The 111,495-nt window shown below is 31.4% G+C and overlaps 3 protein-coding genes across 9 annotated transcripts; 1 reads left to right on the top strand and 2 right to left on the bottom strand.

Moving 5' to 3' along the window:
- Positions 1–2,135: 2,135 nt before the first annotated feature.
- On the bottom strand, positions 2,136–9,001 carry LOC134704954 (uncharacterized). Its single transcript, XM_063563737.1, has 5 exons — positions 8,884–9,001; positions 5,794–6,085; positions 4,769–4,882; positions 3,966–4,079; positions 2,136–3,375 (listed from the first exon to the last, which is right to left on the bottom strand). Exons 2-5 carry the CDS (start codon positions 6,056–6,058, stop codon positions 2,153–2,155), a joined length of 1,716 nt encoding a protein of 571 aa, XP_063419807.1. The 5' UTR covers positions 6,059–6,085; positions 8,884–9,001; the 3' UTR covers positions 2,136–2,152.
- A 15,339-nt stretch (positions 9,002–24,340) lies between these two features.
- LOC134706673 (parathyroid hormone/parathyroid hormone-related peptide receptor-like) lies at positions 24,341–61,114 on the top strand. Of its 2 annotated transcripts, none has more exons than XM_063565816.1 (14): positions 24,341–24,858; positions 36,362–36,568; positions 42,919–43,012; positions 43,210–43,320; positions 47,826–47,959; positions 49,609–49,703; positions 51,367–51,514; positions 53,026–53,185; positions 54,102–54,162; positions 55,103–55,169; positions 56,234–56,319; positions 57,008–57,146; positions 58,610–58,651; positions 60,142–60,377. In XM_063565816.1, the coding sequence occupies exons 2-14, from the start codon at positions 36,488–36,490 to the stop codon at positions 60,247–60,249; spliced, it is 1,326 nt and encodes a 441-aa protein (XP_063421886.1). In that variant the 5' UTR covers positions 24,341–24,858; positions 36,362–36,487; the 3' UTR covers positions 60,250–60,377. The 2 variants fall into 2 exon arrangements, with proteins under 2 accessions (XP_063421886.1, XP_063421885.1); XM_063565815.1 differs by lacking the exon at positions 60,142–60,377 and adding an exon at positions 60,397–61,114 and having other exon boundaries at positions 24,351–24,858.
- Positions 61,115–66,961: 5,847 nt separating this feature from the next.
- On the bottom strand, positions 66,962–105,674 carry LOC134706671 (dipeptidase 1-like). 6 transcript variants are annotated; one of them, XR_010105645.1, is made up of 12 exons: positions 102,405–102,700; positions 101,505–101,743; positions 99,358–99,538; positions 95,961–96,093; positions 95,494–95,647; positions 94,853–94,919; positions 94,174–94,350; positions 92,971–93,073; positions 89,085–89,160; positions 88,626–88,761; positions 87,819–87,985; positions 66,962–66,993 (listed from the first exon to the last, which is right to left on the bottom strand). XR_010105645.1 is itself a non-coding variant. In XM_063565811.1 (11 exons), the coding sequence occupies exons 2-11, from the start codon at positions 101,729–101,731 to the stop codon at positions 67,080–67,082; spliced, it is 1,347 nt and encodes a 448-aa protein (XP_063421881.1). In that variant the 5' UTR covers positions 101,732–101,743; positions 102,405–102,705; the 3' UTR covers positions 67,065–67,079. The 6 variants fall into 6 exon arrangements, 5 of the variants coding, with proteins under 5 accessions (XP_063421881.1, XP_063421883.1, XP_063421879.1 ...); XM_063565811.1 differs by lacking the exons at positions 66,962–66,993; positions 87,819–87,985; positions 88,626–88,761; positions 89,085–89,160 and adding exons at positions 67,065–67,172; positions 68,127–68,262; positions 69,025–69,100 and having other exon boundaries at positions 102,405–102,705; XM_063565813.1 differs by lacking the exons at positions 66,962–66,993; positions 102,405–102,700 and adding an exon at positions 105,577–105,674 and having other exon boundaries at positions 87,367–87,985.
- Between the last annotated feature and the right edge of the window lie 5,821 nt (positions 105,675–111,495).

The following is a 111,495-nucleotide window of genomic DNA, read 5'->3' as shown; positions in this document are numbered from 1 at the left end:
TGACTATATGCGGTATGGGCTTGGCTCATTGTTGTAGGCCGTACGTACCTATAATTGTTAATGTTTGTGTCATTTTGGTCTTTTGTGGATAGTTGTCTCATTGGTAATCATACCACATCTTCTTTCTTTATATCATATGGATAATCTCTGTTGCCAAACATACCTAAATATTGTCAGTGAAAAAATCTTCATATTTAACATTCTCATAGAAGTCCAAGTTGGTATGTCTAAAATCTAGAATCTGCAATGAGGTGGTGACATTATTGTTACCTATTTGACTCTGTAAGTGCAAACCCTTAAGTGTGAAAGAATTTTATATATTTTTTTTAGAACGTTCGTCTTGTATTTGCATCAAATATTGCATCAACACTTGCTACTCTGTTGGTTAATGTAAATGATTTTCCTAACATATTTTACTGCACTTGCTTTTTATGTGATTCCAGTTTTCAGTAAGTTCAAGTCGGGTTAATCGTCAGTTACTTTTATAGGTTTTTAATTCTTGTGTTTTGTTTTTGTATCTTGTAAATGGAGGTTTTGAATTGCTACAAAATTTATGAAAACCTGAACTAAATAGTATATTCATAGTATAGCCATTGAATATTTAAGATGACCTTTAAACCGGCAAATTTACACCTAGAAAATGACAATGAGGGTTGGTTGAAATCAAAATTTTACGACAAAAGAGATGATTTCAGCTTTCCAATTGTGAATTTTCCATTTCTAAGTAGCAACATTCCAGCAGCACATGCATACGGAGTATTTATCCCCCAACTGATACGATATTCCAGTGCTTGCATTTCCTATTAAGATTTTCGTGATAGAGTGTTGCTGCTCACAAGGCAGCTATTAAACCAAGAGTTCCAAATGGTGAAGTTGAAATCATCCATTCGTAAATTTTACGGACTCCATCACGAGTTGGTTGACAGTAATGGAACAACCGTTTCACAAATGATATAGGATATGTTCCTTCAATCCCTACCCTTTCATGAATGTGACCTACCGAATTAGACTATTCACTGGATTTGTTATAACATGAGCAACACGACGGATACCCCATGTGGAGCAGGATCTGCTTACCCTTCCGGAGCACCTGAGGTCACCTCTAGGTTTTGGTGCGGTTCGTGTTGCTTATTCTTTAGTTTTTATGTTGTGTCATGGGAACTATTGTTTGTCTGTTTGTCTTTTTCATTTTTAACCATGGCGTTGTCAGTTTATTTTCGATTTATGAGTTTGACTGTCGCCCTGGTATCTTTCGTCCCTCTCTTAGGTCAGTTTAGTTTGATAGCAATTAAAATATTTTCTTCAGTTTTATAGAGGACAATGAACATTGCAAATGTACAAAATGTATTGCCTACATAACAAAAAAATGTTGGAGAATATTCATTGTTATCCTGAAATAATTGAAGTAAATTACGGGTTATTACCACAATCGAAAGCGTGACACATGACACGTTTTTGTAATGTTATTATGTTAACTTCGTGGTAGTAATTACAGCATGACTATCAATATAGGACATTATCTGTACTTATTTCTGAGCTTTTTTTGTATACCACAGATAATAATAAAATTGAGAACGGAAATGGGGAATGTGTCAAAGAGACTACAACCCGACCATATTAAAACAACAGCAGAAGGTCACCAACAGGTCTTCAATGTAGCGAGATATTCCCTCAGTCCTTCAGCTGGCCCCTAAATAAATATTTACTAGTTCAGTGATAATGAACGTCATACTAATTTCCAAATTGTACACAAGAAACTGAAATTAAAATAAACATTTCTAGTATTACATTAATTCAAACAAACGTATGAGCATCCCCAGAAAAAAATTGTTTATTCCACACGTTTCAGATTTATACGTTCAAAACCTATCTCGGAATTGGCTTTATTTCCTTTTTGAATAGCAATACACCCCTGTTTCGACAATACTAGTGACAAACATAATAAAAACGATATGTGTAATGAGTACACAACGAAAAACTAATATTCCATTTAAAAAAATGTAAACAAATAGTTATCTGAAATAATCCCAGAACAACAAAAGAAGAAGAAACAACATTGGCGTGAGGTTTATAGATTTTAATTATTTGAAAGAAAAAAGAACAAAACTATGAAAGTTTTTTTGTATATACAACGGAACATTTCTTCGGTATCTCAATTATTTCTATTAGTGGCAACTGTTAAATTTCTTCCAGCAAAATACAGATAAGGACTAGAAATTCTTTTATCCTGATAATTCGAAATCCCTTGGATCAAAAGTCCAAACTTCACATAGTTTTCATGTTTAGCAATATGCCATCCTTCTTTGATCGATATTAAGAAAATAGAGTATACTGTATCAAATACGCGAACATTTATTATACTAGTTTGTGAAAGTTCGAACTGACGGTTGTTTAAACGAATACCAGGTACCTCTTCTGACGGAAGTATGAAAGTGGCAAAATTTTCACCAGTATTTCCAGGAACAACAAACTCATAGTATGGTAGATACTGATTTACACCAGGTACAACATTATCAATTGTTCCTGTGTGGGGACTATACGCCTTCATAAACAGAATAATCTCTTCTTTCGACGATACAACCGTTGTATGTTTGTGATTAGTTGTCAGGTAGTTGTTCACATCTAATATTGAAGTGGATATTGTATCATTAGTGTCTTTAAACTCTACCTTTGTCTTGTACTTAGAGAATATTCTGAGTCCTTGGTTTTTAATTAGGCTTGACAACTGCGGCACAATAAACACTTTACTGAAATCGTCTAAAGGTAGCACAGGAATGACCTCTGGAATGTACGTTTTGAAAAACAATGCAAATGGTCTAGTGCCGTTCACAAATGTTCCTGTGAGATGACATTGTTCACAGCTTATATAACTGTATTCATATTGAGCTGCATTAAATGTCAATTTATTGTCGTCAAAAATACTTTCATTGAATGTTATATTACTCAACACCCATCTCGCCGTCTTAAAATTAACAGTCACTGTCGTATTTTCTTCAAAGGCAACGACGCTAAGTGCGTCAAACTTTTGATGAGGTTTAAACTGTGGAATCACATATTCATTTGACAATCCTTTAGATGGAATACCATGGAATGACTTCCAGATTGCACCATATTCATCTGTTAGAAAATAGAATAGGTAAATAAATACTTCACACACAACTCGTATATGTGCATCACCGTTTATTTTCCCAATGCCAAGATTGTCATACTTTGATAAATCAAAGGATGTATAATTTCCTCTTAATGTTATAGTTTTATATCGTTTTACAGACGGTAAGATAAGGTCACAACGTCCACTTTTCTGAGACGACATATGAAGAGTAATATTTCTGTACTTTGGATTGAAAGCGACGAAAAACTGGTAACCCTGTAAACCTGCAAAAATAGATTATATCGTTAAATTCCCATTAGTATAAGACTATACATAGCATTATGATGTACAGCAACAAGTATGCACATGCCATATTTATTTTTTGTTATTTTTTTTTCTTTATTCATAAGACAATAATTTGCGCTTTGGCATTTTAGAATAGCAATTTGTGCGTCCCTCTATTTAGAAAATAAAAACCATTGCCTTATGCCGAGAGAGTGTATATCAGTCACACCTTTGTAAAATACACCTGCTACTGTTAGCACAATCACAATAATATGATATATAATTAAATTTGCTTGATTAGCTATTTACTTATTTGAAGTACAGCTTTTAACGTTATAGTGTGATGACATGCATGGGTTTTTAAAGTATGTTCCAGTTCTGTAAGCTGTAAAACTAGTATGCTTTGGTAGTAACTCTTGTTATCTTTTATGACCTTGTCTTGTTGGCATATTGCTTTTTTTGTCTTATCTAATATAAAATCGTCAGAGATACTTGGATTACAATTTTATATTTGCGTCAGACGCCAGACGTACGTTTCGTCTACAAGAATATTTTAACACTTTACTATTCCCAATACTACCTAACATACCTCTATATTTACAATTCTTTCCAAGAAATCCCTCAGCACATATACAGTAAGATGAGTGTCTTGTAGTTATACACGTACCCTCATTATGACAATTACCAGATATTATACATAGGTCTACAATGATAGAAGAATATATCTTATAAATGATTAAGAATGTAAAATGTAAATATCACATAATAACATTCATTTGCTTTTAAAACAAATCAAGTAATCGTATCCTTTTTAGCCAGAAAATTTGGATCTTGTACAGAACATAAATTCATTAGACATAACAAACTTGACTATTGCCATGACATTAACACTATACATAGATCGACTTTAATAAGACAACGACGAATTTCAAAACAAAAATTGAAATTGGAACGACTTAGTTTCGCCAATTCTCTTAATTATACAAACATGGACACAGTCAAATATTTGATGTGCAAATTATATAAAAATTATAATCATATTTGTGTTTAAAGGAGGAAGGATTTTTAAAAAGTTTTCAAAAATTGAAATCAATCCATTACAGTTGAAGAGCAAATATGACTTAACAGAACATTAAAAAGCAAAAATATCTCTAGTGACAACTTTGAGAGAGGGAGTTAAAACCTTAGTTTTTTTAATAATTTCATATAAATATCTCCGTTTATTTTTTACATATCACTTTCAATGTCCCTTTTGTATTCTTCGCCTCCCTATCTTGTAACATGTACTGCGATTTTCGGTTTGCTTTCTAATTTAAAAAATACGCAAAGATGCATTTGCATGTTTTTGCATATTAATATGATACTTGTTGTCTATCGTTAAAATTAAGTTACCTTTAATTTCACATTGATTTCCAATATATCCTGCTGGACAAATACACAATACGGTGTTGTTGTACGTCACACAATGTCCGTTGTTGATGCAGGGTGTTTCTGTTGTACATTTATCTGTAAAAGGAAAAGTTATTTAAAGGTACAAACATATATTATGATTACGTTTTTTTTTTATAATTTTCAATGTGTATGTTTCGTGTTTGACTCGTGTTTGATATAGTCTTTTACGCAGTGTATGCACATATATATTCATATATAGCGATATAACAAATCCTAACAATTATAGATGAATCACAGTGACTAGTGTCATTGGAAATGTATTAAATAGTATACTAAGTAGTAGGTTTGATGATTATTTTTTTTTATTTAAACACATTTTAATCATGAATGCCAATTAGGTTTTACAAAAAAAAAGCTAGAACTTCAGATCACATGTTTATTATTAAATCTATTTTTAATAAATATTATAATTCAAAGGATGGAAAGGTTTATGCCTGCTTTTTGGATATTCAGAAAGCTTTCGACACAGTCATTCATACTGGTATTTAGTTGAAATTACTATCTGCCGGCGTGGGTACTTTATTTTATAATGTTATTAAACACATGTATGAATCAAGTAAATCTTGTGTTAAGATTCAATCCACAGTAACAGATTTTTTCCAGATAAAACTTGTAGTAAGACAAGGGGACAAGTTTAGTTCCAATCTTTTCAAGTTATTTATAAATGACTTGCCAGAGTATTTACAAGAAAGTGAAACCCTCTTATACTTAATGAAAGAACAGTTTATTGCTTAGTATATGCATATGATTTGGTCCTTTTATCAACATCTGCTAAAGGATTGCAAACAAGACTAAACATACTGGTAAAATCTTATAAAGATTGCTGTTTAAGTGTAAATCCCACCAAAACAAAGGTTCTGATATTCAACAAAGCAGGCAGACACATTTGTGAAAAAAATATCCATGAAAATATGTTGATTGGTAGTGTTGATAATTATGAATATAAGAAATTAACATTTGTGTACCATTTTCCTTTTCAGTTAATGTTGTAGACTGTCGAAATACTATTATAAGAGGGACTACTAGTATTGCCGAGGTAACACAACCAAGCATAAAACAGAGGAACAGTTTCTTTGATTTATTCTTCTTTTCAGGAGAAGTCGAAGTGCCATACATCCTCGTTGATATTTGAGGGGTACGTGCATTTCTGTTACCCCACTCAACAATCTCTAAATACTCGTGCAAATCATTGTGAGTTGGAGACGGTTCCTCGTAATCGTGTGACGCCATTGTATAAGAAAGGCATGGGAACGAATTCTGAAATATAAAAAAAAGTATTTATGGTCGGGTTGTTGTCCCCTTGACACATCTCCTATTTCCATTCTTAATTGTATTGTAAATATACTTTTTGTGATTACAAAACAAAATAGAACACATTTATGTTAGCAGTTTTCTTTTAGAATCTTGAGCAAGTGTGTATTTAAATCCAATGTTTGACTTGATATGCTCATATAAACATACTTATTGATGCTGAAGGTGTATCGATATTTAATCATATAAAACATTAGGCGTGTTTAATCGTGCCATTTAAAATGCGAATATTGTGTTGCTGGTGTATTGTTCATATTAACGAGTACTTTTTTTATAAGTTTCTTTCAATACTGCTTAAACTAGAGACCATTAACAATATACCGATCCAATATTATTAGTAACCATGGATTCATAGAGTAAACCTGTAAACCAAAAGCAGCTTCACATCGTGTAGGGCGGCGGATATTTTTACAATATATATACGAAAAAAACCCGATTATCTGTTTATCGTTCAATTACTCGCGTTTCCCACTCTCTACGACAGTTTAACGCTTCTCGGAAGAAAGCTTGATAATGTCTTCTAGCACATTGTGACGTCGCTTTGTTTAGTTGTTAACTATGTCTGCTGATTTTTTATGCCATTTATGGACATTATGTTTTCTTGTCTGTGCGCCCGTCTGTTCATTCGTTCAGGTTAAAGTTTTTGGTCGAGGTTATTTTTGATGAAGTTGAAGTTCAATCGACTTGAAACGTAGTACACATGTTCACTATGACATGATCTTTCTAATGTTAATGCCAAATTTTAGGGTCAACTAAACATAGAAAATGATATTGCGGATGAGGAATCCGTGTACTAGGGACACATTCTTGTTCAGTTTAATAAAACAAAACCAAATAACTGAAAGAATATGAAAGTAATCAAAGATTTTTTTTTATGATAAGTTGTTTTTATTTGCATAGAGGAATTATATAGTATTTTCGCAATATATTATATGACAATTCTAGTTTCACTTAATTATACACACAATCAAATGTGGAAATTTACTGACCAATCACTGAAATGAATTGCAACTCTTGTAAATTATATCTATCCTTTTTTTTCTTTTCTTTTTTTTCAAAACTATTGGCACTTAAGAATATATAGTTTTATTTGCAGGTAGATCAAATTTGCATCATTCACCATAACAGATTTTGTATCCGTAAAATAAGAATATTTTGTTATAGTAAATGGAACACTTATAAAACTAGACAAAAACCAAGAATATTATTTTTTCAATTCCAAAATAAATGTTCAGTTGTTTGTGCTTATTATTGGCAATAAATTGTACAAAGAAAATTACTATTTTGTCTTCGACAACAATCTGCAGTGCCGACTTACGTTCTAGTTGAACAAATATTAATAATTTTGTTTGAATTTTATGTATACTCGTTATTCGATTACCAATAATGTGTGTGTTTTTTTTTTACAGTTTCAAACGGGAAAATCAACGGTCTAATCTATAAAAACAAAACGAGAAACGAGAAACACGTATATATTACATAAACAAACGACAACTACTGTACATTAGATTCCTGACTTAGGACAGTTGCAAACATTTGCAGCGGGATTAAACGTTTTAATGGATCCAAAGCTTCTCTCTTTTTCTGAAACAGTACAGTTTGATTCCACACCGTTGTCATTTCTCAGACGTTCCCTTTTGTTAGTTTATTGTTAGACGTGGCGATCTTTCTGCAAAAACTTGTTTTAAACCTTTTGATGTCACATTATAACTTTCACGGTGATGTTGTTTATAGAATCCGTACGTTCGTATCCGACCAATATTAACGTACTGATTCTTTGAAAAGACCTATTCGTATAATTAATCACAAAGATGAAATAAAATATTTGAATAGTGTTTTATCGGTACTAATATTGATATGGAAATAATGAATTAAAACACAGCTAAAAATGTTATACACTTAACAACACTAACGATTCTTAATCATGTCGATGTTTATATTGTGGCATTGCATAAGGTGAAAGTTCTTCTATTGTTTATGACGTCTTTACATTAAATCTATTGGTTGTAAACTGACTGATATTTTAATAAGAAAACATCATTAATTAATAAGTTTTAATTGACTTTGAACTAGCTTTAAGTAGCTACTCGTAATCTTAATTCGGTACTTTGCGTTTTTGTTAGTTGTTACAATCTGATTAAATAGTCCTGTTTTGACATATATATAATTATTTCCCCGAGGGTATCACAATCCCAGTAGTCAGCACTTTTTGTGCTGACATGAATTATCATTGATATGGTTATCAAATGTTTACAAATTTTGATTTTTTTTAAATACTTAGGCTTTTCGACCTCAGGCATAGATTACCTTAGCTGTATTTAGCTAAACTTTAAGGAATTTTGGTCCTTAATGCTCTTTAACTTCGTACGTTATTTAGCCTTTTTAACTATTTGGAATCGAACGTCACTGATGAATCTTTTGTAGACGAAACGCGCGTCTTGTGTATATACATAATTTAGTCCTGGCATCTATGATGAGTATTTTTACAACTGTTTTTATTCGCAACCTTCAATGATTGGAGATGCGGTAAAGAACCCACAAAAAATATCTAATGACATTATCAATTTTTTAATTTATGCATTTAGAACATATTCCGAGCGATACTCGATTATTACAGTATTAAGTACATCCCTTAAAAATAACACAATAAATGAAGTGAGATATAAACCCACAAAAACTAAATAGATTTACAGAGCATACATTTACCAACAAATTTTATATTGTAAATTTTACGTAGTACTTACATTACTTGATTATATCCATAGACAATACCTTACAAACAGCTGTCTATTCATCATGAATACATAAGCAAACGTTAACTGTCAGTTCACCACTGTTTATCAAGCAATTATTTCATTTCATTATAAAACTCTTTATGAAAATTCTAATATTGATTTTAGCTGACATTTACGACATTTACAAAAAACAATGTTCGTGAATTTTAATAGGTACAATACTCTGAAGAGCATATGTTTTCTTCATGGCTAAGACACAAGTGTTAAAGAAAAGAATGGCTTTCCTTTACAACTTCATGTTCCTGACTTTGTACAGGCATTTTCTCATAAAACCCTTTATGTATTTTATGTCCTTAATGCTCTTCAATATCGAAATATTTTGGCCTTTTTAACTTTTTAACGAGCGTCACTTATGAGTCTTTGGTAGACGAAATGTGCGTATGGCGCAAATACAAAATTTCAATCCTGGTATCTATGATGAGTTAAATTAAACCTACCTAAAACAGTCGTATTAAATTCCATTATATTGACAAAGATATGTGAATAAAACAAACAGGCATAATATGTAAACATGTCAAAAATAGGAGAAAAGCAGGCAACATTATGTTTTTATTGATCACTTTAAAAACAAACATATATGTTAACAAACATTTTACCATGGCATAAGAGGCAAACGATATTCAAACTCACAAATCGAAAATAAACTAACGATGCAATGACGAAAAAAAAGGAAAGACTAAAAAAGAAACAACAGTTGACATCGCTCTGTTCAAAAACATCCCGTATTTGTGTTATTGTTCTTTGATAATATTTGTATTCTTGTCTGTCAATTTTGCTGATATGTTTCGTCTAAATGCCTTTTTGTGTTTCTTGTTACATATAGCATGGCTCTGTATTTGTTGGCAAAGTGTTGTGCCACGGTAAATGTTTCGGTACACATTTATTTGTTTTTATAATGTCTAAGATAAAAAAAAAAAAAAAACGTTCACTGCATGTTGTGCCCCTTCTTTTGACATTTTTGCCTGTTATGTGAGTGTTGTTCACACCTCGTTGTTAATGTGGTGGAATTTTATGCGAGTTTCATACAAGCAAGAGGTTTAGCTAGCTATAAAACATGGTATATCAATCACAATTTTCTATCTAAGAAAATGTCTGTTCCAAGCCAGGAATATAATCTGTTGTTGTCGATCCGTGTGACGTGTTTAAGCTTTTGAATTTCCCTTTTGATTAGGGAATTTGCGTTTTGGATTTTCTCAGAGTTCAGTTTATGTTATTTGACTTTTTACAAAACACAACAAATAAAACTAAAGACTGAGCAAAACAAAACCCACATAAAAAACACAGTGTGATTGCAGGTACTCCGAAGGCGAAGCAGATCCTGCTACATAAAGGGCACCCGTGTAATTGCTCATGTAAATAGAAACCATTCTTTGAATGTATGTGGCGAATATAATATTTTAAATGTTTTCATTTGTTTTTTACAATAAAGCATTTTAACAGAAATATTTTATAAACTGTTTATAATATAATTTAATGACATCAAGGAGGAATATTTTATTCTTGATTCTAATTGGTTTTCAGATCAATCTTCCCAAAATTTGAAATGTTAATTTATGCGTCACTGTATCAATTTTCCTCCAATTTTACAATGACTGTTGCTGTGCTAATTTTCAGTAAAAATAGCTGTTGTTTATAAGTAAACTATCGTTGTCTGGTTTCGTGATGATATCAAATTATATCATTACCCTAAATTTTGACTATTTATCCTGTCAGGTTTCGGCTCCACCTCCCGAATAATTTACTTATTTACAATGAATAAATTTTATTGCTCTATGTTACGGTTATTGATGTCCCGAAGTGAATAGGGTAAACTTACAGAAAGACAAGGGTAAACTTAAATTTACCATTCGTTTACCGACTGGGATATGGTTGCCTATAAAAACTCATAAAAATTACCTGGCTCATAATTTGTACGACGGACGTCGACATGAGACTCATCAAAGATCACGGAATTAAAACAGTTGAAATGGGACAATCATATACGTATACGAAGTTGAAGACAATACTAATCGAACATTTCTAAATCTATGTCAAATAAATTGCCAATGAATCTTTACCTGATGGTAGAGACATCCTGGTTTTTTTTTAAATGTTCAAATATTAAATGAACGGTGAATTCACATATACTTTATATTCTCACTTTCACAAATGTGCTGACTTTTGAGGAAGTTATATCCTCGGGAATAACACGTCCAGGAGCAATGGTATAGAGGTAGTGGTCGATAAAATCATTGAAGGAAACTGAATTATAATTTGGTGCGACAGAGACGCGTTTCTTTTTCATGAGACTAATAAGTGACTATCAAATCAGCCGAAAGGCCAACCAAATAAGAAATGAAGTACATTAAATAAAAGTGATTCCAAAGGCTATTCCAAATGAAGATTTCGCAATTTAGAACTCGGTGTAGAAATAAATTTAGTGATTTTTGTTAATAAGAAAATAATCCTCTAGACCAAATGATGCAGATGTAAGCAAGTAACAGTTATTGTTAGAATAAGGAGATGTGAAATGATTGGCAATGGGACACCTATCCACTAGAATTCACAAGAAGTGGAAATTATCAAATTATAACATAGCATTTTTCAATTCGCATGTATTATCAGCCCTAGGTTCAATATCAGTCCAATAGCCGCATGGCTCGAGGGCTGATATTGACCGAGGGCTGATAATACATGTGATATGAAAAATTACATGTTCTGATCTTTTTATTCTGATTACCAGGATTATTATTTAATACGTCAGACGCGCGTTTCGTCTACTAAAGTATATAAAAAAAGATGTGGTATGATTGCCAATAAGACAACTGTCCACAAGAGACTAAAATGACACAGACATTAACAATTAAAGGTCACCGTACGGCCTTCAACAATAAGCAAAGCTCATACTGCATTGTCAGCTATAAAAGGTTCTGATAAGGCAATGTAAAACAATTCAAACGAGAAAACTAACGGCCTTATTTATATAAAAAAGTGAACAAAAAACAAATATGTAACACATTAACAAACGACAACCACTGAATTACAGGCTCCTGACCTGGGACAGACACAAACATAAATAATGTGGCATGGTTACATGTTAGCGGGACCCCAACTCATCAGTGACGCTAGAATAAAAAAAAAGTACGAAGTTGAAGAACTTTGAGCCTTGAGGACCAAACATTCCTCAAAATGAAAGGTGTTGCCAAATACAGCTAAGGTAATCTATTCCTGAGGAAGAAAAGCCTTACCATTTCAAAATGTCAAAGTTAATTTGCCTAATTGTTTACAAATGTAAGAGATTTAAGTGAGAATACGAAAGTACAGTTGAATTTTTATGATATAAATATGTTTGTTAATATAATATAGTTTCACTATATAATCTTGATATGTAACAACATAATAGTGTAAAAAAAGATATGACTTTGACATCTTTCAGGAAAGAGACTAATACACTCATTTTTGTGTCTTACGTTGTGTGTTTTGTTGATGTCAGGTTTTTTTGTTATCCCGACATGTCTCTTTCATTTATCACATACGTAGGTGTTCAGTAATAATGTTGTGCAATTTTCTCAATCCCATTACATGCATTAACAGCAAGTATCTTTGATTTATTGTTTTGTAATCATCAAGGGAAATCACGTGACGTTTTGTACACAACTTTAATGTAATGAGAATATACATAAAGGATAAGAAAATAATTGAATTTCTTTCATCTTCGTACAACATACAGTTAAAAAGAAAGGAAGAAATTGACGCTGATAAAGCCATTAAATTTAACATATTTTCAAGACTATATCAATAAAATGTCATCTTCACAGTAAAAAAATTGATATGCCACCCTTTATGACACCAAATTTTTAAAGCATTAATGAGAACGATTTTTTTTATCTTAATCTTGTGTCATGTTAACTATAGATATTGTATGACTATTTCGATGGCAATCTTACTTTATTTGATATGTTTTGGTGACCCAACAGTTAACATATAATAGAACTTTATAATAGGTTTCATGGCAGCAGTAGATAACAGCACTTACTAAATAAAATGCACATAAACTCATACGAAGTGTCTTCAAATGAGAAAACTTTTCACACTTCTAATGACACTGATTTAAGCACATCTTCCATTAAACGAAAACATAAATACAGTAACTGTTCATGAATCAACATGGACCAGCACGACTCTTACTTAATACATAAATATTTTTTTAAGTCTTTTTTAACTTGTTCTAGTGAAATCACAGATTTTTTTTTTAATTACCCCCATATCAAGTGGCAAAATAGTTAGTGCATGACAAACCGTTCGTCACACAATGCGTTGTGTTTTGAAAATAATAAGCTGTAGTAGAGCATCGAAATTTATAAATTATAAAAGGAAAAGGTAAAAGTGAAATTCTTTTAAAAGAGGGATTAAAGATACCAAAAGGGACAGTCAAACTCAAAAATCGAAAATAAACTGACAACGCTATGGCTAAAAATGAAAAAAAAACCAGACTAACAATAGTACACATGACACAACATAGAAAACTAAAGAATAAACACAAACCCCACCAAAAACTAGGGGTGATATCTTGTGCTCCGTAAGGGTAAGCAGATCCTGCTCCACATGTGGCACTCGTCATAAAATTCATTATGCATGTTGAAGATGTGCGTTATAAGAACATATTTGTGGAAAAGTACGTAAACAAAATTGAAACAACACCAGTTTTTCTTTTAGTGTATATCACAAAGGACGGCACTTATTTTATTAAGGGCATACGATACAGTTTTTATTCCATAATGACATTTTGATAAAAATGTGTATAGAGGATATGTTTGACCGTAATCAATCAAATATGTAATATAAAATATACTTTCACGTACTACTTTTTAAGTAAATTGATGTCGAAATTTTATATATTTGCTCAAAAGTTTGTGGACAATTTTTTTCTTTCGACAGAAATACATAACTTTTACTTAAAGAATTTCTGCACTTCATTTTAACAAATTACTCATATTTATCACATGTTCATGAATGTAAAAAAAATCTTTGCTGTATATTTATCAAATTAAAAAAAAATGCATTATTGACTTTTTTATGAAAATTGATACATATTTTCTTCATACGTTATCATACGTTATCAAACCAAATGTCATTTTAAAAAAAGAGGGGGCCAAGAATTCGTTTTCAAGATAAATCAGTTTAAATGATAACAACTGTCGAAAAATGCATTAGTCCTTGTAAGTCACAGTTTGACGTCCCGAAAATAACAATACACGTTAGAAACGTCATTACCTCCCCTGTATCTGTATCGTATGCCCTCAATATGAATGACACTAAAAGATTTGTAATTCAATTTTCTAATTATTAAGATGCTAATGTTTTTGTTGCTTTGAAGGAGTTGTGATCGTTTCTATGTTATTTGGAAGCGCATTTCTATCTTTTGTTTCATTAATGGAAACAAAAGTGTAAATTCCACTCTTTTATTTTTAGAACAACACAATTAATTTGTTTGAAGTTATATCCAAGGTTTTTCAATATTATATAATTGTCTTGTGATGAGCGAGATTTTGTTACTTGTGCGCATTTTTGTGTTCTTTTTCATATTGTCAAACCACAATTACTAAATATATATTGCTTTATTTGCAATGTTAAAAATGACAACACTTAAAAGGTATGGCTAACAGACACTAGATACTAGTTGTTTTTATTTTATAAATTATACAATTTTGTCAATCTCACGTTGATTTGTGATTAGCATGTCATACTTCGGCATACCACGAGGAACAGAATAATTTGAAAAATTGGTATTAGATAAGAGTCGATGCAAGAGTTTATCGATTACAGTTGATTTTCAATTAGTTGACAAAGATCAGTATCTACAGTTTATAGTTTTCGTCTTTATGTCCTATCTAGAGAGGCATTATGTTTTCTGGTCTGTGCGTCCGTGTGTTCGTTCGGTCGTTCGTTTGTTCGTCTGTCCTTCCGTCTGTCCCGCTTCAGGTTTAAGTTTTTGGTCGAGGTAGTTTTTGATGAAGCTGAAGTCAAATCAACTTGAAACTTGAAACTTATTGCTAAAAGAGGGACAATAATACGATCTTTCTAGTTTTAAAGCAAAACTAGACTTTTGACTCCAATTTCACACTCCACTGAACATAGAAAATGAAAGTGCGAGTTTTAGGTTAAAGTTTTTGGTCAAGGTAGAAGTTTTTGATGAAGTTGAAATACAATCAACTTGAAATTTAGTACAGATGTTCCCTATGGTATGATCTTTCTAATTATTAAGCCAAATTATATTTTTTACCCAATTTCAGGGTCCATTGATCATGGAAAATGGTAGTGCAAGTGTGACATCCGTGTACCTATATTGAGTTTATTTACACATATTATATTGTTATAAAACTATACATGTACGTTCAAGCCCAATTTGAAAGCAAAACACGAAACAAATATTGATAAATATTTCTGTAAAAATAGTTGTAATGAATATATCCCCCCTTCATATGGCATATTATACATCTACTATCTTGATGTGAATTATATCAATCTTTTTTTAAAAGATGATAAGGAATGAGTTTTTCTAGTAATGCATATAAAACTTGCTATACACATATATGTCTTGTCTGCTATATATTTCTAGGAATTGGATTGATTAAAATCAACATCGTGGAGACCGTGCATATTTCATATGAGGTTCTTACTAGCCGTAATAGCAATCAATTTGTTCTTGTTGTTCTTGTAACATCAACAAAAAGAACTCAATTTCCCGGAAGAATAATGTCTTTACTGTGTTTAAAGATGGGATGATTCGATTCATTCATTATTGAATCAATATGCGATGTTACATTTCTTAACCTGATGTTCTCCTAGCGAAATGGATTATGTTTAATTAGTATTTAATCAGTTTTTGTCATCTGAACCAACATACAAATGTATATTCTTCTTGATTTGAGATGTATTTTTTCGTTTTAGTCTTATTACGTAAAACATAAAAGGCTATATTCGATACATAATTATTCATTTAAGCCCACTAGTTGATAAGATCGATCTTTTACCACGCGTTTTGAAATTTTATTTTTTAAAGTTCCACAACTTCGTTATTGATAAGACCTTTCAATCATTTCATTTGAAGCATGACACTGAAGTAATATATGTAGACAACATTAGCAATTTGTGCCCTTCATTGAAAATTGCAATGAAAGACTCGTATCGTTGATGAGATTTTTCGTATATACATGGACACAAGTAAATAGTTCCGCGAATAAACAATCATGTTTCATTTTGTCAGTAATCATTAACTTTAATCAAAACTACGTTCCACAACACTGGAGAAACTAAATTGCTATGAAAACTAAAAAAAACTAAAATACAAAATAGGCAATAACCACATCAATGTGATAAAGATGGACTGACAACAACGTGGCCAAAAGAAGTGTTATAATTCTATCGAATGTCATCAAACCGGGATTTCCCATATTATAGTCTGTTAGATTTGAGAATGTTTGTACTTTATCTTTAGAACTTAATTGTAGTATTTACGTCATTCATAGACAATATTATCTACTTATCTTAACTTGTATAAACAAACAACACACTTCGAATGTATTTAATTTGATTCTATGTCTTGATATCGAGAATTTCATAACGATGTAAAGCCTGTAAAAAGTTTTTTTTTACAACTTAATTCAGCACTGCTTTTACGTAATTGTAGGCAATACAAACCATTGATTTTGTCCTACCCTGCACTGAAATCAAATCGGTATAATATTATTATTTTAATTGCGGTGGTATGTGTCTGTTTGGCTGTCAGTCTCAATGTGGTTCATTCATAAAGCTATTGATTCGGTACGGGTAATAATATACTTTTTTTTTTATAATTTAATCATGTACACTTACAAAAATAAAGGTTAAAACATCCTAAGAAATTTCTTACATATTTAACTTATATATTTAGACCTTTTTCGTTTTTATTTTCAAAACTCTATGTACTAGAATTTCATATTGCATGATTCTCAATAATCTAACTGTTTTAGCAATAACCAATTCAGCGATTTGTACATTTTACTCAGGACATTCATCTCTTTTCAAAGACTCACATGAAAAACCCAATACTTAATAGGATCAGTCTTTCTTAAAAGCACTCAAAAATGTAAATAATATATCAGCAAATAATCTCAAACCTTTTTGAACCATTTATACAACTTTCTTCTTTTTAAGTAATTTCATGCAGAACTGGGCAATGGAAACAATTGGATAAGATTATACGGAACAAAAAAATAGCCAGTGCTGTTTTAAATTTTTTGACATTTAGCCACTTGAAAGGTCATTTGGAGGTCGGAAACAACTGAAATAAAAGTCATTGTTTTTTTTAACTTTAAGATAGGTATATTTATTGTTTTTGCATATGTTAGAGTCGAGCGCATTGACGACACATTGGTATCCTATCTAATATACTACACCAGCACGAAATGAACGATATTTATTTCCTTTAGTTCAATCTTGGCGTTAGAATTCTTGGCAGTTTTAATCGAGTTGATATAAGCATGTAAGAATGTTGTAAGTATATGAGCCTTGCTAGCATACATCTTTTAGCCTTTAGTAGTTATCAAAGATACCAGGATTATAATTTAGTACGCCAGACGCGCGTTTCGTCTACATAAGACTCATCAGTAGCGCTCAAATGAAAGTATTTATGAAACCAAACAAGTACAAAATTGAAGAGCACTGAGGATCCAAAATTCAAAAAAGTTCTGCCAAATACGGCTAAGGTAATCTATGCCTGGGATAAGAAAATCCTTAATTTTTCGAAAAATTCTAAGTTTTGTAAACAGGAAATTTATAAAAATTACCACATTATTGATATTCATGTGATAACTGAAGTGTTGACTACTGGGCTGGTGATACCCTCGGTGACGAATCGTCCACCAGCAGTGGCATCGACCAAGTGGTGTTAATAGTTATCAAAGGTACCAGGATTATAATTTAGTACGCCAGACGCGCGTTTCGTCTAAATAAGACTCATCAGTGACGCTCAAATGAAAATATTTATAAAACCAAACAAGTACAAAGTTTAAGACACTGTAAAAAAAATCAACTGATTAACAATCCTAAAAGCAGCTAAAAAATGTTTGAATTTCAAATAAGTGACAGGTCTTGGTCAAAATAAGAGCAGTTAAAAATTATTATAGTAGCACACCAGGTGTTACAAAAGACAATTTAGCATTTCTCGTTGGTTGTAAGCATTTTATAAAAGACAAAAAATGCGTCAAAATAGACATCGCAATGATATCTTACTATAGCATTACTACAGTGGCTGTAATAGCAATCTCGAAATAACAAGAAGAATCTTTAAAGTGTTTACACTTACGATCAAGTATACATTAAGATGCACCCGAACCATCCGCAAATGTCGACTATTAACACGTTGCACGAATTGCAGCGTTGAACCATTTTCATGCATGCTATTTTCACCTTCATGCACATTCAAATAGTGGGGTATTTTGTAGGTTCTATTTTGTACCATGTAATTAGAAGATTGCGATATCAATACTCGACTATTCTATATGTTTGAGTAATGACTTACGTTATAATACAGTTAAAACATCGTAAATATATTAAAACATAGCAATCTGAATAATGAGTACACCACATCAAAGTGTAAAGAACTCTGAACAAGGTTTAGGAAACATTTTGCAATTACTTATAGTCTAAACCTATATTTGTAGTTAATGAACAAGTTTGAAGGTCTGAATAATATTTCCCATCAGTACCATTCAAAACATATTTTATTATATGCTTTTTCTCTGTTAAGTGTTATCAACAAGGTCACTTTATTTGCTAATGATGTAAAATATTATTGTCAGAACATGTGGATATAGATATTAATTTGTTCTTGTTATCGGATTCAATGGGGAGATATGAAATTGCATGAAAACTTCAAGAAATATCAAATGCAGTGATAATTGATTGATTTTTCACTTGTCTTTATAAGTGTAGAGCATTGACGTAATAATTATTATCATCGACTTGAAATCAAATATCTTTCCTTAAGGTAGCACAATACAAAGATTTTATAACTCCAATTAACAAATTTTGGAATGCTGTAACTTTCTTAATAATGCTTGAAAATTTATAAAAGTGGTAGTTTTGGATAGCTAACAGATTACTCTTTCAAATTAATGCAATATTAGTATTATGCAACAATTATGTAACCAATTATAATGTTAACTGTGTCTAAAATATTTTCCACCAAATTTCAACTTTCAAATGAAATTAGCTTCTGCATAGGTATCCCCAGAGGGTTGATTTTATTATATGTTGTTCCTATAGCCATTATCTACAAAAGGGTGTCTCAGATTTCAGATAAAATGTATAGAACAAATTTTACACCTACTTAAACATTATCTTCTTTTATGTGGTTAGGATGTTTACGCTAATTAGAGATTTATGAGAGAATGGAACACCATAGAGACAATCTGAGATACCCTTTTGAAGCCAATGATGTGTTGATTAAGATTTTGTTAAAAATTTCGGTATAGTTAAAGAGATGATAGAGCTAAATTCATTCGAGTGAACTTACCCAGATTTTACCGCTAATTACAAAATAATTGATTACATAATGATTGCATAATAAAAATATTGCATTCATTTAAAAGATTAATCTTTTATCTATCTATATATACCTCTTTTATTATTTTCTATGCATTCATAAGAAAGTTACAGCATTTCAAAAGTTGGTGATTGGAAGTAAAAAAATCTTTGTATTGTGCTACCTTAAGGGCAAACAATACAGTTTTGATCCCGTATTTACAGTTTAATGAAAATTTCCATATAGTTTTTTTTTGCCTGATTAAATCAAATATGGAATAGAAAATATACCTTCATGTGCTACAATTTGAGTAAAATGAGGTCGACATTTTGTATGTTTGCTCAAAATTAGGATTTGTGCCCATATTTTTCTTTCAAAAGAAAGCCATAACTTGTTTTCATACAGCCTATTTAACCGACATCTAATTTTTCTAATAGCTCATTAATCTAGCAACCCGTTACTTTGACTTGGATAATTAAGGTAAAACACCACAACCATCGAGTCATTTTTAACTTTTTCTGCCCAATAAACCACACGATTTTCTAATACAAAGTAATCCGATTGTAAGATGAACCATCTTGCGTGGATTAAACGTAGTAAGTTGTATATGTACTTTGCGTTGTGTTTACTTTGTGTGTTATATCTAAAATGGCAAGGCCTATAGAAGGTGAAAGTTACGTTATAAACATGTGAACGTACATTATGGAAACGTAACGTTATTACTTCGTACTTTCTCAACACTGGAAGCACTTTGACGATCGTGGATAAATGTCTCATTGCAAACATACTGTATGTACCTTTTTTGATTTTTATTTGTTTTTATATCATTTTTGGAGTATATGCACACCTGTCGGCTGATGTCAGCAGAATTAAAGATACACACTTTCTTAAGTTTCAACTTATTGTTGTTTTTTTTTGTCATACAAGAGTTTTATTTGTTCATCCATACATGTATATACTATAATGTAAATGGTTATAAATTAGATATCAGATATAAAGTTTAAAATAGAATGTGAAATATGAGAGAATTACAAAAGATTGATTTTTGAAAATATACATATCTTGTAATAAAAATAGATTTGGTACAGACAAAAAATTGAAGGAGATACATAATTAAATGGTGACCTATAGTACTTAACAATATGAAGTTCACTGAATGGATGATTCATTTCATATATTTCTATTAGATGAACAAGTGACAAAATATGCATATTATAGCTGAAGGTTTATATTTGTCTAGTTACTGTATACCTAAATATTAAACTTCTTAATATAGTTTTACCAACAAAAAATCGGTTGAGAGACTAAAATCTGTGTTTACTTCCTGTGTATATGCTGCTTTAAAGGTTACATCGACTGTGAGAATAATTTGCTCAAAGTCAGCTGTGAGCACCTTCCAAACTATATTATATTTAATCTCATTACCGTTCGAAGTTGACTTATGGATTCCCGTTACATGAATGCCCTAAACATTTTTTTTACTTTTCATATATATGTTTACAAAGACAAATAAAAGAACACTATAACACGTAATCAATATGCTAAATAACGTCAGGACCTAGAATACATGTTTATAACCATTAATGTATCATTTATGTTGAATAGTGTATTGAATATTTAAGAACAAAATATTGGTATCTTCAGATAAATAACGGCAACAGAAGTATACCACACGCTGTTCAAATGGAACTTGTAAAGAAAACTGACGAGACGTTCTTTAACAAAACCTTAGTTCATCAACGTTCTGCTTAGACACTAGTAACATTTATAAAATTCTTGAACAACGAATGAGATGGGAAATTCTGATGAAACTTCTGAAGACGGTTCGTCCAGCGCAAATACAAGCCTGGTATCTATGATGAGTTTAATTACATATACTTGGGAGAAATTGATAATTTGAAAATTTAAATAGTCTCGTTTGTCTTAGATGATGATACTGAGATGACCGCTTATGTATAATTCGTGGTATACGTCTAACAGCATTGTAAGTTTGTTTCTTAAACTTTAAGTTCTGTAGGATATACAACAATAGGGAAGCTTACTTTTTTTTATGTTTTTGTGCTTTAGTATTCTTTATTTGAGAGTAAAGCGTTGTTTTGTTCGATTTTGTTTACGTTCTTTTAGAAAACATAAGTTAATTCTCTGATCGGGCTTTGATGTTTCAGAGAGAGTGACATTGAACGTTTGATATTTATATTTTTTCAAATAACTGATATACATTGATTAAAAGAATTTCAGTCAGGTCAATAAAATCCTTCAACCCTATAGAAACTGTCATAGGGAATAAACATACATCAAACTACTTTTATAAAACATGTGTTGTATGACCAATAAAAGTTTAACAAGTATTCTGTATGACCATTTTATTATTCTGTTAAACTTTAAGTACATCAATTGTTTTCCTTTTTAAATTCATACTGTTAATTCAAAGATAAATAGCGAAACCTGCAATCACTAATTCAATTTCTATACACATTGTTTTATGGTAATTTTGAATTGTGCAATTCATGTATGATTTAAAAAGGGAATATTGTTCAATTTGTAATGACATTCATTTGAACGATTAACTACGTAGTGAAAAATATATTCAAATCGATGATCAGATACAAAGCAGGTATGATACTGATATAGCCGCTTATGTACAAATAAAGGTATGCGTCTAACAACCTGGTAAGTTTTTTTTCTTAAACTTCAAATTCTGTAGGATATACAACAATAAGGAAGCTTACATTTTTGTTAAATTTAATGGTATAAATGAAAAACAACTATATTAAATTAATTGAACGGCTAAACATTTTCATACTTGAAGGTTTTTGTTGTGTTAAAGAAGAGGTAAACATTACCCTAGCTTGTTTTTCCGGTTGTATTATCTATGCGCAAAATTATAAGGACTATTAACATTGCGTTCAATCCTCTTATAACTCTATCACGAAAGACAGCTCTGCGCATAGAAAATTGCGAGTGTTATACGTCAACCGATTTAAACTGGCTGTCCGTAGATAACCTTTGTTGATATTCCCTCTGGAAACAGTTGTACCAATACAATGTGTTTTCTGAAATCAAATGTAGTATATGCCATTTGAACATTGACGCAAGAAGCAGTAAAATGAATGAAGCAATAAAATAAGTACAATTGTAGATCAAATTGATTCAATCAACATTATAACCAATTTTAAATCTCGTCGTTATTATCCCAATAGTGAAGAAAAACTCTCGTCTGACAATTTGTTCAAATAATTAGCCACATTTCAAACAAAAGTAAATAGACTATCACACAGTTATGCGCAAATTAAAATGTTGCGTTGAGTAATTAATATGTTTAATCTGTAATTGAAGGTCATGTTAATAAATATTTACACAGCGAAATAGAACAAATATAATAACCAGAAAAAAATACTTTTAATGTTTACAATAAAACTTGTTACAGTAATATAGATCATCATTAGTCCTTATATATCTTTATAAATTACACAAAGATTTTATTACCGTATTTCTGTATGCTTAACTGCAAACATAAGCTCACAGGAACCGAAACTCAACGATAATAGAATAAACCGCCATTATCTGCAGGAAAACACGTTGTCTGCTTCAACTAGAGCTATGACATCTTTTAGGTAATTGATTCGTTTGCTCCATATATTCTATATAGTTGTAGGATTTCAATGATCAAGAATTAAAATAAAATTAAAGTAAATGATTTTTCGTTCATTTCTTGATCCTACCAAACACTGGGTTGGCATCCGAAAAACTACAAAAAGAGAAATCTCTTCATTTATGCCATCAGAATCAAGCGGGTCTGCTCTACCAATGATATTGAGAAAAGAAATTACCACTGCCACTATTTGTTCTATGGGTTTGTTATTTATTTTTTATATGTTTATAGATAGATTTTTTTTAAATTGAAAAGATCAATACCCTAAGTGCGTAATTTTCCTATCCGTATAATATTAAACTAAATGCAGGATTTCGTTTAAGGGTAATTAAATGGTACCAACTAGTGGTCTTTCTTTTGGAATTGTTTTTTTTGTGTCCATAACTTACTTGTCCTTACAACACATAACATATGTTTGGATTAAACCAATCAAATATTCAGTTTTCAGAATCAATTTTTACTTTTTAATATTATAAAGCTATACAATAAAATGGTTATTGCATGAATATTGGGGAATACTCGAAAGCTCGTGCAATATAAAATTCTACTCGGGACAATATTCCCCAATATTCAAGCAATAACCCTATAATATATTAATATAGTATACGCTAATACAATACCCCTTTAATCCACTCTGTTACCAACGTCGAATACAATCAGGTAACTTGCAAACTTGAACAACTAAACATTTATTTCGAAAATGATGAGATATATGTTTTTTTTCTTAAAGTTCAATTATAAGATATGTTTTTATTTAACTTTTTAATATTTTACACATTTTAACAAAAGACTTTTGATGAATGTGTTAATAAATAACCTCTTATGCTCCGTGTTGTTGATTTTCAATCAGAATATTTCTAAAGCGAGGTTTCAGGTGACAAGGGAAATCAAAGAATGGTGTTAATCTACCAAAAGGTGTAATTGATAGATGAAGGTCTAATGAACGAGAACCTAAATATTTGATTATCCTTTATGGTAGGTTAAACGGAAGGCTAAGCAAATAGAAGTAGTGACAAGACAATATTTTTGTCCTTTTGAAATATTTTATTATAAATTAAATCAACATTTCAAAATCCCGTCCAATACAAAAGTGCAAATTTTATTATCCACAAATTCTATTCGTTTAACTCGTTGATTTATTCTATTAAGGAATTTTGCTTTGTTTGACATCGAATGCATTGCATATTACGAGAACGTACTTTTCGGCATTATTTTTCAACAATATGAAGATGTCTTGGAATATGATATTGAGTCTGCAATAAAACTTTAACATACATTTTATATAACCAAGTGCATGATTAGGACAGTTGTAATGTACAAAGCCATGTAATACGACTTATGTAATGTCATCAATTACTCTTAGACTGGTAACTACTACTTGTACTAACTGTCGTTGAATAAACACAAAATCTCAGATGATGATGTACTATAGATAAAGGAATCGTTAAAAAATACGTCCCTATATAATTTCGACTGAGATTCAACTTCATTGTTTGAATCCAGATGTTTGAATCGGATGTGTTTTTACCCCACGCATGACCGATCCATATTAATGTACTGTAACTAATATCAAACAACAATTATTATGATCAAGTGCAAAACTTTGTTATTTCTTTGGTTATAAGGGAAGTGAAAATACATATCTGAAACACGGATGTTTAATAGATGACAGATTTTTATGTATGACAAGGAAAAAATAAACAACAATACCCCATCAACAGTAAAGGTGAGTACTTTATCTTTAAACTAACATTTTTAACTTAATATTAACTATCTAGGTCAGTAATATATTATGTATGGTATACATGATAAAAGATATATTATGTATGGTATACATGATAAAAGATATATTTTGATTCCCTGACTATTTCATATTAAAGATTTATATACGGCCACTTGTTTCCTCAATGAATGTCATTATAAAATATTATATTATCCTACGCACATCCGATTGCAATTAATGCAGTGTTGCTATAAATGATGTGTAAGCTGAATAGAATATTCATGATTTTAAGCGATCTTACTAATATTAAGGTATCCTCAGTTGTAAATCTTACACGTGGAAACAGTGGCACATCTTTAAGATGTAAGACTTAGTCTTAGATCTATTAACATTTCCCTGCTTAAAATAGATTTTAGAAAAAAAAACGCAGAACGTGTCAACAAGAAACAAAGCTAACACATCAATATGTTTTTAACATGGCTCACCCGGATTCTGGCTCAGGTAGCCCCTTAACAATAATGTAAACTGATTCAGCAAAATTGACATATCACTAAACACACAGCAATACGCAGAGTAAAACTTGGTTTAAAAGAAGTCTGGATCTGATTTTCGAAAAGGTTACAGAAAAAACTAAGCAAAATGACAAAGATTAACATGGTTTAATAATGAACAACTAGCATTTAATGACATGCCAGCAATAGACCACAATTAAAGTGATCTAAAATGTATGTCTTCCTCATATAAAAAAAATCAAGCACAAGTCCTCCTGTTAGGTGTTTAGTTTCATATCATCATAAATTAAACAAACAGAATACAACCTGTTTAATGCCAACAGCTGGTTATAGAATAACTGTGTTTATTTCTGAGTGAATCAATATTAAAATTGGTTTACAGGTTTAGTTAGCTTTTGAGGTGATTGGCGACAAGTTTTATGCTTTGAACAGAATGCTACCGCAAATTTGTGGGATTGATATACAGATTTTTCTTAAGGAATATGTCTAGTTTATAACCGACAGAAATGCTTATAATCAAAACTTTTTTTTAAAGAACTTTGTTTCAACGGATTTGACCTTACACTATTGACTTTAAGACATTTTCATGAATCTTGTATTCGTCACGACGTTGTTTAATTATCTCTATAATGAATACTTTAAATATAATAATGCATTTCACAATTTAGTACGAATCAGGAACACTTCGTTTCTTCTCGATACACTTACTGATTTATTTCAAATTATGAAAAATACACAAAAATGCGGATCACCAGCCCAGTAGTCAGAAAATCTGTGTTGACTTGAGTTATCATTGATATGTTCATAATCACAAATTAAGTGTTAACAAAACTTTGAATTTTTTACAAACTAAGGCTTTTCTACCTCAGGAATAGATTACCTTAGCTGTATTTGGCTAAACTTTGTAAGAACTTTTGGTCCTCAATGCTCTTTAACCTCGTACTTTGTTTTTGCCTTTCAATCACTTTTTGATTCGAGCGTCACTGATGAGTCTTTTGTAGACGAAACGCGCGTCTGGCGTTTATATAAAATTTTAATCCTGGTATCTATGATGAGTTTATATGCACTGAAAGACAAACGTCTTTTTAATTTTGGTTTTTGATATGCACTTGAACAAATAAAGATTTCTGCATGCGAATTTGATTTTCCATTCGAAAATAAAAGTTAACTTAGTATGGATATTTAATTAAAAATAAGAAACAACTTCTTCATCCATACAAAAAAACAATTAGTCTTTTCTCTCCTTTGTTTTTATATGAAAATTTGAGAAGCAATTTTTCACATTTCATACTTAATTTGAAAAGCGAAATAAATGCTGATTTTGAGCCATTTTAAATCAAAACGCATATTGACTCACGCTTTTTTCATTTGTTATTTCTAGGAAGAAAAACAATCCATGTTTTTTTTCTTCAAATTATTAACTTAATAATACAAAAATATGTTGAATCCTTTTTGTCCTTGCTGGATAAAAAAGAATGCATATGCATTTATTGATACGGAAATATTATAAACAAAAAAAATTTAAACAGAGACTTTTCTGTGTAATGTTAATGATTTTATGGTATATAATATGTTATTATATACAGTCACTACAATCAGAGTGTCGAACTACTTGATTTCAACAGGTGTAATAAAACTAGCTTGCTATTATTATTACTATTTGATAACCATTGCATTTTTAGTATTTATGTTTTTGTTCCTTAGTATTTGGTAATTTAGCATAACGCTAGTTTGTTTACGTTCATTTATAAAACTTTGATAAACACATGTATTAACATGCATCAAACACCTTTTTTAAAACATGTATTTCCAATAAAAGTTTAATAAGTATTCTGTATTATCATTTAATTATTCTGTTATACATCGATTTCTTTCCTTTTTTCAATTCATATAGTTAATTCAAAGATAAATAGCAAAATCTGTAATCACTAACTCCATTTCTAGACACATTGTTTTATTGTAATTTTGAATAGTGCAATTCATGTATGATTAAAAAAGGGAATAGTGTTCAATTGGAAATGACATTCATTTGAACGATTAACTACGTAGTGATAACTATATAAAAATCGATGGTCAGGTACAAAGCAATTACTTTGCATTTGATCTTTTATCTGGGACGGAAAATGTATCCCTTAAATATTTTGCATTATTTTCGAAATTTCTAATTTTATGACTGTAGATTTGGATGAGTTTTCCATTAAGATGATAATAATCGTTTGGTCTCTTTGGAGATATCCATGCAAGCTTAAATATTCAACCACTTTGAAATGCTGACAAGCAAAACATTCTATTGTTATAAAAAAAACAGATTAGGCATATTAGGTATTATACAATAACATTCTCTCAGAATTACGACTGCTCTTGATATCTGACAAATTGTTTAGACATACTTTCTGCTTGGAATCGTTCAATGACAGTATTCTGAATTTTTATTCTCCCCTCATAACTGTATGACACTCGGCTTAAAATTTGAGTATCTTATATACTATTTTAACGATTAACAAGAGAACCTTGTACTTGCACATGCATATGTTTCATGTTCGATGAGGTGAATTATGAAAGTTCAAACAGAATTATTACATAATCTTATCAATTGCACACACACATAAACAAATGTAACGCATTATATTTTTTTTCATAGATAGCAGGATTTTATGATTATATGTTACAGTATATGTTCATATACCTTTTAGGTAGGTTTCAGCATAATTTGAAGGTTGTTATAACTAATATAAATACAACGGTTTTTTTTTATCTCAGATTCAGTTTTTTTTTTATTTTAGTATATGACAAAAAGTGCATACAACATATAATCAAACGAGTTGTGGCTATTGTTTAAAAGATACTACGAATTGTAGTGATTTCTTGATTTGTTGAAACAAATTTTGTAGAAACTTGGTTCTTGCAAGAGTATTTATTCACCTCTTCTGATTTTAATTTGAAAACTGATTGTATGAACTTCCTAAACCGTCGGACTATACATAATTCATCATAAATTAAAATCATAAAATGCTTACCTCCGAGGAAAATTTAAAACGGAAAATCTCTTATCAAATGGCCAATTTAAAAGCTAAAGCATATCAAACAAATGGATGCCAACCGTCATATTCCAGTCTTAGTTCAGGCATCTTCTAATATAAAAAAAACGGTGGATTGAACCTGGTTTAATAGCTAGCAAAACCTCTCAGTTGTATGGCATTCGAAAAGTTCCTTTATATTGACAACGAACAAACCAACAGACATACTAGTAATAGGAAAAAATGTCAAACCCTTAATCCATAGCAAACGTATGAGTATAGCATTTTTAATTCATTGTGTAATACCTGTAACAAATGGACCGCAAATAAGCGTAAAATAATTTAAATAATTGAGAAATCGTACATAGAAGTCCTAATTTGAGCGTCTGAGGCTCAGAAGAATTTGCAGTCATATTTGGACCAAATTTGTATTTAAAATATACATATACATCAGAGACCTTCTGATTTTCGTAAAAGATGTATCAGTTCGTCTTTAGATATCTTAAGTTTATAATTTTTTACAGGATTTTTGCTCTTTTATGTTAAAATAAAATTAGACTGATTTTACTCTATAGTTAAGATAGTGATTTCCTTGAAAAAAAATTTATACACTAGCTTATGTTCCTTATCTAAAGCGACTTTTTAGTATGCATATACTTATCTCTACTTAGTCAACTATTTTACAGAAAACAAACAAATGCATTATCCCATTTCCTATTAGTGGTAAAACATTCGGCATTCTTTTCCTGTCGAAATGCACTTGATCGAGTTTTAGCCATACATGTGTGTACCGCCTTTATTATGTATTCATTATGTTGGAATTGTATTTTTTCCTTAGTTTCCGTGTGATGTTTATTTGCATTCTAATCTACGAAAGTCCGTATTATGATTTTTTTTTAAATATTATCGGAAATAAAATACAATCTTAAAATAGGATTGATTCACTGACATTTCAAAAGGCTCATCCCATGTCAACTGGTCTTTATATTGATATGAATTTATATGTAAATATTTATTAACATTGAATTCAGGGGATATGTAAATAAAACACTCAAATTATATGTCAGATAGTAAATTTTTCAATAACAATACAGATAGAAACATTCATTATTATACATTGAGATAAAATACTGTAACAAAAAGGAGGTTAATAACGGAAATTTAATTTTGCAAAAGTCATTTTCATGTTGAGGAATGTCAACACTTTGTTAATTGTAAAATGAGAACACAATTTTACTTTTGTTCAATCTTGAATGCGTATTTTTTCATTAAAATAACTGTTTCCATTCAAAGGGAAAGAAACCTATATACGATTTAATAGTAAGAACAACATTCACGAAATACTCATTCAATTGAGACACACTAGTTGTAGTGTAAAAGTTCTTCAAACCAAATAGTCAAGAACATGACACAGCATTAGTCGTAGTGTAAAAATTTCTCCAACAAAAAATCAGAACAAATAGCAAAAATAGCTTCTTATGAGATACAATATAAACTCATTTAACGTCCGGTCTTGAAGTATTACCAGTAACGCATGCAGAATATTTATATTTTGAACACACCCAAGGCTACCTTACCTTTTTTTGCGGTGAATAGTATTGTCTTAGGATTACTGGTCAGCTTAACTATACATGAGTTTTACGAATGCCATTACCAGTTGGTTGACCGGCATTGAATATACGCTTCACAGATGAGAACGGATATGTTCCTAATTTTGTAACTAAAATCCCGTCCTCTTTTCCCTAATGCGACCTACAGAATTAAATTCATAACCGGGTTTGAACTCAAATACGCAACACGACTGATGCCATATTTGGAACAGAATGTGTGTACTCTTTCAGAGCACCGGAGACAAGCCCGGGTTTTCGATGCGGTTCGTGTTGCTCAGAATTAAGTTTTCTATATTATGTTTTTGTGTATTATTTTTTATTTATTTGTTGGTCTTTTTCTTCTTAAGCCATTGTGTTGTCGGTTTGTTTCCGATTTGTGGGTTATGATGTCCCTCTGGTATCTTTCGCCTCTCATTTAAAATGATGGTAATGTAATTTTTATGAAGAAATCTTTAACATATAACAAAGGATGCACGTATATCTTGAAATGTATATGCCGAGTATACTAATATATACAAATCAAAACAGTTTTTTCTTTTTTGAAACATTTCAGAAAATATGATGAATGAAAATTATTTTTAGTACCCATACAAGATTTGTAAGACAATGTAAGTGAAACGTATATATAATGTAGTAAATATATGATAAACTTCAACAGTTCACGTGAAGTAGTTCCTGGTTGTTCTTCCTTTTTAATTGAAGTTGCTTTAAATATCAATACCAGATATGCATGTAGTGTGGATAGACCTTCTTCAAGGATATATATTGTCAGTCATTTAAGTTCAATTCTGCGTTCAAGATTTTTAATCTGATTTTATCATGATTATAAAACAAAATGCACTGAGAAGGGAAAATGAACACAACATAAAAGATCTAATATTCTGCTTGATGCTCTTTAATTCTGATAATGATATTTCGGCAAATAAACAAATTTCCCTTTTGTTTTTTTTTCTCTGTAATTTTTCTGATCAAAACAAAAGAAGGTAGGAAGACGAGATGAAACATTTTTTTTAGGAAACTATTTGGACCCTGTACATTCTCAATTGTTATTCATGAACCAGAAACATCGCCAGTAGTTATGTCATATTTTAATGATTATATGGAATGGTACAAACTATTTAGACTTGATACATCATGTAGACATTAACATATTTTTAAGAGATTATGTTTCCATATAGATGGTTTTTTTTTCTTCATTTGCTTGCTGTTTTATTAACGTTAACACCATCTCCTTTTATATTGCCAGGTCTTTTAAAGTTTAATAAACTCACAGAATAATTTGTGCTTAGGATATATTACACTATTAAAGTTTATGTACATTGTTCATATATCACCTCCCTAATGTGAAATGAAATATCTTGTTTGCATTGGGCATGTAAAATGAAACGGATGTGTCGGAATTTCATAAGTATTTTTTCGTATATTCTATATTCATAAAAAGTTAATTAACACAATAAAAATACCTGCAACAGCTAAACCGTTAATATTTGAATTATGAAATTTCAAAATACATAACTAATTTTAAGGTTACAGAAAACAAACATATATATTGAACAGATATATCATGCGATATAAGGCGATGGAAATTCATTTTCAAGACTGGTTTTTTTTTGCAAATACTCCTCAATAACATGCTATATCTATTTAATTGCAATACTCATATATGAAGACCCTATTTCAATACTGAACGAATAACAATGAGATGAAAAACAACGATCCAGAGTTGTTGACGTATTTTCTAAACATATTAAAACTTAATCAAGAGTTGTCTCCCTTTTTCTGTTGTGAATTATAATTCACAAATACCAAATACTAACTAAAGACTTTCTGTATATTATACTCATTTGTGTAGAGGTTCCATCCTCTGTAATTCATATACAACTTATACAAAAACAATCCTTTGAATTAAACATACATTTTATTACACCAACTTGTATTTACATTTTCATGACTAGAATATACATTTTTTACTTTTTGGCAATACTTTGGCTACAGAGTATTCTATGATATTTTGTTGAGGCGCCAGGGTGACTACTGATTACCTACACACAATGGCTATCAGCTGACCTATGTTGACATAGTGTCATAAAACCCCTGGTAGTTAAACACGGTTACACCACCACCTACCATGGGGAGTGACCGGGGAAAACACTCGTATTACCAATGCTCCAGTTAGCGCCCCACCTGTTGGCAGGTGTAGGCCTCCCCTCTATGAGATGAGGTGGAGGAGGTCCCAGAGTCACCCATCTGTAGACCACACCGTTACCACTAACCACATTTTCCAAACCTGCAAATTTTATAACTTGTCAGGCCCAGAGCAAGGGCCGAGTGAAATAATCCCCCAATCACTACCAGTCTCCCTGGACCTCCCCCCATTCAAAATTGACTCTGCGCCTTAGGATAAAAGAAGATAATTGATTTTTTTAAAATGTCATGTTTTTGTTCCAATTAATATAATTGTTAATTAATAAAAACTAAAATTAATGCTGGATGCTCAAATCACAATAGTCCATAATATGTTAATAAAGTGCTTAATAACGGAAATGTCCAATTCATAGAAACGCAAGTTTATTCGAAATTATCCTGTATTGGTCCAATACTATGAAGGTTCTGCTTGGATACTGGTAACCATAATATGCCAATCAAATACAGCAAACAGATGCCTGAAAATATAAAACAAAAACAGCAGCAACTATTCTCATAGGGAGGGCGGGCGGGTTTTAAAAGTTTAACTAATTTGTGTAACACCTGCTTTCTAGTCGACAGCAAATTAACAAGTGCCCGATTCGGGAATTCCAAAATTCTAATTCAAGCTGATACGGGAATTCCAAAATTCTGATTCAAGCTGCGAGCGCCCTCTATGGCCATGCCGAATATGGCAATAAGCTACAGGCTGCAACACCCACACACCCACACAAATATTTGATTGAATTAAACCAGATTATTGAAAATATGAAATTTTTATAATCTCTATTAATTGCAATACTCATATATGAAGACCCTATTTCAATACTGAACGAATAACAATGAGATGAAAAACAACGATCCAGAGTTGTTGACGTATTTTCTAAACATATTAAAACTTAATCAAGAGTTGTCTCCCTTTTTCTGTTGTGAATTATAATTCACAAATACCAAATACTAACTAAAGACTTTCTGTATATTATACTCATTTGTGTAGAGGTTTCATCCTCTGTAATTCATATACAATTTTATTGAACAGATATATCATGCGATATAAGGCGATGGAAATTCATTTTCAAGACTGGTTTTTTTTTGCAAATACTCCTCAATAACATGCTATATCTATTTAATTAAACCGAATGTTAACGTTAAAAAAAGCAGTGATGATCGTGACGTTACAAGCGTCCAGTCGAATATGGTAGTTTTTGACGAATACCATGGCAGAGAGGGTAAAAAATGCATATCATTTTTGCACATACCCCAGCAGCGTTAAAACATGAACGATATTTTTTTGGTAACAGTGAATTGGTGAAAAATACACTGGCTACCAACCAATGAAAACCTCGGATTCCTACATAAGGTGTAATTAAATGTAATATAATTTGCCAATTATGTCAAGACGTTCAATCGAATTGAAATGTTTGCAAACTTGTTCAGTATGAACGACACATAGATACTAGTATTCGAATGATATAAGATCATTTGAGTCCTTGATAAAACAAGGTAAGTTTTGAGTACTTGTAATTACTTCAAAGAAACAATAAGAGACAGTTAATAGTTATACTTTCAAAAGATAAGCATTACTCTTGTTTTCTCTTTTTCAACATTTCTATCTGTACAATTTTGAAAAATAAAAACGTTTATACCACGACTTTCAAATCACATAACTCCACAATTTGTTGTAACAGATTGGCTGGATAATGTTATTATGTGCGCAGTTCGTCCTAAGAATATGTCATTATTTTAAAGAATGACATAAACTATTTAATTATAAATAGAAACATAAACGTTTGTAGTCTTACAATTTAATTTTATATCAATGCTAATTTTTAGAAATTTTAGAAGATTACAAATCATCGTGAATTTGCTATTGGTGTGGTATTTATCATGTGACTTGGGTAAACGCATTAAAAACTTCTCCTCGAGCGAAGCTAGCTATATTCACTAACGTGAATTACGATTGTTCTTATCTGTTAATCGACGCATGCGTCTCGGACATCATTCTAATATTGCTGCTTTAATATAGCCGAACATACGAAACTGAGTGTTCTTGCCTCCTGATAACTTCTTCAATGCAATTTGTCACATGAGCATTCATTTAACACTACCAATAACGCTTATGTAGTTCCATTTATTGACCTACTGATAAGAATGTTAATAAAAAGCAAATCAACATTACAATATGAAATATTTGTCACTTAGACAGTTTCAGAGTTAGTTTCCTCCGGGTGCGTATTCTGAGTACCATTTTAATCTCATGTTATTAATTCTCTAAGCGTTGCGATGCAGATATCCGGCTAAAATGACTTATTCTTTATAATTTAATTAAAAAAGACCGATAAAATTGAAGACTGGAAGATAGCAGGAAGCATTTTCTGTTGGATAAGAACATGCATAATTTTTTCTTAGACTTTGTAGAGTAGTTCTCAGCAAATCATTTTTCTTTGATTCAGCTGTTTTGCTTTACATTTGTGGTATTTGGTTTTTGTACATGTACGGGTTTCTACATATTAACACTTAGTCTGTGAACTAAACTGCTGCCGTAAAAGCGATGTAAACGTAGGTTTTTGTGCCTTGTTGATTGTTTTACTTTGTCTGGAGATAAATGTAAATGTATTGAACGTTACTTTTTTTTATGGTAAAAAATCAATAAATAGGCTACATATTTCAGAGATTTGGGTGAAATTTTGAATACAATTAACGTTATTATTATTTGGGTGAAATTACGAATACAATTCAACTAAATTAACAAAAAATCACTTTTATTTTCTTAAAAAACAAACTAATATTTCTACAGAATCCGACCTATGAATGTATAGTTTGTTCTGTTGCAATGGTGAAATTTTGAGTGTTGGTTCGTATAACGTGTGATTAATATATATATAGGGAACGTTTACCCTTTCGATGCATTTTATGAGCTTTGAACCTCGGTAAACTATAGTTGTCTTGTATATTTCTTTTTCTCAATTGAGAACGTTCCATTTCTATGTAGCTCCATTCCAGCAGCGTATTTATCTCGTTATTTTGTTTCTATATTCAAGCATTAAAACACACTTGTTTCCTTCAAAATTCAGAAAGCTTGGGGATTTTCGCACGTTAACTAATGTACATGTGTTTAATGAAATACATAACACGTATTTGAAAAGTAGATGTTTATCAGCTCTGTATATTTACTTGAAAGTTGTCTTTAAGTTAAAAAAATCTCTTTAAAAACCTAAAATGTAAGTTTTATTTTAATCTCATTACTCCAAGGGGTAAACATTTACCTATATGTTATAGTTACGTTGTACCTAATTATATTCTTAAAAGTTGGGTATCCAAAAAATCCTTCATAGACAATATAGTTCAAAATGTGTCAATGATTTTCACAAATTGTAACACTATATATATGTGACGTAAAATCGAATAATCAAAATCGAAATCATTAAAGAAAGCGCCGATCAAATATTTGTGTTTAGGTTGTTGAAAGAAATTTTCAGCGACGTATAAAAACATTTTATTTTTTAAAAAGGTTGCGAACTTGTAAGTACAAATTATTTCTAACTTTGTTATTTTGTATTTAAGCAAACAATAGATGAAAGGAATATTGATCTGAAATTAAATTACGAAATGTTTTTACTTAATATTTTGTTATATTTTTTATTTAATGGAGCAGTTGACTTAAATCAACCGGTATACATTGTACTTAAAAACATACTATAAAAAACGACAAATAACCAAAAAAAATTAATAAGCAGATACTCAAGGACAAATAAAAAGAGTGTTGATATCAGGGAATAAAGTATATATGACATTGAATTTACACGTTTAAATCTTGGAATTAATTCAGTACAAATACGTGAATATCAGAATACAGTTTAAACGTTTTTATTTACTGCACTTAATGACTTTATTTTAGAATTTAAAGCATCGAGGTGCGATCTTAGTTTTACTGATCAATTATCGAGCTCTTCATATAACTTAATATCTGTTTCACACTTATTAAATAAAAAACTCAGTGGTAAATTTCAATTGAGAATGTAGCAACTAAGTTATACATAACATCATTAGCAAGACTGTAAGTACTGGTATCGATCAAAATAATAAAGTGTCGCAATATGCAAACGAAGCCAATTGGTTAATAGTATTCATTTCCAAGTTGTATCAGTCATCTAAATAACGTGTCAATTATTTTTAATTCCAGAATGTAACAAAAGTGTTTGCCAGAGCAATGAGGAAGATTGTCGTCATTCCTGGAAAGGACTTTATATTACGTTTGGTTATTCTGTGATAAATATTCAAATTATAAGTGATAACTGAACAACTGACCATGCTGAACTTATCGTTGATGATGGTATTATTTTTGGAAATTATTGGAACATCATTCAGCAAGACTTGTCATGAGCGAAAAGTAAGTATGCTTTCGTTTACTCTATTCTGTATTTCACATTTTTAGAGCAAATAAAAAAGGCTACCATTTTGGTCTAAATTAAATTTTCGATTAAAATTAGAAAGACATATTTGTAGTCAGTACACATATGATGGGTCTAATATAAAAATACAGTTGGAAGAGTATATCAATATATAACTCAACTATTCATATTTTTAAATTGATATCCAAACTGTCATGATTAGCAATATCAACAAAACATCTTCTAGCCTGTTCTCCCTCCCCTATCAATCCAACTAATATACCTCTGATCCAAGATAAAAATATTGTTTTAAATCTTACATATTACACAGTTACAGATGAAGCTTTGATTAAAAAGCAAAGTCATGTTACCTTTAATTTTCAGACAAATATAGTGTTAACAGCTGTCTTACAAATTCATTTACTCGAATTGATGTTGGACACTATCTATCCATCATATATCAAGCCATAATTTTATTACTTTAAGCTGTTTAATAATTGTAATTGTTTGGCTATAAATTTAATTGCAATGATTAACGATCTGACATCCACATGGACAAAAAATAAAACATTACGTTTTAAAATTTAAAGGTGATCGAAGTGCTTTTAAGGAACACTAAAAGTCAAAATTTTGAAAGTCGACTATAATTAAATAAAGGCAGCAGTATTATATCGATGTTCGAAATTCAGAAATCGATAGAGAAGAAAAAAAAACAAATCCGTGTTAAAACTAACAATGAAAGAAACAAATCAAATACAAGAGGAAGTACCAGACAAGAATTATAGGACCTAATCTAAGATTTGGGTAAACCTTAATTCAGACTGACCCCTTTTGTTATTTTTATTATAAACGGTCAATTTCGGAAAGATGTGTTATAAATCAAGAAAGTTCAAAGCTCTCTTTTATAAGCAGATGTTAACTCTCGTGTTCTCCATATCAAACATGGAGGAACATTAACATGATTATTTACGGAACAGAAAATAGTGAATCAGCCTTTTTCTATTTCTCTACACGATGATTAAAGTCTATAACCCATTTTGATTTTTTACTACCGTCCAAATGTAAACGGTTCAATTTGATAATTCAAAGCCATTAAACAAATATTCTGAAAAGTATATTTTACTGATGAGGTTGAAGTAATGGACGAAAACACGAGTAAGTTGCCCTTTTAGTAATATCTGTTTCACAGAATATATATGTTCTAATTTTTGTAATCCCACACTCATCGTCTCTTCCTCAAATAAGACATTACGAAATTAAATTTATCACCTTGTGTATACTTACATGAACACTACGAAGGATGAAATAGTTATCAAAGATAAGAGGATTATAATTTAATACGCCAGACGCGCGTTTCGTCTACATAAGACTCGTCAGTGACGCTCAGATCGAAACAGTTGAAAAGCCAAACAAATACAAAGTTGAAGAGCATTGATGACCCAAAATTCAAAAATGTTGTGCCAAATTAGGCTAAGGTAATCTACTCCTGGGGGTAAGAAAATCCTTAGTTTTTAGAAAAATTCAAAGTTTTGTAAACAGAAAAAGTGGAACAGTTTCTGCTTACACTTCAAGCGTACCTGCAACCACCCTTGGCTTTTAGGTGGGTCCGTGTTGCAAAGTCGTCAGTTGTCCAGGTTGAAATTGTATACAGTTTGTCTTTTTTCCGATTTTTAACAAAGGCGTTTTTAGTTTCAATGTCCTCAACTCGTGAGTATGAAAATCCTTTCGGTATCTTAAGCCTTTCTTTTATATTTTATTAAGTAATATTAATTGAATGGTTGTGTTGCGTGAAGGAGAATAACAAATAACAAAGTTCATACTAAGCCAAATTGATGTGATCTCCTAATGCATTATCAAGCAAGAATAGTAAAATCGACCATATCAACCATTTTAATCAGTTATATTATTCCTAATATCTTCCTTTGTTCAGGCTAATACCTGATAAAATAGATCATTTTGACATGATTAATGTTCTTTTCTTGCTCACGCAATGCTTTCGTTTTTATTTACACTCGGTATTTTATGCTGCAAGTAAAAGTATATAAAAACGAAAGAAGATATGAAATAATCCATGTGTATACAACAAAGCTAAACGTGCAAGGTATATCAAATCATAAACATAACTAAATTCACAAATTTTACAAAAGGTTTTGTTATCATGAATATAATAAAGAGCATTGATTCATTTAGTTATGCAAATAAAATAATTGAAATTCTAACGTCTTATTAATTCACACGTTTTTTTAATTTTCAAATCTATTCTTGATGTCAGTCAAATAAAGTTTTTTAATATCTTCTGTCTTTGATCTGTGTGTTAGTTTATAATTAAATTATATCTTTAATTCATCAAATATTGATAAAAGAAAAGAGGGGGTTAACAATTGCAAACTTCTAATTAAGTTATTCCTAAGTTCACTTACAACAACCAAAAGAAATATTTGTAAGATCTGTTCAGCAAGTAATTGCGATTTTTGAAGTTTTACACTTTATTGTTGGGTGATTTTTTCTGTAAAATGAAACTTTCTTTTTAACTGTTCATTTAGTCAATACTTTTCGGTTTGTGGATTGCTAATGTTTCTTATTGCTCCGCGGGTACATTATAACGTTCTGATTGGTTTACCGCGGTCTCTCGGTTATCGTTTGGGGTTAGTAAATTTTAATTCATGCCGGAATGTCTTCTGTTAATAGTGACGTTATCTATTGATCTTGTTGTATTTCATTGCCTATATTTCTACAAAATGCATTAAGGAAGAAAGAAGGTGAGTAAAATCCATAGGCCTCCATGGACTTTACCCTCTATGAATCCTTAGGGGTCAGTAGCAAACCGTATATATTATTATATTGTTGTTTTTCTGCTTCTTGCAGTTTGTTCTAACTTGACACTGACCTACGTATAGAATTTTATTGCCGGGGAAATATTCATACATTACAACAGACGACACGTTTGATTATACAGCAAAAACAACAACAATGATAATACTGATAAAATCAATAAAAAAAACAAGACTTACAACATTGTAAAATATGTTTTGTTAACATACCAGTAGTTCTAAAATTAAAACAGCGGGAATGTCAATACAGTTATTATAAATATGTTGCATTACTGTTGGTTTTATATTTCTTGAGAGTTGTCCTTTTTTTGGAATTCAAATATAGGGAAATTGTTTTAAACAATTAAACGCTTCAGTGAAATGTGAAATGTGGCATATTGTCTTTCACGCTTAAAACAATTTCTCCTAATTAGCTTGCTTGTTTTATTGACACTCCACGTAATGTATTTCATTTAATGTAGTGGAATAAATGGATGTTTTTCATTTTCATGTCACTTTAATCGAGTATTAATTTATCAACATTGATGAAGAAAAATTAACTGACGTTTAATATGAATTATACGCTTAGAACAAAGGTAAAATTGATTAAAATTTCTTCATGCATCAACCCATTTCTATCTACAATAGATAAGGTACTACGGCTTACATAGCCCGTGAAATAATGGATAGTTATAGAAAGGAAAATAATAACTAATTATTAAACCATTATAATTACGCACACAACAAATATTCATTTAGCACTTGTTTTCGACCAGATTGTGAATTTAGCGTCATTTTTTATGCTTCTTGCTTCAAGTAAAAAAACAAAACATGAACTGTGAAACCCGCATATAGTAAACATTTTTATTACGGTCAACCAGGTGAAAAGTAAATATGTGCTTTCACTCGGTCTCTACTGGTTTTGATTTGTTGATGAAGTCTGAAACATGTTTTCCTTCATACATATCATGGTGTCTTGAAGTGTTGCAATTCATATTTTATTACAAAATCATATATTGATTAGATATTTCAGGAAAATCTCAAGTGACTAACAAAACATGATAAGATAAATTAAACAGGAAGTACCTTGCAAATGACCAATATTCAAGATAGCTAGATTCTCAGAAAAGTTAAATCATTACGGAAATCTTAAAGAATAGACTAAAATCATACTGCAGCGATTGTAATAGACGTCATGTGCTTATATTATCTCACGCAAACATACAGAACCAAATATAAACGATTTTTAGTAATAATAATATAAACGTAGTAATTTCTTCGTATTTGTTTTAACGCTGTTTTGTTTTTGTCAACGTTTTATATTTGGGAGGTTTTATGGTTTTTATTTGTATTTGCATCAATCAATGGTGGCTTTTAGTGAGTGTTGTGTTTTTATCATGAAAAATATTTTAAAAACCATTTCAACACCTTTGGTATGAATAAACACGCAAACTGCATATAGTGTCGCAGCTTTCATAATTAAGATTCTGTTTGCATAATTTTGCTCATCATCAAGTGTTTCCTCTAGTCTAGTTTTCTCGCTATTTCTATCCAAATAGTAGAAATTCATTTGTCACGATTTTGATTTGGTTTCTTATTTACAGGACATCCTTAATTTGTAAATTATATTTTGAGTTGAAACTATACTGAGTGCAAATGAAAACGCAACACTTTTGTTTTTCAAAAAAATCTCATAATTTTTATTTAATTTACTAGTATATTAGAACTTTGTATAGTTGGTTGAAAATGGCTTTAAAGACAATAGTCGACAAATTTACGGTTGAGTGATTTTAAGAACAAATGCGAAGTAGGGGTTATTTTGAACGTACATAAGCCAAATTCACCGCTTTTCAACATACGCACCATTTTCACGATTTTGTCATTTACAGCTTGGCTAATGTCATGAACTTTCCCGACCTTATTGTTAAGAAACTTCAATAAACATCTGAGTAAATGCCAGGACTTTCTGACAACCAGCGACATGCAGTTTTGAGCATGATCCAATGAAGTCTTACACAGCATACATTAACGAGAAAACTGAAGTTGTAGCCTTTACAATAACCCAAATCATCCACAAATGCAACCAAATTGGATCATTAAATGATAAGCGACATCCCGGGGTACAAAAAGCAAGAAACACTCAGAAAGACTGATACGTTTGGTCTTTGATATATCCGATATCGACTCTGATGGCTGTCAAAAGGTCACAAGAGTTCAATGGTGGTCACGGTAAAACCTTTGGAACAATTTCAGTAAAGCACCATTTTCGCAGAAATGGTTAAGGAGCACCACAGTCTTTCCTTAGTGACTTCAAAACGGCCGTCTGGCGTAAACATCGAATTCTGTAGACCATAGATCATTCATTATGTACCAAAAACCATCAGTGGTGGTTACATAGACATTTAGCACACGCCTTGGCCAAAAGTCATGCTTTTCGGCGGATTTTGGTCCGATCGAGCAAATTTTACTTCAAATTTGACATGATTTAGACGATGAAAGCCACCACTAATATCATAAAGTTAGCTTGCGTTTTCTTTGTGGGACAAGTGGAATAACATTTCTCGGGATCACATTAAACGCCCGGGATGATCAATTCCACGTCGCTGTCAAGATTGCGCTGCACCACGGGGTTGTAACATTTTTTGTAAGGACTGTGAGTTGATAATTCGACATTGGATGTTTCGTTTATATTTAACATTGCCATTAAAGTGCGAGGTTTGGCATGCCACAAAACCAGGTTCAACACACCATTTTGTCCTTAAAAATGTCCTGTACCAAGTCAGGAAGATGGCCATTGTAATATCATTGTTCGTTTCTATGTGTGTTACATTTTAACGTTGCGTCGTTTGTTTTCTCTTATTTTTGAGTGTAAATTCACATTGCAATAAGACGTGGCACGGTACTTGTCTATTTCAAATTCATGTATTTGGTTTTGATGTTATATTCGTTACTCTCTTGTGATTTTGTCTGATGCTTAGTCCGTTTCTGTGTGTGCTACATTTCAGTGTTGTCTCGTTGTTTTCCTATATTTAATGCGTTTCCCTCGGTTTTAGTTTGTTACCCCGATTTTGTTTTTTGTCCATGGATTTATGAGTTTTGAACAGCGGTATACTACTGTTGCATTTAGTTACCTATTGCGCCCAAAAGATGACAATGAAACATTTTTGTTTGATATCGATCTATTGTTAAAATTGTTAATTTTCAAGAACAATTTATTTTGAAAAATTATCATTTCTAATATAAATTTTATTTAAAAAAAAAAAACCCAAGTGTTGGGTTTTCATTGGCACTCTGTATATATGGCATTCCTATCTTCATTAACTTTTTATCAAACACTATTAGCTAACAATAGGTCAGTTTGGTTTGACTTTTGCTATTAACTAAGACAAAATAAAACTCATACCACTTGAGTATGTCTAAAATATTACAATTCTACATACACACAAACAACTTTATTTTAGAATTCTTCAATCACCGTCAGTTTTTGTCTTTTTTACGCGAAATGGTCTTTTGATAATTCATGTAAATTTTTTTTTCAGACGCAAATTTTGTCAAAACATCAACAACAAGCCTTGATTGAACAAGAACTGGTGCGATGTTTTACCAATATTCAAAACCAAAATGATAAAAACTGTAAGTATAAGAAGGTTTGAAATATACAGGAAGAGACAAAAATCATGCACAACATCACTTCAAATTTGCGTTACTCAAATGCGTAATAACCTTATAAAAAATTTATTTGAAATATTTAGAAATGTTGCAGGATCAAATTGAAGTTGTGAGGTAAGATCGACTTTACTATTAATATCTTAAACTGTGATATATTGCAGCCAGCCAATGTGGACAAGTATGGGACGGGGTTATGTGTTGGCCACCGGTCGAACATGGAACCACAAGCGTTCAGCAATGCCCAAGATATATCCATAAGTTTAAACCAGATGGTAAGATTGCTGTTTTTAATTCATACGATTTTCGAACAGTCTTTTCGTTTAAAAAAAGATATGTGACTTAAGGCAATACACATAGAGTTATTCAAACTTCCTTACAAAAATTAATTTAATTATAAAATTGAAAAACCAACACTATGTGTAAATGTCTGCATCAGGTTTCAAAACCGGAAGTCAAATATACTTTGGCTTACAGTGTTTTTAGCCTTCATGTGCAGTTTTAACTAAGTATTTTATATATATGAATACATTTGGGTCTATAAGGAATTAAATGAGGGGCCGTAAGAACGACTGTGTTTACTGTACACTACTATGGAGAATAACTATATTTAAATGCTTACAGAAAAGCCAGGAAAAATATGCATTAGTGCCTATATATCCCCCATTAAGTTGAGGTCATCTCATCATGTTGTACAGAAACCATTATGTCAAAGTTGACCATAACGAATACTTGTATCACAGATTACAAAGAGACTTACAATATGCTCCCTATGTCGAAGCCGACACTCCATTCTCTAATCTCTGTTGCACTCAACCAAGCTTGGAAATTTCGATGCATAGATAACGCTTGTGAAATTCTTTATTTGAACACAGTTTTATAACTTAGATAGAAAAGTGAACTAATGACAGTCAAAGGCCCAATGAGCTTTAAGTCATTTATTACTCACCAGTTATATGTTTTGAATTTCCAAATAGATGTGCCTCTGGCATCACTAAAGAGATATCAAGTGTCGAAATATGCATTTGGTGTAATACAAATAGTACCTTTAGTATTATTTAGTGTTCCGTATGCGTGAAATCGTCAAAACACAATCCATTTTACAAAAGTTGAATTGTTTTGTAGACGTATAAATCGCCAGATTATAATCAGATGATGTTAAAACAAGAAGCAAATAATTTGGTACTGACATTAAAATACGAATATTGTTTTAATTTACTTTTAAATTAATTTTCAATTTAGGAATGCATCTCGCTCCTACATATCAGTGATTCAGTCCTCGGGATTGGCTTTACGTTTCAGTCGTATTTGGTTTCATAATCTCTCAACAATTGTATCAGGTTTTCACTTAAAACGTCAATAAAGAGACATAAATGTCGAAATGTGCATTTAGTCTGAAAACGTGAACCGTTAATACTATTTCACTTATACCACCTTGATTTTCCTCTATTGCACTTTCAAAATATGCGCAGAATTTAGCTTTTATTTCAAATGAAGAAATACTTGGCATGAGTAAGGTTTGTATACTTTCCAGTACTATAGAATATATGTCACATAATGTTTCAGTTCATATAAGAAAATAACCATCGCTGGAAGTTAATCAATCACATTTTCACCCTTTTCTTCCTGTGTACAGCTATATCAACCATCTAATCGCAAGTTTCAAAACTATTCTATAGAAACACAAAATAAAAAATAATGAAATATTTGGAACTGCAATGAAATGTAGGATAATTTTCCTACAACTGTTTATATCAAGGGAATATCTTGATGTGACGTACCCTGATTTGTGGTGTTACACCTATATAAAGTTAGTGCTGTTTTGAACTAGTTAATTTACCATTAGTGATTTTACTGGTTGTAATGAAAAGAGGTTTGTTGATCATGAATGCTAAAAGAACTTATTATATGCGTCATATATCGAATATTTGGTCCCAATTTTATTCTAATGTTTCTCGTCCTTTAAGAATGCATGTGTTGATTACAGATTTGACAGTTGATTTTGTACTTAGCGCGATTAAAAACTTGACATTTGTCGAGCTAAAACCCGAATGTTGTTCCTGTGGTTTAATTTTGTTATTATTTTGTTTTCACACTTTCCTATCACGACACCCTCATGAATTATATCAAATTATCTTAGTAAAATATTTTTACATTTGTTAGAAAAATGATACATGTTTTACAAAAATGTTTAGTGTAGGTGTTGTCCTCTAGAAAATGTGTTATTAAATCAACTGAAAACAGAACATTTTGGCTGGAATCTGTATGTACATTTGTGTTGTTTATGTCTTTTTTGTATACTTTAATCACCTAAATAATAATAAAGCCTTTCAAAACTTGGAGATAAACATTTTTTTTAAATGCTAACTATGTCACATTACAAAACAAACTTTAAATGATAAGAAACCTTTCTAAAACTTAATCAATAAATAAACCCATTTTATTGACGGTTCCAATTAAAGAGTTATCATCAAATTTCCAATGGCAATATTAAGGACTGATTTCTTGCATAGAATAGTGTTTACTTCAATGTACGAACGTCAACTTATCTAATTGTTCAACCAGTAATAGTTGGAATATCTCTAAGGAATACCCTCATATAATTGGTTCTCTCCAATTACAGTGATTTTATTATTGATCATTTAATACAATGACTTGTGTAAGAGCAGTAAACGCTGAAGGCAATCACCAAGGTTAATAGGTAGACAACAGTAGCAACAGTATATAGAAGGCTTCTGTGATGCACCACAAATTATATCACAATACTTAAAAGTCATATCAAAAAGAAATGTATGTCTATTAAGTGTTCAGACATTTTGTGTATGTTTTTAAACTCTGAAATAATGAAAATGTGTTACCTTTATCAAAAATAAGTTTATGACTCTATTTTTGGAACAAATATAAGGGAAAATGGGCCAAACCTATTTAACATGACTTACAACAATATTTTTGTTTTTACAATTTGAAGTGTGATAAGCATTTTATCATTTTTATGTGGTTTCTTTTACTTTGTTCTTCCCTTGAAATTGTATTTTTGTTTTAATTCACATCTATTTGTATCGTTTGAAACAGGTGGTTTAAGTGGACCTACACAATTATGAATCCGTCTTTATCAATTTTATCCAACTAATCATAAAATGAATAAGAAAACTTTTTCAAAAGTCCTTACACATGCATCCACAGTTTAAAATAATTTTATCATTTGTGTGTTTGGGATACACAGAGCCACATCTGTTTAATATCATAAGCAGTTTGTAACTGGATGTATTTTTTTACCACACGTATAAGTTTTGTCTTTATTCGAATTTTTCTTTCTAGTATTGACATCGATGATGATACAATCGTGAATCAGCAGACATATTAATCAATGTACATCTATAAAATAGAGAGTAAATGGCAATTGAACGGAAATAGTTTAATGTGTCTGTCCAATCAATTACAAAATAATGTGTTATAAAAATAAACGTCATGGGTCTAAAGAAAAAAGACAGTTCCTGTCTGTATTTTAATCATTGTGTGAGAATTTTGTAGATTTCTGGATGTTAAATATGCAACAACAAAAAAATAAAAAAATAAAAAATAAAAAACGAAATAGAAAGAAAGTAAAGAAAGCTTTATCAATACGGGAATAAAAAATGCCTTTCCAAAATGAGAAAACCCACAATGTTGCGTGTATACTTATTTACAAGACAGGAGTATTAAATGGTGAACAAATGAAACTAATGTATATTGGAAACCTATAGTAACATCTATAAGTATTAACTTTATATCTTGCTTCGTAATGTCTTTTGACAAAAGACAAGCATTAAGTAAGATTAGTAGAGATCGGAATCGATAAAAGAACACAGAACCTTTCAGGAAATTCATTTGCAATCATTTGTGACTAAACGACCGAAATGTATGGTTTATGTGCGGTTAATTTAAGTTCAGTTGGACGGAGCAATCTATTTTACAATAGTTCAGCTCACCTAAGGAACTCAAGACTAGTATATTAAAAAGTGATAAGTTGACCATACATACATATCATATACCGGTATGCTGCCCGTTTGACGTCCTCAAATGATTTTAAATAAATGTCATGCTGTATTAGAAGTTTTCTCACTTATTCGTTTTGTTATGAATACTAAATCATTGTCTGCATAAGACGAACCAGTAGCTGATCTCTATAACGAGAGGTAGTTAGAGGACCAACTAAAATAAAAAGTTGACTAGTATAAAACAATCCACGCAACGAAAAGAACTGCAAAAACCACGACTGAAAAATTATGCTTGACTGCAGTATCGCATTGGTGTTAATTGCGTCTTTACATTAGTTTCTTCCTTACTAATTCTTTTAACAGAATAAATATAGCAATGATTTGAAATGTCAACGCATAAGTGCCGACTATTGGGAAGGAAAAATTCACCAGCAATGTCATCGATCTAGGCTTAGAGTTTATTATACCACATGTGTTAGTTATTGGAATTACAATTTTGATATTATTTCTGATATTCTATTTGAATACGTTTTCAAAGTTTGTCGAATACTCTGATATTTTTTGGTTTGATTTGCAGTGTTGGCCTTGACATCTTTGTATAAATCGTAGATCGTATATTTATGTTTGATACTTAATAGCGCCATTATAAAGGCAACCATATGTTTATTTTTCAAAGTTACTTCTATTTACAATGAGTCTTAGGCTATTATAATAAATTATACGCGGCAATAAATATGTATGAACTCTGAATGTTGTATATGCATTTAATTTGTATGAGTATAAAATTATTTCAATTTTAAAAGGCTTTGCAACGCGGATATGTTTGGAAAACGGCGACTGGTTTGTTCATCCCGATTTAAACAAAACATGGACAAACTATTCCGGATGTGTTGGAAACATTACAGATAACCAATCACTAGTGCCCGATGTCATTCAGGTATTACATAGTAAATGTGTTACTTCAAAGTACGACGGAATTTTATCTGGACTAATTTAAGTACTCGGGAATAAAAAAAAACACCAATCGGCAGTTGTACAAATCAGCTGACTTCAATTTATATATCTATTTATCTATAATCAATTACATATTTAAGTACTTACATTTCTATGTGATGAAAATATGGAGCTTGACAAATTTTTAATTAATGAAAATTTTCTACATATTCCTGTCATGCTGTATATATGATATTTGTATGAAATTATATAAATAACGGATGAGAAGTAATAGCTTTTCTACCTGTTAGCAAAATTGAAGATTTAATAAAATAAACATCATGATAACAGAGGTTTTTATATTTTTCTGAGTCGAAATCTACAGTGGACGCAAACATGTATTGCCTCAACTACTTAACGTCTAAGATAATGCTATGCATCTTTGCATGCAACAGGTTTATTATAAATTAGGGTCCGTAGGTGGCCTGTTGTAAGGCAAAATTTCTGTCCCTATCCAATATACCCTCCTTTTCAGGTGGCAGTCTAAATTTCTCCGACCATCGTCCAAGATGGCCTCTTTTGTATCAACCTACCTATTGTATTTATTGTGAACTTGTTCTCGTCCTGAATATGCATGAAATATTTGCCACTGGACGTTAAGCAATCAACAATCAATCAATATTATAAATTATAACGTCCAACGCGTGGTTCGTCAACATTAGACTGATCATAAAGAAACGATTAATATAAGTGTTCATTTTGCTCTGATATTACTATTTTTAAATACAGAAAAAATGAATGTAGTTTATCATCCGACTTCACGAAATGGTTGTGTCAAAATAATTAATGCTTAAAGTCTAATCAAATTTGTCATGTGGTAGATACTATGACTAGCCACCATACTACCATTATGGTACATAAATTGACTGTTGCAGCAGCTCAGGAATTCTGTACAATTTTTATACAATATGGAAAAATGTAGTTAACAAAGAGTGTACAAGAAAAATAATGTGAAACGATTGCCAATGAGACGAATCTCCAAAAGATAGCATATAACACAGAAATGAGCAGTTATAGGCCATCATAAGGGATACAGTAATGAGCAAAGCCTATAGGAAACTAAAATATAAATGATTGTTTTCATTTAATATTACCATTTTTATATTAAAAAAAAAATACTCTAAGTTTCATTGAATTATCCGTGTCGGAGATATTTGGACTAGCCACCCTTCTATCATAGATTAGGACAATGCCAGCTACTGGTACGGAATTCTGTTCATATTTCTATACAATATAACATGTGTCCATTATTTGTGTTTAATGAAAAGTACTGTAAGCGATAATTGTATGACTGCTCTAATCATCATGTATACTCTGATCTTTTGATGGATAAATAAGTTTGAAAAAGTCGTTTAAATTCGTAAAGAATTAGAAAAAGATAAAATCAACAAAAATACATAATTTGTTTATTCTTAATAAAATATTTTTAATGTGTACAGCTCAAAAAGAATATAATGATATACAATTTTATAATAACTATTTTGTTTTAAACAATGCTTGCCATGGCACCAATCAATTTTCAAAAATCCGAATTCATCTTTAATTCAAATAACTATTTCCGGTATTTGATATGTAATGTATTTTTTATTAAAGGAACATATGCCTAGGATCCAGATATTCTACAACATTGGTTATAGTATTTCGCTGGTTTCCCTCCTTGTTGCAGTAATACTGATGATTTATTTTAGGTATAGTCATTTTTATTATATATCTTCAATACTGTAGCCCCATGTGGCTTTTGATCACATAATAAAAATGCCTATGACTATGACATTTTGAATATGTTTACTTGATTGCACTATATTAGTGTAATTCAATTAAAAATAGCACTTAATTCAGCGTCCAACGTTAAAATATTTATATCCTGTTATATTTTGTATTCATCTTAAAACAAAACAAACGTTGCTAGCATAATGATGACCATTAACTTATTTGAGTTGATCGACTAGCAGTTATAATAATTAGATTTACATTAAGCCAATATTTTATTCCTCGAACCTAAGGCATCACATTTCCTTTAACAAAAATCAGACCAAGAAAAAAGTATTGAAAGATTAAGAGACCAGTATACTGTGTTTTACTGATTGCAAGTATAACGAATCATTAATCAATCTCCAATTTAATAGAAAGTATACACTTCAAAACATCAAAGATCTGACGCCAAAAGATCAGTCCGAAAGAGAATAAATACAAATACGTCCACAGGATATGCTATCTTCTGGACGCATGAGATCATCGCCAGTTTTTGGTGATGCTCGTGTTGCTTAGTCTTTAGTTTTCAATGTTTTGTCCTGTGTAATATTTTTTGTCTGTTAGTCTTTTTCTTTTTTTAGCCATGGCTTTGTCAGGTTTTTTTTATCTCTAAGTTTGACTGTCCCGCTAGTATCTTTTGCACCTTTTTTCCAAATAACTCATAAAACTACAAAAAGGAATTCTGATTTATATCTTTTTAGGGAGACAGTCGCATTAACACTGTCGTCATATTTAACTAGATTTTGATAAGGTTTTGGATTATATAGTTTGGTTTTTACATCCATTTTTTCGATTTTCAACATTTAAAGTTAATATGACATACATGCATGATTGCCTTAGAAATATAAAAGAGCAACTGACTATTGGCTAATAATGGTTCTTAGAACGCAATTATATTTTTGTTAAGATAAAAACTATTCTTAAATTTTCTTGATTAACAAATGTTAAGATAAAAATTAAAAGGATAAAACATTAATTTAGGGGCCTTTTATAGCTGACTGAGCTCATTGTTGAAAGTCGTATAGTGATCTAAATGTCAATTTCGGTTTCATTTTAAGGTTAAATAGTTGATTAAACTTTGTTTAATGGCTAGCCATACTTCCCGCTAAAATAGCAATATCAAAATTACCGCTATGACATCTTTACATGAAATGAACGCAGAACAAATATATGCAGATGCACTCAGGTCAAAGAAATGCATGAACGAATAATATATAATAGTACATGTAAAGCACAGACAAACAACGGACACATTAGCACGCAAGAACACGACAATATGATTATAAAATGTGCGTCACACGAGTTTATCAAAGTACTTTTTGTGACGTTTATTTTATCACGGGTAAATTTCGAAAAAAACAGAATATAAAGTTAGGATTGAGCTTCTAGTAATGTTATTTCATATATTTTCTTACCGTGATAAGAATATAATAATTAAACTATGTTTGTTATGGGGTAATTGTTTGTATTTTCTAACGAATCATCCTTTACAAAAGAGGGTCAAAAGAACATAAAGGCAGCCCAAGAAATACAAAATATACTCTTTTTTTATGATCAGATAAATAAATATGTGAATAAAGATATTTTTTTTTATTTCAGAAAGCTTCATTGCCAGAGAAATACTGTTCATATCAACATGTTTATTTCATTTATATTACGATCTATAATTTGTTTCATCAAGGACATAGACATAACACCTGAGGTATATTACTCTTCCACTATAGAAGGAGAAACATCATTTGGTCAGGTAAACACATCATTTTAACTTTTTTTTGTAGTTAATTGCTTAATCTGATAATGCATTGGGAAGGACTGTGAATAAACAAGTATGCAAAAATAATCAAAAGAAAGTTAATAGTAGCAATATGGTCAATATAGATACCAAATTAAAGGCAAATATAATGCAAGAGGAGCTTCTTATATCAAATATGACTAGCAAAGCATACCTTGGCAAACAACCACTTAATCACTGAAAAGGAAATCAAGTATCAAAATCACCAAAATTAGATTTTTACAAAGTCATTTTATTTGTTTGCTTTTTTGAAAAAACATAGAAAATTCAAAATCATGCAAGGCTCTGATATATTTTCAATTTAATTGTTTTTAAAGATAACGAAATAAAGTGCAAAAACCACGCGACATAACACATTCACACTAAATAAATAATTCCCTTATAACAAATCTGGTGTTCCATCGGTAATTATAGTATTGTTTTCTACAAATAAATATCAATACTAATGCAATACGGAAGCTTCACATTATTTGCTAAGATTGAGAGGCTACATTTAGGGTGGATACCGAAAATGAAACGTAAAAATGATAGAAACAACTCTTATATGTATGATTAAATGTAAACAGTTATTATTTTTTGGTCTAGAGTAAATTCATACGAAATTGATTAGACTTGCGTTTTTAGTTGTATTAACTTATTGACCACTTACAATGAACTGTTGCTTCATCATCACGCAATTGAAATGTATTTAAAGTCCGTGAATCTGCAATAACAAGCGTGACATGACAGCAATGTTTTTATACTTTCAATATTTAAGTTTTCGATAACACGGAAAACTTACCCTTATTACAGTGTTCTGTTAAGTGAATGAAGGTCAGAGAAATGCTTCATGATCTATACTCAAAAAGGATATTTGACAACATATTTACGTTTTTGCGTTTTAAATCAGAAGATATCAAAAGAGTCTTTAAAATTTTATTTTGCTGATTAATTCTTTTCCCAATTTGGACATTTTGATTCGTTGTAAAAGAGGTGCGAAAGGTATTAGAGAGATATTCAAACTCATAGATAGAAAATAAACTGACAACGCCATGGTTGAAAAAGAAAAAGACAAACAGAGAAATAATAGAACAATAACACTACCAAGAAAAATATAGACTTCGCAACACGAACCCCACCTAAACCTGGAGGTGATTTCATGCGCCCTAGAAGGGTTCGCAGATCCTGCTCCATATGTGGAACCAGTTGTGTTGCTTATGTTATTATTAAGTCGGTAAAATGTATAACTGAGGCGTGCATATTGTGAGACGTGTACCTTTTCAACGCCCCCAGTCTTGTTTTTTTTTATTAACTTCTCTAGTTATTAACATTATACTAGTGTAATGAGCCATTATCAAAACACATCTGATTTAGACATACCTAACTCATTAAAAATAATGTATGCACTCAAAGTTGAACCTTTCGGGCATCTACTATGTCGATTCTTCAATGATGTACTTTTGATATAAGATGTTTATTTTTTGTAGGCATGGATATGTAAATCGGTTTACGTCATCTTCTACTATGTATTAACTGCAAATTTCATGTGGATATTTGTTGAAGGACTATTTTTACATACATTTGTGTTGTCGACTAAATACAACGTTTCACGACATATATACAGAACATTTCTTATATTAGGATGGTGTTAGTATATTTAAGGTTTTGATGATGTCATAGCTTTCAAAAACTTGCAATAGTCTTCTAATGTTCCCGTAATTTTTACCTAATTAGCTGTGCCATTTGAACTAATAAAGTTGATATTCCATCCAAAATTCCACCAGATAGTTACAAAACTGTATTAATAAATATAAGTACATGTATATAGTATAATATTTTGATATTAAAATCAGAGACGGAAGATTGATTCACAAATTGATATTGAAACGCATAAGTCGAATAAAATTGGACAGCGAACCAAAAGACAAAAGGACTTAAAGGCACACGACAGTATACAAAACATAGAATACCCTTTTAAAGCTATGCAGGTCAAAATGACTTTTTAGATAAAAATAATTGTTTACTAATAGTGATGGACAGGGTTTTTGTTACGACAATTGGAACACACGAGTGTTTCAAATATTAATTCAGAGTTAAAACCTGCGATACAAAATGTTAATTATAAGTGAGAGAGAGTTTCGTATACATCAATTACATTATGAAAAGAGTAATTTTAACTGCAGTCGAAAATGCCCCCTAAAAAAAATTAACACAAATATCTTAATAATTATTAATTATATTTGATTTCAAACAGCATATGCGGAAAAAAAACACTTCTTGATTAAGGTGGACACTTTTGTGCGCTTTTGGAAATGTTAACATAATTGGATCATGACAATACCACGTTGGCCGTCCTTCCTTAACAAAACATATTTTGGATTTCAGCGACGTTACATTGAAACGTTTGATTATTTGATACGTTTTTGTGGGTGAACACGGATAACTATTTTTCATATTTCTAAACAATTACGTATCACAACGTAAATTTAACACATTTACCTATTCAAGCAAAATGGAAGAAGCTTGTCTTTACATATTTTAATTACAGAATTCTTTTATTCAGGTGTGCCTTTATTGTCAGTTATACCCTGGGTAATTGTGCGATATATGTTCGAAAACACTCTGTAAGTAAACACACTATACAATATGGACGTTACTATACAATTTGTGAAATTTGTAATTGAATAAAAAAAATTAGCAGTGCAGTTGCATCATTGACAGTTTTGCATTCAATAATACCACGATATGAGATATTCTAAAAATTACCTTCTTTCTTTTGTAGGTCTGTTATCAGTTATGTAGGTTTTTTTTGTATACCTATTGCTATAGTCATAACTGTACTGTCGAATAACCAGACTTTTTATTCTGACAAATATCATAGGTCAAATAACAAAACTTATATTTACGAGAAGAGAACCCTTTGCACTTTGACTATTTTTATGAATGCGTATGAACATTTTATCCAGTAATGGTCTGATAATCTCAAAATTGAATTTGATGGCAACAGTGGTATTTCTATGTTTCAATTCTATAATTCGATTTAAAAGACCTACCACAATAACCAGCAAGTACAAAGGAATTGGTTCTGCATACATGTTTAACTGGAGTACAAATACAGATTTGACAAAGAAGAAGTCAAATCATTGACCTAATGATGGATGTGTACAGTTACGATCACGTTGAACATTTCTTTCAAAATTGCATAAGAAATAAAAAACAAAATCGACACAGTGGTAGTAATAACATTAACGGTACTAATATTCCTGCACCAGATGCGCATTTCGACAATACATGTCTTTTCAGTGATGCTCGTGGGCAAAATATTTGAAATCTAAAGCTTATATAAAAGATGAACAGCGTGAATCTAAAAGGTCCAAAAGGTATAGCCAAATCCGCGAAGGGAATCGGAGCTATGCATGAGGGAGATACATTCGTTAATTTATTATAATTTCTAAGATTTTGTAACAGCAAATTTTAAAAACTCAAAAAATCCTAAAAACTCTTCGGATTCACGATCTTTGATTTTTATGCATCTATATATTAATTATAAATTTATGTTTTAAGGTGTTGGAACACAATGGACAATAGATTTTTCTGGATAATCAAAGGTCCGATTATGGTAACATGTATTGTAAGTTAACAATTTATAGTAGCGTTACTTCCTAAAATACGACACTCAATAGCTAGTATATTGCATTACATGTCAATTTAGCAAAAACAATATTTTACTAATAAATATTGACAATATATAAGATTTTTTTGGCATTTATTTTTTTCAGGGTAATTTACAATAGATATCAAAAGTACACGGATTGTAATTTTAATCGCCAGACGCGTGTTTCATCTACATAAGACTCATCGGTGACGCTCAGATCAAAATAATAAAAAAGCCAAACAAGTTAGCTCAGAGTGTTTTGCTATATGTTTTTATTGTTTTTGTCACAAATTGCTATTGGTAATTTCACTTGAATGTTTCTACGTCTTTTAAGAAAATGACCATTAACTGACTATACAATATGGGATTTTGTCATTGTGAAAGATCTTTTTGTGATATATAGTTGCTTTACTCCTCGACTTTGTAACTCTGTTTGCTAGTTATCTCACTGGCATCTTACCACTTTTCGCTATTTAAAGACATTAAATGTTGAATTGACTATTATATTTTTGGTGTAATAATCAATGCGACAGTACCTGAAAACAACAACAGCCACAGAGAGTGCATACAACAGTCAACAATAGACAGGTATATAAACCAAGTGGCAATTTTGTAGTCATGCCGTTTAAAAGAAAATTGAGCAGAAATTATCATCAATAGGAAAACCCACTGACCATTATTTATATTTGACACGTGTTGCTGACTAAATAGTATTTATAGATACATTAGATATTGTAATTACCAGTAAAAGTCAAATTGCGGAAATGGCAGTTGAACTACCTAATTTCAAAATGTTGAAAAGTACTTTTTTGTGCGTGCAAGATGTATGATATTTGTTGATCAAGGTTGAAATGCAGGATATCTGCGATTCAGACACCTTGGAGCTACCAAATAATTTAATTGTTTAATTGATCCTTCATTATAAAAATCTTCGTTACTGTCCTACACGCCAATAGGGTACAAGGGCATTACGTAAGTAAATAAGTCATTATAAGTTATAAGTTCATTAAAAATATTGTTTTCAATTTCTATTATTGTAGATTAATCTAGTGTTTTTCATTAATATTATCCGAGTTTTGTATACTAAATTGAATGCAGCACACACAAAAGATCCAAATAAATACAGGTATGTTTTATCAAGACATTACTATATTTATCTTTTATTTAAATTTTTGATCATTTTTAGCCAGCATTACGTGGTTTAATAGATGTTTTTTCTAGTAATTCAATTCGATGATTGGAAATGCAGAAAATACACCATACTTCACAAATGGCCAACACCCGTACACTTACCAAAAAAGACGGAAGGTCATATTTATCATTGGCACGACTGTTATTTACCGATCTCCGAAGTCAGTGTATGTTCTAAAAAGAATTGTATGGTCATAGAGTAAGTTACAAATTCTTAAAGTAAAGCTGATATTAGAATGTGATTTTTCAGACAGGCCAATTCAAAACTTACCGTCAAGATGTTGACAAAAAGCTTTTCATTTTAGGAGATTTTAAGTGTGCTTGGTGAAATCAAATCTAGAATATATGGTTTATATAAAGCTTAATCTTATTATAAACCATATATATGAACAGAGTTCCGTATGTTCATATCTGTTATTTTAAAGGTAAAGGAAATTTCAAGGCATAGGCCGTACTTTGACATAAAATGATTTGCTTTGACAAATTGATACTTGGATGAAGGATTGTCTCATTGGCACTCATACCAAATCTTATTATATCAATAATCGTATTTGTATTCATCAAAAGGTACAAGGTATAGTGATTACTATCTTTAGATATGAATACTTGTTGATATTTTATAGAAAATTAGCCAGATCAACATTAGTACTTATTCCATTGTTTGGTGTGTATTATGCAGTGTTTATAGCAGTGCCTTTATGTATGGACCCTAAATTAGAGGTCATATGGATGTATTCAGAAATGTTCTTCAATTCATTCCAGGTAAGAGATGCAGATGTAACCATAAATGTGAACAGTTTTTTGTAGTTCCACCTAAGAATTAAAAGGAATAAGAATCACAAAAAAAATACAATTGCACAGAACAACTAAACACATCGACAACCAACGCACAATTTTTTCGAGACTAAGAACAATGATATGACAAGAAAGACAATATATGGTCATGTTAGCCTGATGAGGTACATGTACACAAATAGTAAGCTACATCAGGTTGTTTTGGCGATATATACACATGGAAAAAAGTATTGCAACACCTTGATTTTTTAAAACTTGAAAAATCAGCCTCTTTTTTTGGATGAAATATAATAAAATATGTGTATAATATTATTGAAACATTTATTATGATGACATTGGCATTGAAACAAACAAAAAATGTTTGAAAACAAATGATTTATATAACCACAATTTTAATATCAAAATGAAGTGCTTTTTGTACAAAAAAAATACATTTTACAACTTTTACTGTAGTCGAACTTTACAATGTCAGACATTTCAAAATTAATCTTCAGATGACTGCATTACATGATGTGTTTGAACTTGGATGTCCATTCGCGCACTTTCCGCCCAATAGTGTCCCAAATATGCTCGATATAGTTCAAATCCGGGCTACGATCGGGCCAAGGAAGATGAACCGAATTCCATTTGAACATTGGATCTTCCTCCACGATGCTAATTTTCAACTTTGGCGAGCTCTGCACTACATTGGATACGGAAAACTGTGTGTCTGTTCTTTAGCAAAGGTCTCCGAAATTGTCTTTTCGCACGATAACCAGTAGCGATGAGTCGATCTCGAACAGTTCTTGTTAAAAGGCTCTTGTATGGCCACCACTCTCTTTTTAGGATTGTCTTGTATGCAATGGGTTTCCTTCTTACCATCCTTCATTATGCTTGATTTTCCCTAGCAAATGGTATAGGGGTCTTCATTATATTGGAAGGTCTTTAACAGCATTTATTGCCTGATTTTTTTCTCTCAAAACGACTTATAGTGGAATGGTGATGACCAACAATACATGCAGTTGTTACAGCGACATCCCTGCTTCTCTTATGCTGATAATCTGCCATCTTGCTGAAGTTAAGAGTTATCAAGGACCCATTGCAAGGTGTCAATCACATACCTTTAAAAACTTGGTTATTTAAAGTGTTGAAAACAATGAGGATAAAAACATCTGTTTTGCTGTTTACGGGTACAGTAGCTGCACGTGCAGATAAAAACGTATCGAGTCGATATTTATTGATTAAACTCAGGTGATACTTAAATATTGTTTTACTAGTTCTATTTTACCAAGTATATCACAAAAAAATAAAGAGTGTTTTTTTATTTCAATTTCAATTTGGTGTTGCAATACTTTTTTTCCATGTGTATATATAGAAGTAATATTTTGGTTATATTAAATATATTAGATATGCGACATTCGTATCAGTAACTGGTTAATATTTTGTTACAGGGATTTGCAGTTGCCTTATTATTTTGTTTTATGAACGGAGAGGTAATTATAATGTGTCTTAAACAAAATCGTCATAGTTTAAAACATTGAGATGGTTAACTGCAGAAAACTTAAATTTTATTCAGGTGACACAATATAAAGTTGCGTGTTATTTTAACAATATATATTATTATGATATACATAAGTAATAGTGATCACCGACATTTGCACGACTTCATAATTGGACATTAAGTTTCAAAGTTTGATTGATTTTACCATATTATACCATATTATATTATTTTCTCTATCATGAGAATTATTTGTAAAAATACAATTAGATTATAAGACTCGAAACTTTTTTGCACTTCTTGTCAGATCTTGATATGCACTAGACTTATACACATATCATTTGTAAACATATGTTCAAGACTAGTTAACATTTTTCAATAACCGCAAATAAGAGAAAAAAAAACATGAAGGAAGCGAATAAACTCAAAACAGAGCGCGGTTGTCTGAGATTTAGTTATATTTCATATGTAAACATTATTCAAAGTGTAATTTCGCACCATAAACGGTATGGAATACAAGACAATTAGAAGTTATCAAAATTTAGAACAATAAGATGTAGTATGATTGCCAATGAGATAACTGTCCACCTGAGACCAAAATGTCACAGTAATTAAACTACTTTTATGCGGTAAAAAAATTCAAGATCCAGGAAATATGTATCATTGAATTTGGTGTAACATTTTGTCTTCTATTTGAATAGTTTATTTTCTCCAAATCAATGCTTTATCGGTTAAATAGTAAGACCGCATCTTGATAAATGCAGTATACAATCTGTTAATTCATCAATTACAACTAAAAAAAGCAATACAATATGGCATAAGGTGTGTTACCAACGAAAATGTGAAGATGACAGACCATGGGAAAACTATACCAGTCACATTAGTTTTTCAAAGTTATTTTGAATTTGAAGTAGTCTTAAAGTGTAAAATTCACTATTTTTTTATGACCTTCTTCTGTTGTTAGTTAACTGAAGTTGGCAGTAAAAGTTGAATAAAAAGGTAGACAATAAGAGAGATATTCAAAAATGCGTTTTCTATGTTTATTATTAGTTAAATGTGAAACACTACTGGTCCGTGCCCCGAAATGAAAGAACATAACAGACATGAACCGATACAACCTTATATCTAAATTCAGTTATGTTAATTTTGATAGAAAAAGAAAAGACAAGTTACAATGTTGTCCTCGGGTTAGAAAATATGTCGCTTTATTGAACTGGAATTAAGAGCTATGAATAATCGAAATTGGAGAATTAAACATTAAAGTATAGGGACAAAGAATTAGTAATGTGCCTTCTATATAAGTATAAAAAATAATAACGTTTGGTATAAGTCAGTAAGATGATTTTACTAATATGCTTCCTACGTCACTGAAAACATCCTCTGTGAATTATTGGCAGTTTCGTATTAGCAACAAACTAACAGAGTCGTTCGAAGATTTTGATTTCCTATCTAAGTTTTGACAAAGAGCGATTTTAATATTGACAGGTTCAAACAGAGATCCGGAATGATTGGCATGGACAGCGTATGATATTAAGAAAAAACAACTTGCAACGTTCCAAACCTTTTATAAGGAGTAACCATGATTTTTCTTGACACTTGCCAAATATTATGCTGTATCTAAAATTTAGATGAGAAATTTATGTGATATGTATCGGCCTGTCGAATTCCATGTCCTGTGGCATTTGTTTCAGTTTAAAACCATTCATTGAGTGTATTCCATTTTTTGATTGTAATTCACAGGTTCAAAGAGAAATCAAGAAGCATTGGCGTCGTCGGCGAATAATGCGTCGTCAAAGCAACATGTCATCACGTTCAAAAACATATGTTATAGACCATGACACACACCACACGTGTGTTCCGGACACATGGGATTCAAACGGGAACATGGACCTAAAGGAACTGACTATACCAGTGTGTAATGTCGAAATTGATCTCAATGTTAATTCGCCTCAGGAATTAGACGAAAATATCCCCATTTTGAAGGATTAAAATAAATGCGTTTGTACGTATACATTGTTATTGCATTCTAGCAGTGATTGATTGTACGTAGTGACATCATCATGTTGATGCTCTTACATTCGTCGATAGTGGTTCCAATTATTGTTATTTTTTATGTTAAAATATTTTAGGTTAGCAGCTAGCCAATAAGAATCATGATTATACATAAACAGTAAAAATGTACGAATTGTAAACCTAAATGTATTAAGGTGACATACTCGAACTAAATATGTAGAAATGGAACTCCCTTAAGATTAGTTTCTGAAATATAGTTTAATGTTTTGTACAAAGATAAAACAACGGCTAACCATCATTTATTTCAAGCGAACTGATCTGTTTGTAGAAAGCGAGTACTGACTTGCGACAAAAAGCCACTACAGAAAAATAATTACTTATATCATATAACACGTTATTATTTATTTCCTTGTTTTAAAATCGAATAAACGATTAAACATCTGAATTTCGACTGTGTATTTATATAATCTGCACTAGCAAATGGACGTCCCTTTTTTGCATGGGTTTTATCGCCGGACGGGAAAATCTTAGATGACTATATGTTTTAACCAAAGATCATCATAGATGAAAAATGAAATATAAATTTTGCTAACTTGATATATTTATAAAAATAATAAAATAAAAAGAAACCAGAGCTCTGATGAAATTAAAAACGGCGAGTCCCTAAATCAAAAGCTGAAGCACATCAAACAAATTGATAACTTCTTTCTATTCCCTCAGTTTTAGTTTGTAAGCGGGATTTGTTTTTTTCTCTATAGATTTATGAATTTTGAACAGCGGTATACTACTGTTGCCTCTATTTATTCCTGAATTAATACAGCAATTTGTTATTCAGAAAATAGTGGATTAAACCATTTTTTATAGAAAGTTAAACGTCTTACTTGTAAGACAAGGTTTTAAGTAAAAACTCAAAAACTTCTGTTACAAACCATTATAGATAAACCCTAAGAAAATAAATTTGAAATATTATTTTGGTTATCATAGTCAAAGATTTGTTTATATGTGATTCGAGGGTATAAAATAGAGAATTGAGCTTCCAAGTGACTGTATATGAATTAATTATGGTTTGCAGATGGCTATAAAAATAATGGTTGCCAAATCTTTTTTATGCTTAAGTTTTTTTGTAATATTTTAGGATTTCGGTTTATTTTGTTAAATGTTGCATTGCACAAAGGATAAGCATGGCATGTTCTTTGTGTATGTTATATCGAAATAGATTTCTTACTGGTGATCTAAGCAGCTAGTTTTTTTCCGTATCAATACAGGTGACACTTATCCCTTTATATATTTGTGTAAGAGTCAATTTACCTACTATGGAAAAAAAAATACAATAGAACTACAATCGCGTATTTCATAATAAATTTGCATTTACTACTTAAAGTATCAACCCGATGGTACCTGCTTCACATTTTGATACATTTAAAAATACCTTTACATCTTTTCTGTTACATTGTATGTTTTAAAGTATGTTCAAGGCATACAATTGCTTATGGAAAGTAATTACTATAATTTTCCGTATATTTTAGAATCCTCGATCATACAGTTTTGATATAAATATATGTGGCAATTATCGTTAAGTGGTCACGTCATCAAACGAAGCTTAACATTTCTAACGTGAACACGAATGAAACATTATTTAATTTCCCTGATACTTAATGGGCCCATTATATTTGTAAATACATTTTTAAGCATTGATTGATTTGCATAGATCTGATTTGAACTGTTTTCTATAGATTGTTTGCCCTATACATATGGTATATTATACTAGACATGTTCAACACAAAGGACTTAAAGTGTCTATCGAATACAGTATTTATTGATAGATTATTTTTCAATATCATCTTTCCGGTAATGCTATTTATTTGAACTTTGCATATTTTTTCATACCACTTCGAAGTTTAAGGCATTTATCATTAACTGTACTTTTTTACATTATATTCAGAATATCGACACTAAACATTCAATACACCATCCACATATATCCTTTTTACATTTTTAAATTTTCATATTTGATTTGTTTATACTCCAATACCAATTATGAGTCGTATATATATATACTCATCATAGATACTAGGAATAGGAACTTACTCACAAGAGATACCATTACGCATTGTACCTAGCGCACGTAAAACAATGATATGTCGTAAGATTGTCAATAGAAAAGCTTTCCCTCATATACCAAATTTTATATACAACGTTTATGGCCTCATCATGAGGGGGAAACAAATCCTAAATCGTACGCTATAGCGAAAATTTGCCAAACCATCCAAAGGTCAAGACCAAAGTGGTGTAAAAAAATAAATTGAAAAAAAAACAATATACAGCAACCAACGACTATTAATACATTACATGGTTCTGGTTAAGGACAGCCACAAAAACAATATTGCAGAGTTTCTTGTAAATATGTTTGTTTACAGCCATTCTATCCCTGATATTGGACAAAATAATCTTTGTTTGTTGACAAAATTTACTATTTCTCACATTAAATGTCCCTTTGGTTTTTTTGACTTAAATATTTCATGGCCAGGAAAAGTAAGAATAACAGAAGTTGTAGAAGATTTGCTCAAAGGTCGTGTCCTTAATTTTGAATTAAAATATCTTAAAACGGGACGATTTTGCAGAAGAAGTGTTAATTTCGCCAACTTCTGAGATGTATTAACATAAAAAATAAACTGGAAAGGAAAATACAGTACCAATTTTCCGATAAAGCAAGGTGTCCGTCAAGGAGGTATCCTATCAACTCGTTTTTATAAGGCACATATTGAAGATCTAATAAAACAATTAGATTAGTCAACTGTAGGGCTACATCTTGGAACTAATTATTCCGGTTGTCTTACTTGTGCCGATGACATATTTTTACTGTCAAGTTCGGATGAGTATATGCAGGTTTTGTTGAACACCGTTAACAGCTATTTCAAGGAACATCAATATAAAATCCTTCCGACAAAGAGTGTTTTATTAAAACAAAATCAAACCTCTTCTAACAGTGGAAAAGAGACATTATCAGCATGGGAACTAGGGAACATGGAAATAACAACATCAGATCCAGCTACTCATCTTGGATTAATAAGATCTTCCAAAAATGAAAATATGATAAATGTTGATGAAAGAATAAGTCTGGCGCGAAGAACATCCTACTCGCTGATGAAAACAGGCGTTCATTGAACAAATGGTCTGTATACAGAATATATATATATATTGCACAAACGTCAATTGAGTCTTCTTCATTCCATTCTCACATCAGAAAATCCAAACCTAAAAGAAATTTTAATACGACAATATCGTCTGCAAGTAAATCAAGGAACTTTTCTAGAAGAAACTGACTCTATTCTAAATAAACATAATCTGTCTTCTATAGAGGAACTTTTGGAAAACATACAATAAGATCTGCAATCATAAAATTTTGGCAAGAATGAATAGAAATTTCTCAAAAATCAACTCTTCATCGTCTTGATATTAACTCAATAAATATTGGAGAAACTCATGCAGTGTGGAACACAGCTCTGAAACTGCCAGCAGAAACAAAAAGGGCAATAATTAAATCAAGAATACTTACTGGAACTAACATGCTTCAAGCAAATAAGGCAAAATTCTAAATAGAAAATGCTGAATCAATCTGTCCCATTTGTAGGATTGGAGAAGAAAACCTTTTCCACTTCATAACAAGATGTCCTGTCTTTTAAGGTATCCACAGAAAACACTATGAAACCATCAAGCAAGAGATAGTGAACAAAATTGGAAGCATTCCGTGGAATATCAAGTTCCATGATATATGCCAGTAGATAACAGACTGCGGGAAACTCACTGGAGAATATCTGCCTTATGATGGAGAGCTGATGAACAATATAGAGCCAGCATCTCGTAGAATGTGCTATGATATGCATGTGAAGCGTCTGAACGCAATGAACATAGTTTAACAAAAGTGAATATGTGTGTACTCAGTATTAACCATAGTGACTAGTCAATAGCTATCGTTTATATATCATCTGTGTGCTTGGACTTTAGCATGCTTAGCAATAGCATTATTGAATGGCTTAATCTGTGTGACTTGGCTTGCCTGCCAGAATAACAGTAGCAAGTATAAGTGGCCTTGTCTTGCTATGATGTGCTGATTACAAACCCGTTTATATGAAAACGTTTTAGCTTTTAAAAATTTCAGTCCTTATTTGGCCCAAAAATTACTGCAAATTTTAAAGTTATGATACATATTCTTAAATTACTGAAAAATTGTCTAAGGTATAAGGTACTAAGAAAAACAAAACAAATTGACATCGATCAAGTTACCATGGCAACAAATCATAACCTAATTTGCATATTTTGTTAAATTTCGTGATTTTCCTTGTTTTTTCATCAAATTTTAGATATATTTTAGACTGAAAAAGTATGTGCGCACCCAAGAAACAACTTTGTTTTTGGTGAAATAATGCCAATAGTTGTAATAAAGCTTTTGTTAAATTATTTTGTTGTTTCTCGGCTGCGCAGGATGTTTCCACGACGGAAATAAAGTCGGAAAACTGCATAAATTCTGTATTTTTCATCGTTTTTGTGAAAACAGTACATATTATGACGTTATTGTGACGTCATCAGATAAAAATCTTAATGTTTTTCATTTATATTTCTTGACCCTTTGCATTTCTAAACATTATGTGCCAATTTGAAATAGTTATCAAACATTTCATTTTCTTAGGCCAAAACTAGGCCTTAATGCCCCTACTCCTTTATAGTCTGTATATTTAAACATTTAAAACAGTGCATTGTTTTATGATAGAAGTTTTGAAATAAGATTCTATGTGGAATACTTTTAAAATGGATTATATTGTGCCATGTAACATAAGCCTCACATTCTATATTGTTATATGTGCCCGTGTAATATACGCCAGCTATTTATTAAAATCCGTTTGGATGTGCTCCTCATTAGCAGGAGGAAGAAACAAAAAATAAGAAGAAGATGAATTATTCGATGGATTCACCTTTTCAACTTCTCTTAAGGTTCATCATAAGGAATTGAAAAATATGGCCGTGTTTACACCTCAAAAATTACTATGAGTACAGACAAACTGGTACACCCAGGAAAGTTTTAAGGCATGGCAGGAACTAGATATATAAAAGTTATATGAAGTCTACGTTTCAGAAAATTAAAAACTTACCTGGATTTTGATGTCCATTTTTTTCCAGTCTGCAGAAGATAGCAAAATAAACAAACACCCGAGTTTCATTTGATACGGTCCCTCAGTTACACAGTTTAAACCTGTTAAATCACCTATTGTTTACAGGTGTCTATTGTCCATTAAAATCAATACTACTCACAACATTGATTATATGAGGGGAGCTACTCAATCGTTTTCACTAATTAGTTAATTTTTGCACCTTCTGCAGGAACGAAAAAAAATGGATAGCAAAATCTAGAAAAGTTTATAATTTTCTGAAACATAAAATGCATTTAAAATTTATTTATCTAGTTCCAGACATCCCTTAAAACTGTTGCAGGTGTACAAGTTAGTCTGTACTAAGAGTAAAATTTGGGGTGTAAATACGGCCATTTTAGCCAAAAGGTTATGATGAACCTTAATACTCTGATAAAGTTTTCGCTTATCAGTTTTTGTCACTTATTTGGAGTCCATCCCTGTCGTAAGTCAGGAGCCTCTGGCCTTTGTTAATCTTGCATGATCTTTAATTTTAGTTTATTTCATATATTTCGGAGTTTTGTATGACATCCATGATCACTGAACTAGTAAACGTTTTTTATGGGCAAGCTGAATGACGCCTCCGTGTGCGGGATTTCCTCCTTGCATTTAAGACCCATTGGTGGCCTTGGTCTTTTATCCGGTCTTCAGTCGGGTCGTTATCTCTATGATACATTCCCCATTTCCATTCTCATCAAACAAGTTCCAGCTTGATAAAAAAAAGGATGAAGATAAGACTAGTACCAAAGGTTCAATAAAACCATATGACACTTTAATAACATTCAGACCAATTCTATAAAAAAAAAATGTATTCAGAAGACAGTTCATACACACTTCAAGCAATGCAATTGCAAGAATTGGAAATCTAGTGCATTATCTATATTAATGACAAAATTAATAACAATAAAATTGAGCCCACTATACAGGCTATATTTATCAAGACTTTCGCTTGGATTTTAATTATATATAAAATTGAACTAGAATATATATTTATATGTTAGAGTATATGTAAGGTTAAGGTAACTTTACATAAAATTTTCTTTAACTTTAACAAATCGGTTGACATATGCACACATGCTTTGATTTGATCTTTTAAAATATTTGAACAGTTTGATATGTCGTCATTTTGATTTTTCAGTATATCGCAGTATATTAAATATAATATAAGCTTCATATCTTAAATTTTTTTGAGAGTCGAAATATAATACATGTTTATTATATTATGCATTAAAATGATGTATAACACATGCGGTTCGGAACAGCTTCATCTTCTGGTAAAAAGTCCTCGTATGGTTGGAATGTCTTTTGATTCTCTTTAACCTAAATGACAAATATGTTTATTAGGATTGTTATATATGTTTATAAAGTTACAAATAAAATTATTGTTAGATCTATGTTACAAAAAGATAGGTGCAGTGAAAGTAAGACAAAAAGTTAAATTGTTAAACTGTGATATTTCACATTATTGCCCCAAGATTGGTATAAATTGATGAAAATGGGAAATCGTCAAACTTGGGTACTCCTAAACGGTTGCATTAAAAAAATAAGTTCACCACCATAAAAAAATTTACACAAACTATTTTTTTACAGTCATATAAACCTTAAAATCAGGGTAGGAAAATAGTTTAATTCTAGAAACTTTTGGCTCCTCAGAGGATCCTTTGAAAAATGCAATTTTAAACACTTTCCGTAACATCGTTATTGATGTTAACATTGTGGACATATACTAATATTACCCGATCAAATGCATGATATGAACTATTATACTAGTTTAACCCACTTTTTTATAAAAATAAAACAGACCTCTTACGAAAAAGTGTTTATAAACTAGATTATAAAAAGAAAAATATCTGGCCATCTACTACCAACTGCTATTAAGAAGCATTTGAATATTTACATAAAATGATGGAGTAAAGGAAAATAGTTCCGGAACAGAAACGATCACTGTACGGAGTTTGGTTCAGTGGCACCAATACTGTGCCTTACGTAAAAAAATAACATGCACATGTAAACTTGATAAGCGAATTCGATTCGCATTCTATTCGAATTCTATTGAAATTAAATGTACGTGTCAGTGAAGCATAACATTACAAGATAAAGACAGCTAATATGATTTCCAATTTAACTGACCCTTTGAATTAAAACTTGCACACGAGTCCAAAACAGTTTGATATTTAATATGTAATTATTTCTTTTCAATTTCTAGTTCACATGTCGCATCGTGACAACATTTGCTAAATCATAAAGACAATGCAAGTTGTTTTTAATGATTACCTTTTCGACATCTTTAAACACCCGTATAAAATTTTCTCCCGCCAATTTCTTAAGATCATCGGTAGACCATCCACCTTGTCTGAGTTTTGCAAACAAATCTGGATACTTTGATACATCTTCTAAACCAACAGGTAGGCTGAAAATTTAAAACAAAAGTTTTATTCTGAATCATCTTGTATATGATTTTGCAAAAAGGACAATGTTACTATCATACAAAAGATAGAGACATAGTTATCATTGTTACCAGACTTATGATTTAATACTCCAGACGCGCGTTTCTTCTACATAAGACTCATCTTTGACGCTCAAATCAAATATTTATAAAGCCAAACAAGTACAAAGTTGAAGAGCATTGAGGACCCAACATTCCCAAAAGTTGTGCCATATACGGATAAGGTAATCTATGTTTGGAATTAGAACTTCCGTAGTATATAGAAAAGATCTTATATGGGTCTTTATTACTCTTAACTTTAGCAAATAATAAGAAAGAAAAATAAAAAAAAAGTCCAAGGAAAATTCACCACGGAAAGTCCCTATTTAAAGGACAAAATCAAATAATAAAACACATCAAACGAAAGGACATCTGTCATATTCCTGACTTGGTACAGACATTTTCAAATGGTTGATTGAACATGGTTTTATAACCTCTCAGTTGTATTACATAACAAGTTGATACTGATTCATTTTAAATTTGTTTATATGAATACCACAAGGAACATGAACACCAAACAAAAAATCTAAATATAAACATTCAATGAAACCTTGGACGTCTGTTACTAATTACAAAGGTAACATACAACTTTAATAACTGGGACAAATGTAACAGTGTAGTACAAGCATCTACAGTCATCAAATGCGAGTACAATACTGTCGTCCAGATATTAAAACAAAATCTTACGTTGGAACTCCGTCGTAATCTGCACCAATACCAACAAAGTCTACACCAATAAAGTCTTTTATATAATTTATGTGATCTGTTTTAAAATAAATAAAACAATTTTACTACACGGTCGTACATTAGAGGTATCTTCACATTAATACATGAAAGGAGTTATAACTTATTCAACTGATTAATGTAATCACCATGTATATAGTAGAACACTAATGAACATTTCACTACATAACTACTTCTGTATATGATAAACCATAAAGGTTGCCTCTAAGACTCACAAAGATGCGTCAAGAGTCATCACACTTTATTCTACAATACGTTCTAAGAACTTCTATTGGGATTACACCTATAAATATGTTCGCTATATATTCCAAAGCAGTGTCCTTTTTTACTTTTAGGGAAACAATTATTAATTAACTTTTGGAGAGACAAAGTAAAGACGTTTTTCATTGTCATTATGTTATGGAATTAAACCTTTTTTCCTTAAACTTAGTTAAGTTTGTATGTTTTGTATAATTACCAATCACGTGATGTATGGTTGATTCTGTGGCATTTAAAGGAAGGCACCCTTTACTGATGTAGCCGTCTTTAAAATTTACCATTACCAAACCAGTATTGTTTTTCTATCAAATAAATATAATCTATCTAGTAAACTTGCATACATTATGAAAATCACATTGTATTTTGAATTAATCATCATGGTCGTGTGAAAATTACAATACTACACTCATTCAAAACAATGTTTTGGTGGATATAAGTCTTTATGGCAGTCACATAAAACACTCTTATTTATATAAGGCTACAAATAGCATGCCTACAAAATCTGACGGAAGGGAAAACTGCTCGGACAGTCAAGATTTATCAAAACTATAAGACCGTTTTTCGCTGGATTTGTTGCTAATTATGATATGATAGTAACGATGCACTTTGATGTTTTTGGATTTATCTTGTAAGCAATAACAGACAGAGATAAAACAAGAAATATATATATATAGATTGTTAAGGGGAATCATTAAGTATGATCAATTGTAATATACCAGATTATTATGGTTCATTCCTTTCATTTTGTTCCTTCAGAATTCAAGCTAGTGCTTATTGACAATTTTGTTTTCAATGATTTAACCCAATACGAAATAGTAAGATAAAACTCAACTAACGATGTCATTCCCTTATATAGCCGGGATATGAAGGGGAATTGACACAGTGCATGCTGATGCGCGCAATGTTGTTACAGGAGAACGAAAGCCGGCAAAATTAATTACTACAGCGCTGATCTAGTACTGTAAGGCAAACGTTAAAGATGAATAACATGTAAATTGCATTAGAATAACTAAATAGAAAAAGATGAAATCTTAAAGACTTAAACTTTTCTTTGATATTTAGACATATGAGCTTTAGAAAGATCAGAAACTTATTTAACACTGAATCGTAGTATATATTATACATTGTACATGTAAGCGCGGACCTGTACAAATACATTAGATATAATACGTACCACCATCTGTAAAACATCGTTCTGTACATTTCGGTAGTGCTCACATTTTTCAAAAGCTGACGAATGACTGAAGATGACCGGTGCAGATGATGTTTTAATGGCGTCAATCATCGTCTGTTTAGCTACATGAGCCAGGTCTATTATCATGCCGAGGCGGTTCATCTCTTTGACAACAATCTACAAAATGATTCAATAAGATTGAGTATTAGTATGTTTGTTGACTTTCCATAACAATCATGAAATTCATCCTACGATTCATATTTCAATGACGCAAAAATTCACATATAAACATTCATCTAATATCGAATGATTCATTATCAAGTGTTTCTCCGTGTGTGTTTAACGTTGAAAAAAATAATCTGAATTTGAAGCTAAAATTATATGATATTTTTTGCGTTTGCACATTAAACTTATTTTTGGATAATCTTTTTTGGTAAAGTCATTACCAACTTATCGTTTATGGGATTGTCATGAAGTGAGGTGGAACGAAACATGTTTCATTTTGCTGTTATGCGACCAATGGTTTACCAATCAAGGCGGTTTCAAAACAAATATCATAAAGAGCGTCTTTATTCAATTATTGGACATGCAAAATAAAATCAGATGTAGTTATATTTTTATATCATATTGTTTTTTTTATTTTTTATTATTTATTTTAGATTTGACTTTTGTCCCATTTGTATTTGGTGTATTGATAGTGTTACCTCCCCAAATGGCGATAAACCACGTCGTGAACCGGTCAGGTTTAAATCTTGCTTCCAGTTATCTGCCCTGTATAAATAAAGACATTCAAGTTATTGATATGAGTATAACAAAGTGTTCCCATGCCAACAAATATGTTCATAATATTACATTGTAAAACAAATGTTTCATACTCTGTATTTTTGTCATAATATCAAAATCACACATGTGTTAGCTGACTAGTTTATATGTCTGCGATGATATCATATAAATAGTTTGTAATAAAATGTCAAATTCTGATAATGATAATATATACTCAGACTACATTGCATTTAGTAAAAACATAAACAGATATATGGAATGGAAAAAAATATTACCACGAAGTGTCACAGCTGTGAGTTAGTGTCATATATCTAACTCCTAATGAATAAAATGACCGCAAAACACCTAATGTATTACTAATCATGTGACCACCTTCTAAACCAATCAGACTCGCAATCCTGTTCCTTAAGAGGTATGCGTCAAGTATACCTGAAAGAGAACAAAGTATAATTGTCAATTATAATCCTTGTTTTCTTTTTCAAAATGCATTTCAATTGAATGGAAAAATACAGAGTATTTTATTCTAAATCTGACATACAAAAAGGTGATGTCATTCACATCGAACAAAAAAAAGAAAGATGAAATCGGCCAACTCATGTGATTTGACTGAAAATGCGACACATACAACCGGAGGAAAATAAAGGTATAATTCTCTCATCACAATGATAGGACAATGTCTTCTTAAAACAACCAAGTTACTCGTGTGACTTTCTTTTACATACAATTATTTAAAAAAAATCTATAATATTGTGATAATCATTTCTGCAATATCTATCAGATCCAAAGTATCAAGAGGAAAAGGTTTAAGGTGATATTATAGTGTATGTACTTTAATTGCAAATGCATTGTACGTTGTATAAAAATGATGTATACTATCAATAGGTTATATGATCGGGCATATATAATTATGATAATTTTGTAACACAACGAAATATTTATGTTCATGTTGAAAGGTCTAATAGATTTTGAACAATAACCATGCAAGACCCCTCAAGTAAAGTAAACATTGCACGCCAACGATTCCTTTTGCTTTGGTTTCTCCTAATCTTATCATAAAGGTTTAACTTAAATATATCGAAACAATGGGAAAAGAAAAACACGAATCTGATATAATTCAGGATGACTATATTGCATTTTCATCGTCTATCCTCAACAGAATCTTTTTGTATTTGATTTGCTAGCGAAAAACATGACTTAGCTTTCATGATTGCATCGATAAAACGTTAAAAACTAAGTATTCCTTCGTACTTTACAAAAAGTGTCAATTTGTCGACCGAATACTATAATCAATCGAGATCATTGGAGTAGCTTTGCAAATATAGAGTCATATACGCTGCATGCAAAACTCCGCCCAATTTTAATTACTGACACAGCTATTAATTGATTAAGTTACCTTGTGCAGTTGTCACTAATTCAAATGTGTCATCATACTTATTAACAAATTTATGGATTACATCAACTTGGTCCATACCAATACGTATTGCATCCTTTCCAGTTCCAGAGCATGGTCCGAAAGCTGCCCAAAACTATTACAAAAGTAAACAGAAAAAGACACTTCCAAAAACTTGCTAAAGCATTAAATGACGAGGTCATCAATTTCTTCTTTCTTTATATGACTGGTTGAAAAAGGGGATGCACATTTACGAAATCATCACTAAGTTGGAATGTGTGTCTTAAAAAGTACACTTTTACGAAGGTGGTACACAGAATATATTGTTTAGTTCTGACAACAAAGACAGATATGAATATACATAAGTTGTTAATATAATAGTACTTTCAAATTGTTCCAAAGTTATTGAGAATAACAAACATAATTTTATATAGATTAGAAGTTGGTTTTCCCGTTTGAATGGTTTTACACTAGTAGTAATTTTGGAGCCCTTTATAGCTGTGTGTTCGGTGTGAGCCAAGGCTCCGTGTTGAATGACGTACATTGTACTATAATGGTTTACTTCTATAAATTGTTATTTGGATGGAGAGTTGTCTCATTGGCACACACACCACATCTTTCTATATCTATCAGTTATAACTGTTTTTAAAAATGTGAATTTACACATGGATGCAGTTTGCAATGGGATACATGTCTGTAAAGAATAACGTATCATTTACAGCTCGCTCCAAAGCTATTTTTTCTTTAATCCAATCAAGATTCCATATTAAATTGATGAACTTATGTACTACATAAAGTTACATCTAAAAATAAACACAGAATGGAAACTTTTGTCTGGCTCGTACATTAACGTAAGTGAAAAAAATGGTGCAACTTGATTACTCTCTCGCGTTATGTAACGACATATTATTAAGTTTTACGCAATAAGATCATCAGTAATTGTAAATGTTATTTGCAAATATTGATCTTTAAAGATGTAAAACGAAAGACCATCGAAACATTTTCTTTTTGGGCATGAATGTTATTTTTGTATCATTCGCCTCTCTGTCATAATAATTACAAAAATCTTAAATTTAACCGTTATGAATCAGTTATTCTTCCTGAATATATAATAAATATACCTTCTTGTTTAAAATTGAAAACAGTTACCTGTGCGCCAACCATGCCTTGCTTCAATCTTGGAATATCAGTTTGTGGTGGTATTCTAGAAAATTCATTACTAGTCATATGTGTTGTGTTTGACCATTGTATTCTAGTGTCTGCTCTTAGGTTCACTTCGTAGACTTTGTTTTGAGCATATTGTCGATATTGCCATGGTAAATCATTGTGACTAAAATTGATATATAATAGTTATCAAAGGTATCATGACTATAATTTAGTACGTCAAACGCACGTTTCGTCTACATAAGACTCATCAGGTAAGCTCATATTAAAATATTTATAAAGCCAAACAAGTACAAAATTGAAGAGCATTGAGGATCCAAAATTCAAAAAAGTTTTGCCAAATATGGCTAAGTAATCAATGCCTGGGAAAAGAAAATCCTAGTTTTTCGTAATTCAAAGTTTTGTAAACAGGAAATTTATAAAATGACCACAATATTGATATTCCTGTCAACACCGAAGTGTTGACTACTGGGCTGGTAATACCCACAGGGACGATATGTTCACCAGCAGTGGCTTCGACCCAGTATTGTAAATAGTTATCAAAGGTACCCGGATTTATTTATATAAACATTATTCTCATAGAGAGACAATCATACAGCTGCAATATCAGTTGCACAGTTTATAATCGGAACTACAATGTAGTTTGTTGTAAATAAATGATATGTGTTCAATTTATTTCGGACATTGAAACTCTACATGCTTTAAAATAATAGTTTGGGTATTTAAATAATTGCTGTCTGCTGGACAGGACTACTTTTTTGGCAATTTCAGTTATCTTTTTTTTTCGATAAGCGTTCATCAATATGAACTCATAAATCAAAATGAAAAAAATATGTTGAGTTTTTTTTAATATTTACCTATATTATTAGTTACATGGTGTGTTAGTGACGTAATACGATATATGTGGGGTCAGTAAATCCATATGGAGTAAGAGCGAAGCGCAAATCCCTATATGAAATTTACTGACCCAATATATATCTTGTTAGGTCACTAGCATACCGTGTAACGAATTTATCTACAGACTGTCTTCATATGTGGTATTTAGACTTTCGGCATCTGATTAAGGTGGTACCCAACACTTTCACTAAAATTAATTTGGCTCGTTTAATTTTCATAAAATTTTGACAAATTATTTACTTTGACCCTTTTACAAAAATATCAAAAAATTAAAAAATTTGAACCAAGCGTTTTATCAGAAAAATTACACTGGTTATGTAGCAGTTTGACAAACACTAACTTTGATCATTGAGAAGCTTTCTATTGCCTTCACAAGGCAACGTAATTAAAACGTTAAGCTCATATTATAGAGTTATCTCCCTGTAGTGTTAGGTACCACCTTAAGTCTTCAGTACGTATTATTAACATGTTTAAGAACCTACCTCCTTTTGTTTGTACCAGAAACAATTACCAACAATAACAACGTGTACATTTTAAATATATTTATAAATGTATTTTAATCGTTCATTATCAGTTTCTTCGTTTGTTTAAACCTTTCAGAGTTCTATTTTGTTTTGAAAGGGAAGTTACTCCTTATAAACCCAATATGGTTGCTAGCCCTATTTGGTAACTAACCATGTTTTGAGGGCACCCTATACCAAAAATATATAGTCATCACGTGTAGTCTGTTAACCAATCATATCCCCATAAATCTATAGCAGCTAAGATAAAATGAGTTAAAATTTATTTCATACTACACGTACCCATCAATTAAAGGGTATTGTTTTAGTACATTTTGAGCCTCTTGTAGATTCTGATCTGGAGAATCACGCTTTGCTAAAGGTATTCCAACGGCCAATCCAATCATGATGCCTATTAAAGCAGCTATCAGAAATCCATAAATACAAACATGCTGTCGCTTCTTCTTTTTCTTAGACACATGTAAAGCTTGCGTACTGCTGTTTTCTTCGTTCAGGTTGTGGAATTCCATTATTCAAAATCTTCTGTATAAGAAAATGAAGTACAAATTTTTCAATCAATTGAAGAGAAATTATAAATGAAGCAATCAACATAGAAAAACCAACCACTAACTGAAGGGGGCAATACAATGCTGTGCCAATTATTTATAACTGCTTCTAATCCTTGTGGAAGATTTGTTATAATTATGCCAAAGAACGCAGACGCTTCTACAAAAACAAACAAGTGACCTACCGTTATGATTCTGTGAGTTCCTGTTTCGACATGACACAAAGAGATCACTTATTAAACCATATATATGTCAATATCAAACGAATGTTAAAATACTAGCCAAGTAAAGTATGAAAATGTATAATCTGCACACACAGACAACCATAACATCCTGTATACCCTTCAAAACGACTTTTGAAAAAATAGATCTTGTGAAACTCAGCTTTTGGAATTTATAGATGATGTCAATAAAAATATTGAAACTTCAAAACAAACAGATATACTTGTAATAGACTTTTCTAAAACTTTTCATAAAGTCAGTCATAAATTTTCATCACTCAAACTAAATTCCTTTGGGATACAGGGGAAAACAAATGCATGGATACAGGGCTTTTTATCATGTCGTACACAATCAGTTATCCTTGATGATGAGACTTCATGCTATGTCCCTGTGAAGTCAGGAGTGCCTCAATGATCATTTCTAGGCCCAAGTCTGTTTCTATTTTTATGAATGATATACCCGTTGGGTTAAATTCCACCATACCCCTTTTCGCAGACGACACTATTGCTTATCTGGTTATAAAATCTAACAGCAACTGGACACTGCAAAGAGATATTTAACCACACTAGGCACCTGGAAATATACTTGGAAATTGGCTTTTCATCCTGAGAAGTGTAATTTTATGTCCATCAGGCGAAATAAAAAATCCAATTACATACAATAACATTCTGCACGGCCATGTTCTTGAACATGTGGACAAGGAAAATACCTAGGCGTATAGGACACAATACATCACTACAATATGCCTGTTCAGTATGGGATCCTTACTTTACTGAGGATATAAACAAACCACAAAAGGTACAAAGAAGGGCTGCTAGGTTTTTCACTAACCGACATTGAAACACATCAAGTGTAAGTGACATGATTGGTCACTTAAAATGGTGAGACCTATCATACAGAAGAACTGATGCACGCCTTGTCATGTTTTATAAAATAACATAATATGTCATTGCCATTACAAAACCGGAGAGACTAATACACCTGCTCAGACAGTCTCGGATCATGCAAGCACTCTCATATCAGATTCCATCCTGCAGAACACAATTACGCCAACACTCATTCTTTCCACCAATAATTACAAACTGGAACAGCCTTCCTCTGAGTATTGAATTTGTTATGAGCGACTATATGGAGTCGTTCAAAACAGCCATAGCAACCTACACCTACAGCCAGTTAATTCGTCATGTGTAAATAGTTTTATTCTTATATATAAGTAAATAAAATAAAAATATGCACTACCACTCGTAAACATGTTAAAATCAATTTTGGTTTTTAATCATAAAATGTTAAATTTTTCACTGTATATATACGTCTCTACAAAGCAATGCGCAGTACAAGTGACATAAACTTCAACGTGTTGAAGGCGGTAACTAAAAAGTACAAGAAGTGTTTCACAAATATCGTCTTACAATGTAAAATAAAAAAAATAAAAAGTGTTTCCGTAAATATTCAAGCGAAGTCAGTATCTTGGCTTGTGATACTCACTAACTAACGTAGCTAACTATAAGTTAATAAGCAAAAGACAAACAAGTCACAAAGGTTAGATTGAAAAGATATATGTACAAATAAGTTTTATCATGGGTACAATTATATCATTATTTTCTATAAGTACATGTATATGATACATAAACATGTACTTATAGAAAATAATATATATAGATGTAGGAAGATATATTATATTTAAAAAATGTAAATACATACATTGTGTTGATATTTGTTTATTGAAATAACTTGCATAATATTCCGTACATAATGAATCGATTCATAACTGTCCACTCCCCACTGCTGTAAGATAGGATTGTTGCAAAGACCAGGGACATGACAAATACTCGGTTAACCGTAACGTTCCACAGTACTTTATTGTCGCAGATGTTAACTTATATAATTTGAAGGTGAGTACAGAAGCAACCGACAGGAGTGACTTGTTTATTTGAAGTAGTAGTTATAAAGCTCAATAAAGAGCTAGAATTATACATATTTACAGTTCAGTAAAGTATACGTGCTGTTTGATTGTTATAGGTTCTGATTATGTATGGTACTTAGAATGTGTCTACATTGCATTGTACAGGTAGATACAATTACCACTTTGCTCACTGAAGTATGACTGACTAACACTTTCATACAATTTAAAGTGTGAAGAGATCATAGACTATCAGTCAAAAGATCAAATAACCAGAGTAAAGTAATGAAGTCTTATATCTGGCTTGTAATGAAATGTAAAATATTAATCATGTTATAAATGAAATATGTAAAAATATACTCTGTCACAGTATTTTAACCTACATAATGTGCTTGGGTTGTAAAAGTCAACGTTTTAGAAGAAAATTTGACACACATAGTTCTATTTAACTTGTCACATGTCTTTGAGTCAACCTAAAACATGCTTTATCTTGTAACATTGAACTTTGGCTCTTACCGAAATTACCCCTTTAACGCAAACATTATGCATTTTGTCGCGCAAATGTGGATTCTTTTATCGAGCATCAAAATAAATGAACCAGATGCAACATAAGTGTAAATACGGACGGACGGAGTATCTAAAAATCACTACACAAGTCATGCACGGATAAGCATAATTCTTCACGATGTTTTCAAATTCCTTATTCAACTTGACACAGATAATATACATAATAAACAAGAAATAAATGTACCAGGACGTACACTGTTACGAAGTCAATATTCGTTATGTCATTGATGGCTTCCAAAGGTTTAGACTATGTACATTTCGATCATGCCATCAGACATCTATGTAATGTCTCCATTATTTTACTAAACACATTTCGCCTGACAGTATTTTTTTTTGTCATTTTTTTTAATTCTGAAGCGTACGAAAGGTTTTAAAATGTGTGGTGTGAATGCTAGACACTTGAAAAGATACTGGAATGTCCGAACGACTAAAGATCAACATTTTTTTTAAATTTTAACACATGTTGACCGTATTGAAATTGAGAATGTGTCAGAGAGATAACAACTCGAATAAAGAGCAGAAAACAGCATAAGGCCACCAAAGGTTCTTCAACACGGCGAGGAAATCCCGAACCCGGTGCGGGCTTCAGTTGGCCCGTAAAAAAATGTGTTCTAGTTCAGTGAAAAAGGAAGTCATACCAATCCCAAACCAATACAAACACAAAGGAACTAAAATTAAAAAAAAAAACCAAAGGACCAACAAATGCCAGAGGCATGGCAACGACATTTGTCTTTAAAAGTTAACTTTCGACCTTTCATATCCTTCATCATGCTATATTATTGAGAAAATCTCTCACACATCTGTAAAAAGTAAAATCACAAAAGAAATGAACACCACCGAGGAAACATCAAAACGGAAAGTGTACATTGTAAGACGATATTTGTGAAAATGCCCCAAAAAATATACAAGAATGGTACAGATTATATTATTTTTCAATTTAAATAATGTCAAAGTATGTTAAGAATTAATACTGATTAAAAATAATGGTCGAAATTTCCACAAAAAGTCCACCAGCCGCAATTATTCTTGTCAAAAATGATAAGTATCTATTATAATGTAATGGGTCCTAAAAGCTAGCTGCAGGTCTTGCTTTTGAAAAAAAAATATTCAGGTTATCGTACTCGTACTTAAAACTAAACCAGTCAAAATACTCGATTGGGTGTTTCGAGCACGTATTTGTAGTCGAAAACTGAGGAGAAGTGTGTAATGCCCATCAGTGTACATTATACAAACAATCGAGAGTGGAATTAATAGTTTTCATGAACTATATATCCAAAGTTCTTAAAAAGTGTCTTCTTAGTTTTGCAGTCATATAAGCTTCAAGTTTGAAGGAAGATTAGAATTTCTATCTTAGAAAATATGGATTTCATTCCTGTAATAGTTAAAGAAAGATTTTTTCCTTTGTTTACTTGCTCTTTTCATTGTCTGTTTTTTAGGTAACAATATTGAGACAGAAGATTTGAAAACAGAGGATCCTTTCACAAATATAACATACTCAAGACGATAAAATTATTCTAAAATTAAATAATATGATACTTTTTGTGGTTTAAATTGAACAAAAACCTATCTCCTTATGTAACAATCCGTAGGGAGAATATTCAGGTAGTTATACTCATTGACAAACAATGACACAAGTCCGTAGTTTTAAGTCCAGTTGTCACTTGGTCTTGACCAGGTAAACTTGAATAAAGCCATCAGTTCTCATTGAATACTTTGTCTATAAAAACTAGGTGAAAAAAACATGCATTTTGATAGGACAATTCCCGTCTACGACCATTTGATGTTTCAAGAAAAAGATTCTTCAAAGTTTTTTCTACGGTAAAAAACTGTAACTGTTGTCACTATAAAAATCTATCAATAACTTAACCGAGAAAATTTATACAAAAATCTTTGATAGTGACAATAGGTTTTTAATTCTGAACTTTGTGAGCTTGCGGGAGAAAATTTAAAGACCGATGTTGATATGATTGGTTTGACACTGTTAAGGATTGAATCCAGGACATCTAGTTCTCCTTTAAACAGTTTACCAAAATAATTTGATAAAATAGATAAAGACAAGCCAAAAAAAATTATATATTATATCATTTATGAAATTTGACTTATTAAGTTAATACGTTTTAATAATCGAACATCGGTATACTATTGTTGCCTTTATTTAATAACAAATTTACAATCCAAAATGGCTGAAAGAAAAAAGTGTAAAAATAATTAGCTTTAATTGACTGTTGCCGTTTGATATACATTCAATATGGCTTAACATAAGTTTAATTTCCATCTTTCACTTTTTAACACTATAAAAAATATTAGTCACATTGAACAATTCTACTCTGTTAGTTTGTTAAAAAGTAAAGTAAAATTAAAAAAAGCAACATGAGATGTACAGCTTATTTTCACTGATTTGTCTAAATTTAGAAGCAGTTTCCTTTTTTTATTTGTTTGCTCCCAGTTAACAGTTGGTCGATATGTTTTCCGTATCCAGAGAAATCAGTGTGACCTTTCTCGTAAACATTCGAAGATTGCAATACGCATGGTTTTGTCATTAAAATAAAATTTCGGTAAACTACGGCTTCAAACCACGACAATTAATTAGCTACCATTTTTTTAAATTCATAATAGACCGAGAGAATTTTTTTTTTTACAATTATACGTTATGGATGCGTACAAAATTAATAAATCGTGCACAGTAAGCACATCACCTTTTTCTTATAAGTTTATGATATATGAATGCATTGGTTCAATTATTGAATAAAAATAATTTTTCACCATTCAATCGTTTCAAATGACGTTAACCCTACTTCTTTTAGGAATAAACGAAACACATTAAAAAAAGATTCAGAACCGGTTTAATTCAGATATTGACCTTCGCGGACACAAAAGAAATGTACAAGTAAAGTTATCTACACTTGCATCTATTCATTTCAAGTATTCTTTCTTGATATTTAAATTAAAAAATAGTATATTGATCATATATATGATGAACTCAAAAAGGTCTATGTAATTGAATACACAGGTATTATATAAAGTTATGACAACAGATAGTTAGAAAACAGACAAATTGTCACAAAATTTAAAAAACAAAATTAAATTGTTTTGCGTCTCACCTGATGTTGTTGCTGTCAGATTAAAAGTTGAATAAATGTTGACTGGCAAAACTAACTGTAAAGAAATGTATATGTATAACTCCCGCGGTACTATGATATTCTGTACTTATCCTCACGGTAACAGATTACAGCTTACAAATATGTAAAACAAGATTTCCCTTTATAGAGAGTTTCAGTCAATATCTAGTCGGCGTAATTAAACAGATATAATTATCATGTTTTGAAGGCGCTTTTGCAAAAAAAAACCTCTCCTTTGGACCTAATTTCCCTTGCCTAGCGGGAAATTTCATCGTTCCTTGAATGGTTTTTCTTCAATACCTTCCATATCATGAAAGATCTTTTCAAAACAATACTATTTCTCGAATAATTCATAACGACTCCTTTTTGTAAACAACAGTGAAAAAAGGACATGTAAGGTGTTGACTTATTTTTGTCTTTTTGAATATTTTATGTCAGTTTTGAATTTTTGACAAATTGATAGGACGAGTTGTTAATTTGATCTACCAAAATGTCAACTCGATTTCGAGAAAGAAATACACAAGAACTGTAAATAAAAGAAAATGGAAAAAAGTATTTTAAAAACAACATTTATTCCCCTAAATGGTAAGTTTTGCATGTGGGTGAAATTATATCAAAAAACAAACTTACCGTACAAAAATACGTCGTAGAAGCATTCAGCAGTCCGCGATTCTAATGTTGTTTTTTTTAATTTTCATTTCGGTACACATGAATGAGTTAGATTATTTAGATAAGGCTCGTTTATGGATAAAGTAAAACTTACCTTTGATGGCAAGACAAATCTTTATGTTAATTAAAAATCAAGACTGATATGCATTAAACTACTTATTAGTTCCGAACAAGCGGATTTCCTAAATATCCTTTAATAAATTAATACTGACTACGAGATACATAAAAAAATAAATTATGATATTTTTAGTTCAATCATTAATGAATGTGAGATAGTGATATAACGATTCGATTTTAGCAGCCAGTAGGTTCAATTCTGTCAAAATAACCTAAGAAATATAGATGATAAATTATTCACTTGCAAGTGAATGATTTCGACCTAATTGAATCCGTATTCATGTGAACTTCAGTTTAACCCCTTAGCTAAAGATGAATTATGTGCAAAACCTTTGAATAGACTTATTAAAAAGGTTTATAGTTACGATACTGTTTTCATGTCATTAAAGATTGCATATTTTGGCGTTAATATTGATTCACTTATAGAGTCTTTGCATCGGAACTAAACACATGTATTCAAAAACCAGTTGTTGGCATGACTCGGGTTATGTTCTTCTCATATATTTACATACGTTGTTTGTGAAACATGATACTAAACCCCTAACGGGAAGGGTTGTGCCTGATGTTCATATGATGAAATCATTATCTTTCAGTCAGTTTAATTGAAGTCTGGATCTGGCATGTTAGTTAACTCCTAGTAGTCTGTTGTTATTTATGTATTATTATTGTCATTTTGTTAATTTACTTTGGTTACATCTTCTGACATCAGACTCGGACTTCTCTAGATCTTCAACTGAATTTTAATGTGCGTTTTGTTATGCGATTACTTTTCTACATTTGGTAGAGGTATAGTGGGAGGATAGAGATCTCACAAACATGTTTAACCCCGCCGCATGTTTGCGCCTGTCCAAAGTTAGGAGCCTCTGGCCTTTGTTAGTCTTGTATTATTTTAATTTTAGTTTCTTGTGTACAATTTGGAAATTAGTATGGCGTTCATTATCACTGAACTAGTATATATATGTGTAGGTGCCAGCTGAAGGACGCCTCCGGTTGCGGGAATTTTGCGCTACATTGAAGACCTGGTGGTGACCTTCTGCTGTTGTTTTTTCTATGGTCGGGTTGTTGTCTCTTTGAAACATTCCCCATTTTCATTCTCAATTTTATGCACGATAAAGCTTTTAAAGGAAAGGTTAATTAACACTGGACGTGAAACAAAGATAAATCATAATTCCATGAAAAAAAAATCATCCTTATAGAGGTGAAATCGAAAATTAACTTATTTTTTAACCTTGAAATTTAAATTAAAAAGACATAGAAAATTACATTTGCACGAGGTTCATATATATCTATTTTTGTTAATGTTTATATCGAGTTATGTGACCGTAAGTTGTTTTAGGGGTCATCTCGATAGTTAATTAGATGGCGTCGAAATTTAAAAAAAAACACGATACGAAGCTAAATATTATTGAGCACAATACCTTTAAATTGTTTATTTTAGACTTTGCATAATGTGGATAAATGAGTATAGAGTCAAATCTTTGAACATACATTTGACAATTAGTGCTACTTTAACTTAAGTAGTTTTATGCATACCAGCCCAGAAGATTATACCGTGAAGATTTAGAATCAATACGAAACAAAATTAAAAAATTAAAATCATTTTGCTCTATATATGATACACGGCGTACAAAATCATAATCCTGGTACATTTGATAACTATTTACACCACTTGGTCAATGCCACTGCTGGTGGATGTTTTGTCCCCGAGGGTATCACCAGCCCAGTAGTCAACACTTCTGTGTAGACATGAATATCAATAATGTGGTCATTTTTATAAATTTAATGTTTTCAAAACTATGAATTTTTCGAAACACTAAGGATTTTCTTATCTCAGGCATAGATTACCGTGGTCGTATTGACACAACTTTTTTGAATTTCGGATCCTCAAAGCTCTTCAACTTTGTACTTGCTTGGCTTTATAAATATTTTGATATGAGCTTCTTTGATGAGTCTTATGTAGACGAAACGCACGTCTGGCGTACAAAATTATAACCCTGGTACCTTTGATAACTATTTTATAACATTTTTATTCTGGTAAAGTTTACTGATGTTCAACGCTAATAAAGCGATTAAGAAGACACAATGTACAAACAATGTAACATAAATAATGACTGAGGGAACCGTATGAGCTCTAATAGCGGTAATACTTGGTATTTCGACAAAGAAAGAATACCATGATATAATGCAGACAATATAAAATAGGACACCATCGATAAATTACAGTTCAAACGACAATTCTACTCTATAAAGATGTAAGAAATCGAAAACATTTACCCAGTGATCGATCAACCAACTACACCTAACTAGCCTTGATTTCAGTCATAACTCTGTTTATATAGTTTGCGTAAGGAGTAAACTCCTGATAATGGAATCCGTACAGCGTGATTATACTTGAGCGTAACGTGTCTATTTCGTCATTGTATTATGTTTTGGCAAGGGTGATCATCATATTTCCATTCCAGCTATGATAGAAATTTGGAATAAATGGATAACTCATATACTCATTTAATCGTTATCAGTCATTTTCGCTTACTTGAAAATCTTCAACGTTGCTAATTATTTTTTGCAGCTTATAGTATTTATCTCAAACATTCAAACTACGTATAGTATAATTTTGAAGTAAAACAACCAAAAGTAGTTAATTAAGGAGTCATATATTTATAAGAGATAACTTGTATTTACCCTTATGTTCTACAAACATGTTTAGACCCTAAACATTATATATTTTAATATCACAAGGCAGGGTTCAGTGTTACATTGCTCATTGAACTTTATAAACCCAACCTAAATGTACCGGTAAAGTTATCAACACTTGTATCTAACACGTATCCTTTTCATGATATTTGATTCAAAATTTTAAAAATAGTATATTGATCATATATATGATGAACTCAAGATAATCAAGGTTTATGCACAAAATGAGTTTAAAGGTATTAAATACAATATGTTTATAAATTAGAAATATACTATATTTTTTAACAACAATACTGATGTTTACCGGTTTTAATCTTGAAGTACTTAATAAAGAAACAAAGTGGTAAAAGAAAGAAAGTAAAATTTGTCTAAAAATTTGAAAATGAGTCGTTTCGGTTTTCCTGTTTTCCGCTGTTTTTGTGTTTGTTTGGTTTTTTCTTTCTTTTTTGCTCTCAAACACAATATCTTGAATATTTCCATACATGGTTTCTAGCATACACAAACAATATTCCAGACATGTGTGTCGAAACATCGATTCGGAAGGTATTTCTTGCGCAACATGTATGAATTCAGTCATACAAAATTGTAAGTATGAAAGCTAGAAACAGGAAAACTTAAGAGGTAATTAGAATGACATTAGTGAACAATATGTGATCCATGACAAAGTCGTTATTAGTAACTGAGGATATTGAACTAGTTAATCTGTTTATAACCGCAGAGTGTGTCAAATGATCATTTTATTCATTTTCCCTCTATGTTGTAGACGTTAGGAATAAATAAAATACCCTTATAAATAAAAACAAGTTTACCAATACATTGTAATATATATAATTAGTTATATAAACCATATATGTATGAGAAGATGTCACATCACTACTCAAGAATTGTATCACCAGCCCACTTCGGTGTTGACATGAATATCAATAATGTGGTCAGTTTTATAAATTTCCTGTTTACAAAAGTTAATAAACTATATGTCATTTAAATGTTCATTACTTAGAACCGAATTCAAATTGTTCGGACAACTTTTCTAGCAGTTAGGGAACGACCATTTGACTTCAAAAAGGAGGGGGATGCTCTTCAACTTTGTACTTGTTTGGCTTTATAAATATTTTGATATGAGCGTCACTGATGAGTCTTATGTAGACGAAACGCACGTCTGGCGTACTAAATTATAATCCTGGTACCTTTGATAACTATTTACACCACTGGGTCGATGCCACTGCTGGTGGACGTTTCGTCCCCGAGGGTAGTTTAAACATATTTTAATGTTCCAAAAAGAGACAAATAGTTTTTCAACTTAGTAACGTCCTCTTCAAATGTTCTAAATGGCTAGTTTTGTGTACACCTAACATACACAAGGCCTACATTGACTATCGACTGCATGTAGACAAAACATGATTTAAACTACATGTAAACATTGAGTTTGATCAATGGGAACGTAATTGTGTTTAGTTTACGTGTGAGTTACACTAACACAACACTTAGTTTAGGTAAATGTGAACACAGCCTAAGCATCCCTAATTTCATAATCATAGTGATATATGTGATGCAACTACTTAGCATTATGGTAATATGAAAGTGTAATAAACGTATTTTCTTCAATTGTTTTAACATGTAATTTAAAGAAGGATTCGTGTAAACTAGATTTCCCTACATAAGCAAGTAGGCAAACAGAGGCACAATACATCCTGTTGAATGCCGACTCTAGTGAAATATAATAATTGAAAAAAAGGTTCCATGCTAATCTCAAAATATTATTACAATATGTGTAGCTTTGACCAGATTTTCCTCTACATCAAGAACGAACACTATTCAGTAGAAAGATGTTGATTATGCTCGTTTTGTAGAACAATTTGAAATGTGTGCAATATTTTTGTGATTTTAATTGAATATATATTAGCAAATGTTTAGAGTTATTTCGAATCCAAGTATGATGCGAAAGCTTTTATAATACATCGCTTCAATCGAGTTGTGTAGTCATATTTGATAGTGGTAAGCATTTTTGAAAGGTGCTAAAGGGAAAATGTATACGATACGTCTTCATAACATACTATGAACTGATATTATTTTCTCGTGGTATTTCAAGATGCACAAAAGTACATTCTTAATTTAAATCTATTCCAGAAGACAATAAAGCATAAATCTATTAACTGACAACATACAACTTCCAACTAGTTAAAAAACAAAGGATCAGGATAAGACTAGTACCAAAGGTACAATAAAGCCATATGATACTTGAATAACATTCAGACCAATTATATAAAAAAAAATATTTATTCAAAAGACACATTCATACACACTTCTAGCGATTCAATGCAACAATTGTAACTAGTGATCCATATTTACAAATGTATCATCTATATTATTGACAAATTAATAACAAAAAGATTGCGACCACTATAATTATTATGTGATTCTCACTTGGTTTATGATTATATATAGAATTGTACTAGAATATATATAGAGAATAATACATGACAAAATCCGTATCATATGCCGTATCATCCTGAGATACCAATATCAGCCAGAGGGCCTTTATTGCTGTATTTTGTACTAAACATATGATAAAATTATATATTAGTGCATATATAAAATTCATGTTACTTTTCATAAATTGTTCTTTCTTATTACAAGTTTAGTTGACATATATACAGAGCTGTAAGTGTTGATTTAATATTTTAAAAGATTTGATTTTATTATGTCGTCATTTTGATTTTGCAGTTTACAAAATATACTGTTAGCGTCATATCTAAAATCTAAACTTAAATGTAATATATCATCTTTTGCTTTAGAACGATGTATAACACATGCGGTCTGGAACAGCTTCCTCTTCTGGTAAAAAGTCCTCGAATGGTTGTAATGTCTTTTGATTCTCTTTAACCTAAATGACAAAAAAAGTATATTTATCAGGAGCGTAATGTGTGTGTAAGAGATACACGAAAATGTATGGGTATATCTATATGTATTTAAAACATTCAGGTGTGGTCCCAAGCAAAGTTAAAATTTCATAAGAAAAAGTTGCAACTCTCTGTTTTGCTATCACCACATAAATCTGTTGCTTGAAATTACTGCCTGTATAAATCAGAACAAACTTTTAAACAGCACAAAAGCTGGACACCAAAATACTCAAACACAGGAAAGATTCATAGATATAAGTAGAGATTCCTCTTTTACAATAAGCAGATGTCTCAACACTATGCAACGCTCTTAATCACCCTATTAGAAAATTAACATACGTATTACTATAACATCACAAAATACAACCTCCTCATGATAGTTTTCCTTAAAAACTGACCATGCGAGGGCTGAAAAGCCAGTCAAGGGCGTTTAAACTTCAATAATTTAAAACTGTAACATTATACGTAAACTTGCACACGTAGTCCAAAAACTCCTGACATTTAATATATAACTTTAAATTTTCAATTTTTCGTTCAGATGGCGCAACATGACAACATTCTGCTCAATCATGAGGACGTTGCCTTTTACTACATGAGCAAGAAAGTGTGTTTTTTTTTTGTTACCTTTTCGACATCTTTAAACACCCGTATAAAGTTTTCTCCCGCCAATTTCTTAAGATCATCGGTAGACCATCCACCTTGTCTGAGTTTTGCAAACAAATCCGGATACTTTGATACATCTTCTAAACCAACTGGTAGGCTGAAAATTAAAAAAAAGAAATTTCCATCTTTTTCTTCATGTTTACATATGATTTTTCAAAACGCACAATGTTACGATAATAAACAAAAATAGTGGGAAAAAAATACTTCTTGAGAGTTTTTATTACTTTTTTAAACACTATAAAATAGGAAGATGATTACATAACAAGTTAAAACGGATTCATTATTTTTTTTTTACATAAATATCATTAAAACGAAACAAAAATGAAAAGAATTGGGACAAGTGTACCGGTGTAGTTATAATACGTGCAATTATTGGTAACTTCGAGTACAGTATTAATAATTAAGGTAATAAATTCTTACGTTGGAACGCCGTCGTAATCTGCACCAATACCGACATAGTCTACACCAATAAAGTCTTTTATATAATTTATGTGACCTGTTTTAAAATAAATAAAACATTGTACTAGACAGTCTAACATTAGTGGTATCCACACCTTACATGAAAGTAATTATCATTTATACAACTGATTAATATAATTACCATGCAAATATTACATGAGCAACCCGACGGCTTCTACATTTGGGGCAAGACCTGCTCACCCTTCCAGACCAACTGAGATCATCCCGACTATTTGCGGGGTTCACGTTGCTCACTAGTTGTGTTTTGTGAACACTTGTTTGTCCGTTCGACTTTTTTTTTCTTTTTTTTTGTCTTGTCATCGCCAGTTTATTTTTGACTTAAATTTGAATATTCAATTGGCATCATTCGCATCTCTTTTGATTACAGATGAAGATTTAACTACCTTATTGCTGCATAATAAATCATTTAGGTTGCCTCCAGGCTTAATCTTGTAAAAGATCCAAAAGCACATTATTCTATATAATGTCTAAACTACTTTTGCCCTCCAAATCCTATAAATATGTAAGCTTTATATTTCTTAATATTGTTTTATTTTTGTTGTTTTGAAAATAACTATACAGTAATTGATAATATTTTGCAAAGACAAGTTATTACTATAAAGTAAAAACACAAAAATACTGAACTCCGAGGAAAATTCAAAAAGGAAAATCCAAAATCAAAAGGCTAAATCAAAATTCCAAACACATCAAACGAATGGATAACAGCTGTCATATTCCTGACTTGGTACAGGCATTTTCTAATGTAGAAAATGGTGGATTGAACCTGGTTTTATAGCTAGCTAAACCTCTCACTTGTATGACAGACTATATTTCATTATCTTATTTCGATTCTAATAAAGCAAACCCGGTATTTCTATAGGTCGAAGCGTACAAAAATACCTTAGCAATTATTCCCATTTCCTCTCCGTGGAGTATATACAAGTATGCATGTACATAAAATATTCATATTTGATAATTTTGCGAATTAATAGCAGGATAAATATACGTTGTTTGATAAACAATAAACAATAAAAGGTTATGTTAGCAGCTAAAAAGTAAATATCTTGTTAGGATAAAAACGAAAGTAACGAGAATGTAAACAAAAAATGTGTGTTTATATGTCAATATGTTCACTGGTATTAAAGAGATAATAGTAACTGCAATTACGATTATCCCAATATGGCGACGGTAGATATAGGTAAAATCTTTACACTCGTTTTTCTTAAATGTAGCATGTATTTGTCAATAGTTACTCAGCTGCAAGGTTTATCTATACCATTTCATCATATTTGAATCGTAACGGTGCACTGGAATTGTCTAATCGCTGTGAAAATAGCCGTTGAAAAATTCGGGATGATAATCGTAACTCGGAAAAAAGATAATCGTAATTATGTATCTAAAAATAAAAAAGATAATCGTAACTGGAAACTGTTTTATTAATATTGACACTAAAAACGTAAATCTGATAGCATATTATGAAATTATGGCGATGAATTATTTACGAAACGTACCAACATCTGATGACATTTCTTTTTATGCATATATAATTAATAGTTCTTATGAAAACAGCTACATACTAGTATATCATACAATTGGAAGGGTGAACAAGCTTCAAGAAATTTGGAAATGGGAAAACACGAACTTTGTTAATTTACAGAAATTTCCAAACACTAGGTAAGCCACAAAATATGTGAATGAGCGATGGAAATTATGATACATGATAATAATTGTCAGGCCTTATATCAGATTTCTGATTAAGACAGTAAACAAAAATTAATTTCTGAAGTAAATAGTAAATATAGTTAATATTGTTTAAATTCATTGATTGCAGGTGGTTATATGTGCTATTTCTGCCCCCGGTGATTTAATTCTAGAACATACCCTTTTATGCCATAACGAAGTAGGAAAGACATTTAGTATTCGTCAAAAAACGTTTGACGAGAAATTAGTGGCTACAGTTTTCATGTCACTTCGATCATTTTTCATGGATGATATCATAATTTAAAAGCTATGATGAACAAGGGAAAACTTTGAAAACTGTGTTTTACAGTGTCATTTCGGAGTCTCTTATAGCTGACTATGCGGTATGGGCTTTGTTCATTGTTGAAGACCGTACGATACCTATATTTGTTAATGATGAGTCCTGTCGGTCTCTTCTGGAAAGTTGTCTCATTGGCAAACATACCACATCTTCTTATTTATATTGGCTACTTCATGACTGTCACTGAACTTGAATTTCAGTATCTCAGGTATAAACTATAAAATAAATCAAATTTAATTTTAAATTATGATAATATGACATCCTTAAAACATTTAATGTTATATAATTACATTAGATGTATGTTTCATTATATTACGTTATTCTGATTGGCTAATTGCACATCACATGTTATTCCGTAAGCAGTTGCATGAGACAATAACATTTCATTCATGATGACACGAGGTCCCACAATAAAGTGCACAGGTGAATTTAAAAATTTAACTTCATGAAAATTGTGTTTTTATAATCCTAGCTAAAAAATGTAATTATAAGTATTGAATGCTTCTTTTTGTAACTTTATAGGGTTGTAAAAGCGTTGACCGTGCGTACATTTTAAGAATGAAGCGCTTCCGCGCTTCATACAAAATGTACTTCGGTCAACGCTTTTACACCCCAATAAATTTACAAAAAGAAGCATTCAATTCTTAAATAAGATTAGAGAAAGATTGGCCCTACATGGGATTCTTTGTGTATTATGAAATTAAGTAACGTGGAGTTCATTGACAAACATGGATTTGTGTTCTTTTATAGTTTGGCCAAAAGCCCGAAAATCAAGAAATACAATTGATGTGGCTTTAAATTTTCTTACAAGAAATACTTATTCAAAGAATGACTGCAAAATTGAGAATAATTGAATAACCAATATTCCGCAAAATAAGAAACAAACTTATTAAAAATTCATAAATACTCGGTATATGAAAAATATGCTGCATACATATGCATGGAAGATATTGTAGAGAAAAATATTGAAGGTACTAAACAAGGAACATTTTTGTATTTGCATGCTTGCCATATAATTCGTACTTTTCTATTAAATTACATTTTTAACACACAAAATACCATTGAAATGCTGAAAGACACATTTATTATGTTTCAGTTACTATTATCCGATTAAGAAAATTACGATTATCAAAGAAGAAAAATACCATAGAGTTACGATTATCATCCCGAATTTTTCAACGGCTATTTTCACAGCGCTTAGACAATTCCAGTGCACCGTTACGATTCAAATATGATGTAGTGGTATAGATAAACCTTGCAGCTGAGTAACTATTGACAAAAGCATGCTACATGTTAGAAAAATGAGTGTAAAGATTTTACCTATATCTACCGTCGCCATATTGGGATAATCGTAATTGCAGTTACCATTATCTCTTTAATACCAGTGATGTTGCGCTTATTAATTAGAACACGGCTTTGTTAACAATGCGTAACGTATTAAGGACGTCATAAAATACGGAATGAAAACCCTTGTCTTCAAACTCAATTAGTTGAGTATGAAGTGTATGAATAAAGTAGAATCACAAAGATACTGAAATCCGAGGAAAATTCAAAACGGAAAGTCCTTAATCAAATGTCAAAATCAAATGATAAAACACATCAAACAAACAACAACTGTCATATTCCTGACTTAATACAGGCATTTTCAAATGTAGAAAATGGTGGATTGAACCAGGTTTTATATCGCTTAACCTCTCACTTGTATTGCAGTCGCGTCAAGTTCCATTATATTTACAACGATGTGTGAACAAAACAGACATAATAGGTTAAATAGAAAAAATATGGGTACATGGTATGTATAATTACCAATCACGTGCTGCATGGTTGATACTGTGGCATTAACAGGAAGGCATCCTTTACTGATATACCCGTCGTAGAAATTAACCATTACCAAACCAGCATTGTTTTTCTTTGAAACAAAAATAATATGAAAATAAAATTGCATACATGATGTACAGTACATTGTATGTAAATGTTAACAGCCTGACCGTTTATGTCCATGTAGAAAAATAAAATCACCAGACGCATATTCTCTCTTGTATTATCATACTCATCATATTAACTATGTATATTCGTTTTCTTTTTGTTTCTCGCGTAATCAAGCTGATGATCAACATAACTTTTGTTTTCAATGACCTAACCAAAAGGACACCGTTGAAGCGCATGGTATTCTATCTACGTGCCACCTTACAGTTTGTACTGTTGAAGTGACTGGTATTCTATCTACGTGCCCCCATACAGTTTGTACTGTTGAAGTGCATGGTATTCTATTTACGTGCCACCATACAGTTTGTACTTTTGAAGTGCATGGTATTCTATCTACGTGCCACCATACAGTTTGTACTGTTGAAGTGCATGGCATTCTATCTACGTGCCACCATACAGTTTCTACTGTTGAAGTGCATGGTATTCTATCTACGTGCCACCATAAAGTTTCTACTGTTGGAGTGCATGGTATTCCATCTACGTGCCACCATACAGTTTGTACTGTTGAAGTGCATGCTATTCTATCTACGTGCCACCACACAGTTTGTACTGTTGAAGTGCATGGTATTCTATCTACGTGCCACCATACAGTTTCTACTGTTGAAACACATTACTCGACTTTACGAAGCCGTTAACGTTTTATACCATGGATATGTAGAGTGATGGATACAGTGCAGACAAATTTGCATATCGTCGTAGAAGAAGATTGAAAGAAAATAATGTCCTAACTGCAAATTTGCAGATCTAACATAGTTTGACTAAACTTGAAGATGAAGTGTATGTCAATATTGCATGTCAATATCTATCAAGAAAATCTTGAAATCTAAAGATTTTTGTTTTGATTTATTTAAGATTTTAGGTTCAATTAGATCAAATAGTATTTTTTACTGAAGTGAAGTAAGTAGTTTATGTACATGTATAAGCGTATACCAGTTTTTAAAATACATTTAGGTGTAATACATACTACCATCTGTAAAACATCGTTCCGAACTTATATGTTATATATTTAGGTGGAATACATACCAACAACTGTAAAACATCGTTCTGTACATTTCGGTAGTGTTCACATTTTTCAAAAGCTGACGAATGACTGAAGATGACCGGTGCAGCTGATGTTTTAATGGCGTCAATCATTGTCTGTTTAGCTACATGAGCCAGGTCTATAATCATACCGAGGCGGTTCATCTCTTTGACAACAATCTACAATATATACTACATTACAAATTCATTCAATTAGAAATATTAACATTTTTGTTAACATTCCAAAACAATCATGACATTCTTCCTAAGATTCGTATTTCGATGAAACAGTAAATGTTTCCCATGCTTTAAAAACATATGACAACTACTTGTATCTGAGTAGAAGCTAAAACTGTATGATATTATTTTTGCGTTTGCACATTACACATATTTTGTAATAATCTTTATGTGTATGGTCAAGACCAACTGTTCGTAAAAAATGATTGTCGTGAAGTAATGTGGAATAGAACTCGTTTCATTTTGCTGTTTTGCGACCTATGGTTACCAATCCGTAAAGTTTCAAAACATAAAAATAATTATATCGCATTTAGTAAGTTAGAAATGCAAAATAATATTGATATTTTTATATCATACTGTGTTTTATTATTGGTTTTATTTATTTTAAATGTACTTTTCTCGCTTTACACTGTCCCGTTTGTATGTAATGTACTAATAGTGTTACCTCTCCAAATGGCGACAAACCACGTCGTGAACCAGTCAGGTTTAAATCTTGCTTCCAGTTATCTGCCCTGTATGAATGAATATATGCAAGATACTGGTTTAAATAGAACAAAGTTTTAAACTTTCAAGACAAAAAAATCATGATATTTCTTTTAAAAATGGATTTAAATTAATTTTTATAAATGAATTCGGTGTTCTGGTGTTTTTTTTTTCCTTCATATATAAACTCATCATAGATTTTATAAATAAACCAGACGCGCCTTTCGTTTTCAAAAGACTTATCAGTGAGGCTCGAATAAAAAAATGTTTTAAAAAAGGCCAAATACGAAGTTGAAGGGCATTATATTTGGCGGCTAACTAAAATTATGTACGGTGATTACAGATAAATTCTAGCTAGGGAATGTTTGTGAGAGTCATAATTGAATGATGACTATTGAGGTGGGAAAGTGTATATACTTAGTCAGCCAGTTAAGCTTATGAAGTACTTCTTTAGCTCAGTCGGTTACGCACTGCCTTTGTTCGAGTCCACCTAGAGACAAGCAACTTTGTAATGAAGTTCATGCTCTCAAACTGTTACAATATATTCTACATTAAATGTAGTGTAAAAATAAATATAAATATATGGAATGGACAAAATATTACCATGAAGTGTCACAACTGTGAGTTAATGTCATATATCTAACTCCTAATGAATAAAATGACCGCAAAACACCCAATGTATTACTAATCATGTGACCACCTTCTAAACCAATCAGACTCGCAATTCTGTTCCTTAAGAGGTATGCATCAAGTATACCTGAAAGAGAACAACGTATAATTGTCAATAATTATCATTGACTTATTTTTTGTTAAATGTAATACAATTGGATAAAAAAACGGACTTTTTATTTTGTACATGACTATCAAAAAGTGTGTCTCAATCATCAAACAAAACAATAAGAATGAAATTGACACACTCATATGCATATGATGCTTTCTATTATGCAATTTACAGATATATTTGTTGAAAGAAAAAAAAATATATATAATAGGGTAAAATAGGTTGCATGTTAAACTTCGTCAGAGTAGAATTTTACAAATATTGTATCAGCCTTCGTCTTTAAAGTTACCTTGTGCAGTTGTCACTAGTTCAAATGTGTCATCATACTTGTTAACAAATTTATGGATCACATCAACTTGGTCCATACCAATACGTATTGCATCCTTTCCAGTTGCAGAGCATGGTCCGAAAGCTGCCCAAAACTATTAAACAGAAAAAGAAATGTTTTCCATTATATGCTTCCAAAAACTTACTTTTCTTTATACGACGACATCAATCCCTTATTGCTAAATATATGATGGTGTTAAAAGGGAATGCATATTCATATAACCATCAATATCTATACATGTATACATTTGTACTTCACGAAGGAGGTTGAAAAATATGGTTTTAAACTATACAACAATTTTATTCAAATTATATTCTTTTATTTTAAGATAAACATCATATACCGATTATTAAGTTTTGCACATATTATGACAAAAGGGAGAGAAAACCGATACTGGTTTTGATAATTCTTTTCCCGAACTCTTCATTACCAAATTTGCACCAAGTACCCAAATTACACAATTTAGCAAAATTTTAAAATAAGTGCAAATTTACTAATCATATGACTTAGCATTTTGTATTCCTATGACGTATTATTATACATGTCTTTCAACATATAGAAACGGAAACGGCGCCATGTGACTTCCACAAAAAGTTATTCTTTTTTATAAATTAGCATTAACTATATAATGATAATGAATAGCAAGAATCAGCTATTGTCAAATTGTTCTAAATATTTGGAGAAATATGATATTCGATTATTAAGGATGTGAGTTAAAGGAAGCATGGGTGCATTTATTTTCTGCATCATTAATAAATGCAGGCGAAAATACTATCGAACTAGGTGTAACTCGGGTACCCTCGCGTAAGTAACGACATATGATACAGTTGTACATAGATATAAGAAGATGTGGTATGAGTGCAAATCAGACAACTCTCCATCCAAGTCCCAACGTAAACCATCATAGCACAAAGTACGCTCTTCAACATGGAGCCTTGGCTCACCTCGAACAGAAACTATAAAAGGCTAAAAAAATGTAGTATAAAACCACACCAACGGGAAAAACAACGTTCTAATCTATATATAAAACAAGAAACCAAAACCACATCAGCAGTTTTCTATGTTGTGTCATGTGTACTACTGTTTTTCTGTTTGTCTTTTTTTCATTTTTAGCCATGGCGTTGTCAGTTTGTTTTAGATTTATGAGTTTGACTGTCCCTTTGGTATCTTTCGTCCCTCTTTTAAACGTTTTAATATGTACCAATCTGCACCCTTACCCAAAATGGCTTAACTCCATCAAATGACATGTAAATACAAGTAAACATACACTAAACGAAAAAAAAAATCAATCTCTGACACAATGAAAAAACAAAATCAATTAAAAAAGGAGTGATATATTAAACAATTTCAGAAAAAAAAAACCACAACCTTGAACAAAAAACCGCCAAATGGAATACTAAACACAGGGAAATGAAAATGATTTTGTTGCAAGGTATAATACAGTGTGATTTGAGAACGAAATATGTTTTACAAACTAAATGATTCTGTTGTTCATAGTACGAGCACAGAAGCGAAAACTTATAGTCATACCAAACACTTATCAAAACAGATTTTAAAAAAGGGGGACGAAATATGTTTTACAAACTAAATAATTCTGTTGTTCATAGTACGAGCACAGAAGCGAAAACTTATAGTCATACCAAACACTTATCAAAACAGATTTTAAAAAAGGGGGAGAGACAAAATATATTAACACTTAATATAAAAGTACATATCAAAAACAAGAAGCATTACAAACTGTATCAACAGGTCGTGTGGAGCAGGATCTGCTTACCCTTCCGGAGCACATGAGATCACCTCTAGTTTTGGGTGGGGTTTGTGTTGCTTATTCTTAAGTTTTCTATGTTGTGTCATGTGTACTATTGCTTGTCTGTTCGTCTTTTTTCTTTTTAGCCAGAAGTTCTCAGTTTATTTTCGATTTATGAGTTTGACTGTCCCTCTGGTATCGTTCGTTCCTCTTTTTAACACGAAATAGGATTTGAGAGTACACGCAGTTACTGATAGCTAACGGTAAAAGCCAAAAACAATTTATAATAAAAAAAAAATGTGCAGCAGAGACTACAGTCAACTAAAACACATCCCATGGACTTAGTATTTAAACGTCATGTTCAGTCAAAGAAGACATGCATGCCAAATATAAAACTATCGATAGGCAGTATGCTAGGACAATAATACGCAAAACCAAGGAGTAAACAAAGACTCACAAAACCAAAGGGCATTTACATCAACAGTTATAAATAATAATTAAGAGACAACACGAACTCCACTAAAAAACCGGGAGTGAAATCAGGTTTTCCGGAAGGGTGAGCATTTAAACGTCTATATAGAAGAATGAACGTGGACGAGTTTTATACATTCCGTTTAAAAGAATACAAGTTTAGCTGTCCATTTGTTTTGCTGTCTGCACGCTATTTTCACTGTGATACAATGTTCTTACATTCCAAGTCCCAATTTTGGTTTGGTACTTCGGTGTTTAAATGTTCGATGAGATGTTTTTGAAATGTTTTCCTATATTCCCTCATAGATTTATCTATCTTGCGTTTATATTCCCGTTCCGTCTTTTTCATTTTTTTCCCTTTTCCTTCAGATCTATTACAATAATAATTTATCTTTGTTCCCCTGTAAATCTTATTCCAACATTGCTTACAATATAAAAAAGAAGATGTGGTATGATTGCCTCGGAGGCAACTCTCCACAAGAGCCCTAACGATAAAGAAATTAACAACTGCAGGTCATCGTACGCCCTTCGACAATGAGCAAAGCGCATACCGCATAGTCAGATTTAAAAAGCCCCAAAATGTAAAACAATTCAAACGAGAAAACTAACGGCCTAATGTATGTAAACAAAAATGTACGAGAAACAAATATGTAACACAATGTTACAAAATATGTGCCTGTCCTAAGTCAAGCACATACAAACAGAATGGAGCGGGGTTAAACATGTTACCGAGATACAACCCTCCCATAACCTTGGACAGTGGTGAAACAGTACAACACAAGAACTAACGATACAAATCAGTTGAAAGAGGCTTAACTCATCAGATGGATACAATTAGAAATACTACACAGAGTGGACGTGGCCATGGTTCGTTCACCTTTTTGTCCGATTTTTTTTCTGTACGACTCCCTTGGCTATCATTATATGTATATATATATCTGCAGCAGTAAAAAAATATGCTGTTAATTTTTTCAGCTACTTTGTTTTATTTTGCCTTGAGATGAAAGGTTACTGTCAACTGATATAATTCGGCTACTAAATCTGAAATATTGTCCTTATCAGAATATTTTAAGAATTCATTTTTTTCTCAACATTCAATAAGTAGCCATAGACCTTCTTATTACAAATGAAATAATTTACCTGAGCGCCAACCATGCCTTGCTTCAATCTTGGAATGTCAGTTTGTGGTGGTAATCTAGGAAAGTCATAACTAGTCATATTTGTTGTGTTTGTCCATTGTATTCTAGTGTCTGCTCTTAGGTTTACTTCGTAGACTTTGTTTTGAACATATTGTCGATATTGCCATGGTAAATCGTTGTGACTAAAATTGATATATAGATGTAATACACAAATAGAGACAGCTTCGATATTATTCGCACAGTTTAAAATCGGAAAATAGTTTTGTCGTATAAAATATAGTAAATTAATGATGAATTCATTTTGAACATTTAGACCCCACATGGTACTTTTAAAAGTAAGTTTTACTTTTAACATCATTACTGTCTGCTAAACAGTAATTAATAAAAGTTTATCTAAGCTGATAAAATATATATATATATATACTGTCTTAATGATAACAATGAAAATAACGATAAAATAAACAGTAAATTTGTGCGCATGTGTCAAACATATAATTCTAAATTAGAACACGGCGTTTAGTCTTAATTTACAAAGCGTAATAAGCACGTCATATTTGAATAAGTAATGATTCACAGAAGCCAAAAATGTGTTACTGTGATATTCTCATTTTATCACTGGCGTCAACGTGATAATCGTAACTGCAAGTACGATCATCCCAATATGGCGGACACAAATATGGGGATATTTTAGCAGGCTGATTTCTCCACTTTAACAGCTTATTTTCAGATTTGTTTTATATCAAGAAAAATCTTTATGAGCATTGTCATTGAATGTGTTTTTCATAAATTATAGAAAAACAACCAGGAGAACGAAAATCGAGATTAAAAAATTCACGATGATGATCGTAATTTCGTCTGTAGATGATCGTAACTTTGACTTGTTTATATAAAAAAAAAATCGTAACTCAAACTTTACGAATGTTTTTTTTCACTAAATGAACACCCTATTTAGCCATCAAGATAAAAAATATTATGACTTTAAAATTAAACAAAGAATAAATGAAAACCGCTTTTCTAAAACGCAATGACATAAGGGGTATAAGCAGACTTATAGGCAAGTGTCCTCAATTTCATTTTCTTGTGAGTAATTTAGTTAACATTCAAATAGATTTACGTTGATATGAAGTTATATATAAATGTCGTTGATATATATAGAGAATAATACATGGCAAAATCCGTATCATATGTCGTATCATCCCGAGACATCAATATCAGCCGAAGGGATAAAATTAACGAATATCACGGCCCAGGCCATGTGTAAATTTACAACCAATCTATGGCTTCCATGAATTATTTCGATTATGATAGGACAAATACAGCCATAATTATGTACCTCTCTGAGTCTACGCTAAGTCTGATTTAAAAAAAAAAAAGAATTTTATCACGATATTGCGTACAAAACAAAAGAAGCATGTCATATCAGAATGAGTTATAATAATTTATCATATGTTTAGTAGTAAATACAGTAGTTTTGCATATGTGATAAATAGCCTGCTGTTTAATCCATATCGCGCAACTTTGATGCGCACCCTTTATCGCATACCCTTTATCACACCCCTACCCTTTATCGCATACCCTTTATCGCACTCCTACCCTTTATCACACCCCTACTTTTTTTTTTTTTTTTACATATTAAGTCAGTTTTAATTTTTTTTGCACAAGAAAAGTTTTCCTCAAATCTTTTTTAATGACGTCATTGTTTGGTATGTGACGTCATGAATGTCGTTTTCATTTTGTATGTGACATCACGAACGTCAAGTTTTCATAGTTTTTGGCACACTAAATGCAACTATAAAAATACAAAAAAAAAAATATTTGACAACAACAGCACGCAAATTGTAAGGTAACCAAGGTGCTTCGGATTAGTAATTGAGCAGTTCTTTAGGCCTTTGTAACAAGACAAAAGTAGAACTGAAGGTAACCCAGTGCTATGGATCAGAAAACAGTTCATATAATACTCTTCTGTTGAAACATATGATAAAGCGTATAATACATGGCAAAATCCGTATCACATGCCGTATCACCCTCGACCAATATCATCCCTCGGGCCTAAAGGCCCTTGGGCTGATATTGATGTCTCGGGATAATACGACATATGATACGGATTTTGCCATGTATTATTCTCTATGTATGTCATAATATACGTACCCATCAATTAAAGGGTATTGTTTTAGTACATTTTGAGCTTCTTGTAGATTCTGATCTGGAGAATCACGCTTTGCTAAAGGTATTCCAACGGCTAATCCAATCATGATTCCTATTAGAGCAGCTATCAGAAATCCATAAATACAAACATGTTGTCGCTTCTTTTTCTTCTTAGACACATGTAAAGCTTGTGTACTGCTGTTTTCCTCGTTCAAGTTGTCAAATTCCATGATTCAAGTCTTCTGTATACATGGTATAAGAATATGAATTTAGTTATAAGCAAGAATTTCATTGATTTGAAGAAAAATGGATAAATAAAGCAATCCAAATAGGGAAACCCAACTTTAACCCCAAGCAGAGCGGCACAATTAAAATCGATTATTTCTAACTGCTTCTACTCCTTCTTTAAATTTTACCATAAGTATGTCAAAGAATGCAGATCAAAGATTGCTACAACTCTACAAAAAAAAGCAAGTTACCTACCGTTATGATTCTATAAGTTGCTGTGTGGACATGACACAAAGAAATTACAAATTAAACTATTTAGGTCAATATCAAACGAATATCAAAATACTTCAAGTAAAGTGTGAAAATATATAGGATCTACTAATTAAGTGTTTTCGTAAACATATGTAGCAGACGTCTCCATCTTGTGAAATTCCTCACTAACCTATGATAACCTTATTGTATATATATAATATTATTAATTTTAATTGCTTATATTGCGTAATAAGCAGGAGACAAACAAACCACAAAGGGGCATAAAAGAACAGAGATAAACAAATAATTGTTTAAACAATATGACAGTAGAACATAAAAATAAAGTACATAATGATAAATTTAATCAAATCGCAAGTGTGTAAAGCTAGGACACTTCATATGATTTAAAAAAAAAGTACTAACCTGAGATCAAAAGCAAGTTATATCCGCCGAATATAGTATCACCACTTACTGAAGAAATATTATTAGAATTAAATTGTGTCTTGAAGTCACAATTTAAGAAGTTTGTATAATTTGTCTGTTATAAAAGTAAAGTTTCGGCTCACCGTTTGTATGGAACGGTAATAGATTAGGACACTGGAGGTGTCACCGGTTACACGTGGCACCCCTTCCCTTTGAAGAAGACGTTACTGATTTTAAATACTCGTGTTTAATCCATTTTTCCTTTTTGAACAATAAAATAAATTTACGCTAATCCTCCCTTTGACTTTGTCAAAAATGATACACCGTGTAGATTATAATTTAAATTTAGGTTTGACTAATTGATCAATTAATCTATCATAAAATTGTTCCTTTGTATTCAAAAACAATTACAGATTTGCCTGAAAGCTAAGTGAATAAGTAATAATTAAATAATTCGGTTCCATTGGAGTGGAGGTGTAAAAATGCATGAAGATACAATTTTCATTATTAGCACTTTGTTCTCAATTTACTTTATTTAAGTAAATAATTGTAAACATTAATTTCTGCCAAAAGAAATGTCTCTGTGATGCCAAAATCCAAATGATATGCCATTTGTTCCGTTTTAAAATTATTAATCTATATCCCCCTAGTATAAACCTTTGCTTCAAATTTTACCTTCCACCCTGTTTTACCCTCCTTTTCGTCGAGAAAAAATGCCACGACAATCAACCTACCAAATCGCCTTACACTCTGCCTATCGCACTAGACCACTCGAATACCTAGGCTATAGAGGCTCTATGCCCGACGCTCTAGAGCCTAGGTGTTTGGGTGGTCTAGCGCGTCAGGTATAGTGCAAGGCTCTATAGTATAGTACCAGGCGATTTGGTGCCACGATATCTCAGTATGTCTAAGTAGCATCGAGTAGAGAAGAGTAGTCTAAGAGTAGAGTTCGAATCCCGGCGAGGGAAGAACCAAAAATTTGCGAAAGCAAATTTACAAATCTAACATTGTTGGTTGATGTTTAGACGAATTATGTAGATAAAATATATTTTCAGCCTTGTATCACCATCATTGCTGTTGATCCGACGAATAAAATCTGCTCAGACGTACTTATATATTCATATATTTTGTTATTTTTTTGTAAATAGATCAGGCCGTTAGTTTTCTCGTTTGACTTGTTTTTACATTTGTCATCTCAAGGCATTTTATAGCTGACTATGTGGTATGGACTTTGGTCATTGTTGAAGGAGGTACGGTGACCTACATGCATAGTTGTTAATTTCTTTGTCATTTGGTCTCTTGAGAGCTTTCTTATTGGCAATCATATAACATCTTCTCATATTTATTCGTTTATATAAACATTACAAAGCACAAAATTGATGATAATTAAAGTTTGTAATAAAAAAAAAACAGTGAATATACAGGAAAGGAACTTTCAAAGTATACAGTCATGAATAAAACAGACCCGTCGTGTTGCTCATATTATTAGAAAACCGAAAAATAGTATATCTTGATATGTTATAAATAAGGTCGTCATTTTTCTCAAATGAATTGTTTCATATTTTTCATGTCGAAGCATGTTATAGCCGACTATGCAGTATGGGTTTTCTCATTGTTGAAGGTAACCATTTTGTTGCCTATGATAATTGGTTAAATTTGTACTTTCACTTCATTTGTACTTTGATGGAAAATTGTCTCATTGTTAATCGTGCCATTTTTTTTTTACTGTAATCAATAGACGGTCAACACTGAGGTTATGAGTTCAATTTTTTTTTTTTATATAATACGTTTTGCGGTTTAATTTGAACAACACACCAGCTCCTCATGTAACAATCCGCAGGGGAAAATCCCATTTGTCAACTTGGTCAAAGATTATTTTGACCAGGTCTCACTGACTGCCGATTACAACACGGATTATTTTCAAAAGAACACAAATCTACGAAAGCCTATTAGGGTCACAAAAAAAATATTTATCTAATTACGAGATAAATAAATATCTCTCATAATTACGATAAAACTATCGCGTAATTACGAGAAAACTATCGCGTAATTATCTCGTAATTACGAGAAAACTGTCGCGTAATTACGAGATACAAATATGATTATACATTATACCGTTATGTAATATCATCATGTGACTTGAAATATGATACTCTATTTTTTAAAATATAAAATTCAGGTTAAAATATAAGAAGGTCGAACGTAGTTTCACTGATATTTAAATTCTTTTATTGAACAACAAACTTTAACAAAATAACCGGTTTTCATTCAGATATGGTTTAATATTGATCTAAGCAGACACAAAAGAAATGTACCGGCAAAGTATATGATGCATTCATCAAGGTCTGTGTACATTTTAGGTTTACATACAAAAAGTTATTAAAATATAGAAATATATCATTTTACATCATAACTAAGCCGATTTGTAACCTCGAAAAACGACTATGTCACACAAAAATTCAAAGTGGTAAAATAAAGAAAAACAGATAAATTTGCCTAATAAAAATAAAAGAAATAGATGATTTAGGGTTCGGCGGAACCCTGTGTCTTATACACCTGCTATTGCCGATGTACGAGTAAAATTAAATAAATGTTGACTGGAAAAAATAATTGAAAAATACTAAAAATTGAAAATGTTACTAATAGTTTCAAAACTTTGCTTCTATATAAGAATTCTAAACATTTTTGACAATATTATTGATGTCTATAAAACTATGGAAGTATTATTAAACTTTCAAGGCTAGAATGAACCTACATGTTGACGATTACGCCGAAATGTATAATATGTATGTCTCACTTCCACGACAAAATGTCACAATCTCGATAGATATTTTCATTTTTTTTGCAAACATTGCTATTTCACGAAAAGTGAACAAAAATACATGAATTTTTTTGGGGGGGTAAACTACAGTGAATATAAAGGACATGCAAGGTGCTGACTTGTTTTGGTATTTTTGTAAATATTTTGTGTCATTTTTGAAATTTTGTCAAATTGGTAGGGACGAGTAGTTAACTTGACCTACCTAAATTTCAACTCAAATTCGAGAAGGAAATACACAAGGTCTGTACATAAATAAAAACGGACAAAAGTATTAAATAAAGCCTAAATTCCCTTCAAAGGTAAGTTTTTCATGTGTGTGAAATTAATTACCACAAAAAATAATGAACTTACCGTACGAAAACCAAAATGCGTCGTAAAATTTTTCAGTCCGCGATTCAAGTATTCTTTTTAAATATTCATTTCGGTTCACATGAACGAGTTTGTTTATGAAGTACCCCATTCGTGTTTGCCCCCGATGCCCCAGTTTCTCAATAAATTTATATATGAAATAAGCAACCGTAAAAAGAAAGTAAAAGTTACGTTATGTGGCAAAACAAATCTCGATATTGATAAAAATGAAGACTGATATGCATTAAACTACTTATTAGTTCCGATCAGACGGATTTTTTCTGAATATTCTACAATAAAAGTGGGACGAAAGATCCCATAGGGACAGTCAAACTCATAGATAGAAAATAAACTGACAACGTCATGGCTTCAAATAAAAAAGACAAACAGACAAACAATAGAACACATGACACAACATAGAAATCTTAAGAATTAGCATTAAGAACCCAACCAAAAACTAGGGGTGATCTCAGGTGCTCCGGAAGGGGAAGCAGATCCTGCTCCACATGTGGCACATTGGATACCTTAACGTGAGTGGTTTTATGCATAACAGCCCAGAAGAATACTATCAATACGAAACAAATTCGAATTAAACTGACATTTAAATTATTTTGCTCTGCATACTTGTATATTAGTATTATTCTGGTAAAGTTTCCAGATGTTCAAAGTTTATAAATCGATTAAGAAGACACAATGTACAAACCAATGCAATTTTGAAAGAATGCAATGGCTGAGGAAACAACATGAACTCCGAAAGGGATAAGACCGGGTGCGTCGACAGAGTTAGCATACCATGATATGATGCATAAACCGCGTCTGCGAATACAACAATCAGTCTGAATGTTTAAGTCGGGAATAGGACACAATCAATTACATCACAGATCAGACGATTATTCTGGTCTATAAAGATGCAAGAACGCGAAAACATTTTATGTAAAGGGGTCTTGAAATCTTTTGACACTTTCCAAAATGCTAATTTTTAACCTTTTTTCAGCTGGACCAAATCACTACTTTACTTTAAATTGCATGAGTCAAATTTTTCACAGTGTAATTTGCTATTTGAGGCATAAAACATGAAGAAATAAATCTGGATGGGGTATAAAAAAAAATTGTCAAGTAACACACTGTCCACACTAAGGACAATATTTGTAAATTATTTATGTAACTGGTACAAATGGAGACTTATCGCACAAGTCTCTTCCCTTTTTCCCTTTTGAGGGAGATATGCCATTGAAACTGGTTTCTTATTTTATTCGTGAAATCGTTAACTTCTTTATATTAAAAAACCTAACATAACGATATCGATCTCAGCAAAAAATCACTCATCACGAATATCTGGCCGATCGCGCAATTCATCCCAAGTCACTACCAATAAAGTTATGAACAACATCCATACCGCATACCAAGCTATAAAAAGACCCCGAAATGACATGTATACTATGACCATATTCAAAACAATTCGGATAACAACAAGTGGCGAATTATATTTGAGGTCAAGGAACTTGCAGTTTTAAAAATAGTTAATGTGTAAACAAGAAGATGTGGTATGATTGCCAATGAGACAACTATCCACAAAAGACCAAAATGACACAAACATTTACAACTATAGGTCACCGTACGGCCTTCAACAATGAGCAAAGCCCATACGGCATAGTCAGTTATAAAAGGCCCCAAAAAGACAACGTAAAACAATCCAAACGAGAAAACTAACGGCCTTATTTATGTAAAAAAATGAACGAAAAACAAAAATGTAACACATAAACAAACGACAACCACTGAATTACAGGCTCATGATATGTCTTTTCATTTATTGATAGATAGATTTGTATAGGAATATATATATGATATTTGAGGAATTCACTACAATAAGTCAAACCATAATTCTACCTGCTTCCAGTTGGACACTCTCTTAATTAACTCATTGAGGGTAAAATGTTATAATGCTCTATTGTTGGCATTAAAGAGTACTACAACAAACAGCATACGAACAACATAACAAGAACTAAGTATATGAAAAAATTGAGAATGGAAATAGAGAATATGTCAAATAAACTCATTATAGATACTAGGATTAAAATTCAAAAGACAACAAACCGACCAAAGAGCAGATATCAGCCGAAGGCCACCGATGGGTCTTCATGCAGGGCGAAAAATCCGCAACCGGAGGTGGGCCTCAACATTTAATACCAAATAACTTATCATATGATTCTCATAATGTCTGAGAGTAAGTTTATAGGTGTTGATATAGACATCTGGCATTCTTACAATCTATTCTACATAAGAAAATGCAAGTACCAAGACAGCGATATGACAGTTGTTATCCGTTCGTTTGATGTGTTAAAGGTACCGGTCGTGTTTTACAACTCCAATTTATAAAACAAGTAGGAAAACCAAATAGTGCATTTTTTTCTTAAAAAAATTTCTGAACTCAATATTTTCTGTTTGATTATAGGTTTATGCTGAATTGTTACATATATATATAGACTTTAAAAAAAAATTGCATCTTTTGGAGGATATCAATCCAGGATAGTGGAAGGGTATTGTGTTTACTGGAAGTTGTGCGGCCTAGTAAAAGCAGCAAACAGAAAGTAGAAAAAAAATGTTTTGACTTCAGGATTACGTAACTTTTTTATTCTTAGTGGAATAGAAGTTCCTCCATAATGTAAGTTCCAAATGGAAAACATATTCTGGAATATTGCTTCCACAGGAATAAATGTTACAGTAGATGTTCCTTACGGAATAAATGTTACAGTAGATGTTCCTAACGGAATAAATAGTATAGAATATTTGTTCCATCAGGTACAGGTATTATGACATTGTTTATAATAAAGTTTTCACTGGAACTTCTGTTAGGTGGAACAAATATACGTGGACAGCATGACCCACTTTTTTTCTCGATTAAATCACAATTTCACATTAGTACATACATACTATTTTTTCTATGTAGCATTTTTTGTTTTTTTTTTATTTTGAAAGATCAGCTGTTTCGCATGTATAAGCATACGGAGCCGACAATTACAAAACTGCAACCTAATTGTTATCAAAGGTACCAGGATTATAATTTAGTACGCCAGACGCGCGTTTCGTCTACATAAGACTCATCAGTGACGCTCATATCAAAATATTAATAAACCAAACAAATACAAAGTTGAAGAGCATTGAGGATCCAAAATTCCAAAAAGTTGTGCCAAATACGGCTAAGGTAATCTATGCCTGGGGTAAGAAAATCCTTAGTTTTTCGAAAAATTCTAAGTTTTGTATACAGGAAATTTATAAAAATGACCACATAATTGATATTCATGTCACTTGATTTTGCCATTTGATTACGTTTTGAATTTGCCTCGGAGTTCTGTATTTTTAAAATTATTACTTTTAGACAATATATTTTAAGGTAGAAAGCATAAAGCAATCAAACATCATGTCGATAGTAGAAAGAACAGATGAAAACCCTGAATGTATTGATGACTATAATACAAATTGGTATATTCAACTCTTAAACATCTATTTCTAGATAGGACTGCGTGCCTTACTTTGGATAACCCGTGGTCCTCGTCGTGTCGATTTGTTCGTTTATTCATAGGAAGCAAAATCATTACAGGAGCTTCTCAGGAGAAATAGAAAAAAATTGCATTATCTTTTAATTTCACTGTCTGCTTTAGCTTTATAAATGATGTCCTCTCAATGAATAAATCTAAGTTTGGTGATAACGTTAAAATTTATCCAATCAAAACTGACATAATGAATACCACAGAAAAAGTCTTCCTCATTTCTTAACTTGTATCTAGCCATTGAGAGGTCGGGTCGGTAAAACAAAAATTAAGAACAAAAAGTACGAGTTTGGTTCGCCCCTTTGAATTGTGTAATTTCCATTTCTATTAAGTAAAGATTTCAACACCATGTAGCAATATTTCAGGACCCCCTTGATAAGGATTAAATATTTTCCAATTGATATGATATTTGACAGCTTACATTAACTGTCATAATATCTTTTACCAGGAACCTAGTTAAGCAAGTGGTTTAAGTCGTTAACATGAAGTCATCCTTCAAAAGTTTTATGGATGTCAGTATGAAGATGGTCGTTACATATGATGAAACATATGTGTCACATATGACCACGGATGTTTACCTCAATTTTCCAGAAAACTAATCTTGAAGCCAAAAATTGGTTTTATATAACTGAGCATGTATGTTTTTTCATAGAAATACTAACACTACAATATATTTTTAAAGATTTATTAAATTTTCAACAAAATATATAATCTCACAATAATCAGAATCAACTTGCATATTTGAACGGCAACATCTTTACAAAAAGGTTGTGCAAAATTTCATCGCCGTTATAATCCTGGTACCTTTGATAACTATTTACACCACTGGGTAGATGCAACTTCTGGTGGATATTTCGTCTCCGAGGGTATCACCAGCTCAGTAGTCAACACTTCAGTGGTGACATGAATCTAAATAATGTGGTCATTTTTATAAATTACCTGTTTACAAAACTTTGAATTTTTCGACAAACTAAGGATTTTCTTATCCCAGGCATATATATTACCTTAGCCGTATTTGGCACTTTTTTGGGGAATTTTGGATCCTCAATGATCTTCAACTTTGTACTTGTTTGGCTTTATAAATAATTTGATATGAGCATCATTGATGGGTCTTATGTAGACGAAACGCGCGTCTGGCGTATAAATAATAATCCTGGTACCTTTGATAACTATTGGCATAAATTTTTGGAATTTTGGATCATCAATGCTCTTCAACTTTTTACTGGTTTGGCTGTATAAATATTTTGATATGAGCGTCACTGATGAGTCTTATATAGACAAAACGCGCGTCTGGCGTTCTACATTGTAATCCTGGTACCTTTGATGACTTTATGCATACATTTGAAGTTTTTGCGTTTATAAAATATTTTTTGTCCAATTTAAACAAATAAATATACTGTGTTTTAAAATTAGTTACTAGTATCCAATTTATATATAAAAAAAAACACATAGTATGCACATATGAATAGTTATTATGAAAATAACTGTGGATATTTATTTTTTTGATTTGTCTTTCATATAATTTCTTCGATGCGGGCCCTTATGTTTTGTTAAAAAAATGTTTTAAAAGTAATTCAATGGGTAGTACCCGGCACTGTAACATTTATAAATAGCTGTACTACGCGATCATAGGAAAGATAATTCAGAAGAACTGTGTATGATCGATTCGACAAACAAACTGATCACAATAGAGACTAAGGGTGCATTTCTTTCTAACACAAAGATGCAAATGACTAAGCGCGCACATGTTTTGGTCATTTCTTTTAAACATGCGTTTGCAAAGTTTACATTAGCTTCGACAAACTATGCAAACGATAAAAAATGCGTCTGCAGTTTTTCGTTTGTCGTTTGTTAGTACAAACGCTACGTTTGTTTCTAACTTCAACCTGATTAAACGAAGTATTTGTTTCTACGTCATGAATTTGACCTACCGAATTAGACTTTTTACCGGATTTGTAATCACATAAGCAACACGACGGGTGCCGCATGTGGAGCAGGATCTGCTTACCCTTCCGGAGCACCTGATATCAACCCTAGTTTTTGGTGGGTTTCGTGTTGTTTATTCTTTAGTTTTCTATGTTGTGTCATATGTAATATTGTTTTTCTGTTTGTCTTTTTCATTTTTAGCCATGGCGTTGTCAGTTTGTTTTAGATTTACGAGTTTGACTGTCCCTTTGGTATCTTTGGTCCCTCTTTTATAAACAAGTATGTTTACCAACAATATGTGCATGCATTATTGAATATTCAAACAGGGTCAGTAAACTATTTGTTTCTACGTATGACGCGTTTAGAAAACAGCAACAAACGCAACACAACGTTTTAAAAAACATTGGTTAGAAAGAAATGGGGCTTAAGTGTGCATTTTTTTCCAACC

This window comes from Mytilus trossulus, chromosome 2 (assembly GCF_036588685.1).
Source record: "Mytilus trossulus isolate FHL-02 chromosome 2, PNRI_Mtr1.1.1.hap1, whole genome shotgun sequence".
Lineage (NCBI taxonomy): Eukaryota > Metazoa > Mollusca > Bivalvia > Mytilida > Mytilidae > Mytilus > Mytilus trossulus.
This window is presented reverse-complemented; position numbering and strand designations above follow the sequence as displayed.

Bases quoted from the DNA above. Each gene is read 5' to 3' on its own strand.
- LOC134704954 (XM_063563737.1), bottom strand. From the start codon at position 6,058: ATGGCGTCACACGATTACGAGGAACCGTCTCCAACTCACAATGATTTG. The intron at 4,883-5,793 runs GTACACAAATGT...TTCCTTTTACAG, and splicing joins ATTAACTGAAAAGGAAAATG to ATAAATGTACAACAGAAACA. The intron at 4,080-4,768 runs GTAACTTAATTT...CTATCATTGTAG, and splicing joins AAATCAATGTGAAATTAAAG to ACCTATGTATAATATCTGGT.
- LOC134706671 (XM_063565813.1), bottom strand. From the start codon at position 101,731: ATGGAATTTGACAACTTGAACGAGGAAAACAGCAGTACACAAGCTTTA. The intron at 96,094-99,357 runs GTAAATTATTTC...TCTGTTTAATAG, and splicing joins AAGGCATGGTTGGCGCTCAG to TTTTGGGCAGCTTTCGGACC. The intron at 93,074-94,173 runs GTATGTATTCCA...TTTGTTTCAAAG, and splicing joins ACGATGTTTTACAGTTGTTG to AAAAACAATGCTGGTTTGGT.
- LOC134706673 (XM_063565815.1), top strand. From the start codon at position 36,488: ATGCTGAACTTATCGTTGATGATGGTATTATTTTTGGAAATTATTGGA. The intron at 49,704-51,366 runs GTATAGTCATTT...TTTTTATTTCAG, and splicing joins ATACTGATGATTTATTTTAG to AAAGCTTCATTGCCAGAGAA. The intron at 51,515-53,025 runs GTAAACACATCA...TATTTTTTGTAG, and splicing joins GAGAAACATCATTTGGTCAG to GCATGGATATGTAAATCGGT.